This window comes from Passer domesticus, chromosome 5 (genome assembly GCF_036417665.1).
Source record: "Passer domesticus isolate bPasDom1 chromosome 5, bPasDom1.hap1, whole genome shotgun sequence".
Lineage (NCBI taxonomy): Eukaryota > Metazoa > Chordata > Aves > Passeriformes > Passeridae > Passer > Passer domesticus.
Genome location: NC_087478.1, coordinates 42,757,298 through 42,862,527, shown reverse-complemented (window position 1 = coordinate 42,862,527; position 105,230 = coordinate 42,757,298). Strand labels below are relative to the sequence as shown.

Below are 105,230 nucleotides of genomic sequence, written 5' to 3'. Positions count from 1 at the left end.
CCATGTGAGTCACTAGAGCAGCTCTCCTCTGAAAGCCAGCAGAGGCAGGATGGTCACTGTGAGCCCCATTAGCACCCACACTTCAGAAGCACTGGCCACCAGTGAGTGACTGGAATTATCTGACTCAGCCGGCCTCGGAAGGAAACCCTTCTCTGATCAATGTGAAAAACAATAAAGGAGGCAACAATAAAGTAACAAAATTTCCACCATTGAGTTATCCTCTTAGAAAAAGATTACAAATTGGAAATACTTACACAATAATTATTCCCTGAATTAGCCGGCAAGAGACACCCGACCCTGTCTGTGGATTTTAGTTACCTAAATAATTTTAGATTTTGTAGCTTTTTTGCTCTATCTGCCACAGAGCTCACACTGAGTGATCTAGATTATTGGTGTCATGTTTCTTATGTAAATGAATTGTTTTCCAATAGATTATAGCTATGTAATCCTGCTATGAACAGACACTAATAGAACCAAAGAAAAAATCTGTGCCATTCTAGCATTCGTGTTAATGTAGACATAAAAGGGAGAAAGGCTTCTGTTTGGTCTTAGTTAATATTTGTAGAGCTGATAGTGGGGAAAAAATAAATAAAAAAAAGAGAGCAAACTGGATACAGAAAATGAGAGGGCAACTTCATGACACTTTCTTGAAAGATTTCTTTGCAGTGTAAAACTGTTTGGATCCATGGCTTTTAATGTTCATCTTTTAAATAAAAATTTGTTTTGAATAAAAATTAATTTTTAATTCACTGCAGAGTCTTGTGGTGTCATTTATTTCCCTGTGTGTGTACATTGGTACCGACGGAATACCGATGAGGTTTCACACGTGAAGCTGCTCGGCCCCAATGGCGCGGCGAGGGCCGGCACGGCCGGGCGGGCACGGCAGCGCCGCCCGCGCCACTGGGGCGTGCCAGTCACGGATTAAACCCCTCACCAGCCGGCAGCCACCTCTGGGGCCCACTGCAGCTGCTATCTCCCGCTGCTGGCGAACGTGACATTTGCCTTGGTTTGGTTTTTTTGGGTTTTTTTTTTTTTTTGGTCACTTTTTCTTTGTGTATGTGCGTGTGTCATCACCAATACCCACTTTCTAATAGACCAACTGAAAACAATTTTAATCCTTCCACTAGAGGAATGCCGATACCGATCAGGACGTTCAATCTCTTGCTCCATTCAAAGAGATTTGAGAGGGAAAATGAGGATGTTTACGATAAGATTACAGTATTGCAGCCGGTCTCTGTCCGGGGCCGCCCCAGGGCGCCCTGAGGGCTGCCCCGCCATGACGGAGCCCGCCCGTCTCCCGGGCAACGCTCCCAGCGTGCCCCGCGCGCGGCGGGCCCGGCGGGCGGCGCGGCCGGCGGGAGGTGAGAGGCGCCATTTTTAAATCGCTGGGGCGGCGGCGGCCGCGCCGGGCGGGGCTGTGGGCGGGGGTCCCGCTGTGCCGGGGGAGCCGGGGTGTGCGGGGGGCCGGGCTGTGAGGGGAGAGCCGGGCTCTGATGGGGGCTGGGCTGACCGCGGCCCTCCTGCGTGCCTGGGGCCGCAGCTCTTGACGGGCGGGGGGGACCCTTGGCCTCTGCCCGGCCCCGCTCGTTCCCCGGCCCGGGCCGGTGCTGGCGGCGCCGGCGGGACCGGAGAGCCCAGCGCCGCTCCGTGCCCCTTCTGCAGCTCCGGAACAGCCTGCTGCGGCCTCCGGGGCCTGCCGCGTTCGCCATCCCCTGGCTCACCTCAGGGGCTGGAGGAGCTTTCAAGTGTTTACGCTTGTCTGCTTCGCTTTCCACCAGCCATCCTCAGCCACGTAGCTGTGAGGAAAAAGATTATTTTTCTGTGCTTCTGGATGTGTGTCAGCCGCGTTAGTGTTATTCCTCTGACCGGGCTCCTCCATCTATAAGTAAAAAAAAAACCAAACCGGCAAAAAGGTCACAGTGACTTAAGCAGCTCGCTTGGCCTCTCACTCGCTCTTCATCCACGCACTATAAGATCATGCTTCTGCCTACAGGAGGTGTGGGATACATATGCCAGTGTGAAACCTATGCCCTCCATGAACATCACATCATATTGGAGTCAATATGAAAGGGAAGTCATTTTCCAGAAGAGTTTTGGTTGTGGACTATAGCTGTATTTGCAAAAAGCCTCCACTTTTATGCCCGAGTAGAACTTTGAATGAGATTTTAGTGAGCGAAAGTTAATGTGTGTCTGAAGCTTTCTTGCTATGAAAAAACTGGAAAACATACATGGTGTGTGGAGACTGGCTGCTCTTGAATACAGCTCAATTTACCAGGTGTAGCTCCCACTCAGAATTCAATGTGATCAGTAAATACTGCCAGTTTGACTTGGCTAAAGCACAAATTTTAACCCTGAGTTAAGAGAGAACCTTGTTTGTTGTTTTTCACCTAATAAGTAACCAGATCTGTAGTGTAAGACAGAGACTGAGAGGGCGGTGCCATGTGTAGGGATGGACACTGCAGTAATTATGGTTAATTGTTGCAGGAACGTTTACCTTGAACACTGTTGTGGAGGGAGTGATAGTAGCTTGCATGAGACTTCTTACAGAGGTGTCTTCTGTAATGCAGCTGTCATACAGACATTCTCCAGTATTTCTGCTCATAGGTGCACAAAAGTGTTAAGTGTTTCTTTTCAGTGGATTCTCTGCAGTAACATCTGAGCAGTGTCTAAGTTATGGAACTCTATAACGAGGGATTTCCTGTTTCTCTTTGGTTTTGCCTTCCTAGATTTTTTTAAGGTGATTGCTTTGACTGTTGCAAGTCTCTGATGACACATCAGTGGAATATGGACTGTTCAAGTGAAATGCAGTGTGCTGTCACATTTCTCAAATTATATAGAAGGGGGTTGGTTTGTTTTTTTTTGGTTGCACACTTGATGTTCATGGGAGGTCTGATCTAAGTGTGTTGCACAGTTGTTTAAGATAGATTTGTTTCACTGAATTGTGACTGTGTAAAATCTGGGTATCTAGTCAAGGCTGTGATTTTGTGAACATCTGAGCTCTGTGCTGTGCCAGCTCCCTGCCCCTGAAAGGAGAAAGGCTTGCTCCTCCTCCTTCTGTTTCCTTGGCTCTTTGTTCCTTTCCCCTGGTCCGTACCAGCTGCCCACTTTCACTGATGATGTCGCTCGCTGGATTTTTCCATGAGCTCGTGTGACTCACTGGCCTCACAGAAGAGCTATTGAGTGTCTTCTGCTTGTTCGAGTGTGTTGACTTCTTGAGTTAAAACAGTTCATGGAGGGGTCTGATGAATGACAAACACAGGAATGGGGACAAGGGAAGGAGGAGTGGAACCCTCCCGTTCCGGGTGACAGTGCGCTCTTGTGCTGGATTACACTTCTGCCTTAGATCATTATCTGGTCTCACTGCAGACTCTTGAGCAGAGATTAGAAGGGGTGGGGTTTGAGTTGCTTTAATGAGGCTGTGCTTTCCTTGAATTTTTCGCTCTTTCAGGTAAATTGTTCATTGTTTCAGAAGATCTTGGCTAATTGGATTAGAAAAAAAAAAGAGGAAGAGCAAATAAAGAGGTCTGGAGTTGTGACAGAAGCAGGCAGAGGAATTAGACCATGAATTGTGTGAAAAAGCTCTTTGACTTTCACAGATTTTATTGAGAATTTTACTGCTTGAGCAAAACCTGGTACAAGGCTAAATACTGTTTTTAGTTAGTTGCAAAATTATATTCATCAAGCTGTTTAAAACTGTGTTCAAACACGATAAATGTAAGTGTTTTAAGTGTGGCGTGGAAAAGAGAGCCATGAGTGAGTTGTGTATGGCACTTATGGGAATGACCAAGACATGGTGCAGCCATGTCATTTGGTTATGCCAGGTGAGCAAGAAGGAAGCCTTGCTGTTGTAACAAAATGCCATAAAAATTAATATAAACAAAAAAATCATATCGATATATCTTATTTGTCTCTAAATGCAAGCTCTTTTTTAAGAGCTTCTAGCAAAGAAAAAGTTAAAGTAATATAGCTGAAAAATCTTGAAAAAGAAAAGCTCTTTCATGATGTGCAGCTATAAAGAGGAGAGATGTCTAGTAGGTCATTCAGCCAGTGCTGCTCTCTTTAGGAGGAGAAATAATTGGAGAAGAAAGGCAAAACAAAGGTGATTCTTGGAAATGTAATTTATTTACTTCACTTAGCTATTCTACAGTATTACCATTTTACCTATAGAGTGTGCATTTCCTAGGCTTCAGGACTCTGCACCAATGCCTTTGTATTTTTACCTGTGGAAAATGATGTTAAGTTTTCATAGTATGAATTTGGGATGACTGATACAAGTTTGCAGTTTGGTAGCTTGATAAAATTTGGCAAATAAGTAGCTGTAGAATTAAGTTTAGATATGATGGTGGGTTTAGTTTCTTTAAAGTATATTTTATGCTTCTCTAATTCTTGAGCACATCTCCAAAAGAGGAAGAACCTAGTGTTCTTTTAAAGTGTTTCTCAAAAATTATGGGTGTAGTCTTTGTGTAATTTTGAAGATTATTTAAGGCCTGTTCACTGTCTGTGAGCAACTACTGTTAGCCGTTAGCACAGAAGATATTCTGGTTGGTAATATTCCTAAAATATTTGTATCCCTAAATGTTGTTGCCTATTTGCAGTTTTCTGCCAGAAATTATTCTGTGATGTGGGGAAAAGAACCCCAAAAGAATAAAAAACCACTTTTTTTGTGAAAACTTTTTTTTTCACTTTTATGTGAATAGGTTAAGTACTACAAATTGCTCTTGGTGTTTTCGAGGAAAGAGCTCTCATGAAGTAATGAAATCTCTGTTTGTTTCACAGTCGTCACCAGGAATGCAAATCATGACATTTGCCGCTAGATGTCCCTGCAAGCCAAAAGAGTTTTGTTTCCTTAAATACAACAGGTTTTTGCAGTCTGGAGCATTGTTTTGTCAGCTGCAATTATCTCCCTCTCTTTTCTCCTTTTATCTTTTTCATGAAATCTTCATGCATATGAATACATGGCCACGTGTGTGTAATTTGTGCACTTTTTGATAGTAACGAAAGCTGTGGGGAGAGAATATGCTTCTCACCTGCAGCAGCTTGGAATAGAGATTACAAAAGGCTGTGCTCCAGCTTATCTTTTGGCTGACGTTGTCTCAGAAAACGTAGTGCTTTCTTGGTGTCTTTATCTCCATTATGCCACTTCAGAAATACTTCTTACTCAAGTAAGCAGCAGGATTCAGACCCGATTTTAAATGCTGTGTTCCTAATTCTGAGCTTTGGCTTGCTAGTTATATTTAGTGTCTATAGCATATGAAAGCAAAGTGCTATTGCCTGGTTGTTTTTTTTTTTTTTTTTCTTGTTGTTTTGGTTTGTTTTTATTGTTTGTGTGTGGGGTTTTTTTGTTTGTTTTTAATAGTGATCATGTTAACCCTGTTGATATGGCTAGAGATTCTTAGGGACATGCTGTGTTGAGTTTTCTGTGTACCAGAGCTTTCTCTCCTCTCACGTGATTTATTGTCTTTAGCATCACTGACCAGTTCTCCTCATCCAGCTGTTGGTTTAACAATTGAAAATGTCTTTATATTGAGTTTGAAAGTTGCTGTTGTCCTTTGTTTCTCAACAGCCAACAAAATTCAGGGATGAAAAAGAGACTGTATTGATTAGAAGGGTCTTCAAAACCTATGTCATTAATGTTTGAAATTGGTTGTGCATTTAGGACAGTCATAGAGGAGAGTGTTCTTTATTCTGATTTCTTCCTCTTCATTCTCTCAGCAAATTTGGTTAAAGCAGAATACAAACTTGCTGTTGTTGCTTTGCCTAGAGTGATGTTGTAAGTGGCAGATTTTTCTCTGACCTTTTCTCATTTTAGGAATGGAGGAAGGAAAAATGGGAAAGAAAGTCTTACATTTACCTTTTCTTGACATTATCATATCTTAGTGGAATGGGTGTTTTTCCCCAGTATGGAAGACAGATTTTCATCTTGGTTATAGTTCAGGGGTTTATAAAATCAAATTGTAAGTGTTTAAGATACATCCATGAAAGAGTGCAGTGGTAGAAAATATGCATGCAACTGTGCATGTAAAGAAGGTGAGGTATTTGTAGTGATGCCAGGGATTTATCATTGTTTCTGTTTGAGTTTTACTTTTTATAAAGGTATACTTTGCACATGGCAGACATGGACTTCTTAGGCATCAGTCCAGCTATGCAAAAAGCTAAAATGGCAGAGTAGTTGTTTTCAAAGCATTGTAACTTCCCTAAAATTCAGTTACAATCCTCCCTCCCCCAGATCCTGTAGAAGTGTCAATAATGATCAAATTGATACCTATTGCTTCAAATATCAAAAAGCACTAATGAGGTATATTAGAACACTCCCTTATTTCTCAGGAACTCTTGATTTGCAGCTTTCCCCACACCAATCTGATATTAGCACATTTTGCAAACGTCTTTCAGGAAAGGTCAGAAGAAACCACAAGATAAGCTTTGGAAATAAGGAAGTGACATATATCAGGACTGAACTGTGGGCAGGTGTCTTCCAGGCTGTTCCTGATACCTTAACTCTTCTCCAGAAAGGGCTTGATAGGAATTCAATAGAGAATTATCTGCTTTTCTTCCAGCTGAAACACTAGTGTGTTGATTAATACAACATGTTGGGACAGTGTGACAGACTTTTTAATAAGTAGTAAGAAAAGCTGTGTGTCTGCTGTCTGTGACCTCTGCTTGAACTCTGATTAAAAAGGCATAATTAGGGCATCATGGTTGGAGTCTCAGTGTATAGCATAAGTAAAAATAACGTGTCATGTACTCTTTCAGATAGTAGTGCTTGTTCTTATTTTGTATTGACTCAAATGACCTTCATGTTTAAGTGTATTCTATACCCCTGGAAGCGTTATTACTTCTCAGGGCAGGCTGCATGAGCAGAGAAGAGTTGCACTTTCAGTAAAGATTTCTAATCTGTGTTACAGCATAACCAGGGTTCTTCTGTGCTTAAAGCAAAAGCAGCATGTGAAAACTTTGAAGTGTGAATGTACTGGAACACTAACTACATGTCCTTGTATTTGTTCAGGTGTCTTGATCTTCTGAGATGTCAGCATAAGGAGTGGATGGTCTTGTAGATTAGTTATACATTAATCTTATCCTCTCCATACTCATCTGAACAATCCTGGCACAATGGATGGTTTGGGCAACCTCCCTCCTCTCGTGGGTGAAGGTGGTGAAGCAGCTAATTCACAAGAAATACTAAAACTTTTGATGGATGAAAAAATGCGAAGTGAACATCACAAAGCAAATTACCAAACTCTAAGGGCAGAACATCTAAGGTACATCAATTTAAACAAGTTTCTCTCTTTGAGTTGTTAAAAGGTGAAGCTAAATGTTGGAAGAGATTTAGTTGTATGTGTGAGATGTGTGTTAGCTATTCCTGTGTGTAAGTAGAGATATGAATGTTGTTCATATTAGAAAATAAACAATTAAAAGTACCTTAAGACATTGCAGGTGATGTTTCTGCAGCACTTTTTATGCTTATAAATGTGGGATAACTTTTCAGTATATTATAGAAAGAGGATATTAATAGCTTAGTTCTTATTTAGTGTCTGTATGTTTGCTCCTGTGTGTGAGTCTTTTGAGCTTTAAAGTCTAATTTTAAAAGGTGAATATAAAGTAAATATGTATTTTATCTTTCAGATTACAAGAGGATTATACCAAATCACAAGATGAACTGAAAAGGTTGTTAGTTGAAAAAGAGACTGTACATGACAAATTTCAGCAGCTTCTTGCTGACTTTCAAGAGCAGTTGCTAGCTAAAACACAAGAGCTGGAACAAGTGAAGCAGCAGGTAAGATAATTTACTGGAAGGACTTGGAATGTATTTTTATCCCGTAATAGGACCATGCATATTTTTCTGTTAATGCAGCGTGCATATACCCAGCTTGGATATATTTCAGATGTCTTGAAATTCAGCCAATGCAAAGAGCCAAGTAATGGCTCTTCTCTAGGGTGACTATGGGTTGAAATTACTGTTTCCTTGTTTAACTGAATCATCCAGATGCTGTTGTTAGGTGCTGTGTTAAGGCTCTCAGTCTCTATCTGTGCTTGCTCTGCTGTTGAGGGGAGAATCATCTGTCTTGGAGGGCAATTTAGGTGCCTAAACCTGTTAGGATAAGTGACTAGAAAGACAGATATTTGTTTTTCTTTGTAATGACAGCTTTCTTCTTTCTTTTTCTTCAAAAATCCCAAGTCGAAATCAAACAAAAAAACTCCTCAACATTTAAGATAACTTGGATGACACTCTATTTAACTGCTTGTTTTCTTAAAGTAAAGCAGGACATGTTCTTAGGAAATAAATATCATCTCTAACCAAAGAATCCCAGACTCTGAATGGAGGAGATGTGCCTCAGTACCATATCTAAGACTAGTTTCCAGGGACTTGAGGGTACAGATAAGTGAAAGAAAAGTAGAATAAATAAGACTATGTCACAGTTGTGGATGAAATATTTTGTTTTAAACTCTGTTTCTTGGTACATAGTTGCTGTGTGAACCATACAAAAAAAATTTAACAAAACACCATACAGAATGATATTCTTTGCTTAAGGCAAGGAATCTTTCCTGATGGTTTTTCTCATTCAAACAAGTACCCATGTACCTGTTGGACAACACACATCTACTGTATTTTGCAAATAAATGTTTGGTGTTGCTCATTTTGATCTTTTTGGGTTGGTTCACTTAATGTTTAGGTGAGACATTAATTCTTTATCTTTTATGTGAATCTGCTTTTCCTTCCCCCATCCCCCACAGAGGAGGTAAATCTTGTCAATTCAGCCTAAAATTTGTGTTGCTTCTACCGATAAATGCTGACATTCCAAATGTTTCTGTTAACTTCCCAGAATATTTTTAGTTCACTAATACTTTTTTTGCTTCTGTAACTACTATTGAAATTTCTTTAGAAAAACATGGAAAATTAAGTAAAATTCCTAAAATCATATTTGAAATACTTTATTCCTGGCTATTGACCTATCACAGTGTAAATAACTGAATAGGACTAATTATTTGTGATACTTTTCTGTTTTAAGGTGCTAACTCCTCAAAAATTGGAACGGTTAAAAGCAAAAATATATGAGGAATTGGAGTCTCCTATGAGAGAGCGCTATCAGAAGCTAGAAAATGTAAGTCATAAGTATTGAAATTTTATTTCATTTAGATTAGTGATCACTACTTTATAGTTGTTCCTATAACCTTAGGAAATAAAAACTGAATGAAGAGCAAAGTATGGCATTATTTCTCTGGTACTGTTGTCCCAGGCAGGACAACAGTAGAAAAGAGAGAGGAGGTGGCATTCAGTTCATCAAAGATAACTTGTGAAGCAATAGGAACATTGCATGAACATTTAAAGAAAATAAATTTGAAAACTTGCAATTTTTTTTTTCTAACTTAGGAAGTAGAAAAATACAGAACACTATATAACAAACTTCGTTACGACCATACCTTTCTGAAATCAGAATTTGAGCATCAAAAGGAAGAACATGCACATATTTTAGAAGAGAAGAAAATAAAATATGAGGCTGAGGTACGTAGAATATTATAGTAGCTTAGCAAGTATCTCTGACAAAGCTGCTTGAACATTGTGGAACTGTTGGTACTTGAAGGGTTGTCAGTTTGACTCTATGTCATGTTTGTTTCTATTCTCTTAATTCTCAAAGCACTTCTGTGACTTAGCCTAAGGCTGCCTCTGTAGATTTGTTCAGTGGTGGGTTGCAATATTATTTGTGCTGTTAAAAGTAAGAATAACTTGCTTTCTGGTAAATGACGTTTGCTTAATGCTGGTTTTAATCATGTTTGTGATTTGCGACATGACGCTAATTTGAAATTAATAAATTATCGGAGTAACCAATGTAAGTTTAGGCTTTAAATTGCTTGTGTAGCAACTTATTGAGGAAGATATATTGTTAATAGCAGATGAGGGTATGCTTTGCAATGTGTTTACATGATGTTAGTTTGGATCAAGATAGTGATAATCAAGAGGATGCTGAAAACTCTGGTAACTTTATTTCATTTGTATTAGCTCCTGAAGAAACCATTTGTACATTTCTTTGGACTTTCAAAAGTGTAGGTAGCTAAATAAATTGCCAGCTCATTTATGTTTTAAATAGATACATCATTGTAAATGAGTTGCAGATGTCATTTGCATATCCATTTAAGTATTTGTCTGGAAGCATATATTCTAAGATGCCAGATTTGAATGTATTACTCCAAACATCAGACACAAATCAAAGCAATCATCACTTGCAAAATCAATCCAAGTTTGCAAATGCAGTGCATTAAAAACAGAACAGTTGTCCTTCCTGGAGCTAAACCCACATGCTGCTTTACAGCCTGCCTCTCTCATGGGCTTTGTGAGTTTTTGCTAGTCCTGCAGCTAATTAGCACACTTACACAGAGTGCAACTACCTTGAGCCCAGGGCACAGTGTGATCTGGTTTCTCTCAAAGGTTTTTTAACATTCCATGTCATTTTGCACAAGGAGGCTATAAAAACATCCTAATTCTTAAATGCTGGCTTGGGCATATAATGCAATTGAATCTCCTCATAAAAGGCATTTGGAGGGCTTTTGCTGCTGAAATCAGGTTTGTTCATAGAGAATGCTGGTGAAACTTTTAAAAGGACAGCTGCAGATCAGAGTTTGGACTAATCTCCAAATATGGAGAGAATTCTTACATACCTTTCTTTCTCACTCTTTTGGCTCCACTATTATATTCAGTCCATGTAACTTATTTTGAAATGTAACAATCTATGAATATATGTTTATGTTTGTTAATTACACTCTCCAGATTGGCTTGTACCTTTTGTACTACTTTGTAAGAGAGAGTTGGGGGTTTTGTTGTTGTTTTTGTTATTGGGTTTTGGTTTGGGTTTTTTGTGTTTGTTTGTTTGTTTTTTGATTTATAGTCTGTCAGGGCCTAGTCATATTGGCTGTCTGGAGTTACTAGCAGATTTGAGTTCTGTGGTAATTATAAAATAGTGGAATCATAAGATAAGTTGAAAGAGACTCTTTATACTCCAAAATCTTGTTTAAAATATTGAAGCGTAATGAGATCAGGTTGCTTGGGTCCCTGTCCAGCCAAGTCTTGAACACCTGCAAGGATTGGGATTCCATAATTTTTCAGGGCAGAAATACTCTTTCAGTATTTAAACCATCTTAATGGTAAACTTTTTTCATAATATGTAATGGGAACTTCACGTGTTCCAAATTGTGCCTGTTGCCCCTCTTCCCATCACTGTTCATCTTCTCTTCTCTGAGCTGAGGCTTAGTTCTCTCAACTTTTCCTTATATGTCATATTCCTCAACCCTCTGAACACCTTAGTGGCTGTCTGGCCTTGACACAAACTCCAGATACAGCTTTACCAGTACTGGAAGGGGGACAAAGGATAATTTCCCTGGATCTGCTAGTTATCCTTCTGCCAATCTGCCAGGATTGGACTGGGTGCTCTGCTGACTGATGTTTAGCTTGTTGTCCACCAGGACCCCCAGATCCTTTTCCATGGAGATGCTTCCTCGACAGTTGCTGTGAGCCTGTACTGTTGCACTGGATTACTCATCTCAGATGCATGTCTTGCTTCTCATGTTGAAGAGGATCCAGCTGTGTCCATTCCTTCAGCTTGTCCATATTCTTCTGGATAGCAGTTCTTCCTTCCAACAGATTGACCATTTCCCCCCAGTTCGGTGTCACACTCAAGCTTGCTGAAAGTGACGTGACATCATCCAGCTTGCTAATGAGGACATCAATCAGTGTTGTCCTCTGCAGTGTTGTGAAAAAGACCACACTAATGACACGCTTTGAATTTCCTACTCTAAGCAAATGAATGTTTAAATGTCCACTGCTGCTATTTTCTGAATTGTTAACTACTGTAATTGTTGCTGCCTGACACCTAACCAATGTAAGAACTTTTTATTTTTCTGATTAACAACTATCAGATTGCAAGACTGGATAAAGATAAGGAAGATCTCCATAATCAGCTGCTTAGTGTTGATCCCACAAGGGACAGTAAACGCGTGGAGGCACTTTCTAGAGAAAAGGCACAACTATGTCAGAAATTAAAAGCCTTAGAAGCAGAAGTAGAAGAACTAAGAGCAGAAAGACACAACAGTGTTGTGCAAGCAGAAAATGTTCAAAGAGTACAAGCACGACAGTTAGCTGAGATGCAGACCATGATGCGGTCTCTAGAGGTAAGATTTTCTTTTATTATTTTGCCTCCCAGTAGAGTGTAGTAAGAATAGCACCTGGCCTGACAGAACTGTCACTGAAATCACTGATAATTTTGCCATGACTCCACAATTTGAATTTCTACATTTCAGATTTAAAATCAAATTGTAGTTGACTGGGAGTCATGCACTGCCAGTTCAACTTTGGAAAATCTCTCAACTGAGAGATTATGCAGAATGATATCCTTTCTAAACAAGTGAGTCATATCCATATTTGTAGTCACTAAGAAGGTCATGTCTTGCCACTTGCCACTTAGCTGGACTTAGAAACCAAATCTGCTGCAGTAAATTCTTTATTCTTTTCAAAAATGTCACATGCTGCTCCTCTCTTTAATCCTTTTCTCATTTGTCATCGTTTTTGCTTACCTGTACCTCTTCTTTCTCCACCACATGACTGCAGATGTGTAGTACTCAGCTGTTGCTCTCCTTGGTATTTCTGGGCTGTTGCACTTTTCCCAGGACTCCACTGTATTCCTCATCTGTCATCCTCAGACCTTCTGTCAGTCCTTGCTACCTCTCTAGGTAGTGAGCTTCTTCATCTAGATTCTTCACACAGTTGCAGCATGCAGATAGATAGTTCTTTTTTACTATTATCAGTGCAGTATACTTCAGTTACAAGATGCTCTGATCTCATCTTAAAAAGTGCTGTCATCTTCTTAGACAGCTTTAAAGAGAGCCCTGTTGAAAACAGAAGTGTTTAGAAGAAAGGAAGGTGAAATCATGTATTAGATTACCTTTTTGATATTCAGTAAAGATCAGGATCTTGTCTTGTAAAGATCAGAGTCTACAATGCAGTAATTGCATTTCATTTCCTCTCCAGGATGTTAATTCTTCTGTCAGTGTGACTGCATAGGCCAGCATATAACACCATTTGTAGTTACACTGTTTATAGCCCAGTAATTTACTGGTAAGCACACCTGCTACCTCCTAACCAAGTCAGATTACCACCACTCCTTATCAAGGAAGATTGAAAATGGGAGTGATTCTATGCAGGAGGTGTTAGTAAAAATAGTTGTGACCTTTCAGTAAAATTCAAGACCCTTGTTGTATTGGAATATATGGTTGAGCAAAGATTAATATTTATATATCATATTATATATTATTAAGTTATTATTATTAACTAGTCAGTAATATCAGAAAGCCCAAATCAGTCAAACATTTCAAATAAGTAACAAGAGGCAACCCAGCTCCAAAAATCTTAAAAATACTTCCTTCATTCAAGGCAGAAAAGAAGTCTGCTGAACTACAGGTTGATCGCATTGAGAAAGAACTGCAGATGAGTCATGAGCAAAACATTCTCTTAACTAGCAAGCTTCACAAATCTGAACGAGAAGTCAATTCCTTAACTGCTCAAGTAAGTACTTTTATGGTATCTTAAATGTTTTTCACATCCTGTTACTTTTTTCTGCTTATATTTTAGACTAAGAATAAGGTAATGATGTCTTCTGCTGTGACTTAAAATAGGTATGGAATTTTCCCCTCAGTTCCAGTTGAAAGACAAAGAATATGTGACTTTACAGGAGAAATGTCATACCTGAAAGTATCTCTAAAGAGTGAAGTTATGTTTTTATTATTCCATCTTTTTCCTGAACAGAACAAGACTTGTGAAGTGATATCCTTATATTCATGTTTTTAATGTTCATGAAAACAGTCAGCTTTTAGAGCTTTAAACTGATCTTTCCTCTTTTTTCTTTTTTTTTTCTTTTTTTTTTTTTTAATGGAGCTATGGCTTCTCGAGATCTTAAAAACTATCCTCTGAATGGGCTGTGTTAGCTACAGGAAGCAAGCTGCATTGGAGTTACTTGTGGAAATTTAGGTTATATTAGAAGCAGGGTAGTCACACTAGCATAACCTTTTTCTTGGGCTAATGCCAGCACAGCTTGTACAGAAACATTTCAGTGCAGAATTGCATCACAGTCTTTTAAATATTTTTTACCATTGTCTTGAAACATTCTTGAGTAACTTGGTTGGGTTGCAACCAGATCTTAGAGGTTTTGTTCTATGTTTGTATTTGTACGCTTTTCTTTTCTTTTTTTTTTTTTTGAGATATTTTTAAAGTGAATATTTATAAATACTAATTATTTAATTTTGGTCATTAATTTAAAAAGTTCTAATTTACCACAGGAATAAGGTACAGCTATACCACTATTTAAAGCCTCTTTATGTAATATACTGTACTTGGCCCCCATGAATGCTAAATAGGAGGGGAAATTTTCTGGTAAACATTTTTCAGTAGTTTCCCCAAATATACAGAAGATTGTTACAGTCTTTATTTTTTGTATCAAGTGGTCTTCTCTGCTCCCCTTCCAGAAGCAGGACAAAATAAATGTTACAGTCATGTTTCTCAAAGGCAGGAAAATAGCAGCTTTACTATACTAACCTCCACCTGCTTCGGCTCCCACTCAAACCTGCACAGGTGCATGTTTGTCTTCTGGATTTTCTGCCTTAAAAAAGCCACCTTAAATCTTTTCAAGTTGCCCTGAAACGTTATCAACTTGATATATAAGCAACTAAATCTTCCATGTAGTTACTTAATAAGCTACTGTGTCATTCTTAACCTTTTGCCACTTCTATATGCTAGCAGGTTGTAATTACATTTGTCATTGTGAATGGATTTTCATTATAAGTGCTTTCCTCCAGATATTTAATTCGCATTGACCGTGTAATTACTGCGTTCAAGTGCCTAAACTATAGAAAGTTTCCATGCAAGCAGTAATTTTCTTTGATTTGACGTCCTTAAAGCTCTTACTTTTATGGGGCCATTTGATGTGTCTGTAGAGCAGTATTTGATTTAAAATGCACTTTAAAACTATGAAGACCTGGATTTTGAGTAAGTAATGTAGCACTCCAGGAGGCCAGGGGGACTATAAGTAGTTACCAAATTGAAATTTCTGTGGGAAATCACAGAAATTGGATATCACTGTTTTGATTTACTTATGGAGATTAATTTTATTTTAGCTTGACTCAGAGGTATCTTTAGTCAGAAGTGAAGTAAATGTATATAAATTTATTATAGTTAATTTGATGTTGGTTTTTACTAATTCATAGGTAAAAGAACTTAAACATTCACATAAGTTGGAAGTAACAAATGTCAAACTGGAGGCAGCAAGAACAAAGAGTGAAGTAGAAAGAGAGAGAAACAAGATTCAAAGTGAAATGGATGGTAAAGTATGACATTATTTTGTAATTATTTCATCTGTTTACTTCAGTTAAAATAATATCACTATTTTTTTCTCTGAACCCTCTCCAGCAGTCTTCAACTTCTACTTCTGGTCTAGGTCATAGATCTGACAATTCATTTGGTATTTGAAATAATTGTGTTATTTCACTTGCTCTACTAGGGAAAGAACAATTGAAAGCCGTTTTTAATTTATGTAAATTAGTGCATTTGTGACACAACTTGAACATAATCTGTTTCAAATTATGTACTTCATATGGTTGTTTTTTCTATTATTGCTAAATTTTTAGTCTTTCATACTCTGCTTGAAACTATTGTGCCACAGAACTTCAGTGGTTGGGGTTTTTTTGATTCTGTGTCTGTGGAATTGATACCAATTCCATAAGGCTGCCACATGAAACAAAATACAGTACCTAGCTCATTCTTTGAAGGAAACAGGCATTGCTCTAAGATACCTGATGCACCTGAATATGTAGGCAACTTGAAATAGCTTTCTAGACTGAAAGGCCAAAACTGTCTTCTACTAGTTGTGTTTAAATCACACAATTACACAGTTTTAAAGAGAACTGTCCTTACTGATTGGCCACAGCCCCAAGATAGTACCTTTGTCTTCCTGAAATAATTGTTTTTGTTCTCTTGCTTTAATATTAAGTTGGCTAAGAGCAATGAAAAAGTGGTGTTTTCTGTATTGACAATATTCTTACAGTGTATTGCAAGCTAGAAATGTTGGACCCTATGAAATATGAAACTGAATACAGACAAGATTTAAGTTAAGCTGGACTGACTGTGGAATTCCATTTACATCGTTGAATTAGTTAAATAACCAAGAGTCACTGTTAGAGCATGTTGGCTTATTTGCCAGTGAATACAGCTGTCAGTTACATGATTTTAGTTTGTTTAATTTGCCCCTGCCTACAAAGTCATGGTTTTAGAAATGCCTCATTTGGTAATATAGATGGATTAAAATTGAGACTTGTTGTAGCCCAGTTACTGGTTTCACTGACAACCAGTTTCTGTTTACTGTAAACTTTTCCAGAAAATGAAAATTTTCTTGCTTCACCTTTGCATAGCTGTTGTGGAAGACTTTTTAAAATTTTAAAATCCAGACACAAATGCTCTGTAGAAACTGCTCTGGAGTTTAAAGCTTTAATAACATTAATTGTTTAATTACCTTTGTTTATTAAAGTAAGAAACTCTTATAGACCATTATTCCAGTGTAATGGTTACTTTTCAAAAGTTTTGGAAATATAACTGTTGTACTAAGAAATGTCTCTTCTTGTTTTCTTGTGTTCTGTTTTTTTCTCCTTCTCCCATTCATTCTGTCACTTTTACTTCCCTTTTGTGAATTTATAAAGTTATTTGAATATAGGGTCCTAGCAGGTTCTTATCAATAATGACACGTTTAACTTTTTTTAATGTATAATGCAGGATTGCTGTCTGACAAGGAAATTCTTACTGCAGCTGTTGAACGTCATAAAGTGCTTTTAGTAGAAAAGGATCGGGAGCTAGTTCGTAAAGTGCAAGCTGCCAAAGAAGAAGTTTTTGACAATATTGCAGCCTTACAGAATGAAAAGTATGTCTACTGATTTCCTCCTCTGTTTCTAAAAGAGGACTGTTTTGTGACACTTTAAAGATATCACTCTTAACTAAACACTTCTGACATTTTGTAGTGATTCTTGTGTGTATGTTGAATAATGTTTTAGATTAGAACTCGAAAACAGATTAGCTGATCTAGAAAAGATGAAACTGGAGCAAGATTCTTGGAGGCAATCTGAAAAGGATCAGTATGAAGAGAAACTACGGGCTGTGCAGATGGCAGAGGAATCTAGCAAAAAGGAACTTCAGCGTTTGCGGTAGTGTCACTTGTCTAATCTTAGCACAAATTTCTCATTTTCCCCTCTTAATGTCTTTGCAGTAGACAGTATAAAAGCTTACTATTCATAGATACAGAAATCTTCATTATGCAGTGTTCATTAATGTAGATTAAACAAAATTATCTTTTGCACTATGTGAAAAAGAGAGCAGAATTAAAAATTAACTGTTTGAAATGGTAACTCTTTTCGTCCAAACCTTTAAGTGTTATTTTCAATGACCATTTTGAAGTAATAATTTGGCAATACACCTTTGTTAAAACTAGTTTAGTGTGCTGGCTGCTGGCATAGCCCAATGCTAGAGTAAACCATTTCTCATTCCACAATGGCACCATAGCAGCAATTGGCAATCTGAGACCCTCATATGATATCTCTGAGTTGGCTATTATGGTTGGGAGTTTACTTAGCTTACTATAGTTGAAGGTTGGCATGATAAAATGAATTGTACTCCAAAAGTCTTATACCTGTATGAATTCTGAGAATGAATAGAAATATATTTTCAACACGTTTTTAGTTAAATATTTATCAGCCTTTCAGATAATGCTATTTATTTGTCAGGCTGATTTGTCCTAATTTATAGCATCTGTATTTTGATTAGATGAAAATAAGGATGTCTTACACAATTTTAGATTAAAAATTCAACAGCAAGCTATACAGACAAAAGAGCTGGAAGAAAAGAAATGTGAAAATGCTAATCTGAAGCAGGTAAGGTTTTATTGCATTGTAATGTTTTATAGAGAAATACATTCTTTGCTGTAGTTACCATGTCCTGTGTTTGAAGATTAGATTGAATTTTTAAGGCTTTTTTTTCCCCCCTGAGGGATGAAATGTGTAATTCAGATATTTAAAGGAGAAATGTTCAGAAATCAATTGTGCTTTCCTGGACCTCTATAAATGGATTGCAGTTTTTTGCTTCATGTGTTTTGTGGGTAACAGGGATTTCAAAGCTGAATGTTTATAGACTGGTATATTGAATATGGTTATGCACTATTTAACTGGAGATTCAGTTGCCATGGAGACTTATAAATTGTTTCTAGGTAATGCTTTGCATTTACACTGCATCTCTCATCTGAGGTTCTTCAAGTGTTTAACAGATGTTTCATAAATGAACAAACTAGTGTAAAGAGGTATATTTCTATTGCAGAGTCAATTGAAGGCAGTGTTGAAAATCAAACCTAATTTTTTTTAACTCCTGCTTGCCTGTGATGTTATTTAGTAGGTAATAACAATAGCTGTACATCAAAGTACTCTGCAAGCTGTGTGCACTTGAAGTTCAAGACAATTATTTTTTCTTCCAGAAATCAGAAAGTGAGGGATCTAATTTCCATGTGGGGGGAGGAAAAGGAAAGGGAAATGATCATTTGTATGTGCTGGCTGCAGAGGCTGGACTTTTCAGTGCTTCCTTGTTTTGTGAACTGATCAGTACAGTCACTGTTGGCTGTAACACTCTGTGTGTTAGGAGACAGAAGAGCCTGGAAAGCTCCACAGCTCTGCCACTAAGTATTTCATGGTCCTGGAGTTCTGTTCAGGCCTGGGGCTGAAGCAATGGATTTCTGAAATTCTGGGGAACCCTTCAGTGGCAGAAGTATCCTGCATATCTTTCTCATTTTAAATACAATAGAAACCCTTTGTCTCATAGTGATTTACTGTAAAGCTTCTGGAGAAATTGTTGAGTAAAGAGAAAAGAAACAAGTGAAAAAGGCTAAGGAAAAGCTAAAGCTAGTTGGTGTCTCCATTTTACATTGTCTCAAGTACCTCAAAATCAGTTGCTGGTTATTTGTATACCTTCTGAAACAGAAAAAATGTTTTTTGTTTTGGTAGCAAATAAATGATATCCAACTCCAGCTTGCCTCACTTTCTCAATCAGAAAAAGATTTACTGGAATCTAATCAAAAGTTGAAGGAAATAATAGAGAGATTGAAACAAGAATGTCAGCATGCAAGGGCTCAGGCAGAGAAAGCTCAACTGGAAACAGAGAAGTAACTTTTTTCTTTTGGCTTTACTTTTCACGCTGCTTGTGTTCTTCTCATATGGATTACTTAACTGTGGATTGTAGATTCTGAATAAAGTCAAAGTTAAAATGAACAGGAAATTTTGGACAGTTATAAAAAATGGCTATGCATTCTGTGGGCATAGTGTATATAAAAACTTTTGTCATGTCACCTTTAAAAACAGGAGTTTGTTTGCATTCGTATCTGTTAAAATTAATTATTGATTAGTGAGATACACTGCTTGCATAAAATGAAATTCTGCTTAACTGAAGTGGGTGTCAAACTTCTGTGGGTATAGATAGATAGATCTAGAGTTTCAGACAGTTTTTTTAAGAGTGTTTAAGCTGTATGTGTGAAAAAGCACTCAAGCATTGTATTATGCATTATAAGGTTCCACGGTCCCAGTCAGTATATGTGTGAATACTTCTTTCCCTTTCCCACTAGCTACTTTTAGCAGATATGAGGAAAGTAAAAGCTTATAGAATATCTTCTAGTTCCTCTCATCAAAATTAAAAATCATCACTTTGCTTTTTTGCTCAAGCTTGACTGCATACCATCAAAGTATGACAATAAATGATGAAGGAAGCCAATAAACAATGAAGGAAGCCAAATTTTATTCAGATTCCATACAGAAATGAACGCTTTCCTGGAATTTAAAGATCAATTTGTCAATCTGAAATGGTTTTTCAGAATTTCCTAGTTTAGTAACCAAATATTTGTCTAATTAGTACTAGTTTATTATGTGGTGGGTGCTTTAAAAAGTCAGTGCCTCAGATTAAATATAAAACAAAGGGTATAATGTAACTTTTTTTTTTTAACATCTCTTTTGCTACTAATTGGTGCTGCAATTGCTATGTTGTCATTAGTTTAAGTAGTGCTTTTCAACTTAACATTTGGAGATATTATTGCATTTGGACTGCAGAGTATGTCACTAGCACATTAACTACTTTGGATGTTTGCTTTAGCGGGGTGTACCCACTTGTTGAGTGAGATCGTTGCTGTTACTTGAATGACTGTCATTGTCATTTACATATTTATGGATCACAAAACAGTCAGGACTAGGTTTTCCTGAGAAAGCAATGGAAGGAACTTGTCAGTCCTCAGAGATCTTTGTACAAGTATGTAGGTACTGAGAGATGCACTAAGGTTGGTGCTGCAGAAATGAAGCAGCTTTGTAGCCTGCATGTAAGTCCTGCAGGTCTGTGCCATTGCTGCCCTGGGTCATGCTCCCATTGTTTTTAGGAATCTGGGGGTGAAAGAACATCCTTCCTTAGTTCAGTAAATTCTTATGAGCTTGAATGAAAGAGTTAAGTTGCACCAAAGCAAGAGGAAGTGAAATAGGGACCAAAAGATGAGACAACAAGATAAAAAGTTTCAGATAAATTGTGCCAGTTGAGCATAAGTAGGCAAAGCAACTGCATGTCTGGCTGTGTCAATCTTAAGCTTGGAAATGAAAATGTGAAAGGAGAAAAATAGCTGAAGGCAAGCTATGAGACTGATACAGATCAGAGATGAGCTCAAACAGGGACTTGTTTAGCATTTTGGGAACAATGTTAGTGGCATTTAAACTGAACAACAACTACAACCAAAAAAAAAAAACAAACAACCCAAAAACCCCCCCAAAAAAACCACCTCTAGAAACCTTCATAACCAATTCCAGCATTTTTAACCATTGCCTCAGCTGAAATCCTTTTACTGCTAAGCAGTGCTCGTCCAAAGTGCTTTGGGTACTAGTAGTTATTTACAGTCAAGAGTGAGGTACAAGCCATGCTGCATCAACTAAAAGAGCCATGACAGGTGACACAGGGCCAGGACTGTGTGTCCCAAGTGAGAGTGGATGATGCCCAATACTTCTGCTGTGGGGAAGGGAGAAGTGGTTTGGTGAGAAATTTATGGAGATGCATTCAGAGTCCCTGTAGGGAAACTGCATCTGCCCAGGACTGGAGTAGTGGTGGATGCACTAATACCAGGCCTTGGTCTTCTTAAAATCTGCTACACAGAATCTCACAATTTGATTTTAATTTTTAACAGCAATGTAATTAAATATGCCATTAGTTCTTGTCTGCTTTGATTCACAATGCAGGTAGCCCAAACAAACAAGGCAGCATGGAAAAACAGCTCCTTTCCTATACACTGCTAGAGAAGACAGACTAATTTTAGTGTATTGTAACCATGCAAAAGTCTAAACAGATAATATATGCCTTTGGTGGTGTGTGTTCAGCTTGAATGTTGTCTAGAAACCATGTGAGTGGGAACTTCTTGTTGAACTGCTGTTTGTTCTAGTTGGTAGCACGTCCTAAGCAAGTCTGTTACAAAGGTTTAGTAGACCCCATAGGGCAGCACCCTGCTCTCCTAAACAGAGAAGGTAGTTGTCAACTCTTCTGACAACTGATATTTGGAATAGGTATCTGCTCTTGTGTTCCACTGTGATGGTTTGTCCTGAATTGAGGAATTTTCTCTGGGTGGTTTGGCAGCATGCCAATCCAACAAAGCACCAACAATTAGCTTCTTGGAACCAGTTTTCAAAATGATGGTTGAAGAAATCCTAGGATAATGCACAGGTTCAAATGTCATAGTCACAATTAGATTGTTAACATAATCAAATTTACGTCAGATCCTTTTAAGTATATAAAAGTAGGAGTTGTGAAAAGATGCATCTGTTTTAAGAGTCTTAAGGTATTAACTGAACGTGCTGCTATGTATGACTTGATTTTTTCACCTGATTTTTCCAAAGGACTTCAGAATACCAGCGTATGGAATGGCTGCAGGAGAAGCATGTGCTTACTCAGCGCATCACGGACTATGAAGAGAAATACAACCAAATGAAGAACAAGCTATGTCGAGCTGCTGTTGCTCAGAAAAAGGCACGTTGTCTCTTCTTTTTGGATGATCCAGCCTGTGCAAACTTCATGTTGACCAGCTAGAATTGTTTCAATGTTAAGAGTTTATTTGCAGTTTACCATATGTAATAACTAAATATATTGAGTTCTTCAAAACTAGCATAGAAATAGGTTGATTGACGTGCAAAAGAATATTACAGCTGACAACTTTGTTATAATGCCATCAAAGATTTTGTGAGGCTTTCTTTGCACGCACACGTGCATTGATTGTTAATCCTCCTTGTTGAGGGAGGATGATACTAGATACTAGACAAATGATGTTCTACTTTTCCTTGATGGAATATTCAAATTTTATTTCTTCTCCTAATCTTATTTTTTATGAAATAGTTTGGAAGAAAGGCAGGTTTTTTGTAAAACCTCAAGATTAATTAGTGGTGTTATACATTGAATATAGGTTATGAAACCTACCAGTATCTTTTAAGGTCATGGAAGGTTAAGATCAATATGAGAAAAAAAAACCAAAAAAACCCCCAAACAACAACAACAACAAAAAAAAAACCCCACAAACAAACAAAAAACCCCCCAAAAAAAACCCAAAAAAGGGGAAGCATACTTTTTTGGTTATGCTTATACTCATTTCTACATGGTCATTTAAAGGATAACTATTGTGATTCTCAGATATCATTAATGTTTGTTCGTACAACTGGTCACTGACCAACAAGTGACTGGCAGCTGTGCCTCTTTCATTCCCAACTGTGGATCATTTTCCATCTCTTCTGCTTCCCAGCATGGCAATCTAAGCACCTTCAAACAACGCAACATCTCTTCTTAAAGAAGGACAATCCTATTAAATGTCACAGCTTGAAACCACATACAGTTTAGATTTAGTTTTTACAGGATCTAATCTATTAAGGTATTACTTAGCTGTTTGAAACATCTTTTTGACAGAGAAAGACTCTCAATGACAATAAACAAAGGAGGATGCATGAGAAAATAGAACTTTTGGAAGCCAAGATGGAAGAACTAGAAAAAGAAAATCAAGTGTTAAATAGGTAATAAACTTTGCTTTTTCTTAGCTTGAAAAATTATATATGCTCAAGGTATTTGTAAATATGGAGTATTTTTGAAGATACATGTTGTCTAGATTAGTAAACAGAGTCCAGTCTAATGGTCTTTACAGCATTAGAATTCTTTGAATAGATTCTACTTAGGATGGGCAGCTGAGGACTTATGAGACAGCTGCAGAACTATCTCTTCAAGAAGAAAAAGAGAAAAAATACCTGATAGGCACAGTTGCAGGAATCCCTTTAAAAGAAGGAAGTGAACAAGACTTCAGAATTGCAAGAGAAACAGACACAGCATCCTCTTTGAAAGACGAAGTCCTGGTTTTTCTCTCTTCATTGAGCCCCTATGGAGGGCTTGATTTTAATAATTAATGTGGCTTCTCTGACTCACCACTGTGAATGGTATTAAAAGCTTAATTTATTTTATGTAAACTCTAATCTATAATAGAGCAGATAGCTAAATATGTAGAGGGACATTTAGACAGATGTGTATGCAAAAGAACATACACAGATCTACCTTCCAGTTCTTCTGTGTAAGGATAGATGGAAACTGGAGGTGTTAAACTGCAGAGCACTTGTGGAGAGCTGTGTTGCTGTGTTGAGATAACAAAGATCTTGAGCAATAAGAAATCTGTTATTTCCTAGACAGAATGTTTCCTCTGAAGAATATGTTCGCCTCCAGAAGAGGCTAAAGGACTTGCAACGTCGGCACAATGAGTTCCGGAGTATAATTCTGAACCCTGACATTCCATCACTTAATGCAGTCGGTGTAACGCCATTGTCTGCCTTGCCTCCTGGGCCTGCAGCATCCTTCTCCTTTCTTCAGGTGGGGATATATTACAAGCTGTGAAAATAATACAGCAAAAGAGGGTACTGAAATAGTTCTTTTTTACTGACATTAGTCTTAAGGAAGGTGTATTTCATCTTTGAACAGAAGCAAGAAATTTTGAATTATCTGGAGATGCTCCCTTCCTCGCAATAGGAAGGAGTACTTGAAAGACAAAGGATATGTTACAGAATGTAACAACTGGGTAGTTTTAAGCCAGTTCTCCATACATTGTCCTTCCCCTCAGAGGCTTTAAATGGCTCCTTCTGAACAAGAAATGCTACTGCTGTTCTCACACCATGGTTTCATTATTACAAAGCAGTATTGCTGCTCTTGGTTTCTTGTGTGGTTAAAAGCATCTTAGGCTGAGCTGCTGAGGGTGAAAATCTCTCAGGCTGAGGTTGACCAGGTTGACTTTACAGATTCATGGTTACTTAGACCTCAGTTCTGTGTGCTCCTTCATCTGAGAGGAGGAACATCTGCAAATGCATTTCTTCCTGATACTGTTCATCAAGAATATCAGGACAATACTCATGAAACATTCATGAGTAAAATTTAACAAATAAGGATGTTTTGGACTTTACAGTTTTTATTTTCCGTAAAGAAAGTGAATGTATCACTCATTTTGGTCCCTTGTAAGTGTGTAAAATGTAATAGAGCCACATTTTTTCCTTTAAATTTCAAGGAGGAGCAGCATCAAAGAGAGCTCGCCCTGCTTGGCAAGCGATTGGAAGAATTAGAAACCAGACAAAGAAAACAGCTGGAAGATCTTGGCCCATCTAGAGAGCGGGTAATGGTGGGATGCGGGGACTTGGCAAGAAATAAGATCACTGGAGAAGATGAAGCACAAAGTGAGGACTCCAAATAAAATCTGCATACTCTTGATGCTGTTAGCTTTCAATAACTTATCCTTTGTACATGCTTTTCATATTTTGCCAAAAATATGGTTGTGTGTGCCTGAATAGCATAAAATGTAGTCTGCATAGTTACCCCTTTGTGGCTCAACTTGTTTTACTGCTGGGTTGAAGGACCAGCAGGTCTAAGGACTTTTCTCACTGGGAATCATAAAAAGAATATGCAGGGTTGTGATGCATGAGGGGGCTGCACCCTGCATTTGTGTTACCAGTGTGATGATATTTAGCATAGCAGCAGTTACAGGCTCAATACTGGGATTCAATTGCAGACAGTTTTTCTGGTCCATTCAACTTCCCACTTCTCTGAAGTGCCGCTTCTCTGGGCATGTGTAGGGGAAGTGAAGTCCCTTCAGCTGTAAGCCAAGACACGTTTGGGATGATTTGATGAAGCTGAATAGCCACAAATCTGTGGGACCTGATGATGTGCATCTCAGGGTCCTGAGGGAATTGGCTGATGTTGTTGTTGTGTTTGGAAGTCATGGCAATCAGGTGATGCCCTCAGTGACTGGAAAAAGGGAAAGGTTGCTCCATTTTTAAAAAGGGAAGAAAGGATGCACTATGAAACTACAGACTGGTGTGCCTCACCTCTGTGTCTGGGATGATCATGGAGCACATCCTTCTAGAAGATGTGCTGAGTCAAGTAAAAGACAAGGAGGGCAGCCAAGGCAGCCACCATGGCTTCACTATGGGCAAATTGTGCTTGAGCAATATGGCCTTCTATGATGGAGTGACAGCAACGGTTGACAGGGGAACACCAACAAATGTCATCATTTAGACTTCTGTAAGGCCTTTGATACAGCCTTTGACATGCTGATCTCCAGATTGAAGAGACATGGGTTTGATGGATGAATCATCATTCAGTGGATAAGGAATTGGCTGGATGGACACAGCCAGAGTTGCAGTCCATGGCTCTATGTCCAGGTAGAGGGGGGTGATGAGCTCCCTCAGAGCTCACTCTTGGGACTGATGCTGTTCAGTACCTTCACTGATGACAGGCAGTGAAAGTGAGAGCAGCCTCAGCAGGGTTGATGACAGGAAGCTGAGCTCTGCAGCTGACACAACAGACAGAAGGGATGTCATCCAGAAGTGGGCTCATGGGGACATTATGTAGTTCAGCAAGTCCAAGTGCAAGGTGCTGCATCTGGGTAGGGAAAATCCCAAATGTGAGTACAGACTGGGGAAAGAAGTCACTGAGACCAGCCCTGCAGAGAAGGACAGTGGAGTTCTCATGGATGAAGGGCTGGTCATGAGCCAGCAGTGTGCATTCACAGCCCAGAAGCCCAAGCACATCCTGGGCTGCAGCAAAAGCAGGACAAGGGAGGCTTCAGGGAGACATTATTCTTCCAGTACCTAAAGGGGGCTATAAAACTGTGAGGGACTTTTTCTATGTCCAGAGAGTGTCAGGACAAGGGGCAACAGTTTTAAACTGGAAAAGGGTAGGTTTAGATATTAGGAAGAAATCCTTTACTGTGGAGGTGGTGAGGCACTGGAACAGGTTGTCCAGAGAAGTTGTGGATACCCCATTCCTGGAAGTGGTCAAAGCCAGGTTGGATGGGGCTTTGAGTAACCTGTACTAGTGGAAGGTGTGCCTGCCCATGGCAGGGGAATTGGAACCAGATGATCTTTGGTCCCTTCCAACACAAACCATTCTGTGATTCTGTGAACCATTGCCAAGACTCCTTCTCTATAAGGTTTGTTTTTAATTTTTTTTTCCATTAAGTCAAAACAATAAATAATCTCAGCACAAGGAATTTTGAAAATTGTTTTTCAAGGTTTGGGTTGTTTAAAATAAAACTGACATTCAATATAAAAATTTAAAACAGTTTTTTTATAAATCCTTTAACACTTACTTGATAATATCCTCTTACTACTTCAATGTGAAAGTTAATGTATGCTACTCTGTGTTGCAATTTTGATCACTAACAATGCCATAATCCGCATCTAGGTTGGTATTTTGATGCAGATAAAAAGGATGAAATGAAATTTTAAAAGCTCTGAAAACTTCTATTTGTTACCCTTGACAATGTGCCTCTTGTAATTCTATAATGGGAATAGGCAATAATTGGATTTTTTAATATAATATAGCAGAGATTAGTATAACAAATTGCCTTTGCATTATGTAAATATAAGTTTGTAGTCCTACTGTAATTTGTTAACTACAACAAAAATATTTATTCTAGGTTGAATATATTTTTTTTTTCAGTTCATTGTCAGTCCAGTAAAAGAAATTTGTGAAGGATCAATTATTTATCTAAATGTTTTTACCTGATAATCCAATAATGATGATTTTCCTGGAACTGGAGGAATTTTTTTCTAGGTTTTGTTTGTTTGTATTTGGTTTGTGGTTGTTGTTCTTGTTTTCAAAATACTGCAACAAAAACATGGGACAGTGAGAATACACTGTGCAATCCCTTGTAATAGGTTATTGAGTATTGCTGTTAGACTGTAGGAATAGTGAAAGAATGACACCAGCATCGACTCAGTTCTCCAGAGGCTGCATTTTTCACTTTCCATAGTGTGTAAGTATAAGGATTTGTCTTGGTTCTAACCAGGACAGGGTTAATTTTTGTAGTACTCAGGGGCAGGGGGCTGTGGCTGTGAGCTGGGGTTATTCATTTTCCAGGGTCAGGGGTTCCTTCTGGGTCATGTAGCATGCCAGGCTCCGTGTAGTGACCAGCCATGTGTAAATGTGCCTCCCTTCTACCCTCTGTCACTAGTACTGTTGCTGTTACTGATCATTTTTGTATCTCATTGCTGTTTCCAGTAAGTTGTTCTTACTCTTCTTCATGAGTAAAGATCTCGTGATCTTTGCTTTTTCTGCCTCCAATTCTCCTCTCCATCCTGTCCCAGCAGAGGGGAGGTGAGGCAGTGGGAGAGCAGAGCATGGTTTCCAGTGTGTCAGTGGGAGAACTAAATTAGGGAATACGGTTCCTAAACCAGGGCTTTGCATTCTTGGGAAATTAGTTAAACTTCTCTGAGGAAAACAGTGTAGCTTTTTGAAGTAACAGGAATTATTTCTGCTGCCTCCTGCAGTATGAACTTGTACAAAGTAACTCTCTGTGCCTGAGCCAGCTTTGCCAAATGCAATGGTCACCAGCATCTACCAGCACTGAAGGGTTGCAAAGATCAGCTGTCTTCAGCTTCGTGTTTCTGTCCCCAGCTGCAGATGTGTCAGCAAGGTGCTCCCTGATATCAGGGGGCAGGGGAGGTGTATGCAAACCAGGTAAGACTTGAAGGGCAGGAAAAGGGTAATAGCAGGAGGAGGAATGATGGTCAGCACCTGGTCTGTGGGCTTCCTTTCCCAGTTGGCCTCTTTTTGTGTGCAAGCTTATTTCCTGTCTCTTAAGCATGTTCTCCTGAGAGAAGGATTATTGGGTTATTATCCTTTTTAACATGTTTAGTTTTTTAAAAGTATCATCACCCTCAGACCCTTTAAGTGATGCAGTTGAAGTGAAAATCCTGAAGTCTGTGTGGAGGTGTTGCAGGCACTGCACAATCAGCCTGTCCCTGGCCTCTTGCTGCTTCCCACAGGTGGGAAGGCAGCTGGGAATCCTCCAGCCCAGGGAATCCCCCTCCATTCAGACTCTGCAGGTGGTCACTGCTCAGCAGCTGCTGGAGTTTAGACCAGTGCCTCCCTCCCCAGCATGACCAGAAGTTATATTGTACCTTCCTGTTCTTCTTTGTCCCAGTTTCAGTGCGATGGAAGTGTGCTGTGCTGAGCTGCGTGGCTCTGTCCTGCAGGGCTGGGGCTGCAGCACTGCTTCTCATCTGATGCCGCTCTGTGTCTTACACTCCATTCCTTACATGACCTTGCATGGTTACCAGCTGTTTGGTTTCTTGTAACCATTTTAAAGTACACAATCAAACTAACCTCCAAATGCTTTTATTCTAGATAAACCCATACAAACACCAACATGTATTTGTCTTTTGCACTTTTTTAAACCATTCATTTTAAACAACAGATTAACTTCTGTACAACAGGAATTACTTTACACATTAGTAAGATTTGACTTCAAACTAGATGACTGCAAAATAATGCTCTGTAAGCTAGTGTTAGAAACACGCTGTTTGCCATAGCAGTTTGCCTGTAAACATGGGAAAGTAAGTTGAAGAGAAGTTCATTTTCATTTCTGAGGATGCGATTAGAACTGTTGTGTTGCCATAATACCCATAATAGTCAGAGGTGGTTCTTTTTCTCTGTGTGACAGTAATGGCAAATTGCAGATACAGAAGGTGTGCCAATGTTTTGTGTGCTGACCCAAACCTACCAAAAGAGCCACAATCACTTAATTATACTTCACATCACTTAGTGAGATCCACTTGATGGGTTACAGAGTCCCAGTATGACTTAAAAATGGTTTACTAACAGAGTGACGCTGTTTAGGAGGCTTGAATAAAAGGCAATAATCCTATTCCAGGCTGTAGGTAATGCTACAGGGCCTGCTTCAACACATACTTAATCTCTAGAAATCATTAAAGCTATTGTAGCAAACAAGCAGTAGTACAAATACAGAATAGGACTGATTTTCATTTCCTCATCAATATAAACACATATAGTGAAGTTCACAGGATCAGACCCACGCAAACAGATTATATTTTACAGCTTTTCAAGCAGAAATGTTGAAGTTGTTTTTTCTGCCTGTACAGAAGGTTACTGTTGAACAAAATTATCACAGTTCATTTGAATGCACTGCCAGCAAACACCTGAAGTAGAAGAGAACTAACTGGAAAGCGAAATCCGCTCCTGCCTCCCCTTCAGTATCAATTACTGTGCTTTTTCTATTTATTTGATGCTGCTGTTAAAAGGTTAGATTAAGAACAATAAAAATCAAGCCCTTACGTGCAGGTATCCCAAGCTTAAGTGCTAGTCAAGCCATGGTCCACTCTTTTAGGACAGAGGGCAAGATAGGTTAGAGGTGGGTGGGGTTTTTTCCAATAAAATTGAACTTATCAAAATACATTGTGCCAGGCAGAGAACTGCTGAAAGCACTGCAACACTGTAGTGCAGTGTCCTGAACAAAGCCATACATTCCATCAAGTATAAAGTGTAAACTTAATAGCAAGTGTAAGACTTGAATTAAAAAAAAAAACCAACAAAGCCATCACAGTATGGGTTGGTTGGTGGCTGCCCTCTCTGGTATGCAAGAGGAACAACTTGTGCAATCACATGGTAGGGAGCGGGCAGAGCAGCAGGACCGTGTTTTTGTGTTTGCTTTTCTCCACATTAACAGCCTGCCTTGCTTCTGCCACTGGGATTGTGCCTCGGGCCAGCTGCCTTTGTGACCAGAGCAGGCGAAATTAGCACCGAGCTCTGGGGCTCCAACTCCGCACCCTGTGACCCTCCGCTGCCTGGGAACCCAGTGCAGCCACCTCTGGCTGCTCACAGTCCCAGCACTGGCTTTCTGTACCAAACCTGGGCCACCTGTGCCATTCACAGCCCATGGCTCCTTTCTTACTGCCAAGGCAGGTGACAGCTCTTCCCTCTCCCATGGGCCACTGTGCTACACCACTCACCTCCAGTGGTGGATCCCTCCAGAAATGTATGGAAATGTATCTCCTTGTCATGAATGCCCTACCTCAAATCAAAGGGCACGTGACAGCCTCAGAACGTGCCTCCTGTGACTGAAGCAGAGTCCAGGCTGACAAACCATTCCAGCTCTCTCATAGAGGGGTAGGGTTGTGCTGGTGCTGCAGCAGAGCTGGAGCCACAGCTGCTCCTCTGTGGCTTTGCTCAGAAGCCTCTGCACCAGCCTCATCCCAGCAGCACAGCCATGGCCCTGCCTTCCAGATGGGCCGACTTTACCCACCAATGCAAGTGTAATGGACACCTTCCTTCCGAAACAGCCAAGCCTCAAAAAACCCCAGCCAGACTAAGGCAGACAGTTACCCCTCCCAACCCCAGTCTCAAACCCCAGTCTTCCTGTTCTTAAATATGATTAAACCAACCTTTGACCTGCCCCCCACATGCTGGCTTTAGGTCTGTGAGGCCCTTGTACACAGATGGCAAGGCTGGCCAGGACCATCAGCACTGATGCATGGGCTGATCATGCACCTGAGTACAGGTTTGTGCACCAAAGTGCAGCCATTGGCAGCTGCTTCATCAAATCACAAGTGTCCTGATGCAGTGCAGTTTCAGCTGTGAAGCTGCTTACAAGTGTTTCACAGCTTATTTAAGGATGGAAAGGTCAAAAATGTAAACACAGACTGATGGTGGCTGAATGCCCTTCTCCAAAAGCCTCCCCTCACCTCTTCCCCGCAGTGGTTCGCTTCACTTTGGACATGGAATTTCTAACCTGACAAAGATAAGTCCTGCATGTGGCATTTGGCGTTCCAACCTCAGATCCACTGTGTCTGCTAAACACACTTATCCGAAGTGTCACTTTGGTGCCAGGTTGTTGTTGGGATTTTTGATGTGTTTGGGGCTGGGGTTTTTTTGTTTGGTTTTTTTTTTGTTTGTTTGTTTTGTTTTGGTGGTTTTCTTTTTTTCTTTTTTTTTCTTTTTTTTTCTTTTTCTTTTTGTTTGTTTGTATTTTTGGTGGTTTATTTTTTCTGAACAGGAATTAGCGAACATTTGACTGGAAGGAAGGAAATTGCAGCTGACCCGTATTCTCACTCTCACAGTTTGCCAAGCTGCTGAAAGGATGTGGCGAAACATCAGCTTTTTCTCTTAAAAAAAAGAGGTAAGCAACTTGCAAGTTCACGTGGGCAACTCTGAACTTACAGTGTATTTTGCACATCTTCTATGTCCTTATTTTAAAGCAAGCAAAAAGCTTACTAGAAGGTATTTTTGAAACAAAGGGTTATGTGTGCTCAAGTACCTAAAAATGCTGACCCTGCCAACATTAGGTTCACTTTCACATGCCCCTGTGTGAATATGTAACCATGCCCATACTTCATTCCCAATCGTAGATTACGTGGAATGGTCAGAGTGGAGAAGAGTGTCCAAATGTTTCAAACCCTGTACATAAAGTCAGTCAAAACAGTTTTGGGAGCAGTAGCGCTAATGTAAAATCCCCCACAGTGATGCTGTGAGTCAGTGCTCTGCTCAATGCCATTTGCATTTTTTCTTTTCATCAAATAAGGCTTTTACTTGCTGGAGCTGTTTCTGGACTTCTTCAAACCCCCGTTCTCGCTCGAGTTTGCTGACAATCTGTTAACAATTAGCAAAAGAGAGAATAAATTTTTTAATGCTTATTTTGCTTATTTTACTTACTATTTTTCAAAGCCTGCTTTTCTGTACTCTAACAACTACTGACAGAAAAATGCATTGAGTGCCTGCCTATCTGTAAACATTCTTTTCCAACTTTAACACTTTATTTTGGTAGTTTTCCCTTCAAGTCATTCTGATCACAGGATTTGCAACACTTCCACAAAAGAATGACTGAGCCAAGCAAAAAAAAATCCAAAACAAACCCAACACATGCTCATCTCTCAGAGTGCAAGGCAAGGCCAGTGCTCCAGCTTTTACCCTACAAAAGATTTGCAAGTGATATTTTATTTCTCTTCCTCTGCCCTATAAGCTGAGGACAATAAACTGTCTCTTTTCCTCTAACTCACCCACTTGGCTCTGGCCCAGGTGATAGAATGGAGTACTACTGCTGTCTGAAATATCTGCTGGCAATGCTACACAGGGACAGGTCTCAGTAAACAAAGAGATTTAGCTGCTCCCAGTCAAAAGCCAGAGGGGGAAGAGCAGAGGGAAGATTTCCTTCTAAGGATGGGCTATATTTAGCCAGTACTAGCTTCAAAAAAGCAAAAATGGGCACTAAGACTAGAAAGTAGACTGAATTCTCCCGTATCAATCATTTTAATAAGCTTAATAAAGAATGATGCCATTTTGAGTATCATCCTAAGCTTGTTTCAAGAGACCAAGATGTGATGCTGAATCCAGGTAATTTGGGATGTTAGAGATCAGAAGTGGTAAGCCAGCTAACAGGTGACTGACTGAGAGCTGGATGACTACACCAAGTGCTGGTGCTGCGCTGCTGAGGATGAAAGAGAGAAAGGCCTGGTTGCTGGGAAACCCAGACAACCTGCTGGAAGCATAAGGAGGCCTTCAGGCAACACACCCCAGCTGCCTCTTATCTGAGTCCCTGCACAGGCACACGCAGCCTCTGTTAAGGATGCTGAACAAAATGGAGTGGAGAATCCTATCATGCAAAGTGGAGGACAGGGATTTTCTTAGAAAGCAGCTTAGAGGTAGCCTGTGACTAAGTACTTTCAGCTGAGAAAAGATTTCTTTTGTTAGTAATAGCAGGGACTGGAAACTATAGCTGCTTCTTTTTAAGAGAAAGACTATTAGAGGAGAGCATTAAGACAGCTATGATGGGAAAGGAGCAGACACCTCTTGCTTTAAGGCTGTGTGCTCCACCGAGGTGTTTGCACTGGCTGTTAAAATGAGAGCCCTGGTGCTACAGTCTAATCTGATTTCTGAACCTCCAGGGAAATGGAGCGCGTGCACACGAGTTGTGACAGGCATTTGCAGAGACTCTGCAAACACAGTAAAGCAAGAAGCCTCAGCTATATAGGAACTTCCTCAAAACTGCAGGGAAAATGTTACCGCTGCTGACTCTGTGCAATACAGCAGTGACAGTAAAGGTGCACTGACAAACCTTTGGCCTGTGCCCTCGGAGGGATGGGGGCTGCAGCGGCCCTGGGGCTGCGCTGCTCCAGTCCCTCAGAGCTCAGCAGCAGCCACGGCTGCATGCAGGAGGGGCTGCCTTGGCAGTGGCACCCGCAGGCTGCACAGCAGCCCAGCCCTGGTGTTACCCCAAATTGCAGATGTGCTTACCTCATCATAGTATTTCACTATGTATTTGTAGATTTCAGACAAGGCCACTTTCTCATTAAATTCATTTTCATGTTTCTAAAACAGACAACAGTTTTGGTTAGATACTTCTCCTTTAAAAAACAAAACAAAACAAAGAACAAAAAAAACCAAACACAACTTAACATGAAAGCAAATGAAGTTGCTGCTTCTCAACCATACCTTAGATTCCTGAGCTAGAAATTCTTCAACCTCTGCAGTGGTCAATGGAGGCAGATCCCTGATGGCTTTGTAGTATGCTTTCACCTCCTTCTTGTAGAGAGGAATGTCTTTAGCATAGAGAAGTTTGTTTGTTGGTGCTTCCTTAAAAGAAAAAATTGAAGCCTTTTAACTTTTCACAGCACAGATTTCCTAAGGTTCCACCTCCACACGGTTAATTGCATCTAATTGTGTCTGTGTGACTCATTTTTCTTTGCTGTGGTTATATGCAAGGAACCAAGATTATGAAACAAAGATGCAAACCAGAGGCAGGATCTCACTAATAGTGTATTGTGTTTCATGACAATTGCCATGTAATTATTTCTATTGACACCAGGATTGATGACTTTTTGTCCCTCAGACATATTTTTCTTTCTCACTTCCTCCTTACAGGTCCCTAGATCTGAAAGATTATGAAAGCTGAAACAAAGAGTCCTAGGCCAAAGCCCAATTTACATACAGGATTCAGCAGTACTGCTGAAAGGAAAGTTCCCTGGCAGTGACACACCAGAGTCTTGTTAGATGTTGTCCTGGCAGAGGTTCCCATAAATCTCTTTGGTCCCTACAACTCCTTTCCCTCAGGGGTTTGAGAGCATGGAGAGCTGACTGCCAGACAAGCACAGCCAAAGGGATTTTTCTTCACCCTAGGACTTCAACAACCCAGGTCAGCATTAACCTATCCAGGAGCTTTAGGCTCATATAAGGAAATAAGTGCTGATGCCTGTGATTGGAGCCAAAGCCCCACCTGGAAAACTGATTTTCAGGCTGCAAAAGTGGGGCTGGTAGTTTCCTGTTTAAGCTCTGGGCAGTAAATGACATAACCATGTGTTATCTTGTCACCACTGCTTCCAATGTGTGATGAAGTAATTGAAATGTTTGTTTTCTAAATGGCTAAAATATGCTTCAAGATAAAAGCCTAAAAATCATGAAAGTAAATACATTTTAGTACTAAAAGGTCACAAGATGTTTGCTGCATTGCAAACCTTTATCAGGTTTCAGCACTTCTTTTCAAACAGCTAACAGGAATTGTTGTTGCAACAATTCTGCACAGTGGATGTTAAGCACAGAAACCTAACAACCATGCTCATTTGCAGTTTTTCCATCAAGGAAGTGATGTGATTAGCTTTAATTTATGATACTTCACTCCTAAAGTAACATAAATAAGCACATTAATTGCTATTTACCTTTAACAGATGAGCATTTGGATTAGATCACATAGGAAATTAGTCCATTTTAATATAAATTCTTTTAGGCTAAAAAGTTTCTAGCCTGCTTTTCTTGGTAGTATGAGCCTGAACAAAAGCTTTCTGCTTTGGTCCAAAGAAAAGGGAAATACCCTGGGGGAAAAGGAAGTAATTTTGATCCCCAGAGTTCTGGACACTATCCTAAAGAGTTTTTGAATGTAAGATTCCTGAACTTGTTGCTCCAGCAAATAATTTTGCATATAAAAAGGGAGCAGCTAATATATGTGAAAGGAACTGTTTCAAACTTCAGAGGTCTTTCAGTATTCTTACAGCTTCCACTAGCTTATTGTGTGTGTTTTCTGCACACTGGTGTGTGGCAGACAAAATTTGGACTACTTATCAAATAATGTGAATACTTTGAAGACCTTTGTTTAAAACTTCATTAGAACTTGACAATTTCCATCTTCTGCCACCTGTTGTGTAAACACACTCTGCAGAACTGAACTGCAGAGAAAACAAGCAGCAGTTAACTATAAATAAGGCATTCTCATAGCTGTATCTGTCTACTGGTGAATTTTTCAGTCTCAAGAGACAGAGCAACGAGGAATGAAAACCCAGTTTAATTAGGCCCCTGACAATTCTGCCCCCAATATCAGCAGATCCAGGATTTCATCATCTTAATCATTATACAGTTGAAAAAGACATTGCTTGAGAAAGTACTAGAAGACTGGAGGGGCAGCATTACCTTCCCCAGTGTCTGTTCTGCGAGAGAAAAGGCATCCATGAAGGCTTGTGCAATTACAGACAAACAGCCATCTATGTGTGAAGTCTTCTTGATGTCAAAGACAAACTGGGGATTCTTCAGTATGTTCACCCAGAAGCGAAGAGGAAGGCTAGACAGGAGAAAGAACAAACATCTTTAAAATCAACCACTCAAGTAGCACTACTGCTTTAAAATGGTCCTTAATTGCAACTGCACTCATGGAACAAAGCACATTCCTGGCTGCTTCTTCAGACTACAAAAGGGGTCAGGGAACAAAGGCTACAGAGCAAACACATCTGTCAGGCACCCAGCTTCAAATAATGCTCTCAATCTGCAGCTACTTCTTACAGAGCATGAAGTCGGTGTGCAGGCTGCACAGACCTGGAAGCTCTGGTGGTTTGTGTTGTATTAAATCAATACACTAAAGTTGCTGTTATCCACAAAGCCAAACCCCATCTTATTCCCAGACATGCCAAAATCTTATTCTTCTGATCACACCTGACATATTTCATTTTTGCAAGTACATTTTCAGAAAGCACATGCACCCCTGCATATATCCCGTGGGCATACCTGTTGGTTTTCCATATGTGGACCACATCAGGATCAGTAATTTTTTTGCTCTCAGCCTGGGCATCCAAAAAGTCAAAAAAGTACTTGATGGCAACAGGTGCTTTATTGTTGGGTAAACTCCAAATGCTCCTGAAGAGCTTTTCCACAACTGAATGAATTGCCACCTGAAAAGTAACAAAGTTAATATTTTGTTACTATTACACAAGCAAAGAATACATCAGAGAGCTGTGTGTGCCCCGAGAGAACCACACACAGAAATTACAACAAGTTTGTGGCAAACATCAAGGCCATAGGTTATTGGGAAACAAGACAGTAACAAAAATGAAACTACAATCCATCACTATGAGCTCCCTCCATATGTCACATGTCCTGTTGCTCTGCTTACAGAAGGATCATGGTGAACTCTGTGATAAATCACACGTGGGAAGAACCACTCGGGCTAATAAAGACAACATCAACTCTTGGGATACTGTTGCCACTGTTGTAAAAAGCATTTGGAATTTGTGACTGGACTTAAGAAGGAGGTGAGAATAAAGCAGTTTAGCCAGTTTCCTAGAGCACTGGTCTTCCAGGTGCCATCTGTGACACATGCTCAACACATGTGCTCATCAACACTTCACAGCCAAGTGGCTCTGGCACTTGATCTAATTCTAGGATAACAGCTTTGGGTGCTATAAGACACTAATATTAGAGAGAAGAACTGAAAAGTGGATATTTCTGATACTTAAGTGAAGATATTTGGTTCACTAAAGGAAGGGTTTGGTTGCTGCTGGACTCACTGACATAACCACAGCGTATTTATAAGTAGAGGCAAACAAAGCAAAACACTGTTTTGTGCTTTATTTCTTCACATCTGCTCTGAAGCTCAGTTCAGCCCAATCTTCTCTTGACAAGAAGGATTTAATCATATCCCAGGGCCTTGATGAATACTGGCCAGTTCATTTCATGGGGTAAACTCTGTGATTGTGTCTGTGTGCACGTATGGGAGAGAGGGGAGCAGAGACAGAGATGGTGAGATGCAATTTCCTTTAGTGCACAGCCCATCATGACAGGAATTTCACAGCAAATATCACAGCTCTGTTGTTCAGGGCAGTGTCCTACTTTGCAGAAGGAGATTATTAATTTAAAGCCCTTTAAAAGCCCTATTTCTAAAAAGCCTGTTCTTTTCTTCTGTACCTCTGTCTTCCCCCGTAAGATATTAGTGGTTTACTCCAGCATTTCCTGAGGGCTCATGTTAGTTTTCACAAGTCATGAGAAATGACCAGTCTTCACTCTCACTTTGGGGACTGTCCCAAATTACTTCAGATGCTATCAACAAGCTAATTAAATCATGATTGATAGATTTTTAAATGCAAGAAGGTTATAATCATCATCCCTTCAGGCCTCTTGCACAGTTCAGTGTTGTGCAGCCATTAATATTTTATGCAATGTGCTGTTGCAAAGAGCTTTCTAACCATTTGGAGTAAGTCAGAAACAAGATGATGTTACTGGAGGGAGTGAGCAGGACTTATTCCTAAGCAATCCATATTGTATAAATTAGGTACTTGTATTATAAATCCTAAGGACCTGGCTTTTAAAATTAATCTAGTTATTTTGAATGCTTAATCTGAAACCATAACAGATTATTTCATTTTGTGGGCAGTACCTTGTGAAACTCAGGCTTCAGATGTCATCTCTAAGCTGGGCAAACTCTAGAGCAGAGTGAGGAGATTGTTGACTGAAAGCTGTCATTCCAGAGGGGCTCATTCTCACTCTATGGAGCTCTGTGGTAAAACTCACTTTCCATAGGTTAAATACCAACCTTTTTTCTTTAACCTGAGAAGAAGGTTGTGCTTACTGAGGAGATACTATGTGTAATCAGACAATTTTAGAACTCTAGCATCAGAAAACCCAAAATGTGTCTGTCATTGCAAATGATCATTCTCCATAGTTAGAGGAGTGATTTTTATATGCTACCTTTTCATTTAACATTTGATTTACACACAGGAAGTCTGAACAATTTCTGGTTTAGTTTGTATTTCTGTTATGCCAAACTATCCAAGCCAACATCAGCCCTTCCCCAAAACAGAGCTTTTACAGTTTACCTTGGTTGACAGAAGTTTTGTGAGATACATTTCTTTCACTTTGAATTTTTGCTTTCCTTTGTGACCTGCTCCCTTCACATCTTTGTTTGCTTCCGAGTCTGGTAAAATCTGTCATGAAGAGATTAGAGAGATTACACAGATCCAAATACAGCTCAGTATTAAATCTACCACTTAGCAGTGGAATGATTCAACTCACCAAATGACAGTGTTCATCTGAGTAGTCCACATCTAAACAACAAAAGCAGAGAGCCATTAATGAAACACACAGCTCCAAGCTTGTGAGTTCTGCTGGGCTCTGGGCCGTGCAGCAGGGTGCATCCAAGATGCCAAGCAAGCAGAGTCAGTGTCACCCTTCCCTGCCTGCAGTGTGGGGGAAGCCTCTGAGAAATGCACCGGCTCTGTGCACCTCCCTAGTGCTGTAGCTGTAGCTCGGACCACTAAGCTACAGCATCCTCTCTGCTGCTGGGGTAAGCTGGCAGCAATCACAGCTCCTCTGAAAGGAGGACAAGATGAGATGATTGCAGGGGTTTAAGTCTCTAGGAGTGCTGAGTGCAGGTGGACTGAAGTCAGGCTTGAACGCAGTGGCTGGGAACAGACAAGCTCAGTTTTGCTGAGGGAGAGGCCATGCCAGTGAGATACACATGTCTCTCCTAACTCTGATGATGAGGAAACACATGTTAGGAGTGTGTTTCTTCACAGGGGCTACAGAAAGTTCTACCCTCATCCACCAGCCCTGCATCACAGGGCTAGGTGAGATGAACTGGCCCCCTGTAAGCACCCTTTATCTCCTGACATGCTGTTCAGACAGTGAAGTCAAAGCTTTCAGAAACACACTCAAGAGAATAAGGAAAATTACCAAACAGTGGGGGTTTTATCATTCGTGTTTCTGGACAGTGCAGCACTATGTCTGTGATGCACAGCTCTGGGCACCAGGGAGAGAGAGTTGTTCCCTCTCTTTGTGTCACCTGGGCTTCCCTGTCCTGCTTTCCTGCCTATGAGCCTCTGTCTCTAAGCAATCATTTGCTGAGGACTGTAAGCCCTTCTGTCCTTCTTTCCTTTGCCTTCTTTCTTCCTTTTAGGCCCACTGTGCCTGCCAGAGGCCCATAGCCAAGGCTCTTCATTTGGCTCAACTATATCAAAGTACCAATTCCTCTGACCTCCTGTAGACCAAGATACAATCTTTCACAGTTCTCTGCATTCCCAACCATTCTGCACAAAAGTTTAAATGGGTCACAGTGAGTTTGTTACCTGATCGGGTATTTGCCTTCTTTTTGAAGACTTTTATGGTTGCTCCATTTGAAATCTGAAAGAAAAAACAAACATATCACGCTGAAATAAAAGTGCTTAGAGTTCAGAAAAGCCTCAGTTTCATTTCCTCTGTCCCTCAGCCCGTGGCAGTGCAGGACAGCCCAGCCTGCTCTGTTCTCACCACAGTGTGCACAGCTTTCAGCAGGCAGCCAGGGCTGGGCTTTCAGGCAGGGGCAGTAGCTGCACCTGGTCAGCATTACCCAGCCTGGTGGGAAGGCACCTCTTCCAGTGCACCAGCCTTGAAGAACTTTCCCTTCCTTTGATTTTTCTGGTCCAGCCCATATGTGAACACTTTCATTTTCATGTATTGCTCTGCGCTGTTTCTTGCATCCATTTTTCTACAGATTGCTCAGGTTAAATTCTCTGTGCCCCGTGCAACAGAATCTTACAGGAAGGTGAAGCAGAGAGGTGCACACAAAGGTGAATTCTCTTCTGGTCCCCTTTCTTTCAGCTCAGTCTGTTCTACCCATGTTCTGTGGAGGGGCCATTCTGAGGGTTAAGCCTGGTGCTCCCAAGAACTATTTTCAAACTGAGCAAAATATTTATACACCATAAGATCAAGATCCATATCTTACCATCTTGGGATTTCTAGGAAAAATCTACCTCCTCCTTCCCTGAATTTATAGTGTTGCCAGGATGTTACACATTATCTTTAAAACAAACTGGCAAGCCATGCTTTTATTGTCAAAGAGTAACTAAAAAATGGCTCCCACTGAGAACTACACCACTTCTCTGCTATCAAATGTTGAGTCTTGCCAAGTGCTAGTGTACTTGCCTCTATAATTACAAAAACAACCGGCCAGTTCTAGGAAGGGATCTCTGCCAAAATAATTTAAGTGTTTTTTAAACCTTGGCAGCCAGCCTGGTGTGAGAAACCAGTTTAAACATTAAGATACTCTATCAAAAGCTGTGTCTTGTGCCAAAAAATCTGCACTTACATTTGCTCCTGGAAAGTAAATGCAATCTATTTTATGATTTTTTTGCAGAGATTCCATCTATCACACAGACTTTCTGAACTATTTTAGATAGCACAGAACACTTGAAAACTACACTACAAATAGGAATATGCTGTAAGGCTGGCTTGTGAGGGGATACCAACACCCAGACAGTCCTCTTAGTTAGCCCTGAAGACAGATAAACAGGAACAGTGCTAGCCAGCAGCTCAGCCCCCCCTGGAGCAACGTGGGCAACATGCTGCCTCCATTCCCTCCCTGACAAGTAGGAGGGCAGCTCAGTGCTGAAATGGGTTGACTTCTGTCCTGAGGTAGATGGGCAGAGCTCAGAGGGAGAACTGTGCTTCCCTCCAGGAACCTGAAGCATTGCTGCAGATCAGCCATGACCAAAGCCAGCACTCTAGGTTTTCTTTTTGGGACAAATTATGCTTTTAGCAGTGGGTAGATTATGTTTTCCCTTCTTTATCATTACTGCAGCAGCCATACTTGCTGTTTCTTACAGTGTGATCCAATAAAAAAAATAAAAAACCCTTCTTTTTGCATCTTGCTGCCTAAATCACTTTTTGTGGTGGGCTGTTCCCATGGACACCTGAAAAAATGTTTGCTTTGTCAGTTGCATTATTGAGGGGGACAAACAAGGAGAAATCTCTTCCAATCCAGACAACATGGAATACAGCTACTTTGCAAAACAGAAGACATGGTAGTGTGGCTCTATGCCTCTTGCTCCCCAGGCCTCCTGTCCTCACTGTAATCCAGTCCTTGCCAGTGAGCTCTCAGGATCACATTCAGTTTTGCTTGATGGGGCCCTGCCTGCTCCTGGAACGTGTGGTACTCTTAACAGTTTAGAAACTGGAGATCTGTGACTGGACAGCAGATCTGAAAGTGACTGTCCAGCTCTCTTCTTGTGTGGGGAATAGGATGTCAAGATAATTAGCAACTTTCTTGTCATGGCTTGCGGTTATTCTCATGGAAGTGATAGTACAGACCTCATAAATAAACACATCGATAAACCTCCTAGGAGCCATAAAAATAGAGCAAAAGTAGCACACAGGCCAGAGGCATAAAAGAGTCTAACAGTACAGTGGATTTTTTTCTCATCACAAACACTATACAAAAATTCAAATGCACCATTCTTGCATATTTTAAAAGTCAGTGTAGAAACTAAGTCTACTTCTTCAAGATTGATTGGTGACTATGGGACCTTCACAACACAACCCTCATGCTCCAGTGTCTTGAAAAGGTTTGATGGTACTTCCCAATTTCAAACATCTGGTACTTTCTAGCATTTAAGGCTGGTAAACAAAAAGAAAAATTCAGGCTTGCCACAAAACTCGAGGCATTGTTGAAATGTAAGTTGGAATTTCTCAGGCAAAGTTACTGCCCTCATAGTGTACGCAATGTTCCTTTTTCTTACTATCTAGACACTTTTACATTCCTTTTTGTATCAATATGCATACAAGAAAATAAACAAGATATGCTAATGTATAATACTTGCCACTAAGCCACTGCCTAAAATGCCACTGAGCTTTTGCCTAAAATGTATGTTATTTTGTCAGTGCCAGAAAATGTGAACTAAAATATGGAAGAGACATGCAGTACCATTTCCATAAGGCAGCTGCTAAGCTATAATTAGTGTAGTTACAGCTTTGCAAAAACAACTGCACCTCCTACCTAACTTGCATCTGCAAGAAACCCTTGCCTGCAGAAACCTCAGACAAAACAAGGGCTGGGACAAAGATACCCAGGGATGACAGAGACCAGTGGAGCAGACTTACCTGCCATGAGTCTGACACCCATGAGCCACAGCATGCCATAAGCTCCAGGCATACAGAAGGCTCCTGGGAAAAGCAGGGAGCACTTGCAATAACAGCCTGTGGTAAAGAGGGCAGGTACTGCTGCATTGGATAGAAGTTCAAACACCTAACTTAATTCAAATCTACACTGACCTGTGCTGCACAGGCTCAAACTGCACCACTACAATGTCCTAATTTGTACAAAATCTCTGCAAGTGGAGTGGAGGAGGTCACATGTTCATCTACAGACAAGATTCAAGACAGGCACAGGAAAAGCCACTGGATGGTGACTCAGGACACCTGGGTTCACTGCTGAACCCCTGTGAGGTAAGGAGAGCAACAAATGCCAACAGAAATCTGTAAAGTGACTCCAAATGAGCTTGCTTCAGATCTAAGCAGCCTTGTTCTCTGCCCAGGATACAAAGTCCTGCTAGAAATCCTCATTTCTCTATGGATAGCACAGTACTTGCTCATGCAGACAGCAACATGTTCTGTGTTGGCTCAGGTTCCTCAGCACCACACTGCACTGCACAGCACAGACCTATGGCAGCAAAACTTCTAAATCAATAAAAATTTATGAATTTGTTAAAAGCCAGACTTTCAAATTCAATGAGGCATAAGGAAAGATCTGTAAAAGCACTCAGCATGTTAACCTCCATTTCCAAAATCTATCTGTAAGCATCACATGTGAACTTCCACATCACCTGAGGCCAATCACCTGCTGCACATTTTCCTCCAAGACCTCACTCTCTATTTTGACTGGTGTCACTGAAAACTCCTTAGAGAGGAAATGCTGCTTGCTACACTTTCACAGTGTGCTACAGCCAGGAGGGCTCTGCCACCAGTTGCAGTTTTGTGTGTTGTTGCAGTGATGGACAGATTATTGCAGCATTGCAAACAACTGCTTTACAGGGGCAGCTGGAAGCAGAGGGGAAGACATGGTACAAGTGCCAACAGCAGATGGAAGCAGAAACAGAGAGAGAAAACGGCAAGGAGACTGACATAGGAGGTATCAAGAAAAGAGGGAGAAGAGCCATCAATCCTTTTTATTCTGAGTCGCAATGAGATTTCAAAAGTATCAATACTGCCTGTTCAGATAATCAAAATATGAGGTAGGATGAGGTAAACAGTTGCTCATGGTGCAACAAAAACTCAACAGCAGAGACTCAAAAAGACCCAAGGCAATGTTCATAGCTGGAAATCAGATTCTGTTTTAAATGAAATGCTTGACAGAAGTAACAGTTTACCTGGTATGTTTGAACCAAGCAACCCTGCAACAAGGAAACCTCTGAAAAGTAACAGAAAACATGACTCATTGGCAAGAATGTTGTGTGCCACTCAATTCTTTCCTTCTGTTGATGATGCTCAGCTGTGACTTCAAGCTGTGCAGATCACATTTGAGAGCTAAAGAGAAACATCTTCTCAATGCATTGGTCTGGCTTCTGTGCTTACCTCGTAATGGCCGATGGTATTTAGCTTCCTTATCCCATCATCCAACACCTCTGAGGAACCATCAATATCCAACAATTCTCTTTGCTGCTCCTCAGACACAAGTTCTGCAGTATGAAAGCAACAGAAAACAATTACACCCCAATGGCATTCTCACTGTACTGATATTTGTAAAGAAAAACAACACCCAACTATTTTTGCACCAGTGACTCCCAACTGAGCTGCTTCTCTCTATCCTTGTGCTAGGTCACATGAAAGTGGTTTTGCACTCCTACACTTCTGATTCCTTTTCTGGGGTGACAGCCTGGGTGGCTTCCTTTTCAACAGGTTTTGGTTCTTCACTTTGTGTTGGTTAAGGTGCTTTCACCTAATCACTATTCTGCTGCACAAGTGTGTCCTGCTGTTAAGGTTACATTGGGACTAGAAGAGAGGTTCCACAAGCCACTTCTAAGAGATCAATAAAATGAGCTGTACAGGACTGACACAGTACTTGTGAAGGGTGGTCAGGCACTTGTAAAGAATACAGACATCAAGATATCAGAGATGAAAACAAAAGATGAGCACGTGCCAACACAGGGTCTGAGATGGTGAGGAAGTATTGACACCTTAGGGAGCAAGTCCAGGAGGTGACAAATGCCAGCAGTATAGACTTAGTATAGACCAGGGTATGTGCAAAGTGGTATGGTGGTGGTAGCTACAGACCATGGGCTCTTGAAAACCCAACAAGGAAAGGTGGTTTGACTTATCTGCTGGAACCGCCTTATTTACATCTGCAGATATTGTAGATGACTTTGTGAGTCACAGGCAAATTATTATATAAACCTAATCTGACTATAAATAAGATTTATTTGAAAGCTCTTCTGATCAAGGGCAATGTAGGCCTGTAGGAAGGAAGGAAGTGAGATAGGAGGAATAGTAGATAGGGACTAAAATACTTGATAATCATGATATGTATCATCTTATCCACTGACAAAATGTAACAACCAGCCGTAGTTAGGTGGACGGGCCTGCCACCTTACTTAGCCCAGACAAGGAACAGGGAAATTCTATATGCATAATAAATAACATCTGTTTGTTAATTGCATTGCTGAAGTCCTTGCAGAAGTGAAGCAGATATAGCTCCAGTGTTCTAACTGACAACATAAATTATCTAGTGTTTGCCTAGAAATTCCTCACAAAAGCTACATTCCATATGAACACTGAAAAGAATCAAAGCCAAAGGTAGGCATTCCTAATAAGAAAACTCCACAACAGACCGGTAAACTCCATGAAAAAATAGCACAGAGACATTCTCTTACCAAGACCAATTTCATCCAGCTGAAGACCGTAGAGAAAGCCATTCTTATTAAAGAAAGCCTGAAGGCTCTTCTCCTTGGCTTGGCCTATGGTGTCACAGTCCAGAACATTAACTTGGATAGTTTGACAGGCATCTCCACTCTCGTTTTCTGGGACTTTTTCAAAGATAATGTTCAGCATCTGGAGAAAGAAACACATGTTATTCTGACATACAGGGAACACCTGGCATAGGAAACCTACAAACTCCTGACAGATTTTCAGCACCCGAGAGATTTTCAGCATATTTATTATTAAAGTTGTTTCAAATAAAGATTATTTGAAGGAATTACACAAAGAATCATTTATGATTCTTCCTGTTCATAAAATGAAAAATATATATATATAACTATATATTTTCAACAGTGTCATTTGTCTTCTGCTTTTGTGCAAATGTATTTCAGTGAATTACCAAAAAGCAACAAGAGAAGAGGAAGAATTACAATGCATGTTCTAAAAAAAGCAGATCTTTTATGTAAAATGAATGCCTTAACAGCAAAACTGTAAGTGACAAGAGATCTGATAAGGCTGCTGAGTAAGCAGTCATGGTAAGCATGATTGATTCTGAGTGGCTAGAAAGCAGTGTTAAAATGCATATTTACACCAGCAGATTATGCTGAGTGCCTATATCCCACAGAAGGTACACCTCCCCTGGAGGTGTCAGCGTCTGTCTGCATACAACCCTGTCTCTACAGGCAGCACAGACAGGGCTGCCACAGCAGCAGTGAAAAGAGAGAGCAGATAGAATCTGCAGATAGAATCCAAAGTGGTACAGATCTGCACAGAAAAGTGAGTTGTGTTCTACTACTTGTTATTTCAGCTCAAACACCAGGTTTACAGCACCCCTGCCCTTCAGCTCACTGCTACTCTTGGCTGGGACACAACTCCTCTGCTGGGCTGCACACAAGCTGAGTAGGGGCTGGAGGGAGCTGCCAGTGACACTGAGTGACCATCTCCAGGGAATGTTTTTTTGTCAGGTCATATTTCTGATCAGGTCAGGCAGATTAAGTGCTAGAAGACAGGGAATTAGAGATGAGCACAGAATTGCTAGGTTGTAATTGTAATTGCCAAGCAATAACAACAGAAATTTCCAGTGCCACAGCCTGCTCTGTGCAGTGAAAATGCTGTCCAGCTACATGGACAGGTGTTCTGCTGGAGATGTCTTGGGACAGAATTAAAACAAGTGTTTTAGATACCAGCACTTGATTGCAAGTGGCATAGGAAAATAAATGTACTCAAACCATTCTGGCTGCTGAACCGTTCTGGTGTAACATTTATCTTCTGACTGAAATGAGAGGACTCCAGGTATGACTCTGAAGGACTGAGTATTAAAACAGGAAGCAAGTAAACAATTTTTTTTCTTTCCTGTCATATGAAGGAAATAATTTCTGTTCAGGTTGTTGCAGGGACAACTTTCCTATCTTCTCAGAAAAATGGATAGTTTTTAATAGTTGTAGAATAGTATCTTCTGCTTATTACCCAGCAAGAGTGGAAATTACAACATGCTACTGGTGAAAAAAAAGTAGTCCAATGCAACAAAAATTAACTTTACTGTCTCTACAGAAGCAAAGGGATTATTAAAAACAGGATTGCAAAATGATTAAGATTATGATTTAAGAAAGAATAGGATGTAACTGAAGTAACAGGGAACAACTTAATCAGGACACTGAGATGTTTAATTGTGAGGAAAATGAGTCCATGGAAAGGACAGATGGAACGAGAGACAAGGATATGTGGGAATTGCAGAAGGAGAAGCAGACTGGACACCATGCCTCAGGTTGGGATTTCATGCAGAAAATTAGTAAAAAATATATTGGCACAGCAATGAGGGAGTCATGCTTGGTTAGGCCCACAGACAACTGTACAAACAGCAGTCCTGTCCTTGACTCTGACTGCCCTGAAGTCATGGTCTTGTAGGATTAAAATGTGGACAGGGACTAACTGTATTTTATCCTTGGAAAACTCATTTTAATCAGTCTTTGTCCCTTCTAGTCTCTGAATTGATCTTTCTGAAGTAGCTCCTTGCACTTTAGCTGATGTAGATTTGGTCCTTCATCCTTGGAAGCATTCCTTCCTTCAGATGATCCTTTCCTTCTAACATTATTCCTACACTGCAATATTAATCTTCCTGCTCCTGCTTCACTTTCCACTCCTTTCAGACCATCAAGAGGAACTGTCAATATCTCTTCCTCCTTTCCTTTTCAGCATATACTCTCACACAGGCTGCAGAGGAATGTGCAGCCTCTTCAGTCATTAGCACACGAGAGCCTTCCCATTCCAACTCCACTGCTGCAGGATGACAGCACTGTGAAAAGAGAGTAGTCACCCTTCTTGTCGGTGGAATGCAAGTCATGTATGGACTCCTTAAGTGAAAGTATCCACAGTGTGAGGATAATAGGAATGCTTTATAACTCAAAGAAGTGGTCAGATGGGAAGGAATATTTAAACACGTAAAAGTCTCTAAGCCATGAGAGCCAGATGGTTTTGCTGATACGATTTCCTGCAGAAGTTAATCTTAAGTGATAAAGCAATTGATGGGGAGCTAGGAAAGCCAATTATTATTAAGTTGTCCTTCTGCAGCTGAAGTTTTCATAAATCAGATTCAACCTGTCTGACAGCATAGTCCCTGGCTTTAGAAACCACTAATCAGAAGCCTACAGTCACAGTCGCTATACTTAGACACACAGTGTAGAACTAGAAAAAGAAACAGAAGTTATTGTAAAGTTATGAAAGCCCTTTTATGATCAGCTCTGGAGGTCAGAAAATATAGGAGAAATCACAGGAGGCCATGTGAAAGTCGAAAGAAAATATCATCAAGCCTTTTTCTAAGCTCTCTCACTTTGCAGAGGAAACAAAAATACTATTAACTTAGCAAAAGGTTCAGGAGAAAATTATAGAACCTCGTTCAAGCTAATAATATCTAGAGATGAGATTTCACACACTAGAAATTATGACAGCAAGACAGAGTCACAGTACTCTTCAGAAAAGCTTTAACATGGGTTGCAAGAATTGTTAAGGGCTACTTAAGGAGAAGGTGGCACCTGCAACTATTTGCACAGGAACTAGCTTGGAACCTAGCTACAAGACAGGAACAAAACTAAAAAAAATGTATTTTCACCCATGCAGTCACAGAAATAATGGTATTTGAAGACAGTATATGCAGATGGCTTCTCAGATTTGTAGTTTCCTTGAAAATTAATTTCACACAATGAATTATTTAGCAGAGCTATTAATAACCATAGCAGATAATAAATGAGATGTGATTTAATAAGCAATGTGATAATATCATATTTTCTTAGAAATAAAGAACAATAATCTGGGCTATTTAAGGACTTTTATTCAATACCCTATGCATCAGCTATGCATCTGAACAGCTATGCATCTGAACAAATCATATTTCCATTTATCAGACAGACAGGAAAAAAAACCAAAAAAGATTGGTGAAAGGCAATTTATGTAAAGAGTCAGTACCAGGATGCACCATGTAACAAAACTGCCTTAAAACTACTCCCATCTCCCAGACTATGAAATACAATCAACAGGAAAAATCAGATTGATTGTATGATCCTTCTGCAGCAGCCAGAACAGTCACCTGTGAAGAGGTTATAGAACAGCTGTAGAAGAGTTAGCCAATTGGCACAGAAAATGGTGCAGGAGGTAAATTTAGGCTGGATGGGCACTACACAAAGGAAGGGTTGTGCTGTTGATGCTGCTGTATATGACACTCTGTCTAATCCAGAGGACTCTCCTGTAGCCAACATCTGCACTGCTCGCTTTCTAGTGAGGGTTGCTGTGTTCTTTTCTGCTCACAAAAATCCCCTTATGTCACATGCTTTTAATAGCTTCCTTATCTCTCACAAAGTGTGACTAATAATACCACAACCATGATGTCTTATTAGGAAATTGGTTTCCTTGTCTCTGCTTTACTCCCTTACAGCCCACCCACTTTTTTTAACACCCCTCTTTTAACTCATAAAGCAGTTGAACACTTTAAACAACCTTCCACAACGTGGCTTTGCTTCACTTTTGATAAAAGGCAGTTGGCTGAACAGATGAATTAAATCATTTCTTCACATCTAAAAATGCAAACACATTTCAGCAAAGCATCCAACAGCCCAAATGCCTTTTTTTAAATAAGCAGTGACTACTCAAAGGAATGCTGGAGCACCAAGTCCACCGTAAGAAGTGTCCCCTGGTTTCCCACAGGAGACACACCACTGAGAACATCTCCCCTTCCAGGCTGGTATTTTCTATTAAAAATGAAGCTCTCCAGTGAAACACAAGCTCTCAGCTGTGGAGCGCACTCCTTCATCAGTTCATCATTGAGCAAATTATCTGCCAGGGGTGCAGCTGCTTGTCTGCCTGAGAGAGAGCAGGCTTGCTTCCTCAGCCTAAGAAAAGGATCCATGACACATCCAAGTCTCTTTCAAGGCAGCTGTATTTCTCAGTACTCAAATATAAGCACAGCATGAAATAGCACAGCTTCTCAGCCCATACTTGACCAGTGCTTTTAGGAGCATCTTTCCTTCAATTCCTCCACTTGAGTACATACTTCAGCAGCCTGTCTCTGTTCAATGCCTCACCCTTTCTAGCAGAGAGGGTTAACAGTAGGGTGTGGGGTGATCCGAGGTCTGTGGCCTTTTTAAAAAAGGCATGGGGTGCTGCCAGGGAACAGCTCTAATGCAATTCAAACACTACATGTTCCTAGGTTCTCTTTTTTTTCTGGTTACAAATGGCCTGAATGTTAAAAAACCTCTCCTGATCTGTGGAGCTCGCCCTGATTTTTAGGAGCCTGTCTGCATCCTGCTTTTACTGGTCTGGAACTGAGCTCCCAGTCCTGAAAGGAGAGATTCTCATGCAGAGCACCTACACCCTTGTTTGTACCCTGTTACTGATTAGAGAATTGAACTCCCTACCAGATGTATCCCTGTATCTTCAAGTGCCTACACAGCTTAAAAAAAATCTGGACACCAAATGCCTGCAGATTTACTTCACCATCTCTATATCACCCTCTTTTTGGCTGCATTTTTTTATGCTTTACTCTGGAGACGTAGATGTACTGCAGTTGTAGGGCTGGGGAAAGGGGAAAACCAAAATACCAAAAAATACCAAAAAATACTGCACGACTCAGAATGTAACTGCAGTGAGCAATTGTACAAGTGCACTTGAAAACTCAGATCAGAATTTATTCCATTTAGAAAACAAAACCTGCAATCCTTTAGGCAGAAATGTTCTCCCACAGTAAGGAGAAAACACTTGGTTCCCAGTCTGTAAGCTTACAGGTCCTGCACATCAATGTAGTGCATCTAAAGTGGTGTTAGTGAGGGAAGAAAACTGACTACTTTCTCTTTAGCCTCCCGTTAAATGCTATTTTTGAAGGGAAAATGTGCACAGCTGGCTTGCTTCTCCAGCCCAGAAAGCCTCACCACTCCACCTAAGTCTCTTCACAGCACAGTTTCAGCTTCCAGCGTAAATCTCAGATAAACCACCTAACAAAACCATTTCCCAGTCCAGCCAGAACTACAGTCCTTGAATTCCATCTCTGCAATTTTATTGCAGGAGTCCTCTCTCCTTTTGTGATGGTTTTAAAGGGAACATTTAGCACTTCTCAGCTAAGCCCAAGGAATGCTGCACCTAAACGGGAAAGCTAATCTATATTAACCCTATAGCTGCATCATTATCTCCTATTCAGAAGCAGGAATACAAAGTACAAAGGCAGGAAACAAGGTTCAGGGAGGGCTGTAGGCTCTCACTTCCTCATCCATCTGCAGTGTTCCCCAGTGACAGCAAGTCCTTCAGACCACTTACCTTTTCTCCTCTTCACTGCAGTCTGACCACAAGGCCCTATCAGTGACTGCATACATAGAAGTAGCTCTAGAAAAAGTATTTAAAGTCCTTCAGCAGTTTCAGAGTCAGCTATCCCCGCAAGGGGCTCTCAATTTGAATGTGTGCTATAAATAAGAAAATGTTTCTGTGCAGTCTACTAGTAATAGGCATATTGATCTTGCTTGAAAATTGTTGCTCTGCATCACCACTGCGTTTTGCATCCTATGGATACATACAGCAATATATTTAAATTTACTCTGGATCTCAAATACATGCCAGCATGCAGCACACAAACAAGGAAACCTAAGATCTTGGACTTGGATTTGATTTTTAGTCACAAACTTCCTTTCCAAATGCACACTCTGGTAACTTAGTTTGAAGTACCTTCAAATGCAGCCTCTAACAACAGCTTTGTAAGAAGAAGATTTGACTACTGCTTTATCAGTTTGAAGTTCATTAGAGAATGACAATTCAGAAATAGCTGCCAGAAATGTTGCCATTTCAGTGAGTTTCCTATGTGGCCCAAGGAGAGAAGTCCAATGGACTTCTGACCACCCAAATTTTCCAGTCATGTAGTCTACCTCAGTATACGGCATCTTAGCACCTCCAAGTTCTTGCTTCAAAACAGGAGAGAGGCAGACCTGGAAACTTCAGCCCTACCAAGGACTTAGCACATGGGCTCTGAAAAGGACTGAAAGGACAGCACTTTTTCTGCTCCCAAGGTGTGAAGCCCACTGTTCAGCAGCACTTCTCATACTCCTCATTATGTCACATAACTCTGACTGGAAGCCAGGAGTTAAGAAGCAAGGAAGTTACAAAAATAACTGGAAATACACATTTTAAAGTTCTCAGACCTAAAATCACTCGGAAACCCTGGAGCAGAAGAGTGCTATGGTTATTCTGAATACCCTTTTCAGACCTCCTACTCTAAAAGCCACAGCTCCAAAGTGCAATAATTCTGCTATCCCTTCTCATCTCAGTGTCACAATGACAATCAGTAAGGGAACTCCAGCTTTCAAAGATGTTTGGGTGCAACTGGAAAACAGGAAGTACTTAGATGCTTTGAGAAAGGCAAAAAATTCTATGGTAAAGTTCAGAAGCTTAGCTAGACTTCCCAGATATCTTGTTTTTAACCAAGCAACTAAGTAAAATCCACCATGCTGTAACCTTGCCAACTTGAAGATGATTTGGTGCTAACAACATGGAAACCCACAGCAAATCATTGCCTGAAGATTAGTCACAAGTAAACACAATAGCAAAAAAACCCCAAACCCTCTGCATTCCATTCTTTCATTCATACGTAAAGTGTAGTTTAGTTTAAATTCTAAGCATGTTTATATTTTTGTAGTATACTTTAAAATAGGAATGATTTTTTAATATCCTGAGACTTCATTAAACCTACTCTTTGGTGATTAATGCATGCTGTGAAGTGAGGAGTAAGTGCTATCTGTGAAGTATATACCAGAGAAACACCAGCTAGTTAAACTCTTAGCATGTTTGGAAACTTTGTCAGCAATAACAATTTTACTATCTGGGCACTTAACCGCTACCTTAGTGTCTTAAGAGCCTTATTTTAGCTTCTTAGAAACAGAGAAAACATTACAGTTGTCCATGCCTGGAGGAAACACAAGCTGGCAAACATACCACTGTTTTGAATTCAGACACTTGCCACAGCAGCCAGTCTTCGTTAAGAGTGTACAGGGCTTTGCAAGTTATTGCATCAACAGGGCCTTTGTTTATCCTCTGATTGAGGGTTGTCACCAGCAAATAGAAAGGTTCACCAATTGTCTCCTAGGACAGGATAAAAATAAAAGAAACATTTATTTTTGTAATCATTAAATGAGCATGAATAACTAGAAAAAAATCAAGTGTAACAAATGGTGTTATTTCCTTTTAAGTAACTCATTATCTTGCAATTATAAAATAAAATCCCTCCAAGCAGATTTATCCAGTTATTTGTTTAACCTCCATCTTTTGCTTTTCAGTGTGAAAGTCTCATGCAAATAGCAAGGGACATCTGGAGTGAGTGGCAAGATAGCTCACAGCCCCTTGCTGTGCACAAGCACACTACAGACAAGCTGCTCCTACTCCACCTGGCAGACACTTCCTAGTTCCACCAAAGAGTGGGTGGGGGGTGAGACATGCACATGTTCACATGCATACTTCAGCTACTTCTTCCATTTTCAGTCTTTTGAGAAAACAAGCTAACAACGAGTTTCCTTTTGAATTGGTGTCTCCCCTTTTTGTCTCTGAAAAATATCTTGGGAGCAAGCTGGTTTGACTTACCCTGGTGTATCAGCAAAAGAGGAAATGAAACGGGGATTTCCTCTCCTGCCTAAACCCCAGGGCTCAGGAAAGCACCTGAGAAAGGAAGGAGGTATCTCTATTTCCACGTGACACCATTCCTGCGGCCCGGCTAAGGCGTCTCACTAGCACAGCTCTGTAAAAATGTCTGGTGTATTGAGAACATATCTCTGACAGTTCCTTGGCACTCTCCTCGGTTCCAGGAAACCACTGTGAACTCTGAGCCTCAAACAATTCTGCTGCTGTATTAATGCAAGCACTGATGAGAGTGATACCAACAGTGTGATAGCATCACGTTGATAAGAGAGACAGGAAGAGTAACCAAGCACTGAAACCAAGAACGAAGTGCTATCAAGTAACTAAAAGAAACAAATATTAAAAAGAAACTAAATGCTTATTTTGTTTTCATCTGAAGTAAGTTAGATCTTGAAATCTGCAATACTGCTTGGAGGTTGAAAAATTTGGAAAGAAGTTTAGTTTTCCAAAGGATGGTATTCCTTAAATCTCCATTTCTTGTTAGTTTTCCAACAACTTGCACAGATGGGTACCACTGCATTTTATCAAGTGTATCAGCCTTTTAATATGATCACAATACTTCTCACTGGGCTGAAATGTGTGGTATGAGACAAGGATATGCTGGAATGACAAAATTACCCAAATCTTGGCCAAATACATGACACGATCATTGCTTGGAGATGTGCTCTTTTCCTGCAATCCACTGGTGACAGCCAGCTAAGTCACCTAAACTAGAAGAGTGCACACTCATAATGTTAAATGCTAGACTGCATGCTTTAAACTGAACCCTCTGATAGCTCCTATGGAAAAAATCAATTAAAGAAATTCTCTGCATATCTTTTCTAGTGAAAAGATGTACACATACCCGGAGAAATCCAGAGAGACAGACAGACATCCAGTTTGTCAGCAGTTTTTCTACCACAGATTCAGTTCGCCTGAGCAGGAGCTTAGGCTGCACATTGCTCGATTGCTCCATCAGGTCCCTTGTCAATACTTCCAAAATATGGGTCAGATAAACTAGCTTAGTTTGTAATGCAATTGTCAAGAAGGATGCAAACAAGCACCTGTGGGGGAAAAAAAGAGAATGCTCTAATTCTGGAATTTCTCTTCCCAGTCATCTTTAATAAATGAAACACATTTTAGTGCAGTTCATATCCTACGTTCTTCTTCCTCAGGCACATAAATTGTCCACTGTTCTCTACAAAAATATAAAAAATGCAAGTCCATCTGCTCTTGTGATTATTTTTTAAACACAGAACGTGTGCCTCTAAATTTAATTTTGCAGAACAACACCTGCTTCAGTGACAGAACATTTCTAAACTGTAGAACTGTTGATCTAACTGCAGGAAGTGTTTACAGTTTTGAACTGAGTTTTCCTGCTCGTTTGCCTCTTTGTTTATATGTACAAACATTCCAATTTCTCTTTAATTGCTTGTTTTAATGGCAATGTTTTTTCTTCCTCAGTGAGTACAGATGGAGAAGGAAAAATGCTCTAGAGTACTGAGAGCTTGTTTTGCAAAAAGTAGCAAATACATTTGTGTGCTACAACCCATGTTGTTTTTTCCTGCTAATTCTTTTTCTTGAAGATTATAAGCATAATCATACTATACCTGTCTTTCACAGAGAAATTTTTCTGCTTTTCAAGGGTGTGAATGAGAGTAACAAGAAAGTTCTTGTTACAAATCAAAGCATGCAACATGTTGAAGCTTTCATCCTTGCTCGTTTGGTCTCTGCTCTGGAATAGTTAAACAAAAATAAGCAAACTGTAGTTTGGGTATGATGGATTGTTAATGCTCACAAAAAATGGAAAGAAACATATGGGATAAGATCCTGGCCTCATTCAAATCAGTGGAAATTTTTCATTTATTTAAGGTGTCTCAAGATTTTATCAAAAATGCATTTATGTTTGAGTACAACACAGAATATACATGTGCAGAGCATACAGTTTCTGCCCTATACACAAAGCAATGCCAATAGCTAAGTTTGCCCAACATTTCCCATGATGAGATTCTGTTTTATTTAAGTAAGTCAAACACACATTGGATAACAGCACCTTACACTTCAAACTCCTTTTACATATAAACCCATGTAACCCTCCTCATGGAGGAAAGGGAACATACTGAAAATGCAAGCTGATGTCTTCTAGGACAACACTGAGAGAAGGGATACAATCACTCTTGAAAAAAAAATTAATTAAGGCATATCACACTGCTTACCTGTGGCATTTCTTCACTGAAGATGGATGCAAAGCCTCCTGACTAAAATATAAGGGGATATTTATCATTTACAAGTACACCAAAAAAGTTTCTAACACATGTGTGTTTAATACACCAAGCATGTTCCTGATACTACTTGAAACAAAACAATGGAAATGTGGACTTCTAGCAGATACAATATAAAAATTGTACACAATAACTTCTGCAAAGGTGCAGCCAAAGCTCATTGGAAAGTGAACTCTCAAAAATGACCTGTTATCATCTTCAGTGTGCTGTGTTACTCGATGCTGCTGAGCTGCACTCGCACAGCAGTCAGCCAGGGCTCCCCAGGAAGAGCTGTGTGTCACTGCCATCTGCAATGTGCTGCTGTGTAAGGGGTGCTGCAGGCTGCATCCTTCCTGCCTGGCAGCCATAGCCTTTGGTACACAGGGCTGCTGCTAACGAAGTGACACTTGAGCTCATCTGCTGCCATTCATTTCAAGGCACTCCATGAATATTCACTAATGAACTCACCAGGACGTCCATGCTGGCAGTCTCCACTGAGGCACAGGTGCCACCACACATCCAGTCCGAGCAAAAGCTCTCACACAAAAGGAAGCCCCCCAGTTCTCAAACACCTTGTCAGTGCCTCTTGGGCAACAGATCTACACCATTTACTGTCATCTGCTTTATCTGTCATGCTGGCAGGCCCTAGTTTCGTTACAGAACCACAGAATGGTTTGGGTCATAAGGGACCTTATGATCATCTAGTTCCAACCCCACTGCTGTGGGTAGGGTTATCTTCTACTGGACCAGGCTACATAAATCCCCATCCAATCTAGCATTGAAAATTTCCAGGGATGTTCAATTTCCACCTAAACTGCTCTGGACAACCCGTTTCAGGGCCTCATCATCTTCATCACATGTTTCCTCCTTATGTTCAATTTAAGTTCATCATCTTTCAGTTTAAAACCATTAGCCCTTGTCCTATCACTACAGACCCTGGTAAAAAGTCTGTTTCCATCTTTCTTATAAGCCTCACTTTAACTGAAAGGCTGCCTTCTGTTCTGAAGGCTGAACAATCACAGCTGGCTCAGATATCCTTCATAGAAAAGGTGTCCCAACCCTCTGAGCATTTTCATCCCTCTCCTCTGGACCTGCTCTAACAAGTCCATGTCCTTCTTGTGCTGGGGAACCTCAGAGCTGGATGCAGTGCTCCAGGTGGGGTCTCACAGGGTAGACAGGGAGAATCACCTCCCTCAGCCTGCTGGCAAGGAGCTTGCTGGCTTCTTTTTGATGCAGCCCTGGGTATGACTGACTTTGGGCTGTGAGCACATACTGGCATCTCATATCTAATCTTTCATCTCCATACCTGATTGTTCATCCCTCCTTTTCCTCATTCCTCCTGCTCTATTCTACCCTACCAAACTCTTCTCCCTCTTCCTTCACCTGCTATTCCTATTTCTCCAGAACTTTAACAACCCCTACATCAACTACCAATAAAAGGCACACACACACACGCATGCGTAGAGTGAGAGAACCAGAACTGTGTTAAAAGTTAAAAATGCCTGTGAACAGGGAACAAGGACTGGAGCATTACACCAAACCATGTGTGAAATTGAGGGAAAACAGAAATAATAAGACAAATTTAACAAGCAAAGCAAAAATCATCAATAACATTTTAAGAATAAAGATAATATCCATTTAAGACCGACAAGCATTAAAAGCTATTAAGCCAGATCAAATATAGAAAACTGAAGCAGTGGGAAGCAAGACTCTCAGAACAAAGATGGGGTTGACCACTCTTCATTTTAGGTATGGGAGTCCCTCTTAAGCAACTTGTCCCATCCTAAGGGATATGCCTCAGACAAACGGGATGAATTGCCTTCCTGAGCTGCCCATCTCTGCACTGACTACAGAAGATGCTCAGTCAACAGCTTCAATTTCCATGCTTAAACAGCTCAGACAGGATGAGACAAAGCCCATCAATCACACTGGAGGGCACAAAGAGTGCAATGTGGACATCATTCAAACACATGCGGTTAGTGGAGGAAGTGGTGGTTTGTCACTTTGACCCTTCTGTCAACCCTTCTGACACCCAGCTGCAGCATATACCCCACTGGCTTTTCTGTTCTGCTATAATATTTGTTCAGTGGAACACAGCTTTTCTGCCACATTCACACAGCACAAGGCATGTTTGGACACTCCTGCAATGTAAACAGTAAGTACTTAGCAGAAAAAATTGGTATACAACATTTTAAGTAACTTGCCTGACACCGTATGTTTGTAGAGAGCTAACAGTAGCAAGTGTACCTTTGTGGGATAAGTATTTCAAACTGAGACAAAATCCAACTGAAATAATTTCCAAGATGAGCAGTGGCATGAGACTCACCAAGGCAAAACGGGAGTCCTTCCCATTTTTACTTTACGGACTGCAGTAGAGTGGCAAATTTTATACCTTTTTTTCTTAACTTTTTATTTGCATAGAGCACAGCATTTCCACTGAGCCAGCTTCTACAGACTATTAGTGTTTTGACAAGAGAAAGTATAGGAAAAGGTATATTCTTAAGAATAAAACTGCTATTTTAATGCTAATCTGCCTGGCAACAAAACAAACAGAAAGGAAAGAGATGCAGGAAGTTTCTTTTCCACTTTCTTCAAACCACCTGGTGACCCTCTAAAATTAGGCTGGGGGCATAACAGTCGTACCAGCAGAGATATTCCCAGTGTCCTTCGGTGTGAGAACTGGACTCAAATTATACAGGGATTTTGCATACGTAATTGCTAAATATTATTCTGCCTTGGTTCTAGTATTTGGTGTTGTACAAAAACCAAAGGCCCTGATTCTGCACTGCCACATGTATTTAACTTTATCACAATGAGCCTTTACTATGATCACAAACAGCAATAAAGTGAAGCAGTGTGCAGACAAGAGTGCAAGAGTAATACATTAAGCCCGGTAGATAATTCACATCCATACCAGTTAAGCCCTAAACTAACCAAGTTTCTACTTACTGGTGTCAGTCATACAGGAAAATATCACCAGCTGAGATCACAGCTTCTGCCAATTGGATAAATGCTTGTAAGCACTGGTTACCATCACGATATAATACTGAAAGCTGTGGCAAAGGCACTTACCAGCCTCATAAGGTGCCACACAGGCAAAAAAAATAGTAAGAGAATTAAAACATTCAAGAGAACACTTCTTTGGTCATCTGATGCAGTGGCAGAAACTGCTTCAAGGAACACTGAAAATATCTGCCTCTAAACTGGAAAACACTTAACTACTTATGTCATTTCTAAGCATTTGAGCTGCACCCCTTTGAATCAACATCTTACCATTTCTGACAGCACCTTGGTGCAGAAAGTCAGCACCATCTTAGAGCCATTTCTTCATCCCACAAGTCTAATTAGGAAGTGTCATGATGTTAGCTAGCCTGTTAGCTAGCCTGACTGTTACTTTAATTAGCTATAGCATTGGAAGTGAAAGCATGGGAACAAAAAAAGCAATGGATAAATTATAGCTTAGTTAAGATGGCCTGAAAGGCAAGCAGCTCGGTGAGGCTGAACAAAAATAAATGGACACACACCACTCTTGAAAATTCAAGAATGTTGCTTTATCTACAGCACAAAGGCTTGGCTAAATATGGAGATACACAGCTTTAAGTGTTCTTTGGTAATTCTTGATTTAAAAAAGTTTCTTGTGAGAACAAAGTGCAATTACTGTGTAGTATTTTTTTTATTTGATCCTGACCTTCCTCAATTTTTTTACTATTAGTCAGGGTTGACAAGTGAAAGACTTGTAAATATTTACCTCTGGAAAGAAAGTTCTAAGAGCGAAGTGTTTGTAGTCAAGGAAGGGAACTGTTCCAAAACTGTCCACCACATCTAATTCATCCATCTGCAGCTCAGCAAATCCTGAAAAAGCACCCCCCCATCCCCACCCAGAGAGTTAGCTTAGTTGACACAAAATCAGCTTCACAATTATAACTTGGCCCCAGTAGATATTCCTTCAAAAACAGTTTTCAGGGAAGAGGGGCTGTTTTTACAGCTGAAGCTCTTAGGAGCTGGAAAGTGGCAATCTGCTTTTTTGTTGAAGGAAATTCTACAAGCAATCCTATTAGCTCAGTGCTATCTGCTACTGCCGTGCATACAATATTAAACAGGAACTCTGATACAACACAAAAGTATTCTAACAGCTACAAAATGAAAATGTTTACATAATGTGAGCTTCTTGACAGTTTCAGTTCAGAAAATACGCTGCAGACCTACCCTCACGTATTTCCTTACGAATCTCATACTCCAGCAGCTCAAGTTGCTGACTCTGTTTACGAGTTAACTCTTTGGATTTGTATCGAGTAACTATGAATGCCACTAAAAGGAAGAAAAGGAGACTCTGAGTACAGAAATCACAGAACAGAAAACTCCTATACAAGACATAATTTATTATCAAGAAACAAAAAGATTAATGTATATTTGCACAATTACTGTTTTATTGCTGTCCCTGTGCTAGTACCCATGAGCCCTAGTTATCTGGATCTACATATACCCCAATCTTTAGAAAAATCATTCCTTTTAACAAGGTCTTGAATTGTCAATCCAACTTTGTTTGAAAGTCTAGCACACCCTGTTATATACAGCCTGCACAGTGAGACACAGACTCTAACAACCACTTCTAATAACAGCAACCTACTTAAGGTAGCACAGATAAACAAAAAAACAGTTGTTTTGAACAGAAAATCCACTTACAAATTGTTAACTTTTCTAAAGCTCATTTAGAGAGAATAAAGGTGAGACATATTGTTCCTTTTTAAAACGAACTTTGAAAAAAAGCAATCAACAAAATGAATAAACCCCTATATTTATTAAAATAAATAGAAATTTTTCAAATATATAACCAGGTAAAAAGACTCAGGAAAAAAAAAAGAGAGCACCAAGAAGAGAAAAGGGTAACTATTTACCTCCCTCAGTTTAGTAATGACCCACAAATTCATGAATCATCCAAATGAGACTGAGCAGAAACACCACAAACACTGACTGAGGAGAAGCAGTTTGTTAGGGTGCATCTGCCCCAGGGACAGGAGGGTAGCTGAGCTCTGACAGCTGGAAGGGACCAAGCTGTGACACAAGGATGTCAGTTCTGTGGCTTGCTTCATGAAGTGAAAGTGAGGAATCCCAGCACAACAGACAGAAATACTGTCCTGTGACATGCTTGTGACATGCTGCAGTCTGACAACTCAGACTTCACCACCAGAACAGAGTCAACTTTGTCCACTCTTATAGGGAACAGGGTAAAATCACCAGACTGTGTGTGACAGTTCCAGACATGTGAGTATGTACAGTGTCTGTGTCATGATCATACCCTTCAGCAAATCAAAAGCTGATAATACATTAGTCTACTTACCTATAATGACACCCACCACAATAGGTAGCAAAATTAGAACATATAAATATATGTATGATGATGTTGGTTTGACTTCATGCTCAAAATTTCCTAATTTGACCTGAAGAAAAGCAATGGCTGTGTTAATAGAGGACAGGCATTATATCAGTGCTTAAAATGACATTTAATGTATCAAAAGAAAGTATTTAAGGCACATAAGGACAATGGTAGATTATTGGGAAGACAGCAGAGGTTCAGAAAAATGCATATGAACCAACATTAACTTAACTTTTACTGTATTTGATGTTTAAGCAGGGTAACAGAGCAATGATGAAAAAATGTAGAAGTCCTTATACCACCAAATTTTGTCATGCTCTTGCTGCAAAGTAGAGCCCCTAAATGAAAGGCAAGATCTGGCCTCCACCTGGCCAAGTGGCTTATGCACTCAGAGTCACTGCTAAGCATTTTGGCATTTTAGAGCAAGGAAGGCATGTGTTTGCACTCACAGTGTTACTCTGCTGAGCAGAAAAGACTCATAAAAAGAATGAGGGAAGTAGAATTTTTCAGAGACACCTGACCTACAGCCCTCTTCCCTATTTCTCTGAGGAAGTTTCAACCTCTTTATGTATGATGTTGTTCCTGAGGGTCATTAAGAAAAAATACAACATACAATACACGTCCAACATGTACATGAACACATCACAATACACGTACAACATCCCCCAACCATGGCCTTGTCAAAGGCAGGACAGGCATTAATTCTTAGGGATACATGAAAGCGCTGAAGTCTGCCGAATGCCAAACTGAGGCATTTACCACTGATAATTATGGCAGAAAAAAATTTCACAAAGGAGGATCTGAAAGAGGACTGCAAAAGCACATAAATAAAGGGCAGCTAAAACTATAAACAGGCTAGACACAAAAATATGTTTTGGCACATAAAAAGAATACCACCAAGTGCCAGGGATAGAAATGAGCTTGAGATAATTGAAAAGGAGGGTTGAGTTGAGATTATTTTGGGTTACAGCAGGGAAGGCAGAGATCTGGTGATTGCAATCAGTGGCTTGTCACAGGAGGTGAGCAGCCAGGGCAGCTGCAGACTGCCAAATGGATACTCACATCACAGCTATACAGACACAAGCAAGAAAAAACCCCACAGGGCTGCAAGGACACAGCCTTTGTATTTCTGGGGCTGCAAGGAACAGAAGACAAAGCAGATCTATTTCCTTCATCAAATGTTACTTTTTCCTCTGATGTTTCTATGTTTTCACAGTTTCTATGCAAAGTTCTTTTGGTCTGCACCTAGGATTCCATTAGCCTTTTCCAAGGCTCAAATGCATTAGTGGCTAAATACATTACCCATCCTGTGACTAATACATCTACTTTTCTAGACTTCTCATGTACAGCTGGAGACTTCCCAAAGCAGAAATTTCTTTTACTCATCCTTGTTTACTGAAAACTGAGACAAAGCATTCACTTAATTATCTGCTCACATTTTGATTATCTTTATTCTTCACCATCTTCACCTTCCTATCTAGCGGTCTCATTTCTCTCCTTATCTTTTTTCTTGCTTATAAATCACAGACTATGTAAGGTACACCTGAATTAATCCAATTCCTATTCCTAAATTAATTTCATTTTTCCGCATGACATTATAAAACCCTCTCTGGCCTGGTGATGCCTCTGAGCTTTATATCATTGGCAAGTGTTACTAATGCATGCCTTATTTTTGTGTTCAAGTCAGTGGTGATATTAAATAATATCTGTATGAATATCAGCATTGCCCAGAGTCAGCTCCCCACACACAGCATGTGATTTTTCTAACCCCCGGCACCCTCATAATCACCATGTTAAATAGTTTACTGAATGACTTCCAGGTACATGTGATCTACAGCTTTTTTGTTGAGGAAATCGCTCATCTTAGGAAATAAAGATATCTAGCATGATCTGCTTTCATTAAAAGGATTTTGACAATTATCCCATTTTCCACTCACCTCCAGGTCTTCCATGAGTAATTCAGAATACATTCTAAAGTGTTACATAGAGCTAGGATTAAATCAGCAAGCCTCCATTTGCCTAGGGTTTGGGGGTTTTTCCAATTAAAATACTGGGTTTTATTTGCTGTTCTCCAGTCATACAGTACATCTCCTGACCTTTTATTTAAAATCTTTCCTACTAAGCCTACAGTGTCATGTGTCAATTTTCCCTCAGTGCTATGATGGGAATGATCCTGCTCCTGCTGTCTTGAGCTCTTTGATCAATCTGAATCTTCCTTCTGTCACAAGAATGGCATTTTCTACTCTGACACCTTCATGCAGACTGATCATTCTGTCCTTGAACCCACACTCAATATCTTCTTTCTTCTGCAAAACTAAGGCCAGAGATACATTTCTTCTTGAGTCAAACTTACATTTTATACCATCTTATCATTTTTTCAGTGGCCCTACTTTTTCTATGATGATCTATTCATAAGGTTTTAAAAAATGTGAGGATTTGCTCACATTTTTCTATATTTCTATATATATTTTCTATACATTTTGCTATATTTTTCTTATGTTGGAAAAAAATTTTAAGGTACTAGAAGTGCAATGTTACATGATAACTATTGCATTTGATTTGCTTTACCGAAATGGTGATGTTTCTATGACAGTCACTTCTATGAAGTTTGCAGGATAAGAATGTGATAGATCAGGGCAACACTGATTTTTAAATGCAACACCAAATTCAGAAAGGCTTTTCCATGCCATAACTGGCTCAGATGGCAGGATCCACAGATGGGGGATCAGTTAAAAGTGATGAAAAATCAAGAATAGCTTTGTTAATCTTTACTATGAGCCATATGCCTTGAAGTCAATAGAGTTATTTCAGTTTTATACCACCACTCACAGCAATAAGAATCTGGCATAATTTTTCTCCTTCATAAATGGTAATCATAGCATTTAAAAAAATTTGTATCTTCATCTTATTCATGGAGCAAATATCTTAAGCTGCAATTCAGCTTTGACATCCATGCCAATGTCCTTATATTTGGACTGGCTTTGTGCCACATGCTCAAAGCATTTTAGCTTTCCCAGTGCACATCGAATTTCACCCCTTTTTCATACAGAAATGCCTTCTGTCTCACTCATTGGTGATCCCTGAGACAGATCCTTGCCTACTTTAGTAGAAAAAGTGACTGGGAGAACACAATTTTTTTTCTCATGGCCACACTGGAGAATTAGATTGCTCACAGACCTAGGATGAGGGGCTCTCCTGGAGGCAGGGATGCTGTTCCAATGATGTCTGCTCTGCAGATAAGAGGTGTGACGAGCCACTGCTCTCCTGGAGCTCAGCAGCAGTGAGTTCAGCTCTGACTGCAAAGCTCTGACACCACCCCAGTGACCAGACAGAAAATGAACTCAGGTCCGTCAGTGGTACCTAAGCTAGGCATGCTTAGGGATGAGGGAGAAAACTGTACCACCATGTACCATGACAGCATTAATGACACATTTTACTACTCTTGTATAAACATTCAAACACTGCCAAATTGCAACAAAAGAGATTTCTACTTACAAAAACTTTCACTGTGGAAAAGTCAATCTTGTCGGTTCCTTCCCTCTTGAATTTGCACAGTATGGTGCTACGGTCTGGCTTTTTGGTAATGTTTTGGACACTGAACCATATCTTTTTGGTCTGTGCACCAGTCATATATGATAGATACACTTCTACCTCAGTTTTAGAAATATTCAAGTTATCATTTTCTTTCTAGAGGGAAAAAATTGAAGGCAATGATCAGTCACTAAATACAGTAAGAAAAAAAAGTATCTCCAAGCACTATTTTAAATTAGGTACTGTAGTTTATTATTTCAAAACTTACATATATTTTTAATTCCAGATCAGGATCCAGTTCAGTGTGCAGCTGGTAGTTAATGAACACTGGGTCTGGGTGATAGTGTAATTTGACACATGGTATAAAGGTAGTATCCACTTTTAACATCATATCAACAACTTTACCCTCTGTTGCATGGCTCAGGCTTGGCGTTAAATAATGATATTCAGATGCATTTCCAGGACACCTAGAGACCTAGAAATGCAATAGCAAAGCTCTAACAGTTATGAAATACTCAACAGTGGGTACAATCACAAACAGAGGCACTCAAACTCATTTTAATGTCTTCCTGGCTTCACACAGCTACCTGCTAAACCTCTTTCTGAGATCAGAGCTGCATGCAGAACACCTGGAAAAATTTCTGTGTTGAGCCCATGTCTACCTTTAAGTGTATTTGTCACACACTCTGCACACTGCTTTAAGCCTGATTGCTCACTGCTAAGGTAACTATTTCCTGCAATAAGACAGGAATTGTGACAATTAATTTTCCTTCTTTCCCCTCAACGCAGGTGACTAGAGAAAAGTAAGACAAGCTCTCCAGCACTCCTAGGAATTTTATCTTTCTAACTTAACACCTGAGAGAGGGGGTTGCTACAGACATTGTAGCATTGGGTCATTGTTTACTCCACTGGCTGATTCTGCTGTGTTCTGGTCTCTGTGCTGCAAGGGTCAGCAAAGTGCTTGCCTCCTCACAGCCTTGGAGAAAGGGTTTCATCCCTACATCAGCTCCAGCCTGCTGCCCCTCACTGAGGCAGTGGTACCATTTGGGCATTCAGCCCAGAGCCAGAGGGAAGTATAGCACCCCCTCCTCCAACACACCCATATGTGGAGACTAGGGAGACTCAAAAAGGACCAATTTGCAGCAAGTCCCTAGACCATAAAAAAAGCTCAGGGAATTACACAGGAGAGCAGTTTATGTGCATTTGTGATTCTGTACTAAGAATGTATAACTGTAATCCTGTAAGTGGTCATATTTATTTCAGCAGGGTGACTGACATGTCCGTGCAAGTGGTTGGAAATTATTGAGGTCTCTTCTCCTCAAACCTTAGGAAAACAACCTAATGCATCAAGAGACCTCTATTTGGTATTGTAAAGGAAATTCAGACTTACTGTGAGGTTTGATCTCTGGTCATCTGAAATAATCACACTGTCCACCACATTAAAATTTCTACCAGTTGTAGTAATTTTGCGACCACCACTGCAAAAACCAAAGCAAAACAAAACATAAACAAATATGGTGAGAAAGGGAGGTTAATATTACCTGTCTTCCCACAGACATGCCCTGCATTAAGGTCTCAGTTGTGAATAAACTACTCAAGTGCATTTTGCTTTGGTAGCAAAACATAGTAAAGTTGAACAACATAGTAAAGTTGAACTGCAGAACAAGATAATTTGAGCTATACAGTGTACTTCCACTCTTTCCTCATAATGTAGCGGTAAATACTTTTGGTACCCCAAAACCACAGGACTTGATTGCATACACTCGTATACTCCTTTTCAGGGACTCTTCACCTTTTTTTCTATTTATGCAGCCAAAGAACTCAACCATGATGTAATATTCTGTCTCGAAGAAAGAGCATCATGGTGTTTCACTGCCCCAGCACAGCCCTGCCTGTGCTTAATTCTTGCCCTCTTCAGGACAAACTCATGGTGCCAGGCTCCTCACGGGAAACATTCTCGGCGGTGTTCAGACCATCTGTCTCAGCACACAATGGTGCTTCTGTCTCAGGGCTGTGGCTCACGATCTCTGCTGTACAGAGTTGGAGTGGCTTAAGGTATTATTAATTTCCAGCTGCCTGAGCTGCCTCTCACCTGGAGATGAGGGCATGCATCCTGGCTGCTTAGCTGCTGCAGCTGCCAGCCCAACCCATTACCTCAAATCCTCACTTGACAAGATATCAGATTCAGAACGTGAGAACAGGTAAAAACTGTGAAAGCAGAGGTGGAAAGCTGTGCCAGAGAATATCTTTAAAACCACCCTGTAAGTCTTTCACCAGGTCTAAAAGTCTTCCACAGAACACAGCAAAGGCTTGAAAAGGGCTCTTTTGGCTTTAGGGAATTATATTGTAAAGCAAGTCTGTGTACATCAGTGCAATAATGATTAATTTCACTTCCAATCCACTGATACCTTATACTGTTTCACAGATGAAGGCTATATTAGCATCAAGAAATCAATTAGTTTCTGGAGTTAGAATTTATGCTATCTATATTTTGGGTTTAGGTTTAGTAGGAATAGACTACTTTTGATTTCTATAAAGGAGACCTGAGGTAGGCAGAAGAAGTCCACAGAATTCACCTTGCAGCTACTATGACCCTATCTATTAAATCACTTCACATGCTTAAATTTATCCAACACAACAGGTTACAGCAGTCTTCCAAGCATGGTTCAGCTGCAGTCTGGCCAAGGAAGAAGGCTCATATTGGCTCAGTGCAATTACATTTGAGTAAATACATAAAAAGTACAGAAAGACAAACTTACCTGATCCAGGAGGTATTTGGTGTAATTCTAGAACATGATGGCAGAGAAACATAATGCAGGGTCATTGGTGGTGAACATTTTTTCCCATTAGCCTGGATACATATACTTTTGGCCTCTTTACGTGTCGGTGGGAGAGCAAATGTCATTTGTGTATCATTTAGCACATTTCTGACTTTAATGCTGGGGAAGAAAGAAAACAAACACTGAAACACAGATGCCACTTATTGGTGTTACTACACGAAGCCTATAGCCCACAGCAAGCGATAAGGAGAAAAGAGAACTGAATCTCTGTCTGAGCTGCCAGATGGAGGTGGAAAGAGAGAGCAGGGAGTTGAAGAGACAAAGTAGGGCATCTTTTGAATGAAGTTGCTATGTGACAATAATCACAGAAAACAGTATAATCAACCCTGGGATGAGGCTACATAATGCAATGTGTGATTTTGCTGTTCACTGTGTACTTCTCTGTGCTAACAGCATGGTCCATGAGCTAGTCAAGAATGAGAATTTTCATTTTCCTTTTCACCTTCTTTTTCTTTCTCTCTTTCCTCCCTTTTTTTACTCCTTTCTCTTTCACTCTACTTCCTGTCTTACCCTCCTTCTCTCTTTTTTTCTCTGTGGTTCCCTGAAAATTCATGGCTGAAGCAAAAATTGAACACTACCTTTTAAAGTGGTAGCTATGTAAAATGGGCTTCCTAATCACAGGCAGCCATTGCAGCTGCACCTGAAAATAACTGATTCAGAATAAAACTGCCTAATTATCTAGGGGCTTACACAGTGTGATCATCAACAGAGAAAAATAGGAGCTGTTGTACAAGAGATTTCATTCCCTGGCATGGTGTCTGTGCTTTACAAGCAGAATCCTAGAATATATGAGGAATATTTTGAAGCAGAGGAGATTCAAACAAAAACTGAGGCTTTCCTGTGACCTAGCTTTTTGGTGCCTGCTAGAAGGCATAGAGAGTAACAGATACTACACTGTCCTACTGCTACTGAGAGAACTGACAACCTGTCCAACCCTTGTGTTGTACTCAAGCACCAAATTCATTTTCATCCTTTGGTAATTTAAAGTGAAAGTATAACTAAAGGAGTGCAGAGCATCCCCTGCTCTGCTGAGGAAAGGTATAAGACAACTGTTGACACAACCATACTGCTAGAGCAAAATGGATATAATTTTCACCATGCAAAGTAAATAGTGTTATTTTTCAGTTTAACTCACACATCTGGTTTACAGCCAGTGATTCCAGTCAGTATCAGTTTTATGCCTGATGCACGTGTAAAGTTTTCTCCTTTGACTGTTATTTCACTTTTGCCTAATGTAGAAATCCACAAAGGTTCAATGGACTGAATGCTGATATGCTATTAGGAAAGAAAGCAAAACAAGATCTGGTTATGAAAAGGCTGGGCAGATAAGCAACAGCTGTAAAAACAACCACCACTCAGGAATGCAGATTTTATGGCACTGGGATACATTCTTATTAATAATTTTAAATCCTGTTTAACTTAATCCTGCAAAGTACTGACAATCACAACTTCATTACAAACCAACTATTTTTACCTAAATATTTTACATTTCAATTTATTTTATAACGAAGTTGTCCAAAGGAATCACAGTCTGACATGCTGGAAGGTAGGTAGCATAAAAACCCAGCTTGAAATAATACATTTCACGTGACCCCTGAAGAACTAAAAAAAAAGGCAAGACAAAACCCCTGGTGCTGTCACTATGAGAGATCAGATGAACAAATGAAGGCATCTTTCGTGACCTGAAAAGGGGAAGCAGGATGGAATCCTCGAATGAAAATTTGAGAAAGCACCCCAGAATTAGCTTTATTAGAAAGTCTTTTCAAAGTCATACATAGAACTAAAGGTATAAAACAACTGCAGGGGAGTCTTTTGGTATCTTATTTTTATGAGAAGAAGTTCTCCAGCATTTAAAAAGAACTCTAGTTTGCTCTGATGTTGTCACAGTCTTGCAGAAAAACTGTGCTCTTCTTTGTCTATATTTATTTATACTAACTTACTAACACTATTGAGCAAGAAGAGATATTTTTTCCCTACTGTATTCACTTGATACTTTTGACAGCATCTCATGTTTAATCAGTTTTGCTGCTTCCCCAGTTTTACAATCACACAGACGGCTTCCTCTCTGTCTATCTTTCAGACAACAAACTGAAACAGTCAAAAAACCAGGAAAATACGCATGTGAAACCACAAACTGTTTTGGACCTTCTCAGGCAAACCATTTTTAGCTTAACTTTGGACTGCCTGTCCTACTAGTTTAATTTGAGTTTTGAAAGCATTGTGATTTTCCTGATTTTTGCTGTGCACCTGTGGACACATTCACTGGGAAGTTCAGTCTTCCTGATCCTGTTAAGGGTGCTAGTGCAAAGCCTCTACGAAAGTCCATCACAGAGGTTTTTCTCACCATTAATAATTTCATGTACCCAAAACAGCACTAAGACTTTGGACTCATAGCCTGAGGGGACCATGGGGGTCACAACACTTTGACCATTTCAAAAAGGTCCCAGCACATTGTCCCCACATGCTGCCACAGTTCAATGAATGCCAGAGCACTCCAGAGCAAATGAGGCATCTGTCACCACTGACTGAAAGCTGCAACTTGTGCCTTAGGAAAAGGCCAGAGAGTGCAAAGGCTGGGGTCAGAGGGCCTGTAAAAGGGCCTCCAGGATGACCTCTTGTATGGATAATAGAGGAAGGCAAAGGAAATCCCCCACAAACAGCGTGAGAAGGAAAATTCACTCCCCGGATGATCTGGAAATCAGTTTAATCCTTGGGACAGGATAAGTGAGGCAGAAATCTAAGAGATAAAAGCAAGCAACCCACTATTTCTTTTCTTCACCTGCATCCTTCTGCTTGTGTCCAACCTCCAGTGCACCAAGGACAGTCAATATCCACCCACAAATCCAGAAGCCAAATACCACAGAAAGGAGGAAAACACTGTTTTGGGTTCTCACAGGTAACCACCAGGGATCCCTGAAGCACCAGAGTACCACAGTGTCACACAAGCACATGGGGATCCCCCAGGCTGCAGCAGGGAAATGCCAGGCACCCATTGTTCAGGGGTGCAGTGGGAGGCTGCGGTGCTTTGGGGCTCCCACTGCTCTCTCTGTCAGGCACCACACACCACAGAGTGCTTCAGATTACCTGCCCTGCTTCTTTTCTTACACCACAAAGAAATCACGGAAAGTATTGTTCATGGAAAGTTTCAGTCCCCTCTGAAGTGACACCTTCCCTGAGGCTGCACAGCACAGACTCCCTGTGGGTCCTGCCCCCGCCTCCTGGAGTCAGAGCAGCCACAGCACTGAGGCAAGATGACCTCAGCTACTCAGGAGTCCAACTCCCACCCAGCTTGACCACCACAACCTGCACTACTTGCCTCAGCAGCAAAAGAAACCAATGATTTCCTCACTGAAAACAGGAAGGACCTAATGCCCTCAGTGGGGCCTGCAGTGCTCATTTCCCCAGCGCCAGACAGCCCCTGACCTTCCAGTTGCTCGTGGCAGGGGCGGCAATGCCCAGTGGCAAGAGGGGCCACAGCAGAGAGGCAGAAGGATATTTATAAAAATCACTAGTTGTGAGGCATGTGATTAGAGTGTAAACATGCAAAGAGACATACAGAAAGCTTGCACCAGGTCCTCAGGTAATGGAAATCAGCACAGCCCTGTCAGCTTCAATAGAGTTCCATATTTCTGAGCTGCAGCCTCCTTCCCCCTTCCCTGGACTGCCTAACACTTCCCTGGGGCTGTGTGAACCATGGCAGCCACATCCTCAGAGGTGTGGTTAGCATGGATGCAGGTCTCAGAGGTATCTGGCAGCAGCCCAGGTTAAGCAGTGTCTGCCCCCGGGGAGCCCCTCTCTGGCACAGCCCCCCCTGCACTGCTAACACAGGGCTCTGGATGGGGGAACCAGCCCAGACTAACAGTAACCTGCTGAAAGATAATGCTCATTTCCAGCCAAATCTCTTCCCTCGCCAAGGGTACTCAATCCAACCACTCTGAATGCTGCTCTGGCAGGGGAGGGGGAAGGTGCATGCATAGAAACCAGCAGCTGGAGTCAGGAGGAGGGCTGGGGCTGGCGCTGAAAAAAAGTATATTAATCTAAATGCTCAGCTGGGGTTGTGGGAAAACACAAATCCTCTTTCTCCACTCTCCAGTATGTTCTCCTTAAAGCAGTCAAAGGAGAGCAGGATTTCAAATGCAATTTCAAGCTCTCTGAATGGATCAATCACTTCTAAATAAACATCTGCCTTTGCACTGCCTCTGGTGCTTTCACTGCCTTGTCCATCACTGTCTTTCCAAGATAAGGCATGTGGAAGAAAGCCATCTCCCAGGCAATTCCAACTATTTACCAATGTCAAATTAATGCACTTGGAAGCAGAGCAAAGAAGAATTTCTTCTGTTTCACCAGCCATAATGCTTTAAATGCAGATCAAATACAGAATATTAATGCTCAGAAGCACAAGTATTACAATCCCACGCGTCTCTGTGAAAAACAAGATGTATTTTGTGATTTTGTTTAAGAAACATCAGCTGAGCAGCTGAATTTAAGAGGCAATCCCTGTCTTGAGAGGTAAAAGTTTGGGTAGTTCTAATGAAACACTTAGAGATAAGTCACTATTTATAACAACTATGCATCGCTCACAGAAAAGCAGAAACCAAAAAGTGTAGGCAGCAAATCTCTATGTACTTACTCATCAGTCAGTTTTCTCTCCACTTCTTTCCTTTCTACTCATTTCTCTCCTAACACCTGTCATAAGCAACCACTAATAAAAAGATCACTCAGTTTTATGAGAAAATAAAACCATTTTGGTTGCATAAAGAATGAAGGGATAACCTCGTGGTTAAAGGGCTGGCCTATGAGACAAATCATTTAGACTGTATGCACACATACAGTCTACATTAATTCTGTAGAGAATTTAGTAACCAGATTCAGCAGGTACTTTGGCAGCACTAGAGACACTTCCTCCTTCCCAGTGATCCAGCTTGTGTGGATCCATCTCCAGTTTTGTCTACAGCCTGGAAACAAGGAAAATTTTTCTGAAAGTGTGAACTAGAGATTTACTAACACCCATGGATTTCGGTTCCTGGACTCATTCTCTAGCCACTTCTCTGTTATGCAGAAACTGGGTGGCACATCCTCCCCTTCCTTCTGCTCCCCTGGCAGCTATGTTTCAGGAGAAGCTGTGATCTGGCTGCATAAATGAGGAAGAGGTTTGAGACTCTGAAGCCTAGCTTCCCAGAGTCGTCTGTGACAGCAGAACTCAAACATGCTTCTAAGTCTAGGTAAGATATTAAGACTGAAATGTTCTCCTTTTTTGTTGTTGTTGTTGTTGGTCAGCTCACATGTTCCAGCCCTCAGAGTGCTGACTCCTGTGGAGTGACTAAATACAGCATACAGGGACTTTGGCATTTAAAGCAAGGTTGTAAACACTGCATCTAGAGGTAGGCACATGACAATTGCAGTGTTCGCTGTCTCAACGCCTGCATCTGAAACACAAGGTTTTGCTGGTACCTTTTAACACCAACAGAGCACTATGAAGAAATAGTATCAATCCAAATTCTGCATTACCTTCCCTTGTAAATGACTGCCTCCTCATCCATATCCCTATTTTTTTTGCAAAGTCCTCTCATTTTAAATAAATTTCTCCCCCAACCCAGAGAGCCTTAATAATGCTGATCTTAAAATGCTAACTAACCTCTGTTTTCTGCACAGTGGTGATCCCCTTGGAAGCAGCTGCACTGCAATCATCCTGGAAAAAAATAAGCATTTCACCATGTCAGGCTAAAAAAGAGACAGATTGCTGCTCAGATGAAAAAAATACAAGGAAAAGGCATCACAGGGGATTCCAGTTTTCCCCAACAAACTTCACCTGGCAGGTGGTGACAGGAGAGACACGTATCCATTCACAGCTGGCACACTCACCCTTGTGTATACACCGTGAGCAGCTGGTAACACAGAAACACAATTTTTGTAAGACACAGGAACTCAGTCTAGATTCAGTCATGAATGTCAAATATCAAGTGACAGAAAAGAGCATAAACCCAAGGGAACAACCAAGCAAATATGCAATGAAATGGGTAAAAGTCCGTTTACCCTCCAAGCCTATTGTTCTGCTGTACTTATTCTAAGAAATTTTGTATGAAATACAATCTGCATTGAGATGCTGAGAGTCATTAATTTCAAAAAAGGCAGGAAGCAGAGGAAACACTTTGGGTTACATTTTACTGTGATTTACTCCAGTACATTGAGTGGCCACGTAGTACTTTTTAACCATAAAAGGTCAGAAAACCATCACTGATTATTTTCCAGCTTGTCTGAACCTCTGTTCCATGTGTGTAGTGCTAGAAAGTATTGCCAGTTTGCTACAGCCTTTATCTACCAAAGATGCAGGTTCTGTTCTGAGACTAGTTAGTCGCTGTCTCGCTTTGCAGTGCTTCTATCCATATGGAAGGGAGCCAAGAGCAGCAGAGTCCCTCTCCCAACACGCTGAGAAATGCTCTGATTTAGAGAAAGACAGCTCCTTCCCCATGTTCCTCCAGGGACAGGGAAGTGAAGTGCCATTTCCCAAAAAGCATTTCATCCCAGGTGCTTATGAATTTTTGCATAGGGGAGGAGCATTCTGAATGGGAACACTGTAGTTACCTACAGCATATATTAGCCAGATCTTTCTAAATATTAACAACCACCTATTATAAAGTGTTAGGCCACGTACTGGGCATGAATGCTTCCTCTGCCAGCTCTCAACACAGAGTCTGAAAAATAATGTGCGAAGAAGAATAGGTATTCATTATTCCTATTAGCAGATTACATGTTACTTTCTGGTTTAATTATATTCATGTTACCTATAGAGCATATTTAAATTGCATCTGGGTCTAATTTAAAACAGCTTCACAAAGTGATTTTAAAGAATCTCTTGACTTCTCTAATCTAGGCCTTACACTGCGTACCAAGGGCCCACCTTTCATGCAAGGACAAAAAGAATTTTAATCTTATTGTGACATCCTTTATTATCTCTTCAGGCACTTGTCATAAATTCAGTCATTGTAATGACTCTCCTAGAGTTAGTTTCCAAGGTCCCATTAAATAAGGGAGTCATCAGAAGAAGCAGTTTTTTAAGGGAAAAAAAAAAAAAGAGGAGGAGGAAGTGGGCCAAGAAAACAGATCTGAATATCTTTAGTGGCATGTAGTTCGTTGATAAATACAAAAAAAAAAGAATTATGAATTACTTTAGTCACTTTCCCCCCACGCACACATCAACCCCACAATGAACTTTAACAAGAATCAGACTCTTACTTTTTCAACTGAAATGTTTGTGTGATATTCCAAGAGCTTGAGGACAGTGATGCTTCAAGAACTAGACAATCTGGAAAAATGCACATGTTAGGTATATGAGGGATATTACAAGAAATAACAATTCAAAAATAATTTGAGTTGAAAACTCAAAGTAGCTGGTATGCACCTTCTCTCATACATTCCCTCACACTTTTGACTGATAAAAATAACCAGATTTTGTCCTTCCACAGAACTTCAGCTGAGTTATGCCAACGCTTTATACACATATATTAATTAAGTTTGATACCACCATTGCATGACAAATAAAAGTAATGTTGTTGTCAGGATACAGATAAGGAAACGCTACTATGAAGCAGGGATACAAAATCATCTCTCAAAAAGCACAGAATGATATATACTGTGGTATAACCAGACCCTGAATTCAAGTCTTCTCACACACAGACTGTTCTAATGCAAGAGACCCCGCCATACCATACTTCTCTCTCTTTCTGTCTCACAGACTTGGTTTCAGAGTCTCCTTTTGTAATCTATGCAGTAGCAATTTTCATCCTATTTAAATCTTTTATGATTGCATGAGTCAATTTGCCATTATTTCAGCTAGCAATTACTATACCAACAATTCACTGGCAGCTGTGGTATGAAAGAGTATCTTCCCTTATGAGCAGAATACCACATCGAACAGTAGAATTAGATATATACCACTTAAGCCATGGTCTCTTTCATCTGTGTGCCTGCAGATGTGCAGTCTGTGAAATGAATGGCTGCCTGAGATCAAATGAAACCCATGTTTGCAGACTTTTCTGACTTCTCTATGCTAGAAAGTAGCCAGCTTTTTAATCCAGAAAAGTTACACAGATTTTAAGTATATCAATCTCGCAAAGGTAGAGAAACCTTTGACTTTATCACAGGCTGCCTTGTTCAGATGAAAGGCAGCTTTGGCTAGATCAACGTTGCTAATGTGGGTGTTTCCTCCCTCCACATGGCACTTGGGTGCTCACTGCAAAGGTCATCTGAACTGCTTGTTAGAAACAGCTCTTGGGACCACTCATAGGATCAAACTCCTTACTAAACGGATAGCAGAATCTGACTTCAACAGCAATTTTCTGCTTAAAGATGTGGATGAGCACAGACAGGCATTCTGAAATCCTCCATCAAACACCTGTTTGCATCTCCAGAAATCTAGTTATCAGCAGAAATCTGACGTGTTGATACACAATTGCCTAAATCAAAATAAGAGAAAGGTCTCAGGCCATGAGCTACAAGAAGAGCAAAATATTCTTAGTATCTTACTAGAAGTAATAAGTAATAGTAAAGAATTTATCTCCTACTGGCAGAGCTTGTATTTACTTTTAAGCTTGTATAAATACTTTAAAAACAACACTGTCAAATATGCTTTCCTGATTCTGTCTGTGTTGAAATTAATGGAACCTATTATTTTCTGTATGGTCTGCACTGACCTTTTAAAATGCATTAGACTGCACTGAGTAGCAGGTATTTTCAAAATGTTTTTCCAGGAAATGATACCTAAAGGAGTTTTGCAAGTGCATCCTCTTGTGAAACTGAGGTCACTTTACAGGAGATACCACAAATAGACAATGTTACTTCACACTTGAATTATCCACTAAGAGATCTCAGCTCACAGGAGCATGTGACTAGCAGTAAATACTGGCTGGCACAAGCTAACCTCACAGCCGTCTGGCTAACACTGCCAAAGGGCTCATTTTTGGCACAAAGCATAGGCAAGGTGAGCTGGCTTCCATAACAACCGTTCTCTGAAAACCTGCTAATGGAATTAGGAGAAAGCTTTAATCTGTGAAGACAGAGAACCAAACTATATACTCCATAATTACAAGAGAACATGGCTTTTGGACTGGGTCAATAAAGAGCATTTCCCTATTAAAAATCCACTAATGGTGTTTACTAAAGACAGCTTAATAGATCAAAATACTCATGGGTATCACTCCAGCTGTCACTTTCTAGTGACAGTCTTTCCTTCTCAATTCCCAATGCTGGACAAGAGCTTGTGATGCTGGTGGAGTTTTTATCATACAGCCTACTCAGATCCAAACATTCCAAAGAACCTTCTGCAGGGGCAAGAGTCCCTGAGACAGAGAGCTCTTTGTAGCACTGAGCTCTTCAGAACAGCAGGTCCTTGGAAATACCTGGTAAATTTCATTCCTCTTCCTATACCAAGGCTTTTATAAGAGAATCAGATTGATGCACAGTATTCCATGTCCTTTGGACTATATTATTGAGGAAGAGATAGGGACAAGGCATGTGTCTGTTTTCTGTTTCCTCTTCAAGTCACTTAAAAACATGCAGGAATCCTTGTGTTTGCTACCTGTTCCTTAGTTTAGATTAAAACTCTTGCATTCTAACATAAGCAACTTCAAGAAGTTACAAGGCCAATCTGTTAAAAAAGCTTTGTGCTTCTATACAGAGTCTTGAAGAAATGCAAGGGGGACATTGCCCTACTATTAGTCAAATAAGACTCCACTGTGAAGGATTATGATCTGATCCTTGAGACCAAAGCCTAAAGAACAGCTCAATTCAGAAATTTACGACTTCATTCTAAAACTTGTAGCTGCCCATTAGATACACAAACCAGATCACAAGCATCACACATCCAATACAAACTGCTCAGGTATCTAACTCTGAGAACCACTGAACAAAGCAGTGTAAGAATTACTGCAAAATGATTCAACCAATAATTCAGAAGGATGAATGAAATCCAGTCAAAAGGATGCACCCACCAAATTGCCCCTGAACCATCTATTTTTCTGCTAATCTTCTACATTGCACAATCACTTTCTCACAGTGTCTAAGTTAGGTTGAAACAGTTAATTAAATGTTACGACTATTTATTGTACAGACATTCATAATTAGATTCTCCTCTTATTTATGCTAGTACAGTTTCTTGCAAAGACAAATTCTGTTTCCAGATTAGAGAAGAGTTAAGATGGGTTAATTTGTCAAGGCAAAGCACTAGACCAACACTGCTTCCATTGCTCCAGCCAGCTTGATTGTCATTGCAGTTATCTTAAGTTTCCTTAGACAGTTATTAATGGCACCATGTAAATAAATATTCTAATGCTGAGGCACTGCACTGCCACAGGGTCAACTGAAGAAGCTGCTTCCAGTCACAGGGTAATGTGTACTATTACTACAAAGGATTCTATATTAACAAAACTTTAATCACCAAGAACATTGTGAGTATACTCACATCACTTGACAAAATATGAATTATTTTTCTTCAGTGACATTTAATAAAGAACATTACATACTTTCACCCTCATTAGGTCTCTATTTATACAGTACTCCCCAGTATTAAAGGACAATGAATAAGCATTAAATACATTTAACAGTAAAACATACCGTTATCAGTTATCATCGGAGTGGTTAGATTGCAGAAACAGGATGAATTTTTCAACACTACGTTTTCATAAAATATTTCAACAGTTGTTACAATTTTTATCATACAGAAAGTAAGGATTTTGTTTACATTTGTGGTCACAACAACCTATAAAACAATAAAAACAAGAATACAATGGGGGCTTTGTTATACTCGCTAAGTCATCACCTTGTCTCTACAGCAAACAACAAACTATGAAATGCACAAAATGAAAATTTTTGTGGTGAAAGCAAACAATTCACTAGGTAAACTCTCAAAGGAGAGTGACTCTCCCAACTGAAGAAGCAATACAGAAAGAGTTCTGAAAGTAACAGCATTGCTTACTTTCAGAAATAAAATGGATCTGTATGGTAAGTTAGCAAGCAATCTTAAATAATTTTGGAGTTTAAAATTAGAATATTGCTGTGTTATATGCTGTTATATTCCTTTAAAAATATTTAAGTAAGAATTTTCACAGAGAGAGATCGTTTGTATCCATAACCAAAGAGCACTTAATTATGAAACAGAACCTGTATTGTAATGAATTATCCTTTGTTTCTGGCTGGGAGTGCTTTACAAATATGATTACATTAGTGTATTCAATCAGGAAATCAGAAACAATAGCGTGCAGATTAAGTGGCCAGTCACAATAGTTGATAATCAAATATTCAAGGCTGCGTGTGCTGTGAACAGATACAGAGTAAAGACTAATATCCAGCACTTAAGAATTTGTGTTAGCATATGCGTCCCAGTGAATGTTTTCTAACTTGCTACAAAGCTCAGAACTTCCATGCTGCACTTGATAGACAGTTACTGGAAATATTACAATAGCTGATACAGTGATACAATTGGAAACATTTCCAAGCAATGTTAGCATAGTAAATGAAATTTTGACTCAGCATCATGAAGTGTAGCTTCAAGATATGTTCCACAGGAGAGGAGGAGAACATCTATCTAATTTACACATTGAGCTTTCTGTGATTTCCAAGATATTTGCCAATTGTTGGGGTAAGAGGAACTAATGTATGGAACGTGGTGACAAAAGAAGACAAGCTGCAATAAGCAACAACATTACATATTTTAAGTCACAATAAACAAACACACATAAAGCTGGGTGTACATACCTGATATTTGGCAGGAAAACTTAGCAGGATTTTCAGATCTTTATCAGGTGCATGTGAAATGTTATACCAACCATTTATGCTGTTTGAATGTGTACAATTTTCTTTTAATGTGCACCTAAAAGTATACATAAAATTATACTAGCCTCCTTATCGTGCCTTTGACTTCAGACACTGTACTTCAACTTATTTAAAGTTATTGATTTTTTTTTACAGGAAAACTATTGATTTTTTACAGAAATACGGTTATAACTGCAAAAAGCTTCGGGAAAACAATCAGTAAAATCTTCTGCTTATCAAAATTAATTACAATGCATTGATATATGCTCGAGGGTTTTCATTAAGTCAATGGGACTCTAGCAAATATGAGATGCCTGGCCAGTAACAGTGGAATTGGTAGCCCGGGATGGAATTCATCATCGCCTGTTGACTGTTCCATTGTACAGCTCTAGATCTGATCCCCTGGCTGCCCCCAGCCCCCCTCCACATTCTGTGGGGAGAAATAGGTTCTTTAGGGTACAATTCACCTACCCTGTTTTAGACATTCACACCAAAATGAAATGAACCACACTATAGAAGCTGCTTGTTCTCTCCAGAGGGTATAAGAAGGGATAGGAGTGAAGCTCAAATGTAAAGCTAGACTATGAATGTGCATAGTTGATGAGGTGCATCCTCTTCCCTAATCTCCTTTGTCACCCACTAATATGAATGGTAATCCTTCCCTTTTTTGTCAGTGCACTTGGATAAAAACACTGGATTTGAAAAGGTTCAAAATAGATTTCTCTGTCTTCAAGGACAAAATTCATTTCAGAATTAAGATAGCTCAAAGTAAATACAAATGTTAGAGATGCCAAATTGTAGGAAACACACTGTGCAACAAAAAATTAAGGAAGAATGAGGAAACACTGGAATACATATGTACTACAAAGATTACACATACTAAAAACATGTTATAAGAAAAAGACAACATAGGCATACAAATTAGATGGACAGTCAATGAGTTTGAAAGGTGAATCCTTAAAATGCTGTCTGCTGTCAACAGTGAATGAACAATTTATAGATTAACTCCAAGTAATTTCATACAGTTAGCAATTGAAGACAAGTAAGTGCTAACTGAATATATCTTAATATTTTAATACTAAGATTGAATATTTATAAATAAATGTAACATTTAATAGTTTTAATTCCACTTTTCTACCAAATGTAGAAGCATATATAGTTTCAATCCTATGAACAGTGACATCTGCCTGGCATGAACCATTTCTTTGCTACAAAATGAAAATGAGTTCACAGTTGCAAAGTATGGGCCTTTTTCAATAGGAGCTCACTGTAAAAACATATTTCACAGACAATGTGTTTTCCCTCCAAAATGAACAACATATTCAACAAAAATATCCACCACATTCTGAAATGCCCAAAATAACCCCACAAATCTTAGGAACCATAAAGTCATCTTCTCTGCAGATCAAGATGTTGTCAACTGGAATGCAGTTAAGCACAAGGTCACTTCCTTTGTGGTCTAACTCAGGAAACTGAGCTTCTGCTGGACAAGAACCTGGTGGGGTTTTGCATCTGAATACATTCAGTTCCTAATGATATTGTAATAAATTGGGACTATATATGCCTCACATATTTCAAACTGCCTGAGCTAGGGAGAATTTCAGTCTCATTTATATCTCTCTTCACCCTACTGAGATCACAAAGGCTCATTAGCAACACAGTTTTAGAGCCACAGAAGACAGGATCTGTCATCAACAGATGCGCATAAATCACATTCTCAGAAACATACAGGCAGGTAATTCACACTGGCAACGAGGAAAGACAAAAGAAAGACCTTCCACAGTTTCTGACAGGGTGAGGATTATAATGCTAAAGATGCAAGGCAACACACTTGCAGTATTTGGCACTAAATAAATCTATGCATTTCAGTGATGCTCATATTGAAATATTAAAAAACTGTTTTTCAAACTGAATATTTACAACTGTCCCATGAAGAAGCTACTTGCTTTCTTAAGACTGCCTGAGGAACACAAGCAGGGGACCTGTTTCCTTCATTGGCAATTAAGAATCTGAGAGTTTTAATAGCAAAATCAGTAATGCCACCCAGGATCCAGGGTCATGCTTGCCTTTAGGTGAGGGAAAAATGCATCTTTTGTTGCTCTAAAAGCTGACCTTTAACACTCTAACAGTGTGCTGTGGAGAACAGTCATTTTCATAGGAATCAGTCACATCTGATGCCCCTCAGCATAAATTCTCAAAATTGCCCTGGAAAGGCTAAGAGCAAAATAATTACACTCACCTAATGATTAAATTATTCTGTAATACCTCTGTTTTTAAAATTTTTATATTAATTGCAAGTGAACGAATATAACAGATTATAATTTGTGAACCACAGGATTCTGAAAATTAACATAGACTCAGACAAGTAAGTCTGGCTTTCTTGGTAGGGTGAACTGGACCTTATATATACAAATATGAAGGTATAAAGTATGAAACCCTTGGATCAGATTTCAGACATGCCTAGATATGTATACAGAGAGAAGTAGAGTCAATTTTTTTTTTAATATTCCACAGCAAACTAGTTCTTTATAGTACTAAAGATTTCTCTACACAACTGGAACTGTGTTCCTCTTATTTCACTATGATAACACAATACTTATGCATACTGGTTGATTTTTATTTACTTAAGTCTCTGCTTCACTAATCTTTGTTAACTACAGATCCTAACATACTTGCCTTCTCTGTCCTGCTAAAGCATACTGATTTCCTCATGGAATGAGAACATGCTTTCAGAGAAAGCTGAGGCTTCCTTCTTTCTCCAATGTACCAACCCCTGAATGAAGTCCCTGACATCCCACACATTGACTACATGCAAAAGTAACTCTGGTCATATTAGATAATACATTGTGTTGTTTCCATAGGGAAAATCCATGTAAAACATCAATACCTTTGAACTGAACATCAATTCCTTTGAATTTGAATTGTATTTCAGTGTAATTCAGGGAAATCTGATTCATCTACAAAAAAAATCTATAAACAGCAGAAATCACACAATGCTGTAACTAACTGGTTTTAATGACTGCAAGTGAAAAGGAGAATTAATATATGTCCCTATGGAAGATAAGAGTAGAAATAGGAACAGTGGAAACATTTTGTTTCATTTTGTTTTCACTTGCAATGAGATGCACATATTTTTTCATTAAAGGACTGGATTTTAATTCACACTGTCCTTAAAATGAAGAATGAGCATTGCTAGTAAATTTTATATAAAACTGGAGTATGTATTTTATTTTACAGAAAATTTATTTCCCTGTAAAAGTAGAAAACATCATTGATCCCAAAATTATTATGGAATATATTGCTTTAGTAGACACATATGGACTTTGACTAAAATACTGGCTAAAAATTTCTTCCTCTTTTCCTAAAGTTTCACTAAGAGGTGTCTCTTCACAAAGCCAAATATTTCATGACATTAAGTATTTAACAGTAAAAAATTATGTGGGTGTTGAACAGGACTTGTATTATAGTAATTATTTTTTTCTCCAAAAGAGTAAATTATTTCTGTTTCAGTCAAACGGAAACTTTTCATGATTCTCCTCATAAGCAGGGGATTTACTGAGTAAGAAGAGTTATTCACAATCTCTTTATAAGGCAATTAAAAGCCTGAAAAGCTTAGCACTGTCACATACACAGCTTCTATCAAGGGAGCAAAAGAGAATTTGAAGAAAACGCATTACAGAATGAATACCTACTCTCTTCCAATAACTACCTTTGCAAACACAAAGCAGCAGATCTTCAGCAAAATCACGCTAGCACCAAATGGGTAACAAACCAAAATGAGTAGTATTAACTTTCTAGAAGCGGCTTCTAGTGGAATTCCTCAAAAATCCATCTTATAGGCACTTTAGTTTAAGATTTTAATCACTGGCAAATTGGCATAAAAGAAGGTTTACACTGTTGACATCTGCTGATGATACAGAGTTGGGAACATTAACATGCAAAGGAAGATAAGAATATCACACAGCAAAACTTGGATAACCTTGAAATGGAATGACATTTCAAAGCATAAAGTACAAGAACATGTACCTACAGCAATAAAAATCTCACAACCCATATGTGTTACAGACTGGAAACTCATCAGTTGGAAAGACAACAAAGAAAGAGAAGGACCTGGGGGCATAATTTGATCATGGATGATTGTGGCCCGTCAGTGTGATGCTGTCATGAAAAAGACGTTTGTGATCCCAGAACACACTAAGGTGCTTCCTGGACAGACTGATTAAACAATACTCAGCAAGGCACAGCTGAAAGCTCTTCTGGAACACTTTGAGAGTCCTGGCCATCCTTATCTTAAAAGCATGCATGAATTTCATGGAAGGATTACTGGAGTGGAGGTAAGAAAGGAGTGTCTCAAGTGAGAGAACCTTAGTGAAGTTCAATGTTTCAGCACACCAAAATGAAGAGAGAGAGAGAGAGAGAGGGAGAGAGAGAGACTGATTTCATAAAAACATTGAAGAGGCGAGTGTGAGAGAGTGGGGAGGAACGTATTTAGGCAAAGGTGATGTGAACACCAGAACAAATAACCATAACCTATCCATAAAAATACACATGATGAAAATGAGAAGACATATTTTTATCAGAAAAAAATGAGACTGCCAGGAAGGTGCACAACCAGGGCAGGAAGGACAAAAACCCTATTTAAATTTAGGATGGTCCTTTGCAAGTTTTTAGTTTTACATTATGTGGTTGCTTGCAATTGCTAAGACTAGGCCTGACAACTCAGGAATTTGTCCAGTCCAGGCCCCAGATGTAAAATAGATTTCAAACCTGCTTCAAAGTTAGTGTTGAAATTAATGACTCAAATGTGGGAATGAAGTATTTAGAAAGAAATTCTCCTTTGGCCTAAACCAAAGTCAGTGGTTTAAAAAAAACCAAACTATCAGTACGGAAGACAACTAAGTGCTCTTTTCTTGTTCTCACATACAAGACACTTCCAGCTATTAAGATGTTTCAAGCACAAGTATACAATTTTCTCTCTCAGTCTGGAAAACAAAACTATCTCTTCTAAAAGCAAAATTATTTATTATTCATAGCCCAACATATATTTTATGGATAGATCTCAAAAATCTGAGAGTTACAAAGCCTTTCAAAAGTTTCCTTTCACATGACAAGAAAGTGTCTCACATTTATGGCTATGACTGATTCCACAAAAATCAGTAGATACAATTTTGATGTTGAATAGCCCCAAGCCAGTCAAAATGTACACTGACTAGTAATGCTCTGCTTTTATATGACAGTCTAAAATACTAAAAAATACCTTTGATTGAAAGAACACCACCCACAGTAGGGGTCCTTTGCAGATAAGCATTCTTGCTCAGAAGCAAATCTACCACAATTTGCAACTGGTATTCTTCTCACCTGAAACCAAAGAGTGCAATAACACATTGAATTAATACAGCCTCCATAAACAGGGAACTTGAAGATTACCATTAAAAATCTGACAGCAACCAAGCACAATCCCTCTGGGGAAGTCTCCTTATGGATTCCCCTCTGCCAGAAGACCTTTGGATAGAAATATGCAGCCTATTTTGCACACACTGTATTTTGCCATCAGATAATGAAACACCTCTGACAATAACAATTTGGTTCTACTACTCAAAGGCCAGCATGGGCAGATTAATGCAAGAAAGACTGATCAGCATAGTGAATTATAGATAACAATAGAAAGGAGGTATATTTTACAAATAATGCTCTGCTTAGCAGAACACCATTTTCCTCTCCTCAGAATGGAGATATTTAAATGATTGATGAAGGTGCATCCAAAAATGCATGCGCATAACAAAATGCATCTGTGTTTGCATCACCATGTCAGGTTACTGCATGTGCACACTGGAACAAACGCATGCAACTGCTTAGCATGCATGAAAATGCCATTTCAGTAAGTAAATGTAGATAATTGTGGCTATGTTGTATGTATCTATACTTGTACATTCAGCTTGAATATCCTAGCCAGCCATTTTCAGAAAAGGAAAGGAAAAAGAAAAAGAGAAAGCTGATTACAAATACTGAATACAGATACAAATAATGTGATTAATAACAATGAGAATTAATGAACTTAGTAAGAAAAACCAATTCAAACCATATTTTACAAATTTGCAAGAATTAGAAGTTCCTATATTTTGTCAACAGAAACAAGCATACACTGCTTCCTGCAAAATTATATTTACTGGTTTTTACATACATATATTGTAAAATTCAATTTATCTGAAAGTGTGTGAGATAATTCAGAATCCAGTCATAATCTTAGGTTACTATCAAGTTAAAGAAGACAATGTAGAAGCCTTAATTCAGCTCCAAAAGATGATCAGAGAAGTGCATTTATTCCTAAAAGCTGTTGTTCCTCTATAACAACTTAGTCTTTTATCAAACCGAAAGAAAATTAAAGTCTTACTTTGAATATCTACGTATACTTTTGACTGAGACTTTGATTCCTTCTATATTTGTGATCGATGTTTTATACCTGTCAGGGGTTCTCCTACCAACTTACCCCTGCTCTATTAACAGCAGGCTAAAACATTATGTTCGCTGCCAGAAAAGTGATTTTATTTTAAGTGACGGTAATTAAGTGCTGGGTGAAATCCTGTTCAGCTAAGATGGACAGCAAGCCCCTAAGCTTTCAAAGCCATCTTTCCCACTGCTGGCGAGACAAAGGGATTCTCTGATTGCTGCTCAGTAGCCCTGCTGCAAGACGTGCTGCAACAACTGCACTGGCTCCGGGGAGCTGCTCGCCGCGCAGCTCCAACGCGTTTGCTCACGTGCAGCAGCTCGCAGCCACTGCTGGACTCCTTGGCCTCACTATGCACACACATCGCTCACTTCTCTTTGTGCTTTTGTTTTGTTCTTCTGAAGTCTATGCCTAACTGAAGACAATGGGAATTTTATCACTGATTACAGCATTATCACTGATTTCATCAGAACTAAGGCTTCAAAGCCATCTCTCAAATGAAGCGATTTCTCCACTTTAGAAAATCCTTAATTGACTGGCAAACCCTGACCTACCAACATGGGGATTGCTTTGTCTCCAAAGAGTGTAGAAGTTTTTTGCTACCTCTAAGCTTGGCTCTGTATGATCTGCATTTTCCTGCCTCCAGAAAAACAGAAACAAACACTCTCTTGGCAGAATGGCATAAAATAACCAAGGAATTAAGGGTATTACTGGATCATAGCAACACTGGGCAGCACCATGACAGCAGAAGCTCTTCCAAGCTCTGCAGGAGTGCAGTCCAAACTTAGACAACATAAGCAGATATTAGATGGAAGGCTGGTAACTGCAGTTTGCCTATTAAAATCTAACTCTGACACAAACTGATGCTTCACTTATAAAGCAGTAGAAATCCTTAAAGCAGTAGTTTATATGAATGTATTATTTTATTAAATGTTGTACTTACCTTATTGGCAGAGGACAGATAGATGTAGTTATTATTCACTGGATCAAGTCGTAGTTTGGGGAAAATGGAAGTTTCTTCCTCAATTTCATATAAAACCTCTGGGCAATTAGATTTCATATCCTCATTAAGAATAGCCTAAAACATGTGTAATTGAATTATTCCCATGGTCTTTTATTGATCAGTCAACATCTTAAATGAAAGCCTAATTTCAGTTACATCAAAGCTTCTGAGATGAATTACTGTGCCATGATTCAATTCACTTACTGCACTGGTTCTCACACTGAAGAAGGCTGAAGGAAAAGACCACAAGAACAGAATTTCAACAAAATCCATGCCAGACACATTTAGCACTGAATTTGGCACTGGTTTAGCATATGAAATATGCCTTCCACCAAGCCTGTTACTGACTGATTTAGAAACTGAATGTGGAAGAAATGCCTGTATCCCAAAATTACACCTATTACATCTACACTCCTTTTACTCCTATCAATGGAGAAGAAAATATTAGTCTTCAGAAAACAAACTAACATTCAGACACCCATAAAGTAAAAAGGAATTTAAACAAATTTCTTTGTGGCTTCTCTAAGTATACCTGTGATGATATTTCTTTTTCTTACCTTGCCCAGCTTTACTATTTTCCACCACCCTTTGCACAGAATTCAAGAGAACCAGAGACCCCAGAAACTTCATTTTGCAAGTCAATAAGCAGAGCAATGTTGGTTTTTCATGACTAAACAAGAGAAATGCATTCACTATCTCCACTGTGTTAAGGAGACATGGAAGACTTAAATTTCATCTTTCATTATCAAAAACAAAATGAAATAAAATGGACAAAGCTTTTGAATATCTCTATTATATTCCTCTCCAAATGTTTACTTAATAAAGACAAAGAATGAGAGTCATCCTTTGCAGTGTAGGCAGGAAATGCACATTTTCACAAAACCCAGAAAAAAATTAAAGCATAAAAGACATTTGACTGGATGGTTGAAATATTTGATAATGAGATAAGACGACTTTCACTTTAAAGCAATGGATTAAGTTAGCATAGGTCAACTATTCAGAAGCTAAGGCAAAATGAATCTTGACTCTTCTCTCTAATGGACAGCTTTTGACATCGCACAGACAAACAGACAACAAACACACACACACACCCTTCGAAAATCTAACAATATTTCTGCTGGAAAAATCAAAGCAAGGAGGAAATAAGGCAGAATAACTGAAAACTCCACAGTTCAGAAATTAATACTGTGGGCATTAGGGTTTTAATGAAATGTTTACTTGAATTTCAGCAGGCTATATAAGGGCTTTTGAAAGTTCTCTTGCTCCCCAAATGACCATACAGCAGTTATTTCACAAACGAAAAACAGAGATGCAGGGGATCATATTTATTTATAATATACTGAATAAACCAGGAAATATTTACCCACTTGAATGCAACAGCAGCTGGTGGAGAAGGGAAGAAGTGCCACACACAGCTTACCTTCAGTAACTGTCCATCATCTGTTCCCAAAAAGAGAACTATACGATTCAAAACAACTGTGCCATAAACAGCTACTAATCCAGAGTGAATCAAGGTAGGTAATTTCTTGATTGATCGTGCCTCCTGAGAATCAGATAGAAGAAAAACATATTAAAAAATCATTCACCTATACTCCAAAACTTTGAGGAAAAGAAGAATACTTGGAAAGATTCTCAGAGAACCAACTTTAGACAATACTTTGGGTAACATTCCAATTCTGACACAGTTTCAGAGCAACACATTATTGGAAATTACACATGAATCTAGTTTTTCCTGTGTGACAACACCCATATCTGGAACAAATATTATATCTGCTGCTGTTAAATCACTGAATTCAGTAGGATACAGACTCAGCCTAGCAGCAGTTAAGTTACTTTGCAATAGGATTTCTCTTTTTTGGGACATGAGTCCTGGGTTTATTCTGATTTTCCAGTTCTTCTCAATGAAGCCATGCTTTGCCATCACCTGAAGGCTAGATACACTCAGCAACCTCTCTCAAAGGCATGCAAATATTCTGGAGAAAGAAGACACTTCAAACAAACAGTGTCTGTGTGTATAAAAATGCAAACCTTCATCTTCCATGACACTAGAGGAAGTAGAGACTTGTGTATTACATAAACATAAAAATGAGATAAAGCAATACAAAGCTCATGTCATGGAGAACATAAACGTAGCTGTGTGAGCTTTAAAATCAACATGTTACCCTCAATTCTCCATCTCACCTGGAGGAAATTAAGTGGCAAACACATGCAAGCTGCTCATGAGAAAAACATCATGCAGGAAGTCCCTGTATCTTGTGGAATGAAAAACCAAACCAAAAAACTCTGATTGTAGATGATGTAAGGAAATCTACATGTGTGAGAAGAGGACCATTTACCAGGGGGAATCCCTAGAAGCCCATGTGTCTCCTTAGTAAGCAGTAACTCGGTTTTAAAGTCCTCTAAGTCAATCTCTGTGGTAGACATTGCCAAAGGTATGATCCCACCTGCTCTCCAAATGGGTCCAGCCCCAGCCAAGCTTTCCTTCACTTTCCCTGTATAATGTTTTCCAGTGAGCTTAGTTAAGGCAATGATGTGCCTAGAAGATGCTCTGTAAATCTACCCACCTACATTTCATTTGAGTCATGCTCCTCATCACATGAACATGTGGCTGCACAAACACCAGTGCTGGCACAAAGGAATGGCAGGCATGGAGTGGTAGGAGATAAGAGCTCAGGCAAGACCAGCTCCTTGGGAACAAGCCCTGTAGGTTAGTTCACCAAATCCAGAATTTCAGCCTCCAGGACAGATTCCTAAACCTACAGGAACCCTCTGAGTGCAAGAGCCTATTTCACTTAAATGCACAAAACAAAGTGTGGATTGGATCATCAAAACTGACATTTAGAAGTAAGGTGAAGGCATTTCTTGAAGTTATGAAGCAAATCCATAACATGGTAACAGCTGAATTTAACTCTCTTGCATGGTATGATGCTGGCTTAATCCCAAAGTCATTCAACTATAAATTTATTTTTTTTTCTGAACTGCAATCCTAAGTCAATTAAAATGTTCTTCAATCATCTGAATGATTTTAATTAGCTTAAAAGAACAGCCACTTGGAACAAAAGAAGACTTGATTAACTTTCATATTTAAAGCCACTATTTATTTTTTCATGAAGCAGGAAGAAGACACAGCATACACTGTGTCATGCACTGGCACAGAACTTTGGTAGAACTTACTTGGCCATGAGACTCCAGTACCCTGGGCATCTGTGCTAGATAGGGAAGTGGGGCAGGGTGTGGTTGCAAGCATTTTAAGGTGGAAAAAGTTAACTCGCTTTATAATAGATCAGAAGGTAACAAAACTCCAGGACAAGTGCACTCAATGAGTCTTCACTCAGGTCAAGGAGTGAGGAAGCAGAGCTCCCACACTTTCATTTCAAACAAAATTAGGAATAGTTTTTCTGCGGTGCACCATGTAGGAGTGTAAGAGAGATAAACTGCCCTAGGTTCCTCGCAGACCCTGTACAACAAGATCACAGAAAAGAGGAGTACTCACCCTGTTTCTGAAAAGCTTTGCTGCCAGATTTTATTTTGACCCACATACTAATAAAATAACCAGTGTCATATCAGTGCATCCTCCTCATCTGACTGAAAAACCAATACTGACAAGTGTGGAAGTCTCCTCCCCTCCCTCTGCTCGCTAGAGGGAGGGTCAACACGACATTGAGCTAACACAGATAAGAATGGGGGGAATTCAGACAGTGGACAGTCACCAAAAAAATCTCCTTCTCTCTTTTGCAACCTATTCCTCCAGTTTGCCCATCTCCTCCAGGGTGCAGCTGCTGCTTTCACCCTTCTGCCACCCTTTTTCCACATCCATTTATTGTTTTAACAAGCCCTTTTACCTCTTCCACTGTGACTAATAGGGTTACAGCACTGTAGGGCCTTCCCAAGCTGCTTCTTTCACAGCTAAATCCATTCTTAAAAATGCATTTACAGTCTAAACTTGCTTTACACTTGAAGAGTCATTCATCTCCATGGTCATTTGTTTGTCTATCCTAAAACATTTTCAGGCATATACAAAAGCAAGAAAAGTAAAAGAAATTATAACACCACCCTGTAAGACCTCCCTTTTTAAATTTTTCAGTTTCTTTCTCTGTTCTGTTCTGTAGTCCCTGTACAGTCTATAGTTATTTGGTTATTGGCATGGAAGGTATTTATACTAATTTTCTATTTGGCACTTCATTTTCAGATGTATCTCCATAGGACTCCAGCTGCAGCAACCATATTCACACTTCTGTCTTGATTTCCTCCTGATTATTTTACATTGCATGCCTCAGAGGAAAGGGCAGCATTTTTAGCTCACGCAGCACTCATCATATGCAGCTGTCCAAAAAGTAAAAATAAAGGGTTTGAGCATCTGAGTGAAAGAACAGATGCAGCTATACAAAAGGACACAAGATTTGTAAGTAGTGTATAGCAATAGTCAACACTGAAACAATAGATGCTTTTCCTAGGGGAAAAGAACTTTCAGGACTTTATTTTCTTTCTTAACTTCCCCATCCTTTAACCACCTCCATCAATTTTTACTATATCAGATGGTAACAACTACTGGGGGATGCAGCAAGCCTTTATTAGGGCTAAGGAATGAGAAAATGAACTATTCCACAATTTTATTTCCAGGAAATTTTTTGATTTGTGCATTGCCCAGCAGTGTTAGGTGGACAAACCTGCAAAAAATCAAGGATAACCAGAAAATCAGAGTCTTCAGTGAGACCTTGCAGAGGCAAATCCGGAGGCTCATGATGCAAGGCAGGAAGAACAGTCAGAGGCTATGGTTGAGTGAGATGCTGATGGAGACTCCTGAGATGGGGAAGTTAGAAACTAGTGACTTCTTGCATCAGCAAAAACAGTCCTTCTCTGCCCTCAGATCTAAGTTCACAGAAGTGGTGAAGTGTCCTAATAACCAGTGAGGGAGAACAAGCTCCATTAAGGAAGGCTTTGAAACCAACTGAGCTTGAACAGCGTGTTAGCAGAGAGCAAAAGGAAGTGGTGGGTGACCGATGAAGGCACACACTTGCTAAACAGTCATGCTGTTACAAGAGGTTGGGGCTTTTTTAGGGGACTCTACTCACTGCAGAAAGACTGTGGTAATTTTCCATCCCTTGGACCACTGCCCATTGTTGCACATCCACATGGACACCAAAGCCTAGTGCAGATCAGAACTACAAAGCTCTGGGGGCAAGGTGAATAAGATGGGACTCCAGGCTATGTTAACCTGTGGGGTCAGTCAAGAGTGATGCTCTTCTGCAAAACCAAAGAAGAACTGACTGAAGATGTGATAATCCGAGCAGAGAGCTGGAGACCAGGCTTCAGTGTGTTCAGGGAAATGGTCAGTGGGATCCCCTGAGAGTCAGCTTTGAAGGGACATAGAGCTCAAGTAAGCTAGCAGGTCTTTCAGGACAATCTCTGTCAAACACAAAACTCAGGAAAACAAGCAGACATAGCATGAGATGGCCTCCAGCTAAACAGGGAAGTCATGACTGAACTACACTGCAGAACAACAGCATGAAGGAGGAGGAAGCAGGACTAAGGAGGAAGTCTCTGGACATGCAGGAATGGTATTAGGAAAACCCAGGCTCACCTGGTTTTGGAACTGGCAAGGTATGGTACAACAAGAAGAGCTTCCACCACATAAGCAATAAAAGAATAAACAATGAAAATGCACACCAGACGCTGAATAGCTCAGAAGATTTACTGACAGCGGATGTAGACATGGCTCTGGTCTTCACCAGCCATCAACATCTTGTGGTCCTTTATACACACAGAGTTCAAAGAGGAGAGAAACTACAAGTACTTTGAGGATTAAGCCAGAAATCTCTTAAGAAATCTCAGATTTTACAAGTTTTAGGGAAGACAGATGGGATCTGTAGGAAGATGCTGAGAGACTGTCTGATGAAGCTGAAAGGTTATTTTCTCGTATTTCAAAAGGTGTGGAGATCAGGTAAAGTCTCCAACTGAATAAAGACAAATACTGCACCGATATTCAAAAAAAAACCAAGATTTTTTTCAGGGAAAAAAAACCTACATTAGTAGGTCTCACTTTTTTCCTGGGAGAATCATGGGGAAAATCATCTTTTAAACCATTTCTGGACACAAGAAACTAACAAAGTGACTGAGAAAAGGCAGCATAAATTTACCAAGAATAAATCATGCCTGACAAATCTGAAGTATTTATAAGACTTGTAGATGTGGTTCTTAGGGACATGCTTTTGTCGTGGATGATCTCACAGGCCTTTTCCAAAACTGGGTGGGTTCAGCTTATAGAAGAGACAATTTCTGAGGGACTAAAGAAACAAAGCCAGGCTCTTAAACAAGTGCATGTGAGGTAACAAGAGATAATGACACAAACTGAAACACTGCAGGTTTCCAGTGAGCAGGAGATGAAAAAGCACCACTATGAGGGCAATCAAACAGAACAGGTTGTCCAGAGAGGTTGTGCAGTCCCCATCCCTGGAGTGTGAGAGTTGACAAGTCTTCAGTAGCTTTACTTCCCGCACTAAACAGGGATGAATTGAAAGCTCATTACAATGAGACAGAAATACTCACTTCAAAAACATTAACTCTAGAAACCCATCAAACATCAGATGTAACACTAGCAGTCTGTAATACTCAGGAGATTGACTTCACTACTACAAAATTAATTACAAGATCAATTTTGATACAAAATTATATTTAGAAGTCAGTAATTCTTTCCTTAAATAAAAGACCATGAATCACTCTGGAATGAGCTACCACACAAATTCAAATGTCGTTCCTGCAAATTAAAGGACGTAATTAAACTGATGTGACTCTGTTGACTTCAAAATCTCATTTTGGTAGAGCTTACACAAGCTAGGATTTGTCCTAGGATTCCAAACTATGTTTGATAAATTAAGGGATACATACCAACCCCCGTATGTATCAACCACTGAAAAATGAAAAAGTTCAAAGAACAGACTGCTACAACTCTTTACTTGCATTAAATAACAGATGAAAATCCAACCAAGATAGTTTATCTTTTAGTAACTATCACAACTACTTAGCCTTTTCATATAATCAAATAAACACCTTAATATAAACTACATCAATTCTCTTTCTTACAGATATATGCCTAACTTTTTTTTTTTCTATCTGAAAAATTGTGAATCCTTGAATCTCCCTGAGTCTTTTTCTTCTCATGCAACTTTTTAAATGGCAAAACCAATTTCCAGATTTGTCATTATCCTGGTTAGGTAACACTCTACTCTTTCCCCTGTTGATGTTCTCCAATTGGAACACTTTTCCTACTCATCTACTTGGCTGTGACTCACAACATCCTGGCTTGTCTGTGAGAGACCTGAGATCCTTGTAGGTCCTGTTCTGTCACAGAACAACAGAATAAAAGCCTTTCTTAAAGTTCACTAACTCCCACAGCAAGTTTGTAACAAATTCCAGCCTTCCTCCTGTGTTTGTAAGTACTCAGTCAAGTTTCTGAAAAGAAATTGAGAATGAGATTTGGCAAATTCACTTTTATTAACTAAGGAAATTGTGAAGAAGATGCACTCATGTAAGTGTAGGATATGCTAAAGAGTCCAGTAACACATATACCCTGATAGTGCATGTAAGTAGATATATGCAAAACTAAGAGACACGTGGATCAAAGAAAAAATAGCTGAATTTAAAACTGCAAAATGTTTTCAGAGTAATTTCAACTAAAACACCACTTGCCTCTTGCTAGATAGAAATCTTGTCTCTGGGAATCAAGTAGTGCCAATGTCCTGAATAAACACATGCAAGTAGGACAAACTTCTTTGTGCACACTACTGCACAAAACAAAAATGGACTTACCTACTTCTCATATGGATAAATGCCACAGAATTTGTAGCAGCCACATACTTTTTGATAAAGTTGCTAAGCAGGGATATTAAAAATTACTAGTTTTCAATGACAGACTCTAATCCAGCATTAAAACTTAATGCAAATGAGAACTTTGGCCTCAGAGGCAAAGCGAAGCTAAAGAGATTACACACCTACAGTGAGTTCCAACAGGATGCAGAGCAATTTGGTTCCAATCCAGTGAAGTACTCAAGAACATGCTTTACTTTAAGTGCATGGGCATGAAGATGATGGAAATACTTATATATGCCTAATGTTAAATATGTCATTAAGTGCTTTACTGGGTTATGCCCAGAAAGCTCAGTACCTTACAGGAATGAGTTCAGAGTACACCATGAAGCAACAGCACAAAAGGGAATTCAGGAGCACAAATACCCTGGGCTAAGCCCCTCTTGCAGTGTGCTATTGAGAAATGCAATGTGAGTGGAGAGGGGTAGGAGGATGTCTTGCCTAAAGGTAATCAGAATAATAACAGAAATCTGAAGGATGACAAGATCAGAAGGAAAACGCACTGCCACTACTCTCTAATCTGTATGCTTACTATAAATTGTATTCCTGCAGTGAAAAAATCCCTGTATTTTCAATTCCTACATAAACTGATAGTCCCATGTTTGGGATCCACATCACACCTGAGCTCCTGCATTCAAGTGTACCCAGCAGAGACGACCAAGACCCGCAGCACCGTGCAACACATGGTATCTGCAATGCAAAAGCCAGACTGACATTCAGCACCGTCCATGCACCACAATCACCAGAGAGGTCTTGCACTCACAGCGCTCATAATGCTGCAGCACATTCCTTTGCTCAAGACCAACACTGTCTTTAGCAGACTGGACTTTAAAGCAGTGTTAAGTACTGCTGCTTGCTGCCATTCCTACACTTCATAGTACTCCTGACAGCTCCGTGCTATGAGGCACTCCCAGCCAGGGCTACACCCAAGATGAACCCAAAATCGTCACAAAAATAGACAACTGGTTGCAGGGTCTCACACCTCTGTAAATTCTGGTCCATTAGCATATTGGAGTTAATTATCCAATTACAGCTTTAGCTTACTAAGTCCCATTCTTCTTGTTTTCACTCTTCAGTCCACAGTTGTTTGTGCTCTTGGGCATAAATTGGAAATTTGGATCATTTGTCCTTGGTCCCCAGCTAGAGAAGGAATTGTTTTGTCTAGCTACTCTGTGAAGAGAGCTTACTATCCCCTAATATGAAGCTCAGAAGTACACACTAAAGCAGTACAGAATCTGAAAAATGTAAAAGCTAAAACCTGAGGCATCACAAGAACAGCATATTCCATGATTGCAGGGACTCCCATACTTTGGTGAGAGACGGTAGAAGGATCTGGTCTAAAACAACCCAGAAGCAGCAGCATATGGGCCTGTCATCTCCAAACTTATTCTGCAATAGCCTAGCCTAACCTTCTGTAGTATAAAAAAATATTAAAGCTGAACTACATGCATTTATTTCTATGTTTATACACCATAAGCACATATAATTAGCTTTTTAAAAGATAGCTAATTAGCCATATATTGTTATAGGTCATATTACTTCACAGGACCCACACGTTCTGCTATCTCACAAAATATTAAAATACCACTTTTCTCTCAGTGGCAAACTGCACTTCTTGTGCCAAAATATTACAATCAATAACATCATCATAGGCTGGGACACAGGGTTAAGTAAGCAATCCTTTTAAAGATTGTAACAGTTGAGATTCTTCAACATTGTATCCAAATATAATCTAAGTTTCCAGGAGGGAGGAGCCTTTTGGGACATGAAAGTAATGCTGGAGTCAGAGGAGGCTGATCTGGATCAGACCAATCCTGAAGCAAGTGCATCATTGATTTTTCATATTCATGCCCTGAGAGGCAATGGGGACAGGGAATTGCCCTGTCCACAGAAATATGTGCCTCACCTTACCTGCAATGTTACTCTTCGAGAGCCATGAGGCTCTTCTGAAATGTCTTGCATGAGGTTCTGTAAAATGCTTAGAAAGGATCTACAGCCCAGAGAGCTTTCTTTATCTGTTTTGTTTTGCAGGCTCAGAAAGCACTTTGCTAAGAAACATTATGAGTAATCAGGAACAAACAATGCAAACTAAAATTCCAACAAGCAAATAGGTATTTTGGGATCAGAATGAGGCTTCAAATTCATTCCGGAAGTTTGCCTTGTGGGAGCACAGAAATCACACAGTAAGCAGTAAACTAGCACTGGAAATCAAAGGATTGGCTCTGGCTCCGTAGTGAGTTTCACTATTTCCTTCAGCACAGTTGTCTCACCCACATATGGAGTTCTCATTCACAACCACGTCCTCTAACACTGGCAATAGTCTCACAGCTCAGTAGGGAGATGAGCAGACTGAATCACACATGCCCTCTGGTAGTCTGTTTGGAAAAAAATCTCAGCACTGCACTCCGCTAGGAGTTAGATTTGGAAAGCCAAGGAGTGCCAGTAAATCTACTGCACTTCTTTCAAGGAATTTCGAAGAAACTTATTGTAACACATCAAGGATTCAGAAGTTTAGCTGCAAAGACCCTGGAAGGTGTGGGAACTGCAAAGGGCTTAGGGGTTGCTTTATGATGCCTTGCTTGATCCCTTATGGTTCTCCGTGATACTTTTCAGCGATCCTTTTGCCACAGCTCTGGAAAGTTCTAACTTAAGTTAAAAGCATGGACAGGCCTTTCAAAAGCACCTTCTTCATCTGAATGACATTTTTACCTTCCTATATAATGTAATTTGTAGGTAATTTCTTTACTACTGAGGCTACAGCAAAACCAGTAGCCTTGCCTATCCCACCCTCCATGCGCCCAGCTCACCCTGAAAAGGAGGAAGGAGCTGGAGAGTGTTACTGAAGTAGGTGACAAGGGGAACTCCATGGGATACCACTGTCTGTGGAAATGTAACCACTGCAACAACAAAGAGATATCCCCTATTGTTGTCTGCTGCAGACAAGGATTTGGGGAGGTGGCTGTGAGAGCCCTCCCAAGCAAGGCCAATTGCAAGAGGAGATACCCACCACTGAACAAGCAACCACAGATAACTAGTGAGTGACAGCGATAACAGTGCACACAGCCCAGTGCACAGAGCAAATCTGATGGGGTTTTTTATTTCTGATGTAGTTGCAATGACATGAGATGTGAGTGCACAGAATAAGATAGGAGATGCTTTATCTAGGCTGTATGGAAAATAAAATGAAATATGACTAATCCTAGGCTGAAAAGGACACATTGAGGGAGAAGCCCGAGACTCAGATCTGACCCAGGATGCCCTCAGGTGCTCCCTCAGATGTGTCTTTCCCAACAGGTAGGTGGGAAGTATACCAAAATCTGGTAAAGGATCAGCTTTTTGGAAACAGAACAAGCTGGAGAAATCACGAGAGCCGACAGAGCCAGGGCTGATGTGCAAAGCCTGGTGTGGCTCTGAAGTTTCTCGCAAACTTCCTGTGCCTCCAGGTCAGGGACACCCCGTGAGTCATGCACAGACAACAGCCACAACAATAACAGCCTCAACAAGGGCGTGCAGGGTGAAAGCTTAGCAAACGATGCCCAGACTTACACAGCTCTTCCCGTTCATATTGAAGTGTGTGGATGCACAGGCTTGCTCCTTCATCTCCTCCATCCCAAAGATGCAGACGGCAGTGCTGTTCCACGCCTTGGCGCTGTGGCTGTGGCGGAACACACCCACCCACCAGCCCCGCTCACCCTGGCGGACGAGGCTGGAGGAAATAATGAGGCTCCTGCACCCGCAGTCCAAATAGACGTGCCCTTGCAAAGTAAGGCCACCCTCTGAAGGGCGCAGCTGGCGCAGGACAGCCATGCTGGGTGGCTCCGTGTTATTGCCCAACCTGGCCTTCAACGTGTAGTAGGGAAAGAAGAGGTGATCTCCCCACTGGAGCGCGTCAACAAAGTGCAAAGGTTCTTCCCTGCGCTTGATGATGCCCAGCTCCTCCTTGGACTTCAGGTTGACCATGCTGCGCACCGTGATGACGGTCTCCTTGTCCGACTTCGAGGGCTCGCAGTGCAGGTGGCTCGTGTCAGCGCTGGTTGAGTAGGTGGCCGCCACGGCCAGGTACCAGGCGCCGGCCTGCTGGAAGACGACGCCGGCGGTGGAGCCGTCGGGCAGGCAGCTGACCACCTCGCTTTGGTTCAAGCGCTGCCGGTAGGAGGGCTGCTCCCACACCTGGCAGGCGCCGCCATCCTGGGTCCAGCCGGTCAGCAGCACGCCCACCCCGCCGGCCTCCTCGTAGTACAGCAGCAGGTTGCTGCGCGTGCCGGGGGGCTCCCCGCAGCCCTGCCCCGCCGCCGGCACCACGCGGAGCCGGGGCCGCAGCTCGGGCCGCAGCTCGTAGAGGCAGCTGCCGCCCGCCACCAGCACGGCGCCGCCGCTCACCTCGATGTTGTCGATGGGGGCCCCCGGCAGCTCGAAGCTCTGGGGTCCGGCGGCGCCCGCCAGCGCCGCCAGCAGGGGCAGCGCCCAGCGGAGGGCGGGCGGCGGCGGCGCCATGGGCTCGGCTCGGCGCCGCGGGGCGCTCAGGCGGCGGCGGGCGGCGGGCGCTGCTGCGCCATGGTGCGGAGGGGCCGGGCGCGCTGCCGCCGCTGCCGCCGCTGCTCCCTGCGCCGCGGCCGGGCTGCGCGGGCGGGGAGTTCCTCTTTCGGGGCGGGGAGGAGGGGGTGCCTGCACGGGAGAGGTGGGCCGGGCTCCTCCGGGAGGGCTGCCGAGCCACCGAGCCGCCGTGCGCCGCCGCTCCCCCTCCGCCCCCCGGCCCCGCCGGCCCGCCTTGCCGCGGACGGTGGGCGGCGGCGGCGCCGCGGGAGCCCACCTCGGCCGCCGGGCGAGCAGCGGCGTGCCGGGACGCGGCGGGGAGCGACACCCACCTTGCCCGGCCCCGCACGGGGACCCCTCCGGGACACCGGAGCAGGGGAGTCCCTCCGGGGCAGGGCGGCTCCCGTGCGCTGCCTGAAGCCCCCCGCGGGCGGCGGGCGAACGGCGGTGAGGGCGCTGAGCGGGGGCAGCCGGTGGCGCGGTCCGCTGGCGGATGCCGGCTGTGGGCGTGGGTCAGACTCTGCTGGGCTCCGGCAGCGCCCGCTGCCAGCCTGCAAACCCGTCCTGTCCCCGTTCAAACGCACCGCAGAACCGCCCCGCGAAACAGCAGCCTCGACAACCAGCCGGCCGATGGCACCTTGAGCGGGAAGGCTGAGGGGTCAGAGACCCCGGTTAGATCTTGGTCTTGCCTGAGGTAGAACAAAGGCTCTCGGCATTCCCCCGAGTCCTGCAGGGCACACAAAAAACCTGTCCCTTTCCAGCTACGCTACTGAGAGATGGATGCCCATCCAGTGCACACTGGGGACAGGATGGGCCACGTTGAATGGAGCAACTGATTTACTTCATCTCCCACCCTGTGACTGCTGGCTGAGGTTCAGCACAATGTGCAGTATAGGTCACGTGCTGAGCTTACGGTAAATTAACGTTTTGCTGAATTTTAAATTAAAAAGTTAAAAGCAGCAAAGATGCCTTTCAGTGTTCTCTTTTGGGTGCCTCTGGAAACTCTGGGTGAGGATGGGTGTAGGGCCCATTGCCTTACTGAGAAGAGGATGTAATGTTCAAAACTGAGAAGTCATCTGACCTTCCATTGAAACTGATTTTGTCTTGAAGTGGCTTGACAGCAGGAAAAAGTGGGACTGTAAAAATTAGAACAAAGTAACCTCTGTATGAATCAGTCAAGTGCAACATTTTCAAGTAGGAATTGCAACAATGTTAACAAATTTTGACTATATTTCACCACGACAGTGCCCAGCAGCAGTTATTGTGCAAGAATTTATGTTGCTCTGGTCAGCAAAAATATTCCATAATTTTGCAGTAAAAAGTGTCTAGGACAAATATTCCCATGAAGTCCAGAGCTCTCCACAGCCCATTTGCCTGTCTCTTGTTCAGTGACTCCAAAACGCATCCAAAATCTGTAAAATGTAGCAGAGGATGTGGAAGAGAATCATTGCACAATTTTTCTTCTTGCCATGCAAAGAGGTGCTCTGTGTGCTAACACTGCCTGCAGCTACCCATGGAGGACTGAACTTCCAGCCAGCATGTAGGCAAAGTAAATCCTCATGCCCATATCACCAATATGGGCTGTGTAAGGAAATGTCATTTATACGTCTTTGCAAAGGAGGCTGAGCATGTCATACGGGAGTGTACTACACACTACCTTGTCTTCTAGTTTAATTTCAGTTCAAATATGAAACTGTCTGTGATCTTCCTCTTGCTCTAAACTGAGGCTAAACAGCAAAGCATATCAGCATCCTAATTGCAAGACATCTCTTATTCTGGCTGCAGAACACTCTAGCAACAGGTCATCTTCTGCGAACATCCCTCCTTTTGCAAAATCACCAAGCTCTGCATGTACTGCAGGCAACGCTTTCTCAGGCTTTATGTTTAGGATAAGCCTCATGTACTTCACTGAGTGGCTGGTTTGTTTAAATGAGGCCAGGCTTGTTCTAGTTTTAGAGAACAGCAACCACTCAGGACTGCAGACTTCTGTGATTGCCAAAACTGCCAAAAAGCGGCGTTCTGCTTCAATTTTTATCCTGGGAGGACTGAACTGCATACGGTGGCTGTCACATGAAAACAGTCTAGCTGTGGGGGCTAGCAGGTTCTACTGGGATGGGATGGGATGGGATGGGATGGGATGGGATGGGATGGGATGGGATGGGATGGGATGGGATGGGATGGGGTGGGATGGGATGGGAGGTCATATCCCTCCTGTCCCAAGCTATCAGAGCACAGTTCTACAGACTATTCCCTGCCTGTCACTTTTCTATTTCTGATTTTTCCTCTCTCTTTCCAGCAAAGTGGTAGCTTGGACCAGAGCCTCATCTTGCAACATTTAATTCTGCTTATGCTTCTGAGAGCCAGCTTTGCACTGAGAGTTAGTGCATGGAGTTTTGCTCATGAGTGACCCAATTCTTGAAGCGGCAAAGTAGTCCCAATTCCTTTCAAAGCCCCTGAAGTAAATAGGAGTTTCTATCTTCAACACATTCTTCTAGAGATACCTATCTGGATACTGGAAAAGTTGAGCTTCTACTGGTGTTATGGAAACAGAAAAGGAAGCTACAGGTTTATTTTGTACTGCTTCAGAGTGTAACATTTGTTATTAACACAGCAGACCAGAAAACAGCATAATCACTTCATGACGGAACTGATTCCAGCATGAACTGATGCTGGAACTAGATGACCTTCTAAGATACCTTCCTACCCAAACTATTTAATAATACTTCTATAAAATCTAAGCAGACAACAGCAAATCATTTACTGTATTCCCTTGGCTGTCAGTTCCATAATTGTGTTTTTTATCCTGTTGTTGTACTGTGTTTTATTTTTCAGGCACTGAAGGGAGGGCAAACAAGGTAGTCTGCCTGTTAATGTTAGAATTTACAAAGCATTTCTGTCTAACTCTGGCACCCCAATCAAAATTTATAAAAAAGCCAGGGAAGCAAATGGAGCTTCCTTTGCTATCCTAAGCAACATTTATGTATTTCAGCATGTCATGTTAGATCTGAAGTTAGAATGTGAATCACACCAGGACTTGTTTTTACATCTACAATTTAAAGAGCTCTCATTTAGATCTTCAACAGTGTTAGGCAGAACACATCCTAAATTTACTTAAGATTGCGTTTCCACTACAGTTCATGCTTCCCTCCTCCTTATTTTTCACCTGCATGCTAAATTTCTCTGAATTTATGAATCCACAGACAGTCTTACAAAATATTACTAGTAAATGAGATTTATTTTTTATGCTTAATTTATGTAGCTTCACTTTGATATCTCTCCTGTTTTGAAGTTTCAAGACCACTTAAGGTTTTATTTGTTTTGTTGATTAAATCCATGTGGTTACCTTAGCTTAGTTCTGAATGTTTGGTTTTGTTTTTTTTGCAAAGGGTAAATAACCTTTCATTTACATAGGTAGTATTAATGTTAACGGGCATTTTATCTTTGGTCTAATCCTTGAAACAACTGTTTTTCTCATTATATAGTTAAGACAATTTTCTACTGTAACTGCATGTTGACAAAATAGAAAGGAAATGCTGGGCAGTTCTGAAAAAGCTTTTCTGAGAAGGATTTCTTTTCTGACACAGGCATTTGAATACTGAAACTGGGTTTGCAGATTTGGATTTTAGTTCTGCTTTTCAGTCTTGTTTCCTTCTGTTTAGATATTTTTTTTTCTTTAGATTTTGGTTTAGTCTAAAAGTTTCTGACCATTTTGCATTTTTTATTGGTCTTCACAACGAGGGAATAGCAGATTCAAGAAGAGGACTATGCTGTTGTAACTCTTTGGGCATCTGTATGGGATGCTATCAGCTGCAGCCAGCAGTGATGTGTCCATGGGCTCCAGGGAAAACATTGCACTGCTGGAGTCCCACTAATGCATCTGATCCACTTGCCCAGGGAGATGCTCCCTTGTGATGAAATGCTGGAGCTGTACACAACTCCTGGGCATCTCTGACACAGCAAAATTCTCTGGCTGCTGGTTAATGCTTCCCTTCATGGGAGCAGCGTGTTATAACTGTGTCGGGCTTGTGTGTCTGGGCTTTGGAACTGGGGGTGGGGCTACAGGGTGGCTTCTGTGAGAAGCTGCCAGCAGCTTCCACCCTGTCCGGCAGAGCCAGTGCCAAGGCTGAGCCCATCAGGAATGATGCTAACACCTCTGTGATAGCATATTTAAAAGAAGGAAAAAAAACCTTATTGCACAGATGTAATTGTGGTCAGAGCAGAGCAGGGTGAGAATATGTGAGAGGAACAACTCTGCAGACAGCAAGACCAGTGCAGAAGGAGGGGCAGGGGGTGCTCCAGGCAGCAGAGCTGAGGTTCTCCTGCAGCTCGTGATGCACACCGTGGTGAAGCAGCTGTGCCCCTGCAGCCCATGGAGGGCCACAGGCATGCAGAGATTCAACTGCAGCCTTGCAGGAGCTTTTGGGTTACTTTTAAAAGTAACCCCAGCTCTTGACCTGGCTGTGTATTCAGTCAGAGATAATCATGCAGTGGAGAGGCCTAAGACCTAGAGCAAGGTATGAAGTAAGAGCAATTTATGTGGCCCTTCCTCTATGAGCCAAAACACCAACCAGAAACTTCTGCACCAAGTCAGTTCCTCAACCTTAGACAAACACACCATTTGTCAAGGAGAAATTTAATCTGCAGCATCTGTCTGTGCCAGTAGATAAGGAAAATTATCAAGAACCTGTTCTAAACTCCTCTTTTTTTTTCCCCTTTGCACATTTACACTTGCAGAGGAGATACTCATCTGAAGGCTTACTAAACCACTAGTTGGTCAACATCTTTTCTATTTAAGATAGCTAAATCAACCCGTCCAATATGAATGAGTCAGCTGTAGGAGAGCTTGTGTAGGTTTTCCTGCTGGCAGATCTGAAGGGATGCTAAATTAAGCAGAGGGTTGTGGTATTAAGTTGGGCATGGGCCAAGAAGTGGCAGAGGAAATGGTGGATGAACCACCAGGAGTCTGGGTAGATCTCTGTTAAGGTGATATTGATGTGAACTGAGGCTGTGAGATGCATACATCCTTTTCACAGATTCTTTGAGTGTTTCTTAGTTGACCTTTTTATTAAAAACACATTATCTGTTATTGCACAAAAACTCCATAGTATTGCTTTGCATCAGCTTAGCCATTCACAGAGTCACCATCTGCCTAAATTCTTGATGCTTTCCTATCTCTGACACCTTTCTCTTATTCAGTTTCGTCCTCATCCTATTAATTTCTGGTTTGGTTCTGACCAGGACCGGGTTAATTTTTTGCAGTAGTCAGGAGGGGGAATGGCTATGACCCTGACTTTATTCCGTACTTTATTCTATACAACCTCCTGTCGTTGCTGGGGATGGGGAAGGGAGTCTGTTCCAGGGAGAAGGGATTCCTTCTGGTTGAGTAAATGTGGGGAAGGGAGCCATTGGTATTGTTGGGGGGGTTTTCCATGTGAATCGTTTCTCTTTTTGTACCCTCTGTCATTAGTGTTGTTGCAGTTACTGTTCCTTTTCTTATCTCGTTGCTGTTTCCAGTAACTTGTTCTTATCTCTACCCATGATCTTTGCCTTTTGTGCCTCCAGTTCTCTCCTCCAGCCCTCTGCAGGCGGGGAGGGAGGGGCAAAGCAGGGAGCAAGCGTGTGGTTTGGAAAATCTCAGTGGGGGCACTGAACTGGGGAGTACCATTCCTAAACAACAATAGTTCCTAACAAACATAACATTTAATGACTAAATCAAGAATTTTTAATGCAGAAGTCTAGCAAGCACCTTTTAAAAATTTTGGACATGAATTCAATAAACTTTCACCTAGTACGATTTGAAAATTCTGTGTCATTCCAGTAAGAACCTTCAGGCCATAGAAAAATTTAAATGCATGCTAAAATATAGCGATGAAATTTATTTCTAATTCAACTTGGAATACTCACTCAAAATTAAAAAAAAACAAGTGCTCAAAGTTGGGGAATAAGATGCTGTAATCTTCCTCAAGGATAAACAAAATGACTGTGTTAAAGAATAATCATCTTAACTTTAATTACAGAACTGGTTGCAAGAGCCACCCACTGTAGCATTATCACATACTGATATGCTCCAGGACTAGAATAGGTTCTGAGTGG

General features: G+C 40.6%; 2 protein-coding genes and 1 long non-coding RNA gene across 8 annotated transcripts; 2 read left to right on the top strand and 1 right to left on the bottom strand.

The window, feature by feature from the left end:
- Nucleotides 1-895: 895 nt before the first annotated feature.
- Nucleotides 896-24,951, top strand: CEP83 (centrosomal protein 83). Of its 6 annotated transcripts, none has more exons than XM_064419736.1 (16): nucleotides 896-1,006; nucleotides 7,004-7,256; nucleotides 7,621-7,771; nucleotides 9,006-9,098; nucleotides 9,368-9,499; nucleotides 11,905-12,156; nucleotides 13,415-13,546; nucleotides 15,241-15,355; nucleotides 16,799-16,943; nucleotides 17,074-17,223; nucleotides 17,871-17,946; nucleotides 19,063-19,220; nucleotides 21,967-22,096; nucleotides 23,021-23,124; nucleotides 23,782-23,962; nucleotides 24,648-24,951. In XM_064419736.1, the coding sequence occupies exons 2-16, from the start codon at nucleotides 7,108-7,110 to the stop codon at nucleotides 24,828-24,830; spliced, it is 2,151 nt and encodes a 716-aa protein (XP_064275806.1). In that variant the 5' UTR covers nucleotides 896-1,006; nucleotides 7,004-7,107; the 3' UTR covers nucleotides 24,831-24,951. The 6 variants fall into 6 exon arrangements, with proteins under 6 accessions (XP_064275806.1, XP_064275805.1, XP_064275810.1 ...); XM_064419735.1 differs by lacking the exon at nucleotides 896-1,006 and adding an exon at nucleotides 1,281-1,361; XM_064419739.1 differs by lacking the exon at nucleotides 896-1,006 and adding an exon at nucleotides 1,774-1,798.
- A 3,792-nt stretch (nucleotides 24,952-28,743) lies between these two features.
- PLXNC1 (plexin C1) lies at nucleotides 28,744-99,238 on the bottom strand. Its single transcript, XM_064419734.1, has 31 exons — nucleotides 98,151-99,238; nucleotides 88,162-88,284; nucleotides 86,682-86,816; nucleotides 84,551-84,651; nucleotides 79,237-79,351; nucleotides 78,097-78,241; nucleotides 74,722-74,791; nucleotides 73,298-73,373; nucleotides 73,124-73,177; nucleotides 68,624-68,763; nucleotides 67,408-67,587; nucleotides 66,039-66,126; nucleotides 64,917-65,123; nucleotides 64,613-64,804; nucleotides 61,082-61,181; nucleotides 59,950-60,051; nucleotides 59,492-59,595; nucleotides 55,699-55,740; nucleotides 55,093-55,217; nucleotides 54,348-54,546; nucleotides 52,808-52,954; nucleotides 45,304-45,481; nucleotides 44,009-44,112; nucleotides 39,751-39,805; nucleotides 38,699-38,730; nucleotides 38,503-38,610; nucleotides 36,419-36,582; nucleotides 35,831-35,978; nucleotides 33,866-34,006; nucleotides 33,668-33,742; nucleotides 28,744-32,026 (listed from the first exon to the last, which is right to left on the bottom strand). The coding sequence occupies exons 1-31, from the start codon at nucleotides 99,096-99,098 to the stop codon at nucleotides 31,922-31,924; spliced, it is 4,503 nt and encodes a 1,500-aa protein (XP_064275804.1). The 5' UTR covers nucleotides 99,099-99,238; the 3' UTR covers nucleotides 28,744-31,921.
- On the top strand, nucleotides 80,749-83,555 carry LOC135300368 (uncharacterized). Its single transcript, XR_010362256.1, has 2 exons — nucleotides 80,749-81,087; nucleotides 83,359-83,555. It is a non-coding gene; the product is annotated as an uncharacterized LOC135300368 (long non-coding RNA).
- Nucleotides 99,239-105,230: the final 5,992 nt, after the last annotated feature.

What these genes read in the sequence shown, in the direction of transcription:
- CEP83 (XM_064419736.1), top strand. Translation starts at nt 7,108, where the DNA reads ATGGATGGTTTGGGCAACCTCCCTCCTCTCGTGGGTGAAGGTGGTGAA. An exon ending in AAAATGCTAATCTGAAGCAG is followed by an intron (nt 17,947 to 19,062) that starts GTAAGGTTTTAT and finishes TTGTTTTGGTAG; the next exon opens with CAAATAAATGATATCCAACT. An exon ending in CATCCTTCTCCTTTCTTCAG is followed by an intron (nt 23,963 to 24,647) that starts GTGGGGATATAT and finishes TTAAATTTCAAG; the next exon opens with GAGGAGCAGCATCAAAGAGA.
- PLXNC1 (XM_064419734.1), bottom strand. Translation starts at nt 99,098, where the DNA reads ATGGCGCCGCCGCCGCCCGCCCTCCGCTGGGCGCTGCCCCTGCTGGCG. An exon ending in AATTTCTCTGTGAAAGACAG is followed by an intron (nt 54,547 to 55,092) that starts GTATAGTATGAT and finishes TTTCCCCCACAG; the next exon opens with GTGCTTGTTTGCATCCTTCT. An exon ending in CAAAACTTCTGTCAACCAAG is followed by an intron (nt 36,583 to 38,502) that starts GTAAACTGTAAA and finishes GTTACTTTTCAG; the next exon opens with GTGGCAATTCATTCAGTTGT.